This window comes from Vicugna pacos, chromosome 13 (genome assembly GCF_048564905.1).
Source record: "Vicugna pacos chromosome 13, VicPac4, whole genome shotgun sequence".
NCBI lineage: Eukaryota > Metazoa > Chordata > Mammalia > Artiodactyla > Camelidae > Vicugna > Vicugna pacos.
The window spans coordinates 50,646,409-50,788,528 of NC_132999.1; the positions used below are offsets into that span (position 1 = coordinate 50,646,409).

Genomic DNA, 142,120 nt, shown 5'->3' on the forward strand with positions numbered 1-142,120 from the left:
AGTTTAATTCTTTAATATACCCATGAATATTCCTTTCTTTTTCTCATGCATTCAAGCAACAAATATCTGAGAGCGTATTACGTGCCAAAGTTTCTGCCAGGCTTCAGAAAGCTGCCTCCTGTCTTTCCTGTAGCTTCCAGTTCCTTGTCTTATCTAGCCCTAGGCCCAGGAATTCTGAGTCCTGGTGTGAATAGCACAGTCATATGCTATAGGGTTAACACCATGTCCAGCATCTAAGAGACATCAGAAGCAGGGTTTAGTGCAGGGGCAGCATGAAGACCATTAAGCCCAGGTCTCACATTGTCATAAGGGCCTCAAAATTAAATTACTACTGCTGCCTCCAAATGAGGTTATACATTCTGTATATATACATGAGGTACACTCATCAGACAACATTATAACTCACATCCCATAACCAGACCTCCCTGACTGTAAAGCCCTATGAATATTTGTTTGTAGTCTTTTGAAAAGCATAATTATTCTTCACTATACTTTTATGCATGTGTGAAAAGCATTATTGTATTAAATTTGGGTATCCCTATTTCAATATTATTAATATAATAGCCTTAGAAAGAAAGAGTGACTCAGGGCTCTCTCTATCTCTCAGAGACTCTTAGAGGCTTTCAACCTAGAGGTGAAGAGACACTACAGCACAAACTCTGGGAAGCTGCTTGCTGAATTCCCTGTTCAGTTGCTCCCTCCTGAGATCTAGCCCAGAGCCTGGCATGGTGACCTCCATACATACCTAATGACCAGCTAAAAGACAGGCCCGTGTAGCACCCGGTGCACTGTGCTGCTCCACATTCAAGAATAAAATGCAGGGGTGGAGTGGGGAAGGGTTAGAGCTCAGTGGTAGAGTGCATGCTTAGCATGCATGAGGTCCTGGTTTCAATCCCCATTACCTTCATTTAAAAAAAGAATAGAATGGCTTACTCAGATCAAATCAACCCCAACTCCAGAGACACCACCGACATAGCCAGCCCTACCCACAGCACATCAGAAAAAGCTCAGGGATTGGCCAAGAAGGTGATGGGAATCCAGGCCCCCTAACCTCCTTTGGATCAGTTGGTTTCTCTAGGTGGGTTTCTGCTTTTGCTTTCCTTTGGTGGTTGTGGTGGTTGTGTTTGCTTTCATTTAATTGGCTTTTGAAAAGCAAGCTTCCCTCTCTGCCTCAGGAACCCCCAGACAGGCATCATTACCTGCAAAGACAGAAAGTTCTCCCTCAGCTGGGTAGGAGTTTCGACTAAAAGCCTTGGAGAAACTCTTTGCAAGTTATCCTCCCTTATAAGGCACACATTCTTCGCCTACTGACTCCTTCTTTTCCTGACTTCAGAACACTTCTCCAGGATTAACATATGCCCTAGAAGCAAGTAGCCAACTTTAGGTTGCAAGGCATCCTTTAATTTTGATACCCTCACAGCCACTAGTGAGCACAGGGTCACTGACCAAAACCGAAAAATAATTCACTAGGTGATGGCTTCCACTCCACTCTCCACCCCTCATCTCAATGAATTACTTCACCAACCTACAGAGCAGACTCATCATGGCTGCAAAGAGTAGGGTCTGTGTTAGAATTTGACTGTATCTGAAAAAATAAATAAAACACGCCCATTCTCACTACCTGACAATTCAGTTTCTGGCTTGTGAGTGCCATTTATGTACCAAGCGCTTTCCCTTTCCTGGGCTTTGGCTCGCTAAAGGGTTACACTCTTTGTCCCCACCCAGTGCGCTGGAAACTACAACTTCCAGCGGCCAGCATAGTTCAAGGATGCCTCCCCTCATCCCACCTGCTAACTCCACCATCTGCCATCGCCGCCAGAAGCCCAGGCCGGCGTGTAGAGGAACAATCTTGGCGAAGTTACTCCATTTCACTTCCTGATTTGGTGAAGCCTACCTAGCATCGCCATTATTAAGGGAAACCCATGACCCCCTCCGCGATGCGAACATGGAAAAAGCATTCTGAGGCAACGAGACCCAAACTGACAAGCCTGTTGAGAGCGAGAAGGAAGATATTTATACTAGGGAACGATAGATTATTACAAATGCATTCGGTTTTCCTGAAACGAAGACTGAATTCAAGCCATCCCTCAGTCCCCCTCAACCGCGCCCATCAGTCTCAATCACTACTCACCGGCGGCGTTTCCGCTAAGACCCACCTATCAGAGGTTTCTGAGAAATGACTTGGACTCTTCGTGCAACCCGGAGGCACAGCCTCCTTAAGTCCTTCCCGAACTAGAGCTGCCGGACTGCTGCAGTGTGTTGCTTCCAATGGCCTCGATTTGATTTGCCAGATTGCATGCCAGTCAAAAGCTGGCGGGCAGTTTGCGCAGCCTAGTGGCTGCGAAGAGGTGGGTGGGCGGGACATTCCCTCAGGCGTTGGCTGGGCGGCGAAGCTTGCTTGAAGCGTAGTGGGAGAGCCTTGGGGAGGCGGCGCCCGGCAGAAGCTATGCGCTCACCTGGAGAAGGTCCCCTCTAGCGGCCACAGGCAGGACGTCCGAACAAAACCCTGCTCCCCGACTCTGTCTGGAGAGCTCAGGTGACTCTCATTCCACCCGCCCTACAAGTGGGCAGCCTGCCGGGTGTCCTCCCTCCTTATCCTCAGAGCCACCGCCGGGCCTTTGCTTTACTCCTGCTGTTCCCTCACCCCACGCTCTCACCAGATACCCTACACTTCTTTCTTCAAGGCCCAGTTCCCCCCTAAAGCCACGGGGACATACAAATCCTTGCCCGCCCTCCTGTAACACTTGTTAGCAGCACTATATACCAGCCCTCCCAGTACGCCCGCAGTTCAGCGATACTTAAGGTCCTCCAATAAGCCTAGCACTTGGTGACTGCTTCCATAATGTGCAACTGTAATAATTATAATTGCTACAAGGATACACTTACTATACAATAAGGGGAATATAGTCAATATTTTATAATAACCATAAATAAACTATAAAAACTAAATAACTATAAATGAGTATAACCTTCAAAAATTGTGAATCTCTATACTGTACCACGTAACATACAATGTACAGCAATTATACTTCAATTTAAAAATTAAATTAAAAAATTTTAAATGGGTTGGATCAAAAAATAATACGTGCATGGGGCTTCTGCCTCTTCATTCACGTGCATTTTATTTCAGATCCTCTCAACCACCCTCTCAGTGAGACACAGGGCTCACGCCCATTTTACAGATGAAGACATGACATTTGGACAGAGACCTCGATGATGAGAAAAAGCTAGTTGTGGTTCAGACCCTGACGACAAGCGAGCTCAGAGGGAGCACCGGAGAGCAAAACGAGGTTGCCATGTTGTAGGAACTACCCAAAGGACAGCGCAGCTGGTGCGAGATTTTTCTGTGGCGTGGGATGTAGGAACTGCGATCGGAGGGACGGGTCAGGGGTAGCTTATATGTAGATGTTTGGATTTCATCCTAAGTTTAAAGGGGAGCCCTTAGAGGATTCTAAGCAGGGGAGTGACAAGATCACTGTGATTACTCTGACGTGTATAAAGAGGGGCTCAAGGAACACTGTATGGCTGCCCTTATCAGACTTTTTTTTCTTTGGCGGTTAAAAACAGGGCTTGGATGAATGTTAGTTCTTTTAGGTTTATTCCTTGAAGTAGGATTTCTGAGTGAGCAAAATTCTAAGGCTTTTGGCCTATCACAAGGTTTTTGAGGGGTTGCCTAGACAAACCCCTATTAAGTTTCCGCACCGGTCCTGACGTGGGTAAACCGAACCCTAAAATTCTGGCAGCTTCCGTGCGGTTATTGAAATGCTTCTGATCATTGGCCAGTAACTTTTCACGCGAAAGAAACAGAGGACACCATTGGCTAGGATTCATCAGGAGGTGGGCAGAAAGGGGACTCCAGAATGTTAGGCCTGTGGTTGCCATAGCGATAAGGAGGCTAGCTGGCCAGATTCAACCCAGGGGACCCGACGAGGTAGGAAGCAGGCCCGGTTTGGGGACGGATCCCGGAGTTGTGAGGAGGAGGACCTGGCGCAGCGCATGGGACGCCCAATGAGACCCCGGCTTGCCAGGTGGGTGCAGAATTTCGGTGCCATGAGTTTGGTGATGCCCCGAGGGCCAGAAGAGCCGCCGTTGGAGGTGCTCCTCCTGGAGGTGTGCCCTCAGAGTACCCACCTGAAAAATGGTGATAATAACCGGGGCGTTCCTTACCCACAGAGCTCTGGTGAGGGGCGTGTTCATCTGACTCTCCTGCCCCAGGCGGTGCGAGTGCACAAACGTTTGAGAGCTCTGGTGCCGGGCAGTGGATGGCTAGTAGAGAGCTAAATTCTAATCCCAGGTCCACTCGGTCTCCTTGAGTGTCCCTCTGCAAACGTCTTCCCTGCCTGGAGCCTCAGTTTATCCATCTGTAAAAGAAAAGGGTGTGATTGGAATCTGGAAGTCACTAGTTGGCTGCTAAAGTATCTTGCAGCCCTCTGACAGGTCTTCTCAGCTTAAGAAGAATACCAAGTGAATTATTTACCTGAGAATGCTTTGAAAACTGCAAAATACTTCCAAGATGCACCATATAACTGAATCCAGGCCTTATAACTGAATCAATCAAGATCTCATAAAGTCAAAACTACTCATGCAGATCCCATGAAATTTCACATAAAGGTAACAGTATACATGGTGAGGAAAAATTGGTATATTCTGTACAGTAATACACATGTATGAATGTGTGAAATATGTGATAATACTATAAGATAAATAATAAAGGGTTTTAGAGGTGGTAGAATTAAAACATGCCTATAGTTATAATCATGTGAGTTAAATCTTAATAGAATGTAGCTCCTGATGGGAAGAGTTGTATTATGAGTACATCTATACACATTATTGATAAGATAGGTCTACTCCTAGTACTCATCCATTCATTCAATCCACAAATATTTATTGGGCAACTCCTATGGGCCAGGAAACTGACTGGACATTCAGTGATGAACATTTTATTGGGGAACATCATAAGCAAATTAATATGTATAAAATATGATGTTGGGTAGTGAAAAGTGCTTTGAGAAAAATAAGGCAGGGTCAGGAGCTAGTGGCAGATGGGTGGTGCTTCTGAAGAGAGAGTGGTCAAGAAAGTTGTCCCAAAGATGGTTTGAGGAGAGACCCAGATGAATTTGGTGACAGGGCCAGAGAATGCTGCCCAGTGTAGTGAGGGGAGGAATCCCGTATTTCAAGTGTATTGTGGAAGCTGAAGAGGTCCCTTGTGAAGAAGAGGATGAGTCTTTAGATTGTGGGATATGACAGCTACCTTCATATACTTCACAAAGTCATAGTGGCTTTCAAACTTTTCAAACGTGACGCGTGGTAAGAAATGCATTTTTTATTGTGACCCAGCACACACACACACACACACACACACACACACACACACACACACACACACACACACATATGCACATAACACAAAAACTTCACAAAAGACTACCAGCTATGACCTGCATTTCGAAACTCACTAATGTGGAAGAGAAGACATTCTGAGCAGATTTAAAGGGTTGAAATTAGGAAAGGTAAAAAAAAAAAAAAGAGAGAGAGAGAGATCAGCTTTGATATAGGCAGGAATTTTCTAACAATTAGAACTATGCAAAAATGAACTGCCTCAGGAATTTTCAAACTGCATTCTAGGGAACCCCAGAATTCTGTGAAAATTCAAGACAGCCTCAAATATTTGCTTTACATTTGAAAAGTCTATGCAATATCCTAACTTTTAAGACACCAACCACACACACTCAGGGGTGGTAAATGTCAAATTTTAACATGTTAACATTTAGCGTATGCTGCCTTAGAGGTTACTGTAGTGGTTAAGAGCAAGCAGAAGGCAGACTTCCTGGGTTCAAAGCCTGATTCCACCTCTTCTAGTGTGACCTTGAGTAAGTCACTTAACCCTTCTGAATCTCAGTTTTCTCATCTGCAAAATGAAAATCCATTTTACCTCACTGGATTATGGTAAGGATTGCGTGAAGTAGTCTACACAAGGCTTTAGGAGTGTAAGGGCTCAAGAAATGATAGCTATAATTTTAAGCTGTTAATATTATTATCCCAGCATATATATTATTACCTAATATTGATAAAAACCTACTGTAGGCCAGGCAACATTAACTACTTGTGGATCATCGTATTTAATCCTCACAAGTATCTTGGGAGGAAGGTACAGTTATCAATCTCAGTTTATGGAGGAGGAAATGGGTTCAAAAGGTCAAGTGACTCATCCACAATCAGAACTATTAAGTGGCAGAACCCAGGACTATTAACCTTGAACACAAGACTGGATACTACTGAGCACTGCACGGCCCTCACCTGGGAATTGCTTAAACATATGCTGTTGATTAGGAAGGTGATGTATTTTCATTGCTCTTTCTTAGATTCCAGACCCATGATATCCTGCCATGAACAGTTACACAAGCACATGCAACAGTGAGGCACATCTGGGCAGTGCTCCATTCACACCTGGGCTGCACTTTCTCTCATTCTGGCTTCACAGGTATGCAGTAACAAGGCTGGAAAGCATTATTAACAGTGTTGTCCTTAGGTGGTAGAAATATGGATTGTTTTTACAAAATCTTTTTGATTTTTTATATTTTTCAAAAATGTGACAATATGTACATATTACCATTATAATAGGAAGCTTACATTTTTTTCTAATCATCCATAATTCTAGCACACTAATGCATTTAAAAAATAACAGCTTTGTTGCAGCTAGGGAAATTGATCATTCTTACAACAACACAGCACTGAAAGGTGATAAGTGATCAATAGCTGCTTTTATAGACCTTAAAGGACGTTAGTAAACTAGACTAGTGATTGTGCTTTGATCATTATTGACCAGTTTCTGTTGTTTTTAATTTCTTTGAGTGTATTGCCAATAATTATATTAAATATTAAATTTTTAGTATGGCTTGTGAACCAAAAATGATTGAGAATTGATGCTGTGAGGGTAATAGAATAAAGTGAAGGATACATACTGAAGGAGCAAAGGTTGGTGAAGCTTAACATCATTTATTCAATCCTTCATTCATTACTGTTTATAAATGGTATAAGTTCCTTATGAAAAAAAGGTGAGCAAAGTAAAACTCAAGTTTGTTCACGAAAGATTAACTTATGAAAATTAAATCAATGCTTCTGCTGTTAACAACTAAAAAATATGCAAATATATGAAACAACTGTTTCCAGACATTGAACAACAGGGAGCCCAGTACTGTAATCTTTGAAAGAGGAAAAACACAAGGTGAGCCCCACAATTACTCCAGTTTAGTGCTAAGGGAAGTTTTTGGGTCACAGTTCAGGGAGAGGGAAACCCACACGAAGTCCAGCTTTCTGAGATGGGGAGATAGAAATCAGAGTTCAGGGAGCCCAAAGAGGCTGTAACTTACAGGGTAGAACATCAGAGAGGAGGGACCTACACAGAAAAATTTCAGAAATAGGAAAAGAGTTCTCCTCACGTCTTTGGCTGAGTAGTGATCTGCCCATGCATGAGACGAAACTAAGACTGGGGAAGGAACTGCCAGAAAGCGGGAGGCTGAACCATTTCTGGGACAGACTTACACAGAACTGAGAATATTTGCCTGCCCATAAATCAGAGTAGAGAGACACTGTATTAGATGGGGGTTGATTTGGTAGAGTCCACGGAAACATCACTTCTTAGTGGTGGAGATAGATTATCCCCAGAATAAAAGCTGTTCTGATTCTACCATAACAAAGCTTAAAAAGCTGGAAAGCTGAAATGGGTCTGTAAGTTGCTGAAAATTGTGCCAGGAAAAAAAAAAAAAGCAACACTCTGCAGAAATACTTCAAAATCCAGTTCCCAACTGTGTAAAACTCACAATGTTCAGTGTCCAATATAAAATTACTGGACCTGAAAAGATACAGGAAAATATAACATATGTGCAAGAGAAAAATCAATAAGAAAAATTCAATCAGTAAGAACAGTCCCAGAAATAACAGAGATCATAGAATTTGTAGAAAAGGACCTTAAAGCAGATATTATGAATCTTACAAATATGCTCAGATATGTAAAGGAAAATATGAACAAGATGGAGATAGAAATAGAAAATATGATTTTAAAAGAACCCCAATGTAACTTCTAGAGATGAGAAGTGCATATTTGAAATAAAAAATCAATAGATGGGATTAACAGCAGATTAGACACTACAGAAGATCAGTGAGCTTGAAGATAATATACAGTATCCAAATGAAGCACAGAGAGAAAAACAGCAAGAAAAGAATTGATAAATTCTACCTGATCAAAATTAAAACTTTTGCTTTTCAAAAGACACTGTTAAGAAAATGAAAAGGCAAGCCTCAGACTGGGAGCATATATTTCCAAAACACCTACGATAAAGGGCTTGTATCCAGAATATTAAGAACTTTTACAACTCAAAAATAAGATAACCCAATTGTTTAAAAAAAATGGTCTACCAAAGGAGGTAGACAAAAGGCAAACAAGCACATGAAAATATACAAATTAAAATGACAATGAGACACCACCATACAACCACTGGAATGTCTAAAATTGGTAAGACTCACCAAACGTGTTGGTGAGGACGTGTAGCAACTGGAACAAATTATTGATACATGCTACCGCATGGAAGAATCTCAAAAGCATTGTGCTAAGTGAAAAAGACACAAAACGGTACATACTGTATGATTACGCGTGTGACATTCTAGAAAAGGCGGCTATTGTAACAGAAAGCAAAGCAGTGGTTACCAGATGCCAGGGTTGGGAGGGCATTGACAGCAAGGGGACACAGGGAACGTTTTCTGGGGGGATGGATATATTTATATCTTAATTGTGGTGTTATCTAACACAATTGTAAACATTTGCCAAAACTTAGAATTAGATACTTTGAACTGATGAACTATGTTTTATGTCAGTTATCTCAATAAAGATAAATTTAAAAAACTCGAGCCTTAAGGAGCTCTGTAAACAACATCAACGTGAACACTTACAGAGTTCCCACTGAGGGTAGTGCAATATGTTTGGGATTTGGGGTCATAGAACTTGGTAAAAATCAGCCTCTACCCACAAGATTTCTTGGTTTATCCTGCAGATACAGCAGAACTCAATCAACATAATTAACAGGCATGTGAAATGATCTCTATAAATGCTGTATTTTGCTATTTCAGGTGCTTAGAAGAACATGTAGTCAAGTTTTTCATCAAGCAAATGGAATATATCATAGAACTTTGCTAAGATGGACAACTCCACACAAAAAGACCAACATCCTGGCAAAAAATATTCCCGAAAGGCTAACAAAGTACACAAAGGTTTAGTGAATTTTATAACAGAGGTCTTTGGTGGGGAGGAGAGAGCTCCTGATATATGTCCCTTTTGGTACAGAAGAGCAAAATTTAGGGGACTACAGTAAATCCTGGGTTATGCCCACAAGACCAGCCTTAAGGATATCAAATACATTGCTTTGGTCGTTGCCCCACTCCCTCTCGGGTGATGATTAGGAAGAAACTATGGGAAGCAAGGATGAGGAGAGGGAAAAGGAGAAAGCGATCTTTCTTTCTTTATTTCCTAAAACTGAACCCAAGCCCCCATTCTGCTGGGTTGTTGGGACGTATAACTCCAGCCATTTTGGGCACAAATCCTATGCCCTCCTTGTTTCAAGGTTTTGATCTTTCTCAGTAGAAAGAGGTGTTGTGATGATGGGGGGCTGGGTGAGGGAGGAGAGAGGTACCCAGATCATAGGTCACCCACCCAGACAGGTGAGAGAGCGCCACTGTCTCAGCCCATGTACTCCCTTTGGTTTTATTAGTGTGCGCTAATCCCGGACTACCCCCGGGGCTTAGGAATCATTGCTGAGGCTGGAAACTTCAGCGCAAAGCCTCACTCAGTCCACTGCTTTTTCTCTTGGGGGTATAACTGCCTCTCTGGTGGGCTTCTAGCGTCCCTGCTGCTCTCAGACCAACAGCCGGACCTCTATTTCTTCCTCCCGTTTTTGATTTAGTGCTCTCTCTTTTTCTTTAATACTTTTAACTAGGAGCTTTATATATATATATATATATTCAGAAACAAAGCATAATTGTACAGCTTAATGACTGGTCACAAAGAAACCACCACCTATGGAATCACTTCTCAGACCCAGAGATGGACTACCAGCAGCATCCCGGAAGCCCTTGTCTTGTCCCTTCCCAGGCATTATCCCCCTTCTCTGTAAATGTAAACACTACAGCTCTCCTGACCGCTAATCTCATTCCTTACCCTAGTCTGTTTCTGAACTTTGTATTAATTGGAATCATACAGTATGAACTCTTTTCTCTCAGGCTTTTTTTCTCATGTTTTAGAGATTTAACTTCATATTTCATGTATCAGTCATTAGTTTGTTTTCATCGCTATGAATTTTTTCTTTGAATATACCACAATTTTTTTTTAGCCATCATGCTACTGAAGGATATTTGGATTATTTCTAGTTTTGAACTACTATGACTAAAAGCTTTTATAGCTATACTTGTTCATTTCTTTCGGGACATATATGTTTATATTCTTTGGGTCTATACCTAGGAGTAGAATTGCTGGGTCATAGGGTATGTTTAGGATCAGCTTAGCTGATATGCTGAACTGTCTTCCAAAGTGGTTATGCAAGTTTTATGTCCTCAAGCAGTATATAAGAATTCCAGTTTCTCCACATCCTCACCAACATTTTAGTGGTTTTAATCTGCACTGTCCTTTGAATAAGATTGAGCACCATTTCATATATAGGCTGACTTTTAGGATATTCTCTTTGAAGAAGTGACTGTTCAAGTTTTTCGCCCATTTTTTTCTATTGAGTTTTTCTTTTCTTAGGGGTTCTTGATAACATTCTAAAAATGTGTCTATTTGTTGGCTGTCAGTAAAGTAAATTTCTTCCTTCAGTCTGATTTTCCTTTCCACTCTCTTAATGGTGTGCTAATAAATAGAAGCTCTTAATTTTAACATAGTCCATTTAATCAATATTTTGCTTTATAGTTAGTGTGTAAGTCTGTCTGTCCAATTTAAGAAATCTTTGCCTATCCCCAAATAATTTCTTCTAGTAACTGTATTATTTAACCTTTCACATTGAGACCTACAACTCACTTGGAATTGTTTGTGTGTATGGTGTAAAATAGATGTCCACATCCTCGTTTTCAGTATGTATATCCAGTTGACCCAGAACCACTTATTGAAAGAGCATTCTTTTTCTGCTGCTCTGCAGTGCTGTCACTGCTGTAAATCAAGTGTCTGTGTATATGCAGGTCCTTATTCTTTTCAAATACCACCCTGTCTTAATTACTGTAACTTTATAACAAATTTTTAATCTAATAGTGTAAGTCCTTCAACTATGTACTATGTTTATCTTGGCCCTATTTCACTTCTATATAAATTTTAGAATCAGCACATTAATGTTATAAAAAAAATCCCTTGTGTCATTTTGATTTGGATTGCATTGATTCTAGGAATCAGTTTAGGGGCTGATTTACATTTTTACAATATTGAGTTCTCCAACCATGTGTATCCTTTCTTTTATTTAAGTCTTCTTAAATTTTGCTCAATAATTTTTTTTTTAGTTTGCTACATAGAGCCCTTGCATATTTTCTTTGTATCTATTCTAGATATTTGATTTTTATGCTATTATAAGTGGTACAATTTAAATTTCATATTCTGATTGTTTGCTGCTGGTATAGAAACAAAATTAATTGATTTTTCTATATTGACCTTGCTAAATTCAGTCATAACCTCTAGTAGGTTGTCTATAGGCTGTTTTGAAATTTTTCCATATACAGTCTTGGCATCTATGAATAATGACAGCTTTATTTCCTTCCTTTCTGATCTATACATTTTTATTTATTTTTCTTGACCTTTGTGCTGGTTAGAGGCCTTCAGTACAGTGTTGAATAGAAGTATGATAACAGTCAACCTAGTTTCATTCTCTATCTCAAGAGAAAGCTTTTGGTATTATGTTTGTTGTAGACTTTGTCATAGATACGTTTTATCAGATTAAGGAAATTGGCTTCTATTCCTAGTTTGCTAGCATTTTTTTGATAATAAAAGAATATTGAATTTTACAGACTGCTTTCTCCACTTACTAAACAGACACTTCACCCCCCCCCAAAAAAAGATAAACAGCAAATGGCATATGAAGAAATGCTCAACATCATTAGTCATTAGGGATATGCAGATTAAAGCCACAATGTGATACCACTACACATCTAATGAGACGGCTGAAATTAAAAAGACTGCCCATTGTTGATGAGGATGTGAAGTAACAGTAACTTTCATACACTAATGGCAGAGACATACAAATATACAACAACTTTGGAAAAGAATTTGGCAGTTTCTTAAAAAGTTAAACATAAGATCTAGCCATTCCACTGCTAGGTATTTACCCAAGAGAAAGGAAAACTTTGGTCCATTCAAAGACTTGTTGTTGAACATTGGTAATAGCTTTCTTTGAAATACTTCCAATCTAGCAACAATTCAAATTTCTGTCAAAATGGATAAAAAATTATCACATTTCTCTACCGTGGAATACTACTCAGCCATAAAAGGTAATTAAGGATTGATACTTCAACATGGATGAATCTCAAAATAATTGTGCTCAGTGAAAGAAGCCAGAGAAAAAGAGAGTGCATGTTATATGAGTCCATTCTGCATCTCTTGAGATGATCATTCAATCTTTCTTTTTCAGTTTGTCAATATGGTGAATTACGTTGATTTGCAAATGTTGACCTATCTTTGGATTACTGGGATAAACCTCACTTGATCATGGTATCTTATCTTTTTTACATATTGTCAGGTTTAATTTGCTAACACTTTAATGAAAACTTCTGCCTGTACATTTATGAAGGTTAATGATCTGTAGTGATTCCCCTCACCTCCTGTAACAACTCTGTCTGGTTTTAGAATCAGGGTAATGCTGGCCTCATAGAATCATTTGGGAAATGTCTTTTTCTCTTCAGTTTTCTAGAATACGTTGTATAGAGCTGATAGGTGGATTGTTCTGTAAATGTCAGGTCAAGTTGGATAATAGTATTGCTCAAATCTTGTATATCTTTATTGATCTTCTAGCTACTTCTTTATTATTGAGGGAGGGACTTTGAAATCTCTGATAGTAATTGTGGAATGTTCTATTTCTTCATGTGGTTCTATCAGTTTGTATTTCCTTTATTTTGAATTTCTTTTATTGAGCATATCAGCATTTAGAATTGTTATATCCTCTTGAGGAACTGACACCTTAGCCGTTATGAAGTTACCCCCTTCATTGCAGGTAATATTTTTTGCTCTGAAATCTGCTTTGTCTGCTGTTAACATCTAGCTTTCTTTTGACAGCAGAGCCTATCCTTTCCAATACTTTTACTTTCAACCTATTCCTGGGCTTATATTTAAAGTGTATTTCTTGTAGGCAGCATATAGTTAGGTGTTTCTTATCCAATCTGACCATCTCTTTTAATTGGGATATTTAGACCATTTAAATTTAGTATGACTATTAGAATGTGAGTTTAAGCCTGCCACCTATAGATTTGCTTTCTATTTGTCCCATATGTTCTTTATTTACTTTTACTGGCTTCTTTTGTACTGAGTATTTATTGTTGTTGTTTCATTTTCTCTCCTTTGTTGGCTTCTCAGGAATATTGCAGTGTTTTGCTAGTGGTTACTTTAGAGCAAAGGTTGATAAGCTTTGGCCCTTGAGCTTGGTCTGACCCCTGCTGTCTCTTTCTTTTCTTTCTCTCTCTCTTTCTTTCTTTCTTGGTGAGGGGAGGTAATTAGGTTTATTTATTTATTCTTGGAGGAGGTACTGGGATTGAACCCAGGACCTCATGCATGCTAAGCATGCGCTCTACCACTTGAGCTATACCCTCCCCTCTGCTGCCTGTTTCTGTAAATGAAATGTTACTGGGACACGGTTGTCTCTGGCCATCTGTCGTCTGTGCTGCTTTCTCTCTGTAACGGCAGAGCTGAGCAGCTGCGACAGTGACTGTATGGCCTGTGGTACCTTAGCTGTTTACTGTCTGGCCCTTTATAGAACAAGCCTGTTGATCTGCGCTAGAGTGTGTAATACATACCTTCAGCTTTATCACATCCTACCATTAAGTGATATTATTACACTTCACATAGAGCAGAAGAACCTTACCACAGTTTATTTTTATTTTTCCCTTCCTTGCCTTTCTGCTATTGTTGTCAAACATTTTACCTCCACATATAAGTCCTACAATACAGTTATTATTCTGCTTTAAATTGTCAATTACTTTTAAAACAATTTACACTTTATACTTATATCTAAATGTATCAATTTATATTCACATTATTTACATTTCCGGAGCTCTTCGTTCCTTCATGTAGACCCAGATTTCCAACTAGGATCATTTTTCTTCTGCCTGAAGGACTCCCTTTAAACATTTCTTGTAGTTCCAGCTTGCTGGTGATTAATTCTCTCAGCTTTTAATATCTTCAAAAGTCTTTATTTTGCTTTCAAATGTGAGAGATATTTTTACCGGGTACAGGATTCTGGGCTGACAATTCTTTTCCTTCCAGTACCTTACAGATGCTGTTTCTAACAATCATCTGCTATCATCCTTATGTTTGTTTCTTTGTATGTAATGTGTCTTTTTTCTCTGCCTGATTTTAATATTTTTCTCTTTATCGCAGTGATTATGTGCCTTGGTTTGGTTTTATTTCTGTTTCATGTGCTTGAGGCTCACTGACTTTCTGGGATCTGTGGGTTTATGGTTTTTATCAAATTTGGAAAATTTCAGCCATTTTTTTCTTGAAATCTCTTTTCTATTTCCTCTCTCCCACATCTGATCACACGTGGATTAGGCTCCTTAAAGTTTTCACAAAGCTCACTGATACTCTGACCTTTTTAGTCCTTTTTCTCTCTGTGTTTTACTTTGGATAATTTCTATTTCAGTGTCTTCAAGTTCACTAGTCTTTTTCTCTTGTGCTATTTAGTCTGCTGTTGATCTCATCTAGTGTATTTTTAATCTCAGACACTTTAGTTTTCACCTGTAGAGTGAAAGATTGATTTGGATCTTTTTTATATCTTCCATGTCCCTATTAGTATGTTCTATCTTTTCTCCAGCTTCTTGAACATATCAAATATGATCATTATTATAATAATGTAATGATCTTATATTCTATCGTCTGTATCATTTCTGAGTTGGTGTTGATCAGTTGTCTGTTTTCTCCTCATTATGAATTGTATTTTCTTCCTTCTTCACACGTCCATTAGTTTTTTATTGAATGTGAGATATTTTTACCTGTTGGGTGCTGTATATTTCAGTAGTCCTATAAATTCTTGTGCTTTATTCTGGGATGCAGCTAAATTACTTGGAAACAGTCTGATCTTTTCAAGTCTTGCTTCTAAGCTTTGTGAGCTGGACCCAGAGCAGCGTTTAGTCCAAGGGTAATTTTACCCTGTTTCTGAGGCAAAACCCCTCTGTGTATTCTCCTTGTATTCCATGAATTACGGTTTTCCACTCTGACCCTTTTCCTGTTCCCAGTGTTCAGGCATCGTTTACTCTCATTCTTTCAGGGCATTCTTTCTCCAGGCTTGGGTAGTTTTCTCACATTCATGTGCTGATCAGTACCCAGGAAACTGGTTGAAGGGAACCCAGTGCAGGTCTCCAGAACTCCTTCTCTGCGCAGCCCTCTCTTCTCCGGTTCTCTGCACCGTCTGGCCTTTCTGGACTCCCAGGTTTATCTCTTCAACTCAAGAAGACCCCCAGGCCCCACCTGGGTTCCTCCTTTCCATGCTGTGCCTGCAGACTTTCTCAAGGCAGTAATCTGGGTGCAATCTTCTTGCTTCCTCATTTGTTTCCCATCTCCAAGGACCCCTATCCTTTGTTGCCTGGTGTCTAATGTCTTGAAAACCATTGTTTCATGTATTTTGTCCATTTTTAACTTTTTTTTTCCAGCTAGGTTCCATTTTATTTGGAAATGGAAGTTCAGTTACATGGAGTGTTTTTTAAAATCCTGTTTTTCTGTTCTCATCAAGAAGGTAGCTCTGATACATGCCGTTGTGCCGTGGGCAAAAGCCAAAGTGTTCGATCTCCTTTTCAGTCAGAGAGGAAGCTTCCCTTCCCCCAGGGGAATGTCCCTCCTTTTACCTTTTTAAAATAAACCCCCTTCCTTTTCTGTCTCCTCTGTAATCTCTCTCAGTTGTTCTGTGGGCTTAGACTTTTAGAAACCAGAGCTAGGAAGTCTTGTATCTACCGCTTTCTAGTAGGCTCTCTAGCTTCCTTCGAGAAAAAATACAGAGCCAGCCACCCACTTGAATTGGGGAAGGGGGGGGTAGGAGGGAGGGAGAAGAGAGGAAAAGAATAAATATACCATCTATTGATATCTCCAGATGTCTTCTAACCAAACATATATTCTGCTTCTTTTACTTGCTTCATCCTCAACCCAGGCAAAGAAAGCTAGATCGTGCTGTCCCCATGTTTTCGCTGCTTCTTTTATTGAGTCCTTCCTGTGGGCCAGACCCTGGAAGAGGAAGGACTGCTTAGACTTGAAGAGCCTGGGCTCATTCGAACCCCAGCTACTCTACTGAATGGCTCTGTGATTCCCATGAGTAACTTCATCCCTCTAAGCCTCAGTTTCCACATCGGTTCCAAGCTGGTTCATATAAACACCTTCTGAGGTCCCTGATGGTGTGGGGCTTTCCTCTTTGAAAAGCAGTTTTGTTTTTCCAAAAACTCAGAAACTGAGAAATGGCCTTAAAGACAGTTTCCAAGCAGCCTCACTCCCACCCTGATACACCCCTTGTTCTTTGTCTTGGTTATTTTTTTCCAGTTCTGCACACATATTTTCTCTGAGGGTTAGGATTCTCATGCTGAGATCATTTGGCCCGCGGTTGTGGACGTCTTGCCAAGTCAGCATGGACCCCCCCCCCAAATTTGGCTTAAAGTCAAGACTGCTGGTGCCACACACACATCGAGGAGATATGAGAAGGTTTATTACTCACACAGGGAGGCTTTCTGGGGACAGCAGGGCAGACTTCCTAATCTGGTTCAAGCATGGCTAGAGAGAGCAGGGAAAGGAGTCTGGCTCGGGGGTTTTATTGTGGTTAGGACATGAGGCTGGAGTGAGGGCAGGGGTTTGCCGTGGTCTGAACTTCCTACTGGTACCAAAAGAGGGAGATTTCGGGCCTCCTCATCACTTTGCCCAGATGTGGAGCAAAATGGGGAAGAGGCAGGATGCCAGCAGCCAAACGTGGAAAAGTGGAATCAGATCCTATTACACTCACAGGTTAGAGTTTGTAGTCAGCCTGCCGTGCAGACTGATGCTCCCCACGGAGTCTTAACAACCGTGGACGTTCCTCCACGTGTGGGGAGCTGGTGGAGGGGGAGTTTATACATCATTTATACGTCACTACCCCAACGTATATAAATTTCACTTGGTTTTCTATAAATGATCCCATTCTGCTTTTTCACCCAATGTCTGCTCAAAGCAGAAACCTAAACTTACCCAGGTTTTTCCCAGGGCCCTGCCCTGGGACTTCCTGACTTCTCTGAATCCTTCTGGTGCTTTGCTGATCTGTGCCTCTGGGCCGGGCGAGTCAGGACTCTTGCTGTGTCCTCCAACCCGGCTCCTCTTCCAAGGCTGTTCCAGGTGGTTTTGTGTCCCCCTCCTTGGCTAGAACAGATCCTTCCTCTTCCCTGGAACAATATGCTTCAGCTATGGAACCAAGCCTCACCAGCTTAAGAGCTGGAGAGGGGAAAACCCAAAAATTACCAAGGGGTTCTTTTTTTAAAAAAAAAAAATACCCAGTTTCATGTTTATCTCTTGTCAAAAGGCAATTTTCTCTTCTATTCCACTTAAAATAAAACAATATATAGCCCTGGATTTTATGCACTTGTCAATTCTTTGTTTTGTGCTAATTTTTATCTTATTTTTGTTTAGGTTTTACTGCTGCATATCCAACACAGTCCTCCATTCCTGTTAAATATCAGCCTTCGGTAATTCCAGAATCAGAAAAAAAAGGATTTAATAGTCAAGCCAGGAGATTTTATCATAAAGAGGTAATGGCATTGTCTTAGAGAGTCTTTACTCAGTCTGGATGTTAGCCGCCTGGGACAGGCAGGTGAGTCTGGCTGGTGCGTCTGTCCCTGTGACCAGTAGAGGGCAGTGTCCTCCAAGGAGCTGCAGCACCCTCTCCAAATTGTGTGCTCTGGATTGTAAGAAGGAGCTGCCAAGACACTAAATCCAGGGAAAAACAGTATGCCCAGATGTCTGGGGCCACCCTGAAACCAAACTTTTTTTTTTAAAGAAGAAATATATTTTAAAAATTAAAAATTAAAATATCCCAGGTGTATAAAGTAAGAGGTAAAAATCCTCCTCTCCCCCACCCCCACTCAAAACAGGGGAGGAAATAACAAGACTCTTTCAATTACGTAAAGAGGAAAAATAAATGAGTGCAACACATGTAAAGTTACTTTTGTGACGATAGCCCCGCCTATTCCTTTAACAATGGCTTATAACTGTTCCTGCATTTCCCCCACCCTCTCCCTCTTCCCAAATATCTGTGTCTCTTTTCCTCTTGATCTGGAAAGTTCTGCTTGGCTCCTGATGGGTCCTCACCTATTTTGGAATTTCACTGGCTATAGGCCCAGTTCGGACGCGCTCTTCTGTCACCAGCAGGGGGTGCCACTCGCAGGCATCAGAGGTTTTTAAATCTTCATTCTTTTATCTATTGAACTAAGTAAGACCTTTTGAATAACATTCTTTTGGCAGAGTCATGATCTGGGTTACCTTTTGCTGCATTCTAAAAATGCTTTTCATCTTACCACCTTGCCAAGATGGTGAGAGGGAGCGGTGGGGGGGAATCTGGGTCCTGAATGCAGGTGAGTCAGGAAGGAGCTGAGTGGCCTCCCCAGTCCCTGTGCCCCTTGGCCTGTTTCCTCCTTTGTAAACAGGAACACTGAGCTGGGGAATGTTTAAGTTCCTTCCACTTCTGATAGGTTAGGATGCCAAGAAAGCAAATAATAAAGAATATGTTGTGTGTGTATACACACATACACACACACACACATTTTTAGTTATTTGTAGGTTTTCTCCAAAGGTGACAAATAAGATATTTGCTCAGTTTTTCTCTTTTTTCTTTGGATTCTCTGTCTATGTTTTAACTGTATATTTGCCTCTCTGTCTCTTTTTTGCCTGGTTTTCTATTTGTCAATTTAACTGTAATATACTGTCCATCTCTAGGATATTTGCGGCCCAGCCTCAAACTGAAATAATAACAGCCACCATTTACCAGTCCCTACTGTGTGTGAAATCATTTTTAGACCATATTTCTAATCCTCAGAACAATGCTAAAAGGAAGGGTTTAGTACCTTAATTTAACAGAAGAGGAAACCAAAGCTTAGGGAAGTTAAACGACCCGCCCGAGGTCGCACCACACAGGGCTTGGCACGTAAGAGGCGCAGCGTAAATATCTGCTGAATCAGTGCTGAAAGAATTAGCCCTCAAACCCAGGCCGAGCTCACTCCAAAGCCTCATGCTCTTTCCACACACTGCACCACACCTCCCTTTGTGGTTTACAGAGCCGTGCAATTGATCTGTGAAAGTCAGAGAGCGTGTATCTGAAAAGTCCTCAGAAGACGTCAGGTCAGGTGTGCAGGCCCGATTCTACATGATCTCCTTCTGAAGACTCACATCCAGAAACCAAATAATCTGGCTTTTACAGTTGGCATTTTAAAGTACTATAGCTTTTCAGAAATGTTTCTGCTGAAGGAACCAAGGTGTCAGCCAGCCAAAGCTATAGGCAGCATCAGATACAAAGGGAAAGAGCCCAGAAATTAGATTCTAATGTGGTCACATTGGTTTCACAACGTGAACACTTTCATCTAAGTATTTGAAAGAGTTTTGTAGATAAGTATAGAACTCTGTGGAAAGGGCATGGAGTCCATAAACTAGGTCCCCTGTGTTCTGCTCTGTTACTAGCCGTGTGCCTTTAGTCACTTGACTTTTCTGGGCTTCAGTTTCCTCATCTGAAATGTACAATTTGGATGATTATGATTTTTTAGTTTCTTCGAGCTATAAAAACAGACAAAAAAGGTCTTATTCCATGCTCATTATTCTCATTTTTCCTGAGGGAAATGAGCATTGAGAAGTTAAGAATCCTGCCTGACATCACCCAATAATTTAGTGAGGCAATACAATTCAAAGCAGATTTTAAACCTCTGGTATCTCACCACCCTTAGAACATTAATCGTACACACCCTGTGCCTGGTCTCATAACTCGGTTGTGTCCTCATGTTAGCCCTGTGACCCATTTAGCACATCTCTAACACAGCGAATCAGTGCCCTCTGAAATGCGTTCTTACCTTATCGGTCTGACTGCGTAGAGAAACACCAGGGCCTTGCTGTCCACCTCACACTCCCCACGAGACTCCGACCGCTGGGTACAAGGAATCTTTCACTGAGCTCAGTGTCTGGACTGGCAATTTTGGCTGCTAGAATTGAAGTCTGCTTCCCTGAACATTTTACAATTATTTACAGATGTGCTGCCGACTCTGCGTACATGAAGAGACATGCCTAATCTGGGCCAGAGCATAGCCCGGCCACCCGATTCTGTCCCCATGTCACTCTGGATTGTGGTCACTGTCTCCCAAGCTGTGTAACACTGAGGACACCCACTTAAAGTCTTTGCATCTCTGTCTCCTCATCTTAAAAATAAGGGTGTTATCATAGGTAGGACCTTGCTAGGGGTGACTGTTCCATGATTCTAAATGAATTCTGATGGAGCCCTTCTAGGCGCAAATGAATGAATACTGGTTGGATACAGACACCTCATCCTCTTGATGTGAAATTTAAAAATACATGTTAATTTCAGCCACAGGCTGACAGTTAATCAACCCTCCCTGGTGTTAAGCAGGCCAGTGTTTAATTTGTGATGAAACTGTACAAAGTTAGTACTGGTCACATATTACCTTGATAAGGTACTGGACCAGGGATATTTCATACATCAGAGGCTTTTAAATGAAAGGAAGTTCAGTTTGCAGAGACCACTACGTTCAAGGGGATGGTTTCCCCACACGTGCACTCAGCTGCATGTTTGAACCACAGTGGGGTCTCCCCGACCTTCCTGCTCTGGAAGTCTGGACTCTCCACATCGTCTGTATCAGTCAGCAGCGCCCCTTCCTCAGCGGTCTGCAGGACACGCATGCGGAAATACCAAACACTGACAGCGTGCCAGGCTCCCCCGGAAGACGTCGCGTTTATTAACTCCTTTAATCCCCATAATGACCCTGTGAGCTCAGTCCTGTCATTATCCCCACTTTCCAGATAATGACCCTGAGACACAAAGGGGGTTAAGCAGCTCTCACAGCCAGGGTCAGGCAGGGCGAGGACGACCCAGGTAGCTGCTCCCAGACTGTTTCCCGGCATCTCTGCCTGGGGCGGAAGCAAGCACATCCCCCTCTGAACGCCCACAGCCCGTTGTCTGCCCCGACCACCTTCTGCTTGGCGTGGTGGTGATGGGTGCGCACGCCTGGTCTCCACCCGCCCGCAACTGCTAGGGCAGCAGTCATTGTCCTTTCCAGACCCCAGATCCCCTCAAAAGTGGATCGAATGAATGATCCCAATTCAAGTCTCTGCCTTTTTCATCGAGTCACGGGAACACGTCCCATCCATCCTGCACTGTTCTGTTGCATTTCCTCCATCCCACTCCTGGACCATGATAGCTGCCAACGGGCTGTGCCTGTATCCTTGTGCCTTAGCGCCGGCCCTGGTGCACAGCAGGCTTCAGTACGTGTTCATTGAATTGAGTCTTTGCCCACATGCCATTCCGAGGATTTCGAGGGGCTGCTAATGGGCTGATACCAGATTTAAGGAAGAGCAGGGCTCTGCACAAGAGGAGCATGGATGCTCTCAGAGACGATACCATTGTCGAGAGATGCTTTGAAGATGCGAGTTTAGCTTCTCTTGTCTGAGTGTTCCCAGCCCAGCCAGGCCAGCGATGGGCTGAGACCTGGTCCCCACTTCCACCTGCTCAAGTGGCCAGTGTGCCGACCGCTCCTGCTTCCCCCACACCTGCTCTTCACCCAGGCCACTAAGAAACAATCTCCTCAAGAGAATTGATCCTCGTTTTCCTGGTTGCTCCCTTAGGGGGCTCCAAGGGACCTTTCATTTCTGACCTCCTCCCTGATTCTGAACAAAAACATGTTCATTTTCTTGCTTGAAGTACACTCCGCACCTCTCTCTCCTTCTCTGTGATCAGAGACATGGAAACTCTGATGCCAGACATAAGTGTATGGAGTTGGAGGGGCAGGTTGGACGGAAGGGAGAGGACAGAAAGGGAGGGTGTCTTACAAGGGGCACATCTCAGAGTTGTAGATAGTTGGACCCAGAAGGGTTTCAGTGACCCCTAAGTCCCTGGGCTCAGCAGAGGGGCCCCTTCTGTGACAGCATCTCATGCTGAGGCCCGTTGGTGGAGCAGGTAAAGGGGAATTGCTTCCTGAAGACGCTGCCAACTCTGGCCCCCTTTCCCTGGGTTCCTCGTGGAGGCCTGGAGTGCAGTTGAAAACCACAGGGCTTGGTCCCCCCACTTGCCTCTTTGCAGGTTCACAGGTGAGGGGACATGGCCTGGAGGCAGATGCCAACTCTCTGCTTCTGGTCCATGCTCTTCTCACCACTTTGGCCCCAACAGCCTGAGAAAAGGCTTTGTAACCTTCAATAAAGTCAGCAGGGTGGATGGGCACATTGTCTTGAGGCCCTAAGACCAGAGGCACTTGTAAAAGGAAATGGTTCCCTCAGGAGCCCCAGATTCCTGTGTGGTTTTGCCAGTGAGTTAACCACGGGGCAGGGCTCTGCTTCTGCCTCAGGCGTGTCCTCCTCTGTCATATACCTCTAGCCCTTCAGCAAACTCCTAGTTTTCGTTCATCTTGTGCACTCCCAAGAACACTAGCTAACCACCCCCAAAATAGACCAAAGGAATATCCCCGCAGAGTCAAAAGGCAGCTTGAGTTTGGGCTTTAGCCAATGACCCAGCAGAGAATTCATTTTCCAACCTGCAAATGGTTTAACAAACCTGAAAGTATTAATTGGACAAAATCTATGGAATCAGGACTAGCAAATCCAGGCTGTGTGCAGATGTGACTGGCTCCAGGCTGTGGGACGTTAGGGCCTCCCATTACCTAAGGAGATGTCTGGGGTGAGGAGGTAAATACCCTGCTCTGCCTCTTCCCCTCCTCTTCGTTACCTCTCTAAACCTATCCCAGGGTCAAGTGAACGTTGATCTGTGACCCATCCTTGGCACATGCAGAGGCCGCCTGTTTGGGACTTTGATCCTTCAGAAGAGCTCTCAAAGTGCATTTCAGCCAAATGTTGCCCAGATGTGTGTTGGGTGGGGGATGTGAACAGAGCAGTCAGTCAGCTCTTGCTCGATCCCACTCTTAAGGTCTTCAACCCCCAAGGGGGGGTCCTGGCTCCATTGAGGCTGTTGTAACAACTCGAAGGCAAGTCATGATGAGGCTGGTGGGACATGTACTGATTTATTTGATCCTCACTCTGTGAGGCAGGCACAGGGGACAACAGGGTTAGCCGCAGCCCAGAGCAAACTCAGCAGGCAGTCAGCAGAGCTCAAATAAACAGTTCTCTTCCCTTCTCCCTCCCCACAACAACCCCCCACCTTGTTTTTGTTTTGTTTTGTTTTTTTTGGTTTGTTTATTTGGTTTTTGCTTTCTGAGGTGGTCTTGGCCAAGAAGCCGAGGGCTGGCTGAGTTCACAGCAGCTGTGACCTGGATTCTTGCTCCCTGGGATAGGCTGAGAGGCTGAACTCATCAACGTCGGGAACCATTAGTCACGTGAACTGTTATCCCAAAGGTGAAAGGTTGGATGTTTATTGCCTTCCTGGAGAGCCATCCACTCCTCTAGCAGTTTCAGGAGAAAGCTTGAATTCTCCACAGCTGGACATCTCCCTCCAGTGGCTCAGAAAACTGAGTTGGATGTCGAGCGCAGGTGGTGATCTGCTGGGTGAATCAGCTCTCCCCTCCACAAAGGAAAGTTCTGCTTGGGCCAGACTGAAGAGTCCTTGAAGGCCCTGATGGTGCTTTAAGCTTTCTTTCTGCTCTGAGGGTGGTAGTAGGGATGGTGGAGATGGGACCCTGGATGGCAGATGTTGGAGTTAGCAAGCTCATGAGTCAGGCAGCCTGGGTTCAAATCTGCTCTCCCCCACTAGCTGTGGACCCACTTTCCTTAAAATGGACCTGGTAATACTCCCACTTACTGCGAGGCTTGTGTACATCATCACGTGCTACTGAACTCAGGTGCTGCCACTTACAGCAGCTGGGCTTTGGGAAAATTCATCTTCGTGTGCCCCAGTGTCTCCATCTATAAAATGGGGACATCCCTTCCTTACCGGGGAAATAGCATGAGACAACCTTTGAAAAGCTCCTGGCACCAACCAGGCACCCAGTAAACTCTGGAAACTCTGGAGACAGTGGAGCATCCTTATCATTTCACGCCACTTGCTTGGCCAACCTCTGTCAACATTTACCTCCCCCTGGTGACTAGCATGGGAAATGAGATGCAAGCCCGATTACCTGCAACAGCAGAAATGAGCTTAGAAACCAAGCTTTTGTTTGTTCCTCCCTAACATACCTGCATCACTTAGCACTTGAGCCCCATGAGCCTGCCTCTCTTTGTCTGAGAGTTAGAAATGTTCTTGTTTGGGATGAAGGTTGTTTTTGTTTCATTTTGCTTTATAAACAAACACTCCCTGGTTTCTCTTCTGAAAGGCTGAGGAGGAAGCTGAGTCAGGTGGGGTGTGGTTAGCGTGAAATCGGTCACCCTTCCCTTGCCGTGGGTTTGGCGTACCCAGTCAACACACGCTGACCCGCACATCCGCCATGCTCAGGACCCCATTTTGTGCTCATTTCTTTAACCAGTTCTTCTAGAATGCAGTACACCATGGTGGAAAGAGCAAGGGCTTTGGGGGTCTCAAACTCGGGTTGGAATCCCAGCCCCAGCGCTTGTTAACCGAAATGGTGTCTGGGCAGGTCAGGAAATGGTGGAGCCAGCTGTCAGCCGGGAAGTGGCAGTGGTGCCTGTCTCAGAGGATGACAGTAAGGCTTAGCGTTAATGGATGTAAAGCTTGCAGAAAAGCACCACGGAATTGAAAGTATCCCGATGACACCATGTTTCTCTTCCCTTTCAGGATGGCATCCCAGGTCCTGGATCCTACAACGTCACTCACCAATCCCCAGTGTTCGACAGTGTCTCGTTGTCTAAGAAAGGGACGTGCACTTTCCCCTCCATGGTGAGATCCCCTTCTCCCAATGAGGGCATTAACTGCCCAGTACTTTCCTTCATTCGTTGCATAATCATATGTTGGACATCCAGTCCCTTCTCCCCAAAGGCCCATGGTTCCAATTAGGAGAGTAACTGCTTCCTCAGATTTCATGCAGGTAAATTGGAGCCTATTTCTTTAAGTAATGTTTTCCACTGCGACGCATTGCCGGAGTGGGAAGAGAAGTGAGAAAAATATTCAGGACCTGATCATCCAAAACCAGTTTTGTCCTCATGGAATGAACTAGCAAATGCTTTCCTCAGAGTTTCAGGCATAGGAAAATGCTATTATTATACATCTTGCCCTAATATGACTTTTTCCTTCCTTAGTCTAATTGGATTATTCATCATGGAGAAATCTGATAGGCCCAAAAAGAAAGCAGGCAGCAGGCTGGACATTTAGAAATATCCCTCTCCTCCTCATTTCTCTTCTTTGTAAAATATGGGGCTTTGTCTCTGTGGAAGGCTCTAACCATCAAGTAGCTAAACCAAGTGCCAACGTCCCTGACCAGACCCGGGCAAGGATAGTCTCTATTTGAACATTTATCAATGGGCGAGAAAAATAGATACAACAAGGGAAAAAGGTCAAAGTAGGGTAAGGCTAGCTGAGACGGGAGAGTGAAAAGGAAAGCAAACCCAAGCTCCGGCATCAGCAAAACACGTGCTGCCTGTCCCTTTAAAAGTTATAATAATCTCTTGTAAAAATGTATTATGATGCCTGACCCTGGAGTTGATTTTTTTTTAAACCACACAAAGAGACCATTTAAGACACACTGAAGGCAGCCACTTATTGGAATTTGAGCTTGGCAAAGTTGAATACTCGAGGAGCAAACCGACTTTGGAGTTAATTCCCCATTAGCAAAGACGCTGGGGCCGCGCAAGCCCCCTGTGAGTCCACAGAACCACCACGCCTCTACCTCTGCTTCTGCTCCAAGCCCTACGAGTACAGAGACTCAGAAACATGGGCAAAAGAAGTGCCGTCTCACCACGGCCTGGCACAGGAGCCAAGACTTAAGACCCGATCCTGACTCAGCTGTGGGTTCTTGATGTGACCTCAAGCACGTCACCCTCTGTGTCCTAGTTGCCTCATATGGTGGAGACTCCCTGGAGGCGCTGGGCAAATTAACGTTGCAATGAGGGAAATACTCTTTGAAACTGCAGAGCATTATAAACATGTTAAATGTTATGATTGTTACCACCTGAGTCACAAGCAATACTTCCTGCAACACCTTGGTTTTCTCTTCTAGAACATCTTTGCCAAATAGTGGCACCGCCCATTCCCGCCTGGTGCCAAAGGAGGCACTGAGTCAGAGCACACCATCAATTAATTGCCTGCTAGGTTTTAGGTGCAGTAACTTTCCAAATGGATCAGGCCGGGCTGTCTGGAGGAGAAGGAGCCCAAGGGAAGATGTGTGTATGTGACAAGATCTAATCAGTCTTCAGGTCTTTGTAAACTTCAGACCAAACCCCAGAGAAGGCAGACACTGAGTTGTTCAGGCTTTCTCTCCCTGACGTGACAGATATGGGAATTTGTATTTACACTTATAAACACTTAATTTTTTATTTTATTTTATTTTATTATTTTTTAAATTGAAGTACAGTCAGTTATAACGTGTCCATTTCTGGTGTACAGCCCAATTTCCCAGTCATGCATCTACATGCATATATTCGTTTTTATATTCTTTTTCATTAAAGGTTATTACAAGATACTGAACATAGTTCCCTGAGATATTGAACATTGTTCCCTGTATGAACACTTAAGTTCCTGTATCTTTGAGCAGGGCCTTCCGCGGTTGGTGGAGATCCATCCAGAGACCCCTGGCCCCACTCGCCTTATTCCTTTCTGAACTAGATTGGAGTTTAATTCCTCCACCCCTTCTTTTGGTGACTTTCATGTTCAGCACCTCCTGTTTCTGGATCCCAGGACACCGAGAGAATTAAAAATAGCCCTGCTTACTGACACTGGAGGCCAGGAGCACTGTGACTCTGGGTGAGGCTGACCAAAAAACTCTGTGGGTTGATATATTTTAGAAGCTTCCTGAAGACTGTTGGAACAAATGTACCCAAGCTTTTGAGAGGACTTGTCATCTGTCTAAGTCCAAATAAACTGAAGAGCTTCTGTATTCCAAGGCTTTGCTCCAGAATTATTCAGAGGGCTGACTTGGAAATTAAATGAGGCAGGTCGGGGGAGACTTATGGCATCTCTATATTTGCACGGTAGCAGGAGTGGTTCAGGAAGAGTTAGGATGTGCTGGAGAGAGGTTCATAAATGCCAGCATGTGGCCAGATTGGGGACCATAGTCCTGGCAATTAAAAGAAAGGGGCCGGAGGGTTGGTGGGTGAGGCTCACTTTAGCTAGATGCTGAGACCAATTCTATTATGATGCTTTTTGAATCTTTGCCTCAAATGGGAATTTTTTAGAACCATTTTTCCCAAAGAGTATGTTAATAGGTATTCTAAACCAAGAAAGATTCTATGATGGAGGAAGATTGGGAAAGTCTGTTTAAACACAAATAGACAGGTTTCTTTAATTCAGACCTTCTCAGAGTATTTACTACACCAACGTGTATTTGGCCCTGGAACTCTCTGCCTGCTGCCGCTACCACCAACACACCCTATCTCATAGGACTGGAATGCCAAGAACATGCTTTAGGAAATAGCACTTTGGAAAAACACGCCTACCCACTCTGTTGGGTGGCTCAGGATAGACACGCTACAAACAGCAGTACCTAGGAAGGGCTGACCTCGCCACCCTGCTTCATGGAAGTTAAAAGGAGGGAGTAGAGGTGTGCCTACACCGTCAGGCATTGGGGCTTTCGGGCAGTGATTCTTCCTGAGCTAAAACCTCCCCAAGCTGTTTATTGGCAGCTCATCTTGTAAATGAAAGCACGCTGCCCGTGACTCCCCTGGGCCCATTCCTCTTTCTCATGGTATGTCTGACCCGAGGCATATCGGGGACGCCGATGGCCTGGTGAGAATGTTGGAAGCTAGCTGAAGAAATACAGTGTCTTCATCTGTAAAGGGGGGATGATCACAGTATCCACTCCCCCCGAGCTGTCATGAGGATTCATTGCAACAACCCGTGGAGAGTACTTGGTTAACTGTTGGCCCAAATGAATAGGTAAAGTGAGTCCAAGGCTCGGGTGATGTCACTTCTGGGAACATCGATGAGTCCTTACAATTAGGAGGAAGAGGCAGAGCTGGGACTCGAACCCGGGTGAGACTCTGAACAGCTGAGATTCTGGACAAGAATACGCCTGCTTCTGGTGGCACATCCACCCACGTACCCCTGGTGGCCCGTAAACCAGGCGTGGGCACCAGTGCCTTCCCCCAGCCTCCCCCACCTCCGGTGCTTATGTTGTTACTGACCCTTGCCCAGCAGAGGAAACCCAAGGCAATGTTCTCAACCATAAAATAATGAAAAAAAAATTTTGTTTTATCAGACCTCAATACTTGCCATACTATCCCAGGGTAAGGTGATGTTATCACTAGTGTTTATGGCTTTTGTCCTTTCTCACCTGGCAAACATTGATTCTGTGTGTGTGTGTATGTGTGTGGGTTTAACTGAAAATATTTTATCATGGCTTATCGGAAAGAGTAGGATTGGTTCCATTGAAACAGCAAAAATATTGTGGGGTTTTCTGAAATCAGTGATTTGGGGGGGTTGGGGGCGTGGGTGGGCGGCAAGCCTAGGAGCCTTTTACCTTTAAGACGTTAGAAGCAAACTTGTTACTTAGGGAATTCAGATTATTTAACCTTAGAAACAAAAAGTGAGGTTTCACTCAAAAGAAAATCAAGGTTGGAAGAAGAAAGTCTACGGCTTCCCATCATATAAATCACCCAACAGCTGATGAGTCAAGTGTAAGTGGACTGAAACGGGATTGGGTGGAAATGCTTTTATGGCAAAATTATTTTTGCCAAGTCCGAAACATAGGATGAATAATTTGAGTTAGTTTACAGAAGTTAACACAGGTCTGAGCTTGCATTTTCTAAGAGCAAATCCTCAAAGCCCAAGGTCACTTTATCATTGTTAGCTGCCAGAGTTTCCCCTTTTATAAAATGTTTTTAGACCTGGTGCTGGGCACTGTCTTTTTGACATCTGTCCTTTAGAGCCACCAGATTATGTGACAATGCCGATTCCTTTGACTCTCTTCTCACAGCGAGCCCGAATGGACACCATCGTTTCTAAATACCCTGCAGCTAATGCATACACTATCCCGTCACGTTTCGCTTCGAAGAAAGACTTCAGTAATTCCTGTTCCAGCATGTTCCAGTTGCCAAGCTTCGAGAAATTTCTCAAATTTGAAACTCCCGCACCAAACCATTACAATGTAAGAACACTGTATATACTTGCTAGATATATATTAAATGGATGGTTTACTAAAATAGAAAAGAAGTGGGGAGCTCTGGGAAATAGCATTTTAATGCAATGGGTGCACCAGTTAGCATTTGCTGAGTACCCGGTGGCTACCTGAGGCTGTGCAGGAGTCTCTTAGGGAATTTGCAGAACCCAGAGGGAAATGTGTGCAACCGAGAAGTCAGCATGGAGCAGTGGGAAGACCGCTGCCCCGGACAGTGCTTATTGTAATCACTCCTATCACATAACCTTTCCAGGACAGTGTTCTCATCTGTAACAATGAGTGTATTATTTAATACTTTATCTGCAGACACTATTCATTTACTTTTTAGATTCTTACAGGGAAAATCATATCAGAGAATTTTTTTTTAAGTGTAGCACTTCGCCAGTTCCCATCACTTTGTGGTCACTGAGGCAGAACGGTATGGTTAATGCTTAAGGGATGGACTCAGGTTCAGATCTCAGCTCTGCCACTTTCTAAGTGTGTGGCTTTGGGCATGTCTCTTAACCTTTCAGGACTCAGTTTACTGATCTGTAAGATGGGGCTATATATCTACTCCATGGTGTTAATGTAGATAATAAATGAGGTAGGCAGCTCCATATCTCCAATGCCTGGCTCAAGGCTGGTGTGCAGTAAGCATGCAGTAAATGTTTATGACTTCAGAGGGAGAACTTTCTTTGTTAATCTAGCAATGACCATTTCCCGAGTCAGAACTCTCCTTCTGCCAACAGATCAATTTTCTTTCCCTCCCTCCCTCCCTCCCTTTCTCCCTTCTTCCTTCTTTCCTTCCTTCCTCTTTCTTTTCTTTTCTTTTCTTCTCTTTTCTTTTCTTTTTTCTTTCTTTCTTTCTTTCTTTCTTTCTTTCTTTCTTTCTTTCTTTCTTTCATTTTATTGGCGTTTAGTTGGTTTACAGTGCTGTGTTAGTTTCTGGTGTACAACATAGTAATTCAGTTATACACGTATATATTCTTCTTCATGCTCTTTTTCATTATAGGTTGTTACAAGATGTTGAACGAAGTTCCCCAACAGATCAATTTTAGTTTGCGTTTTTTTTTTGTTCATTATTGTCCTAATGTGGCTCTGAAAATAATACACGCTCATCATAAAATAAAAACAAGCATTGTAGAAATTCATGAACCAGAAACTAATAATTCTGCTCCCCAAAGCAAACCACCATCAAAAACCAGGGGCAGTTTTGTTCATATTCTCTTCCCGCCTTGGTCCTTCCCTCAGTATTGGGGTCATGCTGTCCACAGTACAGGTGTGTTTGCTACTTAATTGTACCTGGGAATTTATTTTTTCCCCTGGCTATACAATAAATGTGTTTCCATTCTTTTTCAGTCTGCCAGTGGAGCTATTTTCTTAGTCTAATGTTGAGATCACCCAGTGACACACACTCAGTGTATACAAAAATGTCCCCCTTTTCAGTTGCTTTTCTGTCTGGGTGAGGAATAAAGCTGAAGTGGTGTTTTGTCTACAGGAGGCTTTTTTCAGACCCGGAGAACAAAGGTTGAGTCAACTGGCAAGGAGCAGAAATGCGGTAATCCTGTTAGCCACACTGCTTTGAGGGCTGTCAGGGCCTCTGTGCCTTTGCTTACCGTGATTCCGCCACTGCTCTGTTCGAGGCCCTTCCCTTGCTACCGTGTTATTACCTCCTCTCCGGCATCCTGGCTCCTCTCCCTGTGTCCAGTAATTAGCCCGTTCCATCTGATCTTTTTGTTTGCCCTCTCTGCATGCAGTCTGGCCATTAGGACCCTGGGAAAAGTTAAATTCCTCCGCCTTTGTCAACACAAAATCAAAATGCCATCTGCATTTCTCGAGAAACTTTTTTTTGACAAAGGAGTATCACAGAAAATCAAACCATCCTGGCCCCAGCAAATAGTTTCACTCATTCAGTAAATATCCCCAGCCATTGCAGGCACGATTTTTATTGCATCTTTTATCTAATGAATACAGGAAACTGACTGCAAATTGGCATTTAAAATATTTATGATTCATGTGTAACATAAGGATGATCTCAGAGTTCTTTTTTTTCCCCAAAAAATTATTTTTAGAGCTCTGAACACACTGGACACTCTCAAATGCATATTGCCCGGGTCAATCAGAAAAGTCAAGACAAGATAGTGCTTACAGACCCGATCATAATCTTAAATTACACAGTTTCTTTGTATAGCTCAAATCCTGCGTGGGTAGGACTGTTTGAGCAGTGAGGAATTAGGGTGGGTATATGGAGGACTAAGTATTCTGAAAAGAATAAAAATTGTAAAAAAAAAAAAAAAGAAAGAAAGAAAGAAAGAAAGAAAAAAAGAAAAGAAAAACTAATTCTCATATGTAGCATGACACACATTTAAAAAAAACCGCTTTCCCACAGATGATTTGTGTCAACCGCCTGTCCCCCGAACCCCACCCCAACAACACTCCGCAGCAACTACAGCAGGGCGTATCCGAGCCATTTTACAGATGAGAAAACTCAATTTCAGAGAAATTAAACCATTTGAGTAAGATCCCCAGCTGGGTCTACCAGCTGTCTGGGCAGCATCCTCTGTGCTTTCTGGGCCCCTAGACCCTTGGTGGTGGTGACAAACTCACTGCCCTCTACTCCTGGGGTGGTGGTGAACGCACAGCTGGTGTGACCTGTTCCGCTCATATCTGCTTATTTTCTGAGGATGGGTTTAAATTTGATTTTTACCCCCAGGTGCCCCTCATCCAGGCACAACAACAAGGTCAAAGAAAGGGAAGGCTTCACACACAGTGTGTTTATTTTCTCCCCGCAGGCCTCTGTCTCTTGCTGCAAGCAGACAAACAATGTCTGTGCCCGAGCCGGGTTCATGTCCAAAACCCAGAGAGGACTTTTCACCATTACTGAAAAAGGGCCTGCCCCAGGTAAGCAGCTGCCCTGCGCTGGCCTTGACCTAAGGGTTCATGTGCCAGATCTGATCTGCGGGGCCCCCATTCCCTCAACGGGGAGTCTCTTTGAAAGGAGTTAGGCTTTGGGGGAAGAGGAGATGCAGGCAGGAGTTGTATGCCTAACATGTTGACCTCCCTTTCAGACCGGGCACACCTGCTTTGGGCAGCCAGGTGGGGAGGTGGCTTCTCATGCTAGAAGTGCACACAAGTGTATACACCATCACAGACTCCGTGGGAGGCGGGGGAGGCTGGGGAAGCGGGGGAGGTGGGGGAGGCGATCTGTCCTGATCCTTAGACACCATTTCAAAGATTATTGCACACCTTGTAATATTCCTTTGTGCAATTTTCCTCTCCTCCCTTGCCTAAAGGCAACTTCATCATACGTCATCAAATGATGGGAAATAGTTCTGTTTACTGAGCGCCTACTCAGAGCTAAGTTTTTCCATGCAGACCTCACACATCTGTCTTCATAGGGCCATACTCTCAGTTCTGTGTTTCAGGTAGGGAAATGGAGACTCAGAGAGTTGAAGTGACTTGCTGAACATCACACAGCTAATAAATGGCAGGCCTAAGGTCAGAGGTGTCTGACTGAGGAGCTCTTACCCCCATCATCCCAGCGTGACTTCCAAAGCCTCCAGGATTCGGGAACACCCAAGGGCTTGCCTGCAAATGTTTTCCCTGCTGGGCTGGGGAGCGGTGGTGTACTGTCCTGTGCCCTCACACCTCCTGCCCGCACCAGCCTTAGTGACAAGTTTCCAGAGAGATCTGGTCATGCAGCAGCCCACACTCCAGGAGCACTGGGCAGATGAGACCTTCCCAGATGGGTCCTGAAGACCCTGGAGGAGCTTTGGATCCCAGAGCCCAGAGAAGGAGCTGGGAAGTTTTGCCTCTGCAGTCACACTTCTTGGAGGGGGGGTGTGGGTAAAATTGCAGCGTATGTCAGATTTCAGCAAATCCAGATTAAAGTTGAGAAGATCAGTCTGAAGCTGAATAACAAAACCATCCCTGATTAGGAGGCTAAGCCTGTCCAAAGCTCCCTGCCTTGCATCACCATGGGCAAAACCCCACCTTATTTGTTTATACAGAACAAAGCCTGCATCCCGGGGGTTGGGCCAGAGGTCCTGCCAGTGAGCCCTGGATGGGCAGCTGCTCCTTCCTGGGTCCTGAGGGGCCCCAAGCCCCTTGTAACAGAGCAGGAAGGGGAGAAGTGGGCACCAGAGTCTGCTGAGCTCCTACTGTGGGCCAGGGCTGTCCACTCACTGAACACTCTCAAAGCCCCGTGGAGCATTGCATGGCACGGATGTGCTCGGAGAGTGTGGGCTATTATTATCATTATTATTTCCCCACTTTACAGGCAAAAATCATATATAGAAAGCAGGTCACTAGCCCAGGGTCCCATAGCTCCTCTGCCCCCACCCCCGCCTCCAGCTCGATGCCTGGTGCCTTCAGGACTCCCCCCAGGTCCCTTAAACTTGCCAGGAGCCAGAGTCTGGGGAATCTGCCCCTCTGTGAGAAACGATCTGCACTGACCTCTAGGTCTGCCTGTGGGGAAAAAAACAGATGTTAAGCAATAATTGGCATCCTCGCTGTGTCCCCTCTGATCCGGGCGCCGGTCCTCAGGGGCTGAGGGCCGGCTCTGATCCACCTTCAGTTCTGAGCAAAATGCCCACCTTTACACTCTGGCTGGTTGAATTTTCTAAAGTTTGGACGTGCCAAGCACAAGTCCCCGATCCTCCCCAGTGTCCTCCTCTCTATTTCTCCTTAAAGAAAAAGGTTGTTACGGGGAAATGCCTGTGTTAAAGTGTCACCTGAAAACGTGGGTTACAGAGGTGAATTTGCACTGTGAGAGCGCGTCCAGGGCACACAGGAAAGATGGGGAGCAGACACAGCGGAGAGCACACCCCAGCTCTCTCTGGGCCGCAGGAGCGTGAATGCTTTTTCCCCCTTGCTTCTGCTTTTTAGCTTTTTTATAATCAAGTATTGCTTTAAAAGAAATTTTTTTTGGTAAAGGGAATAAAAATATATGTGAAAAAGAAACAAAGATAATTTGAGAGCTATATATCAATATTATAAATGTTGCTAAAGGGCCATCTGTTGTTTCCTTTTTTTACATTTTTTTGTAATTTTTAGCTGTTTTTTGTTGTTGTTTTAGTTGCTTTTTTTTTTTTTTTTTTTTGAGCAGGGATGCAATTTGGTTTGTTTATTTATTTTAATTGAGGCACTGGGTGAACCCAGGACTTCAAGGATGCTAACTAAGCACACCCTCTACCACTGAGCTGTATCCTCCGCCTATTTTCTTTTTTTTTTTTTTAACTTAAGCATATAATTGGGAACATTTTTTTAATGACATTAAAAATCCTCCTAGAACACCTTTTTTAATGGATGCATAGTATACCATTGTCCAGTGATACCATGAGTTAAGGAACAAATGCCCTCTAGTTGGAGATTTAGGTTGTTTTAAACTGATGACTCATGTAAGTAGAGTGGCAGCAAACATCCTTGTAGCTCACAGCTTGTGTACAATCAAGATTATTTCCTTATGTAAATTGCCTAAAGTGAAATGGCCAAGTCAAAAGGTATGTAAAATATTTAAGGTTTTTGATATTTGTGACCACATTGCCCTTCAGCACAGGGTTCATTTATCCTCCTGCTTCTGTGAGACATCTGTTTTCCCTCATCTTTGCCATCATGGGTTGTCACCACTTCAATAAAATCTTGCTAAAATGTCCCATGCTGTTGTTTTCAGTTCTTTTGTCATGGAAGAGTCCATTTTCTTTAACATAAAATCAACTTTACAATGTTCAGAAAACTTGAAATATTTTCCCCACTCACAAAGCCACCCCTAATATAGTTTTTTACCACTGTTCTGGGTCCCCACCTATTTTTATCCATTTGTACATCAGTGTCAAGGTGTATACAGTATAGACTTTTATGCTTTATTTTACTTTTTTCACTCACCTTTATTCTCAAAAACACTGCCATGTGGCTCTGTGGTCTTTGCACTTGTCACCCTCGGGCTGACCTTCCACCAGATTGGGCTCTTTTCCCATACCGGTGTCCTTGTGCTTGGACTTCTAGGCTATCCATCCTTTCTCACACTGTAGCTGCTGGGGTTGTGTACATCTTTAGGCTCAGAGCTTTTCCACCACGTTGAATGATTTCCTTAATTTCTGAGTACTGGGAAGCCGGGGTCAAAATGCGCAGGCAAAGTGTGGGCCCCGGAGTGATACTGCCTTGTAGTCATTGAATGCATTCTCAGGCGCAGGCACTGCTTTTCATTTATTTGACAAGCGTTCTTTATTCTGTGTTAACATTTCTTTCTCCTCAGGGCATTATAATGTCAACGAATCTCTTGTGAAGCAGTCGCCAAAGATATTGATGTCTTGTTTCAAATCGAAAACTGGCCGTGGATTAAACCTGACGTCGACAGGCCCGGGACCCGGTTATTACAACCCGAACGATCACACCAAAGTTCAAAAAAAGACTCTCATCCCGTGAGTCCTGATCATTCTAATCTTTCTTCTGAAAGGTGGTTCTGGGGAGGGACCCTAACCTGGGGAGAAAAGGAAGGGTATCTCACCTTGGGAGACACGAGCCGAGTTGCTCTCCTGGGGCTCTTGCTGACACACAGCAGGTGCTCAATAAATGCTTGTTGACATAATATTTATTGAGCAACTACTATGTGCCACAAGCCTGACCTCTTATTCAATGATCATGACAACTCTATGGGGGGAATAATTATTCTTACTTCATGGAGGAGGAGGCCAGGCTTCGGTGAGGTCGAGAGGTTTGCTTAAGTCCTCACAGCTAACTTGAGGTACCACTGGGAAGCAAGCTCAGAACATCCCCCAGGATGCTGTACCCTCCTGGGGCTGACATTATTCTATTTTTATAATATAAAATCTCCATGGCGGTTGGCAGGCTATACGGAAGCAGTAAGCTCTCATAGTTTTGTACTGATAGGCTAAAATCCTAGTCTTTTGTCTTGGTCAGATCTGCCAGATGTGCACCTCAGCTCTGCTGTTTTCGTGCTATGTGACCATCAGTGCTGTACTAACCCCCCTGTAATTGTAAAGTGGGGATAATTCATCTCAAAGTTCCTTTCAAGTTTGAAAATATATATTTGACATAGTAGGTACAAATGGTGACTCAACACAAATTTTAACAGTGAAGACAGGGATCTGCGTTACCATTTTTTAGGTCCTGTACGTTTAATGTTACTCTCCCCTCAGGGGCTCAAACACTCATGGACTTAATGTTTCTTAAATGGGTCTAGAACTTCGAGAACTAAGTGCCATCAAGATCGGTTGTCCTGCCACTTTGTAAGATCTCAGCCCTGTATTGTCCTCTCCAGGCAGGGTTGGCTGTTGAGAGGGCCGGCCAGCAGGGCTGGGACTAGGGGTATAGCCACCCAGGACCCTCCAGAGGTCGGGCAGGTGGCTGGGCCCACAGTCACAGTGGGTCAGAAGGCTGGGCAGCCCAGGCAGTCTGGCATCACTGGGTCCACTCTGACCATCAGCCCAGGGAGAGGGGCAAGATGTGGGCCTGCGGAGTTCAACTTGGAACCTGGAGACAGGATTCAGGCCTCAGATGAAGTCCACCAGCTAAGTCCCTTCTGCCCTTTGGTTCTTGGGTCCTGCAGGTTGAGCCTTCACAGGCTGCAGGGCTGGGGACTAGTGCAGAAAAGTCTCCAGGAACAAGCTCTCTCCAAATGTTCAGGGGCTTCGTGCCTCCAGGCTGGCTTCAGGCACGACCGCACACCACCTTTCCCCTGCAGTGCCCACAAGTGGAGTGGGTGAGAGGAGTCAGCAGACCTGAGTGAATCACAGCTCTGTGTCTTGCAGAGACTTCCCCTCCCTAAGCTTCCGTTTCCATGTTACTACGTGGAGATAAGAACCTTAGCTCACAGGGGTTCTGTGAGGATTAAATGAGAAAGTGCTTGAAAATAGCCATTATTCTTGTTATTTCAGCTGCTCTTATTCTATACCCTAGAGAGGATACATGAGGATACAGAATACTGCCGTTCTGTGGTTTGGTGGCCCAAGCCTCTACCCCAAATCTGGACGCTTCTTCCAGGAAATGGTGCCAGGGGAGTGGGGAGCACTTGGTGTTTAAATGCCTTCCCCAGAGTAGTGTCACTCGGCCTTTGTTCACGTTTGGACGAGTGGTTTGAACTATTCTCATCTTCTGGCATTTGCACCTGTCAGTTGTCAGGCCCTGGATGCTGGATCTGTGCTTAGGGCTGAGGGGTGCTCAGGCAAACAGAACACCAGACACACTGTTAGCCAGGCTCACCCAAGCACGATTCCAGAGCAAGTCAGAGCAGCTTGCAACAGAGTGCTGGATCAAACATGCTGGACTGTGTGGGCCCCAAGGATGCGTGGCCACACACATCCTCCAGGGCTATCTTTTTGGCAGGGGCCATGCAGCAGTGCAGGCACTTCTGGGGGTGTCTGGGGTGTCCTGGCTCTCTGTGATGCTTCGTGAAAGACAGATCCTTGGTTAATAAACCTAGGAAGCACTGCATACAAGCCCTCTGTCCCTGGGAGCATTGCAGTGTACACGAGCTTATTAAAGGCTCTGAGAAGGCCCGCAGTAAAGGGACCTGGCCAATCCAGTGTCTCTTAAACTTGGGTTCACCCTGGTGAGTTGATGGGACCCCAGGCTCCACGGCAGGACATTTGTGTTGACTGGGTCTGTGGCCTGGGGCTGCTCTCAGCGCCTCTCTGGGCCTTTGTTCCTCCATGTGTGGAAAGAGGGGAGGTCTTTCCATTTCAGACGCTCTGTGACCCCAGCTCTGCTCACCAGGCAGGAGAGCTCATGGGGGCAGTGAACATGGAGCCAGCCTGGACCCACAGAGGAAGTCCAAACTCTGTATTTTTGAGTTGACATGGAAAGGCTGAAGTTGGGAATTCTGTAATTTCGTTTAAAAACAAGGTGATTAAACTGAAGCATGCTGTTGGTTATTCTAAATATTTTAGTCCCTCTGTTTCTGTGGAATGATGAAGAAAGGGATGTAATATAAGGATCAGACACAGCCGAACATGGTAGGAGCATCCAGACCCCAGTCTCTCGAATTCAAATTCTGTTTCCTTTCCTGTGACCCTGGAGAGGGGTAGGAGTCCCTGGGGGCCTCCCTGGGGTCCTCAGTCCCCAGGGAAGGTCTGTGTGGTTTCCTCCCCCTCTATACGTTGAGACTTTGTCCACATCAAGTCTAATCATATTCAGATCTTCGGGGCTGCTTGGAGCAGTGGTGGAGAACCTGAGAATCATCCCTGGGTTTCTTTTTCGGAAGCACAGGCAGCCCAGGTTTCACAGGCTTGGTTAAAAGTGCTTAGCTCCCCACTCTCGGGTAGGGTTGCAGTTTGCAAGAATGCTATTTTGGCTCTGTTTTCTTTAGGCTGCAGGAAGAACCAGGGGAGACATTAATTCCCATTGGAGCTGCTGGTCCCATGTTACTGACCTCTGCTGGCCTCCTGAGTTGGGGTCGGCTGGGCTGCAGAGGCCGGGTGGTGCAGGGGTATAAGCTCACGCAGGAAGTAAGGCTGCCCGAAATTCCGCCTCCCCCAGTCACCAGCCTGGGAGCCTGGGAGCAGAAGTGGGGGTCACTTAACTCCCCGGGAATTCGAATCCATCCTCTGAAGACCGGGGCAAGACCACTTTATAATGGGCTTGCAAGGATAGAATAACCCACATCACTCATCAGGTCTGGCAAATGGTAAGCTTTCGACGTGTGCGACTTTTATTTTTATTGACATGTGTGAACGAGTCCTCAACACTCACCTGATGTTTCTGGAGTGGCCCTGCAGGACAGATGCTGTGCTGGGGGTCGGAGGGGCGCGAGCCTTGGCCATCTCTGGGCTCCAGGACATGTCACAGAGTAGCTCTTTGCTATGGCCACGTTGCTGACTCAAAAGCTAAGAGGGTTTATCGGCTTGCAGGGGGGTCTTCAGAGGAGAAGTACCAGCCAAGGTTTCACTTTAGGCTTCCAGTATCCGTCACAGGGATGACTCAGTGGATCAGGGTGCGTCAGGGTGAGGGCTTTTGGAGATCAAAATAGTTCCTCCTAGGTGCTGCCTTCCAACTCACGCCAGCAAGGAGGTGAACCACCCACTGACATCCTTCTAACCCTTGATCTGCTTCCTGGAGTTTTCAAGCCACTGGTTTTGCACAGGCACACTGTCCTGTCACAGCCAGAGCTGAAGATGCAAGCCCTGTTGGCCCCGCTCCAATTTGGGTAATTGTGCTGGACCCACCTAAAGTTCCCTTGGGATTTTCAATTAGATATGGGATGCTTCTTCCTAAACAGCTGTAATCTGTCTCCCGCTACCCTGTTAAACAGATACTGCATTCCACCCCAGAGGCAATCGGCTGCCCTTTAATGATGAGAAAAAATTGCCCCTCTACCCCTCCCGACCCTGGGAATCCCCGAGGCAGAGTGAATCTGTGCCTGGGAGTGTCCTGAGGGTCTCGGGTGCCCTCCCCAGGTGACCTGCTGAGTCCTTTGAGACATTCATTATTCTTGGGCGATTTGCAAACAGCTCACATTGGAAGCAGCAAACACACTTAATCCAGTTGTGGCCAACTTAGAGCTTTTGATAGATGTTTTCTTTCCACGGGGCAGGACCAGGTTGGCTTTTATAACTGGACGATGAGGCTCATAAAAGCCCCGGCCACAATGCACTGTGGCTTCCCTGGGTTTGATGCGGCCTGCCCTTTGTGACTGGCCCAGCCCCACCGTGACATGGAAGGACCAGCCCTAGATGCTGAGAAAACTGTCAGGTGGAGTTCAGAGGCCTGGGCTCCCTTACTCGCTTCTACCCCTCTGCTTTTCTCTGCAGTTAGGCAAATGTCTCAGGAATAGGGACCAGGGCCTCAGAGATGGAGGAGACACTATCCTTTCCCTTAAAGAGCCAGGCAAGAAGCAGCCTAGAAAATCTAGTGGGTTTTGTGCAAAGGAGAATGGCTACAAAGTACCGAGGGGCCAGCTACCCTGAGCCCAGAGCTCTCATAAAAATTGTCTAGTGTCTTCTTGCAACTCTCCCACAGGTCAGGACTGCAGAGTTTACAGATGACGGTAGACTCACCAGGGCGATGGAGTAGAGAAGGGAAGGCGGGGAAGGGGAAGTGGAGAGTGAGTCTGAGTTTGCCGGGAAAGTAGGTGCTCCTGGCGGGAGGAACAGCATGACAAAGGCATGGAGTTGCTGGACAGTGTCGTGCTGGGTGTTTCTGGGAGCAGGGGCTCGGAGGTTGGGCTGGATGGGGAGGCCATGGTAGGAGCTTTTCTGTAGCTCCTCCTCAGGGTCTGTGACGGTGGGGGATGGTCAGAAACACGGGAGAGCCACCTGGAAATTGTGGGTGGAAGGAGAGTTGCAGGCAGCCCAGTAGGCTCAGCCTCTGGCTCCTGGGCCCCGATTCCTGCAATGTGGAGCCGCAGCTTGTCCCTCCCCACAGCTTGTGCCCCTGCTGTTTCCTCCAGGGAAATGCCCCCTTCTCCACCTTTTCTACCTGAAGAATTCCTGCATACCTTTCGGGGCAACTGTTACCTCTTCTAGGGTAGATTTCTGGATTCACCACGTCAGAATTAGTCTCTCTCACTTCTATTCTAACATTTCACGTTTTTAAAAACTTTTGATGCGCGTAAAGCACTCATTAGTCATCATAACACCCCCGGGCAGCAGGTATTATTATCCACCGTTTTAAAGAAGAAGAAAATAAGGCTTAGGGAGGTTGGGAGACTTGTCTGAGGAGACACCGCTAGTGAGTGAGTGGGGAGGCGGAGAGTCAAACTCAGGTCTGCCTGAGGGCGAGGCCTGTGCTGTTTCAAGTTGTCACTAGCAGGCGATTGTCGAGCCCTCGGGAGCACCAGGCTCTGTGTCTCAGCACAGAACAGTCGGGACTCCCCAGAGTGCCCGGCATGTGGCTGACACTCTCCAAAGCTCCAGTCCCATGGGGCGACCTCGTACACGGGTTGGCTTATTCCAGCTCTAACTTCCAGGAGTTAAGCCTGTCTCTCAATGACGCCAGTCACACAGTCATCAAACTTCTGTTGATGAATGGTTTGAATGGGTGACACAAGCCAGACCAAGGAGAAGCCAGCTTTATTTACAAGGGGAGAGTGGTGGATCTCACACTATAACGGGTTCTTCATGCTACCTGGAGGGGAAGAAAGGAGGCAGCTTCCCCTCCTTTTCCTGTGGGCACTTTTATTCTAAATATGAGCATCCAAGCCAGCCGTTCCTCCATCCCAAGATGTGAACCTCAAGCAGATTTACGATAGTGCCCTCCCCTGGCAGTGGGGGTGTCCACCCTGCCTCAAGGTAACTCTGGTGAGGGGTCCCCTAATCTCCCTTTCCTGTGGCACCATTGCTCCTCTGAGACCAGGCAGCAGGTAGCGGTGCTGCAAGGATCGTAGTAATAGCAACGACTACTTTTACTGAGCACTTACCGTGTGCTGCTGGGGCCCTGCTAGGCGTCTTGCATACCTTTAGCTGGGTCATCAACTCCCTCACAAGGAGTGAAAGTTACTGCTCCTCGCTGCAGGAACAGAGAGGTCGAGGGACTTGGCCGAGTGGCATTCAGACTCAGGTCTGTATGGTTCTAAAACTCCACATTTCCCCTCTGCCGTGATGCCTTCCCCACGCTGCTGGGCACCGAGGCTGGAGTCCTGGTGCTGGCACTGCCACTGATCCGCTCTGCGGCACTGGGGGACTTACTTTCTCTCTCTGGGCACTACCTTCTTTAGCAAAATAAGGAGATTGGATAAGACATTTCTAGGTCCCCTCTAGCTCTCCGGGTTTAAGAACCTCTACTTCAGAAGGTGTTGGCCAAAGGGCATCAGAGTTCCAGCGGCCATGAGTCCCAGTCCCCTCCTCTGTTAAGATGGGTTGGCTTCAAGTTGGGGTGAGTCTCTTGTGGCCGTTCAGTGAGCTGAGGAGTTTATCTTCTCATTTGGTGAGAGACCTTGGAAGGAGCTTCAGGTGTGAAGCAGAAGCAGGCAGCCCTTCTAGAGCATGGCAGGAAGGCAGGTGATCTCCGCAACAACCCCAGGGCTCCTGGCAACCCAGCGGATTGAATCCAGGCCTGATGGGAGGTCTCAGCTGAAGGGATCTCAGAGGTCATCATGTCTATCGCCTCATCTTACAGATGGGGAGACTGAGCCCCTGAGTGAACTAGTGACAGAGCCGCAGCTCCAGTACAGGTTCTATTTCCCTTTCACTTATTCTCTTAATACCAGGCATAAAAGACCCCCTTCCCTGAAGGAGGGGCAGACAGACCTGAAAACAGTTGCTGTCGAAGCGGTGACTGTCATTCAGAGGTCTGTTGATTTCCATCAAATCCAGTATTTTTCCACTCCTGCACCCTGCTTTGCCAGAAAGATATTTAATAAGTTTCTGGAACGTCAATGCTTGAGCGGCCTCCAGAGATCTACTCGTCTTGGGATGGCAAATCCTTGGAATTTGGGATGCCTCTTCCCATTTCCTGGCCACAGCAGACATCACAAGCGGATCACCAGTGCTCTCCCTGCAGAGCCCAAGTGAGGCCTCAGTTCTTTACATGGAGCTCCAGCCAGGCACTACCAATTGATCAGAGTTGGCCCATGGCATAAATGCCGCCTGGCATTCCTGATTAGCTCACCGACATTGTCTACAACAGCGAGTACTGAGCTCCCTCTTTGTGCTGGGCCCTGTCCTGGCTTCTGTGTTTTAGGTGTATTATCTCATTTAACCCTGACAACAAGCCTACGAGGTGGTACTATTATGACTGCCATTGTGCTGGGAAGGAGACTGAGGTCCAGGGGCCCCCCGGCTCACTAGCAGTGGTGCCGGAAGAGGAAACAGGTCTTCTGGTGCCATGTCCAGTCCTCGCAGATGGCTGGGCTCTGGGCAGGTCTTCGCAATGTCTGAAAACTTGCCATTTCCCCACTACACTGATAGCTTCCCATTTTGTCTTTTCTGAAGGAGAAACCCTGTCCTGAACTTCTCTGCCCAGCCTTTGCCTTTGCCTCCGAAGCCGCCTCTTCCGGGCCCTGGTCAGTATGAGATCGTGGACTGTGTGGGGCCCCCCAAGCATTTCGTCAAGAGTGCATCCTTTGTGTCCAACACCAGCCGGTGGACAGCGGCGCCGTCCCAGCCAGGCCTGCCCGGCCCAGGTCAGAGGATTGTTTTAAATGATTGTAAAAACCAAATCTGGAATTGTTTGTCATTCCTGGACCATCAGATGCCCCTGATTTATAGGCTGTTTGCCAAATAGTTTACGGGGGTTAGAGTAGATCTAGAAGACTTCTCAGCTTAGACTTTCAGAATATGAAAGTTTTGTTGCTTTTTTTTTTTTTAAGGTGAAAGGGCTCTTAGAGATGCTCCAGGCCAGGGACTTATAACTGAGGACTGTGACTGTTCAAGAGGCTCAGAGATGGGCTCCAGGGGGTCTGTGACCCTGAAATTGTCTGCAGGCTTGGAGCACACAGACATTATTTTCTGGGGAAAGGAGCCATAGCTTTTGTCAAAAAAGTTCATATTCTTCAAAATGTTTAGGTCGTGGCCCTAGTCTGGCCGGGCCACCTTACAGAGGGGGAAGGCCCAGGGAGCGAGGTGCACACAGACCCACAGTGGGCGGGTGGCAGGGGAGAGGCCGGGCTCTCTCCCCTTTATGCTGTGTCCGTCATGAAATAAACCAGGGCTCCCCCAGAGCAGCTCTTTCAAGACATCTAGTTCCACCCCCTTGTACAGGTGAGCTCAAGCGGTGGGCCCCCGGGACCCCTGGGCCAGTCTCTTCCTCTCTGTCTCCCCACATGGAAGACGCAGTGGGTGCAGACGGGGCCCCACAGGCCTGCTGGCTCTGACACAGAACGCCAGGGCCTTGAGAACTGGCCTTTTTCCTCTCAGTGCCATCTCTCTCTCCCTACAGCCACATACAAGCCGGAATTCCCTGGAAAACTGTCCTTTCTCTACAATGAGGACAACAAATGGATCCCAGTGCTGTAGTCACCTCACGCAAGCTCAAGGGGAGCCTGGCCCCCAGCTGCCCACCTGGGTGCCCTAGAAGTTTCATTCAGAGACTACACATTTCCTGTGTGTCAGCTGATGACTTGGGGCAAGCTCTGCCACCAAGCCTGGTGTTACAGTTGGGCTGCTGCATTTGTCCTTGTCGTGAACTGCCCCCTGGAGATTGGACCCCACCCCACCGACTCCAGTAGTTTCCTGAGCAGAATGAAAAGTGGGCCGAGCCCCTCTGTTACTTGCATGCACCGGTCGGGGCTGCTTCTGCGTGCCTGCCCCCAGACCTGAGGGGTTCCTGAAGCCCAGACTCCAGGAGAAGGCAGCCATGGCAGATGCCCTGTCTAGAAGCCTTCTGCTGGGCCAGGGCTCAGGGGCCCAGAGAGCACTACAGGACAGACAGCACAGGGCCGTGGCCCCGGCACGCTCCCATACTTCTGGCCTTGACTTCCAGGCTCCTCCTGGAGTTCCAGGAGCCAGGAAGGCCCAGAGGCACTTGTGACAGGGACACGAAGGGTTGGCCTGGCCCTTGCCCCCAGCTTGGCTTTTGTCTCTCATCTCAAGAAGAGCAGTAGCCAGTCACCATGGTCACAGGAGCATATTACCCCACTTCTGGAGAGGCCACCACATCTGTTTATTGGCTCTGTGTTTCGGGGGCAGGACCCTGGTGGAGCCAGAGCCCTGGACACAGCGGGCCTCAAGAGCACCTGCAGGTTCTTACTTTCACCCGGCCTGTCCCCTTCCCTGGTCCGGTCTCCGTCCCCTCTCACCTTCTGCTCAAGTTTGACATGATTGTCAATGGATCTTTTCTGTCCTGCCAAGTCATTCCCTCTCAGCAAGAGGTAAAGATTCTCAAAGAACCAGAGGAACTGGAGTTAACCACACATCCCTCTTTCCCAGCTGTTGACAGTCCTGCGTCCTCGGGCCTCACTCCCCCTTGGTCTCTCCTGTGACTTTCCTCCCAGAAGGTTAGTCCAGAGCTGGTCACTGATTGGCTTTTGGTGCGGGCAGAGGGGGAAGAGGGAGAGAGAAGGATGCAATAACGTGTCATATTAAACTGAGTTCTCACTTCTCACAAAAGCTGGCCTTTTTGTGAACCTCAGATTCCCACAAGTGCCCCACCGCTTTGGGACGACTGACTGGGAGGCGGCCTGGAGCCCGGCGCCAAGTGCGTCCAAGGTCTGGATTACAGGTGACACCTGGTGCTGCCGTCCACTCAGCTTGGGTCCTCAGCTTCTCCCTGAGGTGAAGAGTTGGATCAGAATTTGGGGGCTCAAGGTCAAGCACTTCCCGGGCTGGAAGGGCAAGGCAGGAGACAAAACACAAGAGGCAGGAGGGGGTCCGGGAGCTGAGGCCGCTGCCCACCTAAAGGGGTGTCTAGCACAGGGCCAGCTCCCGGCTGCCACATCTGCAAAGTTTTCAGCAGCATCTGGGAGATCTCAAAATGTGAAACCACTGGACTGGAGATCTTGGCAACCATAGTTCAATTGAAATTTTTTTGTTCAGGCTAAAGGAAACTCTTCTGATGGCCATCAGTTGTCCACTTGGGTGCTGGAAGGTCTAGAAGACTCCTTCAAGGCTGACACTTGAAGCTGTACCTTTCTTTGACTTTGGACTCTTGACAATGGGGCCAGGCCCCAAGGTCTTGGTTTTGAGGTCCCTCTGACCCTAGGGGTTCTTAGCAGACCACTGGGCTGGAAGCAGCCAGGCCTGGAGTCCCTGTGGGCAGGGCTGGTGGGAATGCATGGAGAACAAGACAGGACTCTCCTCCAGCGGCGGGGCTGAGCACGGAGGTGAAGGCTTCTTTCTAGAAGCCGCTCAAATGGGGTCAGGAAAGAGGAGACCCTGGAAAGAGAGTGACAGGGCTGCTCTCGGCCAGTTGGAATCCAAGTCCCATAGAAGACACAGCTGGAGCTGAGGTCCTGTGCTCAGAGGGTCTGTCTTGATTGTATCTACCCTCTCTGAAGATGTCATCGGCAGCTCACAGCTCTGTCCAGCCCAGTGGTTCTCAAGCCCAACTGTAAGTAGGGTCACTTTAGGAGCTGTTACAGACACAGACTGCCCAGGCCTGACCCTCATGGCTCTGACTGAGGTCAGGTCTGGGCATTGGTATCTTTACTAAAGTTCTTGGTAGGATTACAAAGTGTCTAGTTAGGGTTAGGATACGCTGATAGTTTAATAAAGTGTTTTCCAAATTTTATTGTGCATGCAAATCACTTGGAGACTTCACTAAAAGATTCTGTAGGTCTGGGTGGGGTCTGAGAGTCTACATATCTTTTGCTTTTTTTTTTTTTAAATTGAGATATAATTGACATAGAATTGACATAACGTTGTATTAGTTTTAGGTGAATTTCTGACAAGCTCCGAGGTGCCAGCCCTGCTGGTCCATGGACCACACTTAGAGCAGCAAGGGTCTAGTATATACACGGAATTGTCGAACTGTTCATCTGGCCCTCCCCGTTCATCCATCTGCCTGTCCACTTGTTTATGCTTCCTTCCCGCCCTTCCTCCTTCCCGTCCTTCTCCTCATTATCTCATTATTCTTTCATTCCCTCACTCCTACGCTCCTCATCCATCGCTTTCTTCCCTCACTATTCACTGTCTGTCTGCCATGCAAAGCCACCTACAGGCAGAGGATGGCGTGTCCACCAGCCACCAGCTGCCTGTCTAAAGTGACCCCTGTTTGGAAAGGACTTACTTTCATTCCTTGCACCTTTTCACTCTTTGGAGGACAATCCTGGTGTGGCCGCTGTTGGGCTCAGGAGCTGCCCTTTATCCCTGACCTTCTCTGAGGGCAGGGCAGAATTTCCTCAAGCCTCGCAGGGCTCTGTCTGATGTCCGATGGCCTTCCTGGGCACTGGAAACCTCTTCTCTTTGCATGGAGGGGAGAGCAGTGGGCCCAGTGGCTTTGCTGGAGGCTGCTGGCCCCCATCCTGAGCTCTGCACTGACACCGATAGCTCCCTGTGCGTGTTTGTCCAGGCAGACACTGGCGGGTTACAAAGACATCAAGGCTTGTGTAAGGACGGCCTCTTTGGAGCAGTGGTTCTTGGCCTTGAGTGCACACTGCAGTCACCTGGGGGGCTTTAAAATACTGTGGCCTGGGCCCCAACTCGAGAAATTCTGATTTAATTGCTCTAGGTTACAGTCTGGGCAGGAGGAATAAAAGCTGCCTAGGTGATCCCAGGGCAGTGGAAGTTGAACAGGGCCGTCTTCCTGCTTCCAGGGGCTCTGGAAGGAAACGAGCAGCTGCTGGCAGCCTGGCGTGCCTCGCGGCGCTGCCGCTCTGCACACACAGCGCCATTTCACCCTCACACGCAGCCACCTGCTCTGACGTTCAGGATGATGTCACGGCGGCAAGGCCCGGAGTGGGCAGGGCAACTCAGGGGTCTCCGCGGGTCCCTGCAGCCGTGCCAGCCACGCCGAGTTGGAGCCTGAGGCCAAACACCAGTAATACTGATCCTGGCTTCAAAGGTCTGGTACTTCATTCATGGTTTTCGTTTTGTTTTTTTGGCCTTAATTAAAAAACAAAACAAACAAAAGTTGCATTAGGGTGACTGGGTTCTTGGCGCCTCCTAATTTTTGCACCTGAGGCTTAGGGCTCCCCTTGCCTGACCCAAGTCCTGGCCCCGAGGCTTGGGAATTAGGACTCTAGACTGATTGTCAGAGCTGGAAGGCCCTTGGAGACATCCATGGTTTTCAAACTATTTTTGAAAGTTTAGTTCAGACAAAAGTTTATGAGAAGTCTTAGTACGAAAATGGAGGAAAGCAGAACTGCCGTAACTGAAGTCTGGGGAAGATGTCCAAGGGCTGCTCACCTGCCTGCCTCTCCCCCACATCATGTGGGCCCTTGAGACCCACCAGTGAACCCCAGGGCTCTAAAGATGAGTGCTACCCGATGACTCAGGTAGGCCACACCCCTCATTTTATAGCCAAAGCAGCTGAGGACTAGAGACGGTGGAGTGCCGGTAAGCCGGAGGAGGACAGACAGAAGGATGCTCTGACTTGTCACCTGTCCTCTAGGGGAAATAACCACTGATTTGTAGCATTTGTCAATTCCTGTGGTGTAAGCACTCCCTCCGACATAGCAACATGACGTCACTGGCTGCAGAGTTGGGGAGAATTGGGCACGATGGCTCCCATGAGCTGCTGGGAGCCAGCTCCAGGAGGAGCGAGCCGGTGGAGAGCAATGGGACAGGACTGGCACTTGAGCTCAGGTGATACCACCCCCGCCCCAGGCTCTGTGCACTGCCCCCCACCATGAGGCCTCGTTAGGGCATCCGGGAACTTCTTCATCTCCACAATCGCTGATTCCGAGGTCATGATGTTCAGCCTGTGGGCCACACAGGACAGGCCACCCAGGACCATGCCGGGCGTCAGGACTTGATGCCTTCCGGGGGGGCCCTTCTGCTTCACCAGGCCTAGCACTGCCCACCATCCTTCAAGTCCAAGGCAAACCGCTCACAGGACAGAGAAGAGAAGCCTTACTTTCACCCTCTCTTTCTGGAAGACTTTCACAAGAGGAACAAGTGTAGCATTTGAAGCAATCCATAAGTAGAATTTATTACTAAATACCATATGAGTATACAAAATGTATAACTGAATAACAGCTAAAAAAAGTCCAAGAAATGTGAAATACACATTTTTTGAAATGATAAAAATGTATCCATGAAAAATATAAAATGTTGCATATATATATACAATATATACTTATATATATATAACATAAATGAAAATTGTAAATAAGAAATGTATGTAACAGTGAGCAGGCGTGGTAGTCTTTTCACACAGAGGCCACTTTGTTCCCGTCGATCGCTCTGATTCCCATCCTGCACTGGGGAAGTCTGTGAGGAGAGTGTCTCCATGACTGTCTTTTAAAAGTCATTTGCACTGAAAATCAAGAGTTTTCAAGTTAACTAACTGACCAAAGGGTGAGAAATCCTTGGTCTGAAGTGGATGGAAGCATCAAGAATAGGGTGAAGAGTCAAGTCCACCTGGGGACGCAGGTCCACTTCCCCCTCCTGGACCGGCTGCCTGCAGGAGATCGGCTGCAGAGAAGGGTCACTTGAGGCGGAAATGGTCTGTTGGGCATGTTAACCAAGATGGCACTGTCTCTGGATGGGCAGGCTCTGGCAGGAAGTTTAGAGAGTAGATTCAAGCATAATGGGGGTTCAGATCAGGACACCTCCCAGGCCCCTTCCTGGCCTTGATGTCAGGGTTTGTGACTCGAGGGCCTCTTCCTTCAGGGAAGGCATTCAAGTAACAGCACTGAGGCATGAGGAGAGGTTGTGTGTGGCGTGGGGCCCCTTCCCAGCTGGCTCCTGGCTGGTGCCTACTTCAAGAGGACTGAGGGTGTCAGTGCTCAGGCTCTACAGCTCCTGGAGGATGATCTGAACCTTGCCGTCCAGCTCCCCCACGTCCAGCAGGAAGGCGACATGGTTGCTGTAATGCTGGATGATGTTGTTGTCCATGTTGACCAAGATTCTGGAAGAGAAGAGACATGGTTAGAATGTGACAGGCCCCTTGTTTACACGGCCTGAGTAAAGGGTGACAGTAATGGTCACTACCAATCAGGCGCCCCTAGCACTTGAGGCACCACTCAGATTTTCTCTCAGACCCTCATAACAACCTGCAAGGTGGGCATTCACTGCCCCACTTTACAGGGGAGGACACAATTCCCCAGTGGCCGAGCTCAAACCAAACCCAAGCCTGCTGGCGACCACACCCACCTACCTCCCAGATGGCCTCTCCTGATACGCACATGGATGCCTTTAAGCAACAAACACATAGATGTGGGGAAGATGCAGGGCTCCCTGGTCACCAGGCCAGAGGGAGCACTCAGACACAAGGCATGAGTTCAAGTGTGGGAGGAATGGTGGGTGGACCAGTGAGGTTTGGGTTCAACAAGAGGCTGTGATATGTCACTCAGGTGTGACTGCCTGAGCCAGAGGCAGGAGCCACACAAGCCACCCTCAGTTTCACCCCAGGGAGCTGAAATCTCAGGGATGGCACCATGGACTTTAGGGGCCTGACCTTCTCTCCACCCCAGCCCACCCCTCAGCCGCCTTCAGGCAAGGACCTGGGCCAACCTGAGAGGGACAGAGCCTCTGTGACTGTGACCCTCTGCTGGGGGTCAAAGCCATGCTGTAGCCAAGGGTACCCCGATAGGAGCTGCCTCTCTCGTGAAGGACCCACCAGGCGGGGACCTGACTTGAGCACAGCAGCTTTCCCTTCGGGATGGTGGTGGATGTCTCCCTCCACCTCACCAGCATCTGCTGAGGCCTTTCCATGTGCAGGGCCTCGCTCCAAACACAAACAAGGGCCACACAGAGATCGGAGGTCCTGCCCTCCAGGTGTTTTTCAATCTAGGAGGTCCTGGGAGAGTGAATCCTTATAACTGTATTGCCCAGTTTGTAGATGGGGAAGCTGAGGTTTGAAGGAGCAAAGTCATTTGCCTCGGGTCACAGTTAAGGGTCAGCAGAGCTGGAATCAGAATCCAGACTTTCACCTCTTTCCACTGCATCATTTTTTAAAGAAAACAACAACAAAAACAAAAACCCTATAAATACAAGTTAGGAATTAGCACACGGCAAATCCAGGGCTGAAGGAGAGTTCAGATGAGGCAAGATTATTTAAGTGGGGCAGGAGTCGGGGTGTGAGAATCCCAGACTACTACTACTGGCAGGAAGCAGGAGGCTGCTTTTCTGGGGACCCCGGGGTCGGGGGGAGGGTGGTGGCCTTGTGCCCCTGAATCCCTCACGTCAGGAGGGACAACAAAGACAGCGGTGAGCCGAAGCCTACGGCCTACGTCCAGCTGTCCCTGCAGCAGCATCAAGCAGCTGCTGCTTCCTGGAAGGAGGTCTGGGCTCAGGCTCCAAGGCCGGGGTGCTGACTGCCAGCGTCTAATGACCAGATTCCACTCTTCTGGGTCCTGTTAGAAGTTCATTTCACAGAGAGATCTTTGTCTGGGGGCTGCAGGCTGGGAACAGACCAGAGGGGACCAGGGCTGGGCGCTTTGTAACCGTTGGGTTTTTCGTCTGTCTCACACAGTGGCATTTACTGGGTGCTTCTAGGTGCCGGGCACTGTGTAAATGCCCTACATGCACGAACTTGAAGGCCGCCTCCCTCCCACTCCCAGGCAGGGCCTCTCAGCCGGCCCAGAGCGCACACCCGCGCACAAGGGATCTCAGACAGGCCCACGGACCCCTTCCTCTCAGAGGTCAGTGACAGCTGGGCCCTAGAGGCAGGGGCTTGTCGGGAACTGATATCCCAGAATGCGGGCCTCTTGTCACTTGCCAGCTTCTGGCTGTCTCCTATCCCGCTTCACATGGAACCCCTGGCCAGCTGCCAGCAAAAGCAATGTATTTGTTAATCTTTCAAGCACTCAGCAGTGCTTGTAAAGCTGATTGTATCTACTTTTGTCCAGAGGACTTTCTGGAGGGTTCTGTGAAAATAAACTAGGCCAGCGATCACAATTTCCTGTTCCTCAGATGAAGAGAGACCGTCTCTGAGGGAGACAGCAAATGAGCCTGGCCTCTCCAGTCCCAGGAGGCTCTTTGGAGACTCTTCCCACTTAGGCATCTCAGATGATCCGAGGCCTGAGGTTTTCATGGTTGGTGGTGTAAGGGGTGTGAGTGCTTCTGAAAGGCTGCTGGTGATGCCCTGGGCTATGGGGCTGGGCGAATAAATTGGCCAGCCTGGCCACAGCCTTTATTTGTACACTGCTTAGTGGTTAGAGGAACAAGCAGGAGGCAAGATAAAATAGTGGGTGTGTGTATGGGCTTTAGACAGGCCAGCATTCCTTTTGCAGGTTACTAACTCTGCGACCCTGGGACTACTTTGAACCTCAGTTTTCCTCATCTGTAGAAATAGAGATAATCATATCAAATTCAAAGGGTCAGTGAAATGATGCTCAGGAGTTATTTAACCCAGTGCTTGGCATGTACAAAGTGCTCCACAAATGGAAGTTATTATAATTATGGTTGAAATAGCTGGCTGGGGCTTAAGGGAAAGACTTGCCACTCAGCCCGTGGGGCTGAGGGGTGGGGCATCCTTGTATGCACACCCCAGACCCCTAGATCATACACAAAGGCATTTCCCAGCCCCTCAACACAGCCTGTGGTGGGATCTGTAAGAGAGGCTGGCGGTGACAGGTGGGGTGGCAGCCAGGGGGTGTGGGCACTGGCACTGAAGGGGAAGTGGGGCTAGGCTTGTCCGGGCAAAGCAGAGCCTGCTCTCTGCTATGAGGTGGATTCCACTCTAGAGAGCGTGTGAGCCCCAGTTTGAAACCGAAACTTGGAAGAAAAAAAACACACAAAGAACTCGAGACACTCATACAACCAAAACCAAACGTATCCTTTCCCAGGGGCTACAGGGCTGCACACCTTTCCCCACCCTTCTATGGGAGCCAAAGGGGAGGGAGAGAAGGAGGGAGGCTAGCCTTTGAGGAAGGAGGCGGCCCCTGGGCCTGGATGGGGGGCCTCAGCCCCAGTACAAAACATGCCTCACTTTGCAGTCTTCTGAAAGGAGAGCCCACAGACAACAGCCACAGGGCAAAGCCAGAGCACCTTCCAGGAACAGCTCGTAAGAGGAGCTGGAGGATCAGGCCCGAGCTGTGGGCAGGGGGCCTGAGGCTGTTTCCCAGGACCCCAGTCTTAGGTCTTCTAGGCAGCGAATGGCGGTGACAATTCCTTACCCCCCAGGGGCCCCCACACTGGGCTGGTGAAGTGACCTAGACAGCAAGGGCTGCAGAGGCCCAGCTCACTGGCCCTGACCAAGGGTGGACGCCTGGTAGGGTGGTCAGCACGTGGCCCTCTGCCCAACCCGCCCCAACCCTGGGCTGACAGCAGAGGCACCGCGGTCCTTAGCACTAATCCCCTGGCACCCATGGCAGGTGGCAGGCACTGCCTGGCCCCCTGGAAGATAAAACTTTACTCCCTCCTGTCTCATCCAGACCCAAAGGTGGAGGTCTGTGGAGTATCCCTGCCTGGGCTCCAACTCTCCTTCCAGACTTATTGCCAGCCATTTCCTTCTTGGAACCACTGACTCAGCCAGTAGCAGCTTTGTTGGGCCCTTCTGCCTCTGTACCTTTATTCCACTGCTCCTCCCCTCTGAACATTGCTTAGCATCTCTGAGCCTCAATTTCCCTGTCTGTAAAATGGGTAATGTAGCTACCTCATGGTGTGGCTGTGAGGGTTAAACGAGATAAGCTTAGCCCAGTACCTGGCGCATGGTAGGTGGTCAAGAAAATGACTGTCACTATCATCAGTACCATTACAATCAAATGACTTGGTTATCCAGTGCCCTTGGGATTAGAACCTGGGTCTTCTGACATGTGGCCCTGTGCTTCCCTCTCCACCTGGGTAGGTGGTATATGAAGACCTTTCCATCTGTCTCCTCCTCCTTTCCTTTCCAACAGTGATCACTGTCTGCAGGTGACTGTGGCCTGACTGGGCACGCTCCACCCCAATTTCACATCGCTTCTACCTCTCCACAAAGCCGAGTACAAACACAGCTTTGCCCAGCAGGGAAAACCTGCTGGGAGCTCCCTAAGCCAATATTTTAGAGGGAAAGTGGCAGGGTGGGGAGTGGTGATGGAGAGCTGTACTGGGCACTTACCCCCGCTTGCATTTCTTATAGACTTTGTAAATGTTCTCTTCCGGGAACCCATACTTCTCAGAGATCTGGAAGAGAATGGCAGCGGATTCATTGTCTGCTGCTAAAATTGGATGTATACCAGTCTTTTGATACCATGACTTTTAATTTCCTGATTCTAAAAGTAATATTTATCCATACTGTAGAAAAATACAATGAAGAAGATTACAATCATCCACAATTCTGCTTCCCAGGGATAAACACTAATATTTAGGGGTATTCCTTCCTATCTCTTGGTACATGGATATTTACGTATCCCCCCCAGATAGTTTTACCTACCGTTGTATATTATAAGCCTCCCCACATCACAATGAACTCTTGACAAACAGCATATTTAGTGGTTGTAAAATATCCCAAAGGGCATTTTCCTCAACCCTTGCCTATAGTCGGACATTTAGATTATTCCAGTGCCGAAGGCTCCCCACTTACCAGCTGGCTGACCAGCTGGGCAAACCACTGGTGGAGATGGAAACAGTGCCTAGCTCATAGGTTGCTGGAAGAATTAAATGAATTGGTCCATGTAAAACACTTAGGACAGTTCCTCGCATGTACTAAATAAATGTCAATACTCAATAAATGGTCATTGTTATTATTTTAGAAGTGGAATAGCAGGAATGCTCTTGCCCTCTTGTGAGTGGAGGATAACCCAAACATTTACCCAATCTAGCAGGAATTACTAACCCCATTTGATGGGCGAGGATGCTGAGCTTGAAGAAGATAAAGAATGCACCCAAGGCCTGGCCTAGAATCCAGGCTTTCTGCCCCCATCACATCCCAGAACGTTGGAGCTTAGTCTACGGGTGAGGAAACTGCAGCTCAGAGGCCTATGAGCGACCTATCTGAGCTCACACAGCCAGAGTCATCCCATTTCTCCCCAGGCCTCCTGAGGTTTTCTCTGGTGCAGACAGAACCAGTCTGGTCTCAGCTCTACCACCTGGGGTTGCAGAACTCTGAACAAGTCACCTTACTTCTCTGAGCCTCAGTTTCCTCATTTGTAAAATGGGTCTCATAATAGGATGTACAAACAGGTGGTTCTGCACAGGAATTAAGACGATTACGTCCAAGTCCTGGCGCAGCACCATCCGGGCTTGGTCAGACACTGCTGGTTAGTGTTACTAGCTGCCTTGAAGCCACAGCGAACCTCAGGCCACAGGCTGCAGGCAGAGGTCATCCTGTCACTTCTTTCAGGAAGAGGAGCCTGTTCAGCTCCTTAGCTGGTCTCTGCCTTGACAGAGATCTCTCTAGGCAAGAAAAGTTCTTAGACTACTGAACTTAATGGGGATGTGGCTGGAAGCTACCAGGAAGATCTCAAGTCAGTCTAAGCAAGAATTTAGGAACTTTCTAACTATACGCCATACAAAGACAACTACCTTGTATGGCTGCCCCACAAGGCAACGAGCTCGCCATCCTTGAAGTATACAAGTCAAGAGTGGGCAACCACTTGGAAGGGCTACTGGGGAGCAAGCTCGAGCAGCAGATGGGGAGCTGACCCTTTAAGGTACTGTCCAGCTCAAAGATTCTGAGTCTATATTCTAGTGACATTAATGGCCTTTTGTGAGCCAAGCAGAGCTGATGCTATGTGGAGAGAACAGGATAACATAGCAGAGTGGAGAGAGCCTGGGCTAGAATCCCAGCTCTGTCACTTCTAGTAACCCTGGCAGGTCACCTGACCCCCAGGAGGCTGTTTCCTTATGGAAGTGAGGAGATCATGATAGCATCCACTTTCCAGGGTTGTTAAGAGAACACTGTGAGCAAGCAAATGCAGCATGTCTGACAAGGTGCCTGGCACATAGTGAGTCTTTAATAAAAGGGAGCTACGTTATTATTTGGTTCATTTTCCCTTCCCCAAGCTGACATCTTGGAACCACCTGGCTTTTCTGAGTGGTGGCCCTAGTGGAGGCTGTGTTTGTTTCGTTTTTAGCTGAACCACAAAGCAGTTGTGGGTTTTGTTCAGGGCAGTTTTACCCGCTCTCTGGCGGTTTGGGGGGTTGGGGAAGGTCTCCTGGCCCAAACACCACCTTTAGCTGCCTGGGCCAGCAGCCCCCGCACCAGCCAACCACAAGCTGGAGGAATGAGACCTTCTGGGAAAGAAAAAAGAGTACCTCTGGGGCCTGGCCTTTTTGGGTTTCATTCCCATTAAAACAGAAACAGGTTTGCAAAGCCAACAAAAAGCTCTGGCCTGTCAGACAGCAGCTATCAGATTAAGGAGGATTTATGGTGTGTGCGACTCCCAGGGTGGAGCCAGGGTTCTGGCTGGGAGATAACATCTCAGAGGCACACCCCCAGCAGCTGGGCCCCACAGGTGCCCTCAGATGGGGTGGGACAGGTGGGCTACCAGAAAGCCAACGTTCCAGCATATTCCTTCCCAGGGTCTTCCCATGGGAAATCAGAACTTCATGGTGAAGAGTCAGGAAAGACAGGAGTGCAGAGTGGGGTCCGGTCAGGGCAGGGCGGAATCCACAAGGCCTCTTACCGCATTCCTCAGCCCCTTCAGGTCCGGGGTCTTCAACATGAGGGCGTCAAACACCTCCTCAGTCTCCCGCCGCACGTACAACAAAACTGAGAAGCAAATGGGTGGCTTTTAGTGGTACAAAGGAATATCTTCCACGAGGGTAGAAGAATCTTAAAAAATATTATTTGTAACATAAGACTGATTTTTATAAAAAGAGCAAATCCTTGCTGAGATCTGTGCCCAGGTGGGAAACATCTCACCTGGTTCTGCAGGTCCCACACATTTACACAGACTCTGCTGGTTTTGGTGGGTTTGAATCCCTGCTCTGCCATCTGCCTGCTATGTGACACTGAAGAAGTTCTTTTAACATCACTGAGTCTCATTTTATCCAGATGGAAAATGGAGGCGGTTCCACCCCCTATTTCATAAGGTTGTGGGCAGTATGGACATGACTTTTGGAAACACCAAGTAGGGTGCAAGGCTCAGTTCAAGGATGCTAGAAGCTTTTGATCTCAGTAGCTAGTTGGTTTCCTCTTGGTGGTCAGCTACAGTCACCCTATCCCAGGAAGTTACAGATTTACAGTGTCAAAGGCAGAAAGCCAGGTATTCCCTATGAGCCAAAGTGAGAAGGATGTGCCCAACATCACGAGGCTGCTGCCTTACCAGCTGCCCCAGGACACCCACGTCCGACAAGGTGAGAGGACGCAGAAGCCCACAACTCCATAGCTGTGTCTCCAAGCACCCTGGATGCCCTCCTGACCCCTCCACACCACCGTCAAGCCCTGGCCCAGCCCAGGCTCCAGGAAGGAAAGTAGCCCCTCCCTGCTGGGGTGGGTTTGCCCGGGCTGCCCAGACCAGGGTCAGTCTGAGGCTTTGCGGAAGGCCTCACGGAGAGCTGGGGGCTGGGGAAGGCTCAGAGAACAAACAGGGCGAGAGTGAGGCTACCTCTCTGCAGATCATCTTCCTTGGCCTGTTTGGAGGGCAGAGGCTCAAACTCCTCCGTGAAGGGCGAGCAGGTGCGCTTCAGAGGCAGCCTGTGGGGATGGCAGGGAGAAGCTGATGAGGAGCCTGGGGTGGGGGGGGTTCCAGAGTCTGCAGGGGCCCCAGACGTGAGGAAGACCCCATGAGTGGGGGACAAAGCAGTGGGACAGAGGTTACAGTAGCAGGGTCTGGAGTTGGGCTACATGGGTTCAACTCTCAGCCCTGCTCCTCACTAGCTGGGTGATAGCCTCTCAGTCTCCCCGTGTACAGCGGGGTCACAATGGTAATAATCATGATACTTCGTAAAGTTGTGAGGCTGAAGGAGATACTGCACGCTGCTTTTAGAACAGTGTGTGACACGCAGTAGGGCTTCAATAAATACAGCCTATTGGTTCATCATCAACATTATTCTTTTTTGAAAGAATCAAGTTAGGCATGAGTGGGAGAGGAAGGGCCATGGGTTGTGGAGCAAGGCAGACTTAGGTCCAGGCCTGCCTCTGCATCACAATAGCTGTGTGACCTTGGGCAGGCCACTTCACTTCTCTGGGCTTCATGTTCCTCTTCTACAAGGCAGAGTGGTAACTCCTGCTTGCCTAACTCACTGGGGCTGTTGTGAGGTGATAAGTGACATAATGCGGTGTGAAAGCACCTTATGAAAAGTATTTCTTGTTTATAAGGAAGAGCCTGGTATCAACAACAAATGATCTTCATAAATGCTTTCCCCTTTACAAAGATTCTATTTCCATGCCACCTCTCATACCTGCCTCATCCTCACGAGGCCATTTTCCTCCTCTGGTAGATCTCTAGCTGAGGCTGAAAGAGGTGAGGGGTGTGGAGGCCCTTCCTGAGCTGAAGGGCCCAGGGGCCCAGCCCCTCCCTTGGCCTCTTGGGGTCTGGTGGGTGTGTGCTGGGGGGAGGGCATGTGGGGGTGGATTCCCCTAAGTCCTCAGGCACAGCGTCCCCTCCTTACTCTCGAATCTGCACCACCATCTCAGAGGCTTTTTCTTTCCTAGTTTACAAGCAGGTGTCTCGCCAGAGATTCGCCAACTTCTTACATTAAACAAACCCATAAAAACTCAGGCAGTTTCAGTGGGAAAGGAACATGAATCTGGCTTGGGGGTTGGGGATAGAGTCTCCTGGCTGCTTCCTCTGGGCCTGACCTCTGGCTCGGGGAGGGGGGTGGGCAGCAAAGGGAAGGGCAGGCTAGGAGCATATGAGCAGTAAAAGGGGGACCAGCAGGGAGGTGAGGCCCTTGGCTGCTTCTCCCCGTACCTGTTGGAGCTGCTGTGTCCTGCTGAGAGCACTGCCTGCAATGAAAAGAAAAGAAATTTTCCATCACACGCAGGAAGATGCAAGGAACCCTCAGCTGTTGGAGGCCTTCTGAGATGAAGAATCTTTGTGGGGGGAAGGTGGGGGATGCAGCTTTAATGCTTTTTCAGCTCACTCTGCTCAGATAAGCCCTCTTAAGTGCACTGAGATTTGGAGTTGAAAGGAAGCACCAAACCCAAGTTGGATGAGTCACGGACTCAGTGAACATATGAGGTGCTAAGGAAATGGTGGCAGAATCAACGAGTCCCGTCTGAGCCCCAGGATAACCAGAAGGGCTGGGACTGCAGACCCTCCTACAGGTGATAACTAGGTAATTGGAGCTGAGGGAAAAGGAGGGGAAGGGGCATTCTTTTCGAACCCTCATGTGTGTGGGGCACTGTGCTATCTGGTGCAGCCATCATAAGCCCTACGAGGTGAGACACCCAGGCCCCAGGAGGGCAGAGCCTCCCAGGGCATCACACCACAGAAGGCAGAACTGGGATCCAGACTTGGGCTTTCTGCTCTTTCCACTCCCCTGGTCCTCTCTCTCGGGCTCACAGGTACAAAGACAGGTTCCCCTACTTCTTCCTCTCACAGAAGAGCTGTCAACCTGGCCAAGGGGGTGCCTTAATCTCAAGTGGTCACCTCCCTACTTGAGGCCTCTGGCTGGGGAGAGAGAGTGGGTTAATGCAGCCTCCTGTGTTATGGGAACCACAGAACTACGCCAGGGCAGTGAAGGGGGTGTGGCACACACAGAGGGCTTTAACTGTGTGCCAAGGCCACAATCAGTACTGGCTGCTCTTTTAGCTCCATAATCTATCTTACTGTTGAAGTCAATGTACTGAACACATCTGTACACCAAGGGCCATTTCTGCAGACATTCCCACTAAATGGTGGGGAGCTCAATGGGAGGAAATAGTCAAATTATTTAACATGGAAGCAAACTAGCAGACAGGCTCTGGGATCTTGATTCTGCCGCTGTTTTTTGGGTTTTTTTTGTGTGTGTGTGATGTCTGGAAAATGGAGATCATAGTCTCTACTTCAAAGGACAGTGGTTAGGGGAGATGGGGCAATGCAGCAAAGGGCTGTGCCCGCATAGCTGGCATGGTCAAGGTGTTTGCTGGCTCCCCGTCTTGAGAGGTGGTGTAACTGGTGGTAACGGGCACTGCTTCTGAAGCCAGGCTGCCTGGGTCCCAATCCTGGTTTTGCCATGTACTGTGTAATTTTGGTCTCGATGCTTCAATTTCCACCTCACGACTCCAGGGAGAATAATACAATCAACGTCATAGGACGCAGTGAGTTAAAGGAGATAATGCATAGGTAACGCACGGAAAGCAGTCAGAGCAGCACCTGGTGTAGAGTGAGCGCTGTGACCACTATTATCAGCCCAGCTTTGATGTGGCTACAGTCTATCCTGGGGCTCAGTTATTAGGAACCTCCTCTGTGTGTGCTCTAAGCATGAAGATTTCAAGGTGTATGAAGTCCATTTCTTCATTAACATTCTTCTCTTCAGTAGAAAAGGTAACTAAAGTTATATGACCACATATACATGCTTTTAGTCTCTTAGAATTTTCATCTTGATATAAAAAATATCAGGACCTATCAACATCTAAATTGGCCTGTACCAGCTGAGTGGCAGGTTGCTTCCCCACTGGTCTGCGCTAAGACAGCACCTCCTAAGGGCCAAGACCCCCTCTCTGCCCCAGACCCTCACCCCTCCAGGGCGCTGCAGGCTGGAGAAGTGCACATTGGGGATGAACAGCACCGGTGGGGTCTCCAGGTCTGTCTCAGGCCGCAGGTAGGTGGTCTCATTGCCCCTAAAGCCGGATAGCAGGGAGCCCTTGATGCCTGATGGGGAAAAGAAGACACTGTGCCTTGAGGTCCCTCCACTCATGCCCCCAACCTCTGCCCTCTAGGCTCCTATCCCTTCCACCCCAGCCCAGCCCAGCCCAGCCCAGTCCCTGACCCAGCCCCACTGACCACTGGTGCTGGAGTCGGGGCACTTGACCTTCCTCCGAAACTGCTTCCGCTCGTCATCCCGCATCTTCCTTTCTGCTCCCTGCAGGGCAGAAGGGGAAAGGGGTCACCAAGGGTCTTGGGCCAGCCTTCCGATGCTGCTTTCTTCCCAGAGTGAGACCAGGAAATGGGGAGTTGCCAGCACTCAGCGCAGCTCAGCCCAGCCCTGTCTGAGGTCAGTGTAGCCATGAGAGAGAGAAACAGAAAAGAGAAATAGAGTCAGAGAGAGATAAGAAGAAAGAAAAACATGAAAAAGACAGACACAGAGAGAAAAACATAGAGAGCTATTTATGGAGATTCAGAAAGAGATCTTCAGAAAGAGAGAGCTGAAAGACAGAAATGCAGAGGCAGAGGAAAATATACAGAGACCACGACAGACAAATGACAAGCACACAAAGACAGAGAGAGACATTCAGAGAGCAAGAAACAGAGAGACAGACACTCCCAGAAAGCTGGGGAGGATGCACGGGTGGGGGCTGACCCCCCCCTCCCTCCCAGAGCCCAGCAGGAGGTCCACACCCAAGCACCTTGTCACAAAAGATCTTGATCTGGCAGACAGCACGGTGTACCAGGCGCTCAGTGCCTGAGCCACAGTCATAGGTGTCAATCTGCAGGTTCAGGGGGACACCCTTCACCCCCTTCTGCGAGGAGAAGTCTGTACTGAGGCAGTTGATGCCGATGAACACCTGCGGACAGATGGGGGAGCTAGATAAACAGCCGCCCCAAGTCACCAGCCCTGGTGTTCCATACAACCCTGTGTAACAGCAACTGTGTGCCTGGTGGGCACTCTTTACCTCCCAACGCCCTGGAAGGCAAGCATCACCACCACCTCTCTTTTACTGATGGGGAAACTGATGCTCAGAGAGGCATGGCAGCTGTCCCAAGGCAATGCAGGGAGCGGGTAAGAGAGCCAGAGTTTGAGCCCAGGTCTTGACCAGTGGACAATGCAGTTCCCACTAGATTCCCAATGGCAGCCCAAATGATCAAGGCCCCAGGAGGGAGCTTAAGGGTCCTTTAGGAGCTTGTTTTTCTGTAACTCAGAGCAAGGAGGTAGAGAAGGGCCAAATTCCCTTCCCCCCGGCTTCAGAAGACCGTTTTCCTGCTGGCCCCAGGCCACAGAGGGTGAGACATTGCACCTTTGCACCCCAACCACCAGCTCTAGCTGTCGCTGAACGAGTCACCCCCATTTTACAGCAGAGGAAACGGCAGCTCTCAGCAGGGATGTGACTTGCTAATGTCCACAGGGAGTAGGGCAGGGTGGCAGAGCGGAATGAGCCTGGACGGGGGGCCACCCAGACCTGGGGCGGGAAGCTGGGCTCTGCTAGTCAAGCCATGTGGCTTTGGACAAGTCCTTTAACCTCACGGAGCCTCAGTTTCCTTCTCTGCAAAATGGAGACAATGAAACCCACCCCCCTGCGGCTGAGAGGGTAACTGAGCACAGCGTGAGTGGCTTTGGATACTCTGTAGCTGTTGCTGAGCAGGACAGCTGGAGCCCAGTCTGAAGCCTATGTCTGACTGACAGCAGCCTTTGGCCAGCTCACTGAGTGGCTGCCTACCTGCTGACTCCTCTATGGGGCACCAGGGCCAGACCCAACTCTGGGCTAGCCCTTGTTTGCTGGGACACTTCCCTTGGAAATGACCCTGACCTGAACAGGTAGGGGTGGGGTGTGGTACCTGAGCAGACCCTCTTCCTTCCCTGGCTGTGGGGGCCAGGCTTCCAGGTGCATGCCAGACATACCTCCCCCTCAGCCAGCTCAGCCCTAATGCAGCCCCCGCCCAGCTCACACCTGAGAAAGACCCGGGCCTGGGGGCTTAAGAGGCTGTGAGAAAATCCCCACCGAAACCCACCTCTCCCTTCCCACGAAACTCTTTCCCCTCCTCCCTGAACTGGAAGCCCCAGCTCCTCCTCCAACTCCTGGTGTCTGTTTGAATAATAATAATCCCTCGCCTTTGTGTCTCTCTCTGTTGTTTTCAGAGCGCCTTTACCTCCATTTCTACAGGCAGCCTGGACGGCCCATGAGGCAAGGCATGGACAGGGATTAGCTCTGCAGCTTGTCCAGGCCAGAAATGCCCTTGCCAAGAGGCACTCCCAACCTTGGTCTGATGGGGTAAGCCTGGCCCAGGCAGGTGAAGGTACAGGCCCAAGGTCACCCAGCTCCCAGCTTTCAGACTCATGCCCTTTCCATGAAGCCACTTGTCCAAACAGAAAACCAAGACACAGAGGGACGGGACCCTGAAGCACAGGAGAGTTCAAGGCTGGTCTCAAGCACTAAATGGTTTAATCACTGGTACAAAAAAGAAAAAAATCACCAGAGGCTCCATTTCTTAGGCCTCTCCAACAGGCCTGGCACAGTGCCCATCTCTTTGCCATGCGTGAGCTCATGGAATTTTCACCATAACCCTAGGAGGCAGATTATTCATCCCTTCCTATGGGCTCAAGAAGAGAGGTAACGGATTTCAGCCCTCATCTACCAGACTCCAAAGCACCTCTCCTGCAACACTCTGCATGGGCTTGCAAGTCAGGGAACCTGGCTTGCTGTGTGGCCTTGCACAAGGCTTAGTTTTCCTATCTGGTAAAAGGGTGGACTGGGTTAAACACAACTACCACTTATGTGCCAGGCTGTACTCTACCTTTTATTTACCTCATCTGATCCTCATGCCAACCTGTCAGTGGTGCTATGGTTACACCCCATTTCCAGCCAAGGCGCTGGTCCAGGGTCACAGAGCTGGGGTGCGGGCCCAGCCTCTCTGGCTTCACATCCTGTGCTTCTCTGTCCCTGCCTCCTCCACTGAGGCCCTCACTGGAGCAGCTACCACAATCCTAGGTTCAGGCAAGCCCTTTTCCCAGGATGGGGACTTCCTGGTGGCCCAGTCCCATCCTGGCCATGCCCCCAGCACTGACCTTGGCCTCCTCATTGACATTCCACACAAAGGACAATGCGTTATAGGCCACCTCTTCAATGTGTTGCACAGTGTTGAAGTTTTCTTTGCAGTCAGCTGAAACCACAGGAGATCAGAAGGGAGTCAGGAAGGAAGGGATCTGGGGGCACCATGCGGAGGGATTATTTAGAGGCTGGGCCTCATTCTTGGCAGAGATTTATATCCTCTCCCTCAAGAACCCTGCTTCAGTCCAGGGAGGAAACTGGTTATTGTGCCCCAGGCTACAGATGGAAAAACTGAGGTCCAGCCTGAGAAGCAGATTTGCCCAAACCCCAGAGGGATTCCTTCATCGTTTTTGGATGGAGCTTATATTTTTCACTGGGATTGTGATTTAAGAGATTTCCTAGATAAAGAAGTAGTAGAAGTAATCATCATAGTAACAGTGGTAGCAAAAGCCGCAGTAAAAGTAGCAGCACCAGGACTACTAATGCTGCATAATATTAAGTAAGTGGTAGTTCTACTGTCGTTTATTGAACACGTACAATACGGCAAGCCTGCAGTTAATCCTCACAACAACATGAGGAAAATAAAGCTCCAAGAAGTTTGGTCATTTGCCCAGGGTCACAGAGCTAGTAAAACGTAGAGCAAGGACTGGAGCTCAGCTTTGTCTGGCTCCTGAGCCCAGGCTTCCAACCGCTTTGCTTCCTGGCCTGTCAGATAAGTCACTGAGTCGTCACTATCTGTATCATGTTCTCCAGGACACCTGGCTCCAAGGCAGAAACACCACTGTCGGCACGCAGGGCAGCTGGTGTTTTCCAATTGACACTTGAAGAAACTGAGGCTAGGGAAAGGGAGCTGACACAGGTCACAAGGCTAGGAAGAGAGTGATGAACCTGGAGACCTGAAGATGGGCTGTGCCTCCCACCCATCTCAGGGCCTGGGACAAGGACCTGGCCTTACCCCACCCCTTACCTGCTGACAAAGCCCAAAGGTCCCAGCTCCCAAAGCAGAACTGCCCCTGCACTGTTTCAAGCCTTCCAAACCACCTGCTGCCTGCACTGTTATCTTATGCATTTGTGTCTCAATTGGCCAAGCCCCCTGGTGGGAACAAGCACGCCAGCATCCCAGGGATCTATTTATCTGACACTGCTAGGGTCCCCAGGGCCCTGTTTATCCCAAAGCAACACAGAAAAGAGGTCACTACTTCCAGCCAACAGATGCAAATCCCTGCAAACCCCACAGTGGTACGACCTGGAGACAGGGAGACAGGGACCAGGCAGGTGGCTGGAGTCAAAAATAAGTCCTACAGAGGCCAGAGGAGGCTGGGGAAAAGGGGCACAGCAAGAAAGGCCTGACTGGTGTGTGTGTGTGTGTCTGCGTGTGCGTGTGTGTGTCTGTGTGTACGTGTGCGTATGCATGTGTGTGTGTGTGTGTGTGTGTGTGTGTGTGTGTGAGAGAGAGAGAGAAAGAGAAAGAGAAACTGGGATGGAGGGCTTGGGCAGGCTCTCACCCACGTCGATCACCCGCTGCTTGGCAGTGGGTTGCCGGGAATGCCAGTGCTTCCAGAACCGCAGCTGCTCCACTGGGACCTTCTCATTGTCGAAGACAACCATCACCACACTCTGCAAACACAGCAGTCACTGTGACCCCCAGCCTCAGGAGAGGCCCAGGCAGCCCCATCCCTTGCCAGAGCCTGGGTCAAGTGGCCCCGGCCTTCTGCTTAGTTTCCACCACTCCATGGCAATGCACAGTTATCTAACAGCACTCTCTCCCCGGGGCCCCCAGCCAGCAGGGCTGACCTGACAACCCCACCTACTTCCCAAGTGGTTCCAGGGCCAACGTACCTTGACTTTGTTGGAGGACAAGGCAAGGCCTTTGCCACCTGCTGGGGTCCGCAGGGTGACAGGGTAGAACTGGCCCTTGTTGAGGTAAGCCATGGGCGACTCGCCCGATTTGATGTGGATGGCTTTGGGGGAGCCCAGAGTGTACTCAAAGTCACTGCGGGGAGAAGGGACAGGATAGTGAGGCTGGGCTCCCAGGCAGGAGTATCCCAGAAAGCACTGCAGCAGGAAGCCTGGGCTCTGCAATGGGCTTGCTGTGTGACCTCAGTAAATCACTCTATTTCCCTGGGCCTCAGTTTCCACATTATTAGGGTTTCTATTTAATGGCCTTGTTGAGACACAATCCTGCTGAATGATGAAAAATGGAAACCAGAGACCCCAAGAGGTGACAAACTTATAGGGAAGACTAAGGACAACAGAACCTTGGTTTTCTAACTAGGTGCTGAACTCTGAGCTCCCCGTCACAGCCCAGGAAAGGGATGGATGTGAAAATCGTTCTCCCTCCTTTTGTGTGCCTTCACTCCCCTCTTTTCATTCACTGATGATGCTTGCTCTGGGGACAGTGTGAGGCTCTGTCTTGGCCACTGCCCAGGTGGCCAAGGGTACAGAGGGGCTGAGTTACCTTTTGGGGCTCAGATAGTCCTCTGGACACGTGGGTTCTGGGGACGTTTTCAGGATATCTGGGAAGAGCAGTGACTGCAGAGAAACACAATCCAGAGAAAATAAATGACCAAACTCAGGCTGCTGGAAGTTCAGCCCAGGGCCACTGCATACAATGGTGATGGTTGTACAGTACACATCCTAGACAACAGTACATGGCAGCCCTGCCTCAGCTCAAGGACTCTTTCTCCAAAGCTCTGACCTCCTTACTGTCTTCTCTCTTTCTGTTCACATATGCACATATCCAAGGATGCTGTGAGGGGTATGTGGGTGGGCCCTCACCTCCTGTGGGTCATCTTTGAAGGTGCTGTCAGGCTGCCAGCGCTGTGTGGGAGGCACTGCATGAATGCTCTCAAACAAGGAGTTGAGGGAGCCGTTATCATACACATCATTGGTGGGAAGCAGATAGCTGTCCACAGAGCCAGCTTCCAGCTTGCTGGGGCCTGGCGGGAGGAGGGCTGCCTTGCCTGGGGTGGGCACAACCCCCTCCAAGCTCATTAGGTTATTCTTCTTGAGCACATCTGGGTACTCTGGGGTTCCAGACACGCTCTCTGTCAAGAATTTCATGAGGTGTGTGGGACTTTCAAGGGGGGCGAGGTCCGTCTCATATTCCATGCCATGGTAGTACCTGGGGAGAGAGAAGAGGATCAGTGGGTGCGTCTCTTCTCTCTGAGGGGTGGGAGAGGGAGCTTGGCTGGACTTGGGGTTGACTATCATGCTGACACACTGACCTTTTTTAATCCAATGGAATGTCAGGTCTTCCCAACATGCATGAAGCAAGATACTGCAGCAGGCCATTTTGTCACAGGATGAGCAGGGAGGAGGGTGTCAAGAATGGAACCAAGTAAAGGCTCAGGGTTTGGGATGAAATGTCTCCTTTAACCATTACAGTACTTGGTAATTTAAAAAACTGAAAGTTTAATTATTTATTTCTTATCCAGAGTCAAATGTCCCCACTTTAAAACAACTGTATTGAGTCATCCACGGTGGGAGGAAGAGTAGGTATTCGTGAGTAAAGTTAACAGATGTTGAGAAAAAGGTCTGGAAGAATATACCCCAAACTATTAAGGGAAGCAGGGGAGTAGGTTTATAAGAAACTCTTTACTTTATACATTTTGATAGAGTTTGAGTATTTTACAAACAGGTATTATTTTATAATTGGAAAAACTGAAAACATTTTTTAAAGTTAGTTTTGAGAAAAGTCCTATCACCAAAACCCACTGTTTCTAGCAGTGGAGGGGCTCCGAGCCGCCACAAGAACCACAATGCCTGCCCTAGCAGTTTGGATATTCTGGAAGGCAGAGAGTACAAAAGGTTTCCCAGCAGAGGCCCTGCATGGGGAGGTGGGGGCGGGGGGAGTGGAGAAAGGGGGGCAGGGTTTTTCCAGTGCCCATCTGGCCATGAGCATGGGCCTGGGCTGCTTTCTACAAGAAAAGGAACATCAGTGCCCTGAGGCACTAATGCCAGGCAGAGACCCAAAAGAGTCGGGGAAAGCAGCACAGGAACCCAAAAGTCCCCTCCCTTTAAGGCTGCAGGGAAGAGGTTTGTGAAGCTGGGATAGAAAAGCTTCCTTCAGGGCTTTTCCACCAGTATGGCTTTGAAGTTTGTTTTCAGTAAACTCCAGCCCACATGGCCTGCAGGCATCTAAGGTGTGTGTATTTGTGTGTGTGGGGTGTACGTGTGTGTGTGTGTGTGTGTGTTCTATTTTGCCTTGATAGGCCCCTTCTCCATAAAAAAGTATTTTTAAAAACCTTTTACAATTGCATTGATATAAATACAAATATAATCCAGGCTGGATTATATTAACTATTTTCTTCTCATTTTAAAATAGATTAAAATACTTTAATGGGCCTCTAAGAGTACTGTGGGCCCAGTGGGTAGGAGGCCCGAGGTGGCGGTGGGGGTGGGGAAGGGCAAAAGGCAGAGATGGTGGTGTGGGCGAGCCTTACCTCTTTCCTTGGTCGTTCCGGCCCCCAGTGCTAGAGGACAGTATCCGCTTCTCCTTGGGGCCCTGGGAGGAGAGGAAGGAAGGATTTCTGCATGGTTCTTGGGTAAGATCTGGCTATTAGGAGCCTCAACCCACTCCAGAGGACTTAGCCAGGCAGAGGAGTTACCTTGGTCACTGGGAGAAAACCCACCAGTCCTTTGATTTGGCAGGCCATCATTTAGTCTGAGTCCCAAGTTAGAGAGTGGGAAGAAGTACCCCAAGATTAGCAGTTAGGAATCATAGAATTTGGAGTCAGGTTAAGCCTGGCTTAAGTTCTAGCTTTACCACTTAAAAGTGCTGTGTGACTCAGGATAAATGACTGCACTTCTCTCAGATTTCAGTTTCTGCATATGCCAAGCAGGGGCTTACAACAGCTACTTCAAGGGGATTGTGCAAATTTATTAATAAAAATAATGCTCGCTGTTTTTTAATAAAGTAATTCCTAGGCACTAGGCCCTGTGCTAGGTGTCTTCTATGTGTCCTCTAATTCAGTCCCTACAACCACTCTGTGATGTCTACTACTGTTATTCCCATTATGTGGATGAGGAAAATGAAGCCCACAGAGGCTCTGTCATCCTAGTGATTAGGAGCATGGGCTCTGAATCCAGGTTTCAGTTCCTAGATCTGCCACATACTGGCTGTGTGACCTTGGGCAAATCCCTTAACCTTTCTGTAACTCACTGTCCTCATCTGTAAAACAGGAATAATGATAGTAATGCCAACCCCAGGGACTATTGTGAGTGCCTAGACCAGCACCTGGCACATGGAGAGCACCATATAAGAGTTATCTTTCAAGACTATAATTATAATAGTGCTTTGTTTTAGAGCATCCAGGTCACTTCTTCCTAAGGCTAATAAAGCCAGAACAAGGTCTCCGACACAGCCTCGTAACTCTAATGCCTGGGTTCTTTATCACACCCCTTGAGAGAGCATGAGGAAAGGCACCTGATACAGTGCCCAGCATTCAGTAAGAAATGGGAAGTGGTCACCTTTAGAACTATATTGCCCAAAGCCACTATATTGCCCACTGCCAGTTTGTGGTACAAATAGGTCTTGAACTCCCAACTTGGTGCTCTTCCCATACCACTAGACCATGTCCTTACTCTCCATGGGGCTGCTCTGAATCCAGAGTGCTCTGGGATGGGGAGAGTGGCGCAGGTGTTATCCCAGCGGTACACTGCATTTCGATAAACCATTACAGGTGTCACCTTCAGAGCCTGTCCCCACCATTCTGGCCCTGGGAATGGCCTCTTGCCATAGTGCTGGATTCTATTTTGTAGTCCAACCTCAAGCTGTAAATCCCAGGCTGGAGTTTAAGCCCAGAATTAAACCTAGAATTCTGGTTCCTATCATGTCCCCAAACTGAGGCAGCCAATTCAAATTTCTTTTCCATCAGCCTGGGCCAAATGCTGTGAGGACATTATCGACCTGCTGGGGAGAAAGTAAGGTAGGTAACCATACCACTCCAAGATGAGAACCAAAGTCAGAGAGATAATTTGGGGCTTTCTTGTATCTGAGACCACTTACCCTCTTGGCCTCTGAATTTACAGAGTTTACCTTCCTTCTTGTAGTAATTAGATAAACTACTTCTTGAGTCAGTGAATTTGAGGGCTTATTTACAACGTGGCTTTAAATCTTCAAGTTCAGATTCAGTTATCAAAACAATTAGCTATTCATGTCCTCCACCCTTAAATCTAGGAAAGTCTCTTAGAGCAATCACCTAGTGCAGTGGTAGCAAGAAAGTTTGCTGTCATATGACAATTCAGGCAGATGAGTAGGGGCTGCCTGTAGTTCCAGGTTGAAAAAGATTCTGTGGCCTCATAAACCCTCAGTGAGAATACATGTTGTAACCCATTAGCAATGTCTGGCACAGGCACTGGAAGAGGGATGATGTCATCTGTGTTATGTACTTGTGGTTGCTGACTGGTTTAAGCCCACTTATCATACACGAGAGGGCCTAATTCCCGTTCTCAGGAACTTACAGTCTCCCAAAGTCAAGGCCGGCGCCCTGGAAACAATTAGAGAACAATAAAAGATGGTCTGTCCCAGGTGCTACATTGCATATAAAGGCAGCAAGGGTATGAATAACAGTGAGACACTCGGGAGAGGGAGAGATGATGTGGCAGAAAGGCTTCCAAGAGAAGGTGGGCCTTGGGAAGGTCCCTGAAGGCAGGGAATCGATTCAAGAGCAGAAGGTATATTCGAGGTGGTGGGGCTGGAACAGGCAGGTGGGGATGACAGGGCATCTGGGATGACCTAAAGGACAGGGGCAGAAAGAAGATGGTAGGTTGGGGGTATTGCTGTGATGGGAGTGTGTGTGGCCAAGGCACTGATCCATTCAATACGTATTGGGTGCTGTGTGGCAGGCAGTACTGGGTGCTAGGGACTCAGTGATAATCATGACATGGTTCCTGTCCTCCAGGAGCTCAGTCTCATGGGGGAAATGGAGGAATAAATGCACAAATAGCAAGTTTCTAAAGAGCATCAAGGATAATGATGGCTGCTAAGGGTGCCCAGAGGAGGCACAGAATGGAAGACCCCAGAAAGCCTCCTCCACCTCCAGCGAATGAATGAAGTGACATTGAAGCTAAGACCCAAAGTTGAGACTAGGGTTTATCCAGGGGAAAAACAAGGGTGGGGGTGTGCCAGGCAGAGGGAACTGCATGTTCAAAGACCCAGAGGTGAGAAAGAACACAGTGAGGGGCTAGGGGTGGTCATGGTGGGCTGGTGAGCCATGAGGCCTGAAAGCAAAGACTCACATTCAGTTAGAGCAGGGCATGCCCAGAGATGGCAAACATACCATGTAGTAATCGTAGAGGAAGCTCAGGGCCGCAACGCCGTCATCATCTCCGTTGACTCTCATCATGGCCTTCGTGGCGGCTGTCAAGGGGTTTTCCAGGTAGGTCTTCCAGGCCTCATCCTCATTAGTGTAGGGGAACTTCTGGAAGTTAACTGGGTCGTTCTTTAGTAGCCGCACAGATCTGAAACTGAAAAGCAAGTAAGGAAGGTCAAATTTAGGCTATTTCAGCAGAAGGGCCATGAATAGATAGCCTCAGGCAACGCCCAGGAATTCAGAGTTTACAGCTTTGAAAACCTGAAACTGCTTCTGTCACCAATGGGCAGCCTTGGGTAGTAGAATGTACTCTGCAGCTAGATGCTTTGGGTCACTACCAAATGTTACCATGTAGAAGCTGTAGACCTGGGGCCTCAGTTCCCTCACCTACAGCATGCAGACTGTAATCTCAACCTTGCAAGGCTTCAGAGAAGATTCAACAAAATGCTTCCATGGTAGATACTTATTCAAGGGGAATTATGTAACAAGGATGGGAAATAACAATGACAAGCTGCAAAAAATAAAATTTCCAGATAACTCAGCATGAGTTCTTCTGATCATATTCTCCTCAAGACCATGAAAGACACAGAAGGCTGGAGAGCATTTCAATTTAGACAGAGTGTGGCGAGGGACAGCGAGAACCAGAGGAAGGAAGCCCGTAGGCAGAAACTGGTCTTGGGAAATGGCATTTCAGACTCACATTTATTGTAGAGTGCCCAAGTAGCTCCTCAGATGCCAGGAACTGGAGTAGAATGCTGCAGGGCACACACAGGCAGGCAGAACCTGGGCACTGCACTGAGAATTTGGACAGATACAAGCCACATGGGCTTAAAGGAAAGAGATCAGGAAAGACTTTTCAGAGGAGGCAGACATTTTAGTTGGGGACACTCAGCACAGGGGATTATATCACTCAGGAGTGTAAGAGGGGGGACCAGGAATAGGGACATAATACAGAATAATGACAAGATGATAAAAATATCTAATCTTTATTGACCACATTTTAGGTACTAAGCTAAGCACTTTTAATGGATTATCTCATTTAATTCTTACAGCAACCCTGCGAGGCAGGCACTATTATTGTTCCTATTTTACACACAAGGAAGCTGAAGCTCAGAGAAGTAAGGGAGTTGTCCAAGGTCCCAGTTAGTGGATTAGTGAGTGGCCCAGAGGGGATTCAAGTTAGAGCAGGATGGTTTAGTAATACAGAATAGTGTTCTCAAACTTTGCTGTATCAGAATGACATGGAAGGCCTATTAAAACACAGATTTCTGGGTCATACCCCTAGAGTTTCTGATTCAGTAGCTCTGGGGTGGCTGATAATTTGCATTTCTAAGTTCCCCAGTAACGCTGATGCCGGTAGTCTGGGGACCACACTTTGGGAATCACTGGTGTAGAACATGCTCTTAACTGTGAGCAGGGGTATAGAGGTGGGAAAGTTCTGGTTATGTTCATTTTAGAACAAAAAATGTGTGAAGGATAGTGGTGGTGAGAAGATGGGGGGAGGGGGGACAGCCAGGCTTGGGGAAAGCGTGCCCCAGAGATGATGTGGCACTGATTGGTCCTGGGGTCCCAATGTCCCTTTTCTAGGTTAAGTCTCATAAGTTCACGTTAGAGACACAGGAACGATGCCAGCTGCCATTTACTACACTATATATGAACACCCTCCACGCAACAGCTCTGCTCCTTACAAGAACGCTATGAGGTAAGGATCATTTGCTTCATTTTACAGATGGAGAAACCTGAGTTTGGAGAAGATAAGAAAATGCCCCAAATCACCCAGCAAGTCCATGACACAACCAGGATTTAAACCCAGGCTTGTCTATACCAAAACCACATTCTTTCCACTAAGCCATACTGCTTAACCATAATGCAAGAGGGCAATCCTTACCTAAACTGAAAAATGCTTTAGTTATGGAATTGCAGGCACTGTGGCAGCAGGTGGGTGCGCAAGGACCTTCACAAATCACACCACAAGAAATGCCCTTCTGCTGCCCTGCAGCTCAAGCTTACATTCTCAGAGTGGGAACAGCAGCCAGGCTGCACCCGCAGGCTGAGGGCGGCACTCTAGCAGGGGCTTCCTCCAGGGCAGTGTCTCCCATCCCACTGAGCCCCAGGGTGTGGGGTATTGGTCTCTGAGAGGGAGGGAGAGGGATCTGTCACACAGGAAAGAGAAATGACAGAAACCTTCCTGCTCTAGAAACACAGAGAGGGAGGCACACCCCAAGTTTCTGCTACTATAAATCAAGGGCCTTAAGATGGAGAGGTGAGAAGAGGCCCCTCCCAGCTGCCTCTTGGGCCTGGGGTTAGAGGAACTTTAAAAGCAAGCTTAGGTGGCTGCCCCACCTCCTACCCCCAGTCCTGGCCTAAATGGAACTCCCAAACCAAGGGGTCATGAGAGAAACAAGGAAAGGCCTGGTGGACCCCCACCCTCTGAGTCAACTGGAAACCCCAGTGCTTAGCACTGATGCTTGTTTGTAAAAGAAGTCCAATAAAAGCAGCCACCACACAGGATTATGAGGATTGAGTATATCGTCACATGAAAAACACTTAGAGCTGGCCCTGGCACATAACAAGCGCTTGCTTAATACAATACAAGAAGAATGATGTTGCCATGCCACAGAAAGGATATACATTACTATTTCCCAAATGTCCAAAATCTCAAGCCTATGGAATCTTATCTTATAGTTTGGTCTTCAGGTATTGAAATAATTTCTCATTTATAATTTCTAATAAAAGAGTAACATGCAAAAAAAAAAAAAAGTGCTCTCAGCCCAGCTTGGAGCTAGACATTCAGGGGTTGCAAAAGGGTGTAAGACATGGTCATCCTGCAAGTCACTGGCAGATCTGGGCCACAGCTCCAATATGCTGACTCAGGTGGAATCGGTTATCTTACTCTACTCAAACGTTAAAATTTAGAAGACAATGATAAAGTCGTATTAGAAGTGAAACAACAGACAGTGCTTTTTGCTCACTTGGGAGACTTTTTCAGCCTACAAGGGTCTCCAATCCATCCTACTGGGATCCCAAAGTCTGATTCCTTGAAACACAGCAGCTACCACACCTCAAGCATTTACCACAGGCAGACACCATTTCAGCTGTTTTTCTGCATCATCTCATCTACTCCACACAAAAGCCCTGATGGATAGGCACTGAGGAAGCTGAGCCTACCTGCTCAGGCTCATTCAGCTAGTAAGCGGCAGAGGCTCAACTTGAACCTGGACTTGTTAGACTACAAGATACAGGTCTTTACCCCATGCTAGTCTCCTTTCAAATGCCTTTTTAATTCTGGAAATTCCCTTCCTCTGGAATACAATGAACCAATCCTCCACTGCAAGACAGAAAAAGTATTTATCCCAACCATACAAGGTAGGGGGCACTAAGCGAGGAAGTGAGATGGCTGGAAGAGTTTCTGGCCAGGAGCTGGGAGCTCTAGTGTCCTGGTTTCCATGCCTGCTCATGCTGCCAATCAACATCATGTTCTAAGACCAAGCATTTGGCTTCCAGAAAGTCTTGGCTATGGATAAGTTTAGTTAGCATTGACCTTTGTGCCAAATCCTGAAATCCAAAAAATTTTGGCTCCCTGTTCTCTTAAAGATTAGAATTGAGGACTGAAGGCCAAATGGGTGAGGGATGTGAAAAGGGTTCCAAGAAAGAGTAAGCTATTAATGGGAGACAGAGCCAGAACAAAGAAGGGAGACCAGGTAACTTGAATCTATGCAGTCACCTTCCCAGGGGTCTCCACAAACTCTCTGTTGGTGTCCCTATCCAAAGCAGAACTAGTCAGCTATCAAAGGTGAAAGGGGAATGGAGGAAGAGGGCATGGGGAGAGGACTTGGCCCTGGGCAGCCTTCTTGTCATCAAATCTCCACCAGGGCACAGCACAGAAGAATCTGTAGCACCATGGGAGGAAGTAGCATCAGTATGACCAGCATCTGTCATAGCCTGGCAGACCCGAGTAACTGTGTGTCCTTGGGTAAGGCATGTAGCCCCTCTGAGCCTTTTTCCTCATCTGTTAAATTGGTCTGTTAAATGTCTTCTGTGTGCCAGTCAGGGACTCTTCTAGGCATCTGTCAGCCGAGAATAAGATAAGGCTCTGCTCCCATGGAACTTACAGTCTAATTGGGGAAGACAGACCATAAACAGGTAGGTAAATGAGTTAATTTTAGTTAGTGATAAGTGCTGTGAAGAAAATTAGAACACATTCATGTGATGGAGTCACCAAGGCTGGCTACTCTGAGTGGGTATAATCTCATGGGTTGTTAGGAGAATTAAGTGCATTAACATAAGAAATGTGCTTAGCCTAGAGCTTGCCAGAGAATAATCACTCAGTAAATAATAGCCATCATTGCCATCATCACCCTGACCATCATCATCTCAGAACCCCCAAATGAGAGTAAAGAGGAGACTGCCTGAGGTTCTTAAATTAACATCCTACCCAAGCCTCCTGTCTGTGAACCAGGTTCCACGTCAAAAACAAAAGAGACAGTGTAATAACCCCTTGCCTTGACTTTCACATTCATTATCTCGTGGAGCTTCCCAATATACATGGTGTGTTATTATCTCTACTTTACAGACCAGGAAATAGACAACAGAGATGTTAGGTGACCTGTTCCAGTGGACTGGCCAGGCTCCTGGGATTTAACTCTGTGACAAGTCACTTTTCTGTCAGCCACTAGTTTCCAAGAGGGGATGTAGAAGACAGGGGGGAAAAACAATAAATCTGGGTGGCATCCATCCACCTAACCATCTATCCCTCATTTTAATAGATATTTATCAACATTTGTTAAACTAGGTGCCAGGCCTTGTCCTAGGCCAAGACAAGATCATCCCTATGATCACAGAGGTTGCATTTTAGTGGCAGGCAAGACAGACATGACCACAAAAACAAATGAACAGCTTCTATCAGCTAAAGAAAGCTATGAAGGAAAACAAGCAGGAGGACTTCTTACCTGCCTAAACTTTGGGGAGTGACTAGATGCTGGTTGAGAAGAGGGGTGGAAGAGAAGAGGGAGCATGAAGATGGGTAGGGAGGATCTTGGACCTTCTAGGAAGGCAAGATCAAAGGAATAAACTCGGGATAGCTCCTAGAGCTTGTCCGCCTACTGTGTGAGCCAGGCGTTTTGCATATATTGCCTTGTTTCAACGAAGGCCAGCCCACTGAGGAGGAAACTCAAGGCTGAGATTTGATAATCTCTCACATTTGCATAGCGTGTTGTATTTTTCAACATGGTTCTCACACATTTGTCATCACCTCCAATCCTGCAACGCCCCTGTAAGGTAGGGAGAGAAGGTATGACTATCCCCATTTGATAGTAGAAAAAAAAATGAGCCACAGAGGCCACTGGCTTGCCTAAGGCCACACAGCTTGTATCTCATGGCACCAAGCCTAGAACAGAGGCCTCTGGTTTCCAGCATCAAGAACCTTCACAGAGCTGCCTCCTCTGAGCCTCCTTGGAATGGCTTCTCCTCCATTTGGGAGAGAGTTGGATACAAGATCAGGAGACAGGAGCTCTGGCATTTGCCTGATAGGCCTCACTTCCAGAAGCCTCCTTCCTAGCCTGTGGGGATTTGCAAATCACCCAGCTGGGGGTTCGAGTGTGGGTGGGGCCTTTCCCCAGAAGTTCACTCTGGGTCCACAGCATGGAGGGGTATGGTAGCAGCTGCTCCATGCCCAGTCAGACTCAGCCTCCTAACCCCAACAACCGTCATTCTGGCCACCAGGATGGAGGAAGCCTGAAATGGTGACATAGGGTTTCATCCCAAATCATTTCAGCCTCTAAATGCCCAGTGCTTTCTGGCTGAGCCACTTAAAACTCCCAATGAGACTAAGTAAATGTGTCTCAGCCACTAGTTGGGGCTTTCTGGGTTCCAGTTAGGGTACAAAGAGACTTATAAGTCTAGTCTCTGAGAGCAGGTGTGACTTGCCTAGGGACACACAGCACATATCAGGATTGGGATTCAAGTCTCTTAGCTTCCTGTCCAGTACTCAGCTCAATCAATGACTATCTCAAAGGCATTTCAATAATTTAGAGATGGAAAAGGCCTCTGATTCAATTTTACTGGAAGGGAAGAAAACTTACACCAAGGGGGTAGCCTCAAGCCCCCCCAAAGGAGGTGTCTGGCACAGGACAGATCCAGTGATCTGGGCCCCATTTCTCTCCAGCCTGAGGAGGAAGAGTTCCAGGGGCTGCCTGAGCTGGGTGTTGACACCCAGATACACCCAGTGACATGTCAAACCCTGTTGTGAGCCACCCAGCTTCATCAGCAGTGATCAATCACACTCACTAATTACCCACAGGGAGGCCCTGCCACAACTGCTCACAGAGGAATCATCTTTCAGTCAGCTCCATGCAAGGTGTTCCCTGGGCATGACAGGAGTGCTCCAGGGCTGTCGTGCTTGCAAGTGGCCCATCTGGTTTCTGGACGCACAGGTTGTGAAATGTGCCTTGTCACATGCTGGGGGCTCATTTGGGGGCCTCAATGGGGGAAATGACAGAGCCTAGGGCATGGCTCTATAATGACTCCAGTTTGAATGAGGCAGTGTGAACTGGGTAGGCCCCAGAGCTATGCAGACCTGGGTTCCGGTTTCAGCTCTGCTAGTTACTAGCTGTGTGACTTTAGGCAACTTGATCTCTCTGTGCCTCACTTTTCTTACCTGTAAAAAATGAGGGAAGATGAGAGCACTCACCTTACAGAATTATTATGATAGATACTGTTCACTGTGGGCCTCCCAAGTGCCAGGTGCTGGTCCAACAATTTCTAGTCATTGTTTTGTTTAATCTTTACAACGTGGTGACGCATTACTGTTGGAAAATGCAATGAGATAACGGAGGCAAAGTGATGAGCACAGTGCCAGCACGTAACACCACGAACTATTATTACTAATACCCACTTTGTGGGGTAGACACCGGAAAACTGCCTGACAACTCACAGCCTAGCTTTCTCCTTCTCCTAGTGGCAGAGAATACCTGATGCTTGGAGATTCCCAGATAACAAGGGGCAAGCACTGCCAGTATCATCATCTGGCTCCAGGTGGGCAAGCTGAGGGCGGTCATGCTCCAGCCAACACTTCTAGTTCCAGGTAAATTAATTATGTGCCATTTTCTAATTATACCAGAAACTTATTTTCTCTGTTTGAAAATTCTCCCCTCAATGGGAATTTTTCTTTCATGCTATATTCTCCTCTTGGTTTCCCGCCCAATTGTCCTAATTTTTTTTTCTGTACTGTTTGATTGACAGGTGAAGGAAATTGCAATCCACCTCTAGGCCCAGGGTGCCACATCCTTCCATTCATTAATTCACTGATTCATTCAACAAATGTTCACTGAGGGTTACCTTATAACAGGTCCTATGCTGGGTACTGGGACAGAAAGGTAAATAACATGTTGTCCCTGCCCTCAAAAGTTCCCAATTCTTACTGACCTTCTAGGAAGGTCCAGTGAAATAACACTGAATACTGGTGAGAGAACTTCCCTTCAGGACCTTCACTACATCAGTTCCTCTGACCTTTTGAAAGAAGTAAAAGAAATAGAAGGAGCGGGCCATCCAGCCAGGATTATCTGGTCCATTTTACAAATGGAAAAGGTGAGTTCCAGAGATGGGAGGGAATACAAGGGAAGGAAAAGGATCTAACTTAATAGGTGCCTTTTCATTCTCACACATGCCCTGTGAGATGGCTGTTATCACCATTTTACACATGCAGAAACCGACCCTTATAGAGGTTAAGGAGCTCATCCAAAAGTCACCCAGTCCATAGGTGGCAGAGCTGGGCTCAAACACAGGTGTGACCCCAGAGCAAAGCTCTCAGCCTGCTGACTCAGTAACTCTACTGCAGGCCAGCAATGGATGTGGGAACCTCCTGCCTTTCAATCCTCTGCCAGGTCTTCTAGGCCAATGGTTCTTAAACGCAAACGTGCATCATTTTCACCTGGAGGGCCTGTTAAAACACATTGCTGAACCCCACCCCCAGAGTTTCCGATTCAGTAGGTCTAGGGTGGGGCTGAGAATTTGCATTTCTAAGGAGTTCCCAGGTGATGATGCTGATGAAGCTGGTCCAGGGACCAACCACACTTAGAGAACACTGTTTTTTGTTTTTTGTTTTTTCCCCGATGAACCAATACCTCTCTTTTAAAAATGACACTCCTCTCCCTCATTTCAAAAGCAATATAGACTTATGAAATAATATATAAAATGTGGAACATACAGAAAAACTGAAAGCAGAGACTAGAATTCACCTGCATTCCTCTGCTCAGACAAAAGCACCGAAAACAGTCTGGCATATCTCCTCTTTTTTCAACATCTGTGCTGGTAGAAAGCAGGGTGGCACATTGGTGTGGGGCATCCTTCCGCCCCCTCAGTTAAGATGAGATCTTGGGAAGCCTGGGGCAAGCTGAAGTCTCTTCTTACGCAAAATTCTGTTTATACTCCCATCCCTCATTGGATTGCCGGGAGGCGTAAAGGGGGTGATGTATTTATCAAGCGGTGAACACTGTGTCCGCTGTGAAGTCAACGCTCAATAAAGGCTTGGCTGTTGTTTTTGCTTTCGCCGAAGACAACTTCGAGTATACTATTTGTGTTTCAGCCCTGCGGCCCTTCCTTCCCCTCTTCCTCCATGTGGACCCCTGAAGACCCTCCTGGCTCCAGGAACCCACAGGGCCATCTCGGGGCGAGGGCAGCTGGCCGAGCAGCAGGGGCTGCGCCGTTAGGGTGTTAGGGTCGTCTTGGCCTCTCGGCCTGTTTTACAGCCTAGCCTTAATGAGGGTTTTTAACTTTTCATTCACTAGCAGCGTAGCTCCGACTTTAATAACACACCGTGCACGACAAAAATTTGCTCCTGGCAATCATGGTTTCGACCACAAAACCACAGCAGGAGGCGTTCCTGGTTAACTCTTTCAGCACTGCAGGCAGTCTGGTGCCCAGAGCTCCGGGAGCTCGGATGGAGGTCCCCTCCCACCCTCAGTAGCAGCTCTCCAAGGCTTTGGAGAAGATTCCAGACTGCAGCCCAGGGAGGCTGCAGAGGGGAATCCTGGCGCGCCCCGATCACTTTCCTCTCTCTGCTCCATTCGACAGACCTCCTGCGAGCTGACCATTTTATCTCTCACCCCTCATTTCCTCGACGGGCGGGATGAGACAGCACAGGCTGGCCGGACACCCAGTAGGCCCTCGCGCACCGCTACACTTAACGACTGCAAAGATGGCGACCTGCCTTTGACCCGCCGCCCCCTCGGGAGCTCTTATCCCGCGAGAAGAGGGAGTCGTCGGGCAGTGACTTCCGGTGCCCTCCGCCACCCCAGGATCCCTTGCGACTGGCTCTAGCCCTCGGGGTGTCGGAGCCGGTGGTGAAGGCGCCCGGCGGCTCATGGAGGCCCCGGAGGCTGGCGGACGCTGGCAGCCCTACCACATGAAAGTCCCCCGTGCGCTCCACCCGCCAGCTGCCTCAAGCTGGCTTTTAACTCCACTGCCTTGGCCTCCGTGCTCCTCAAGAGCCGGCCTCCTAGCAATAGGGCTCACGTTTGTGGAGCTCTTCCTCCAGGTCAGGTGGCCCACATACAGAATCTCACTGTTCCCCCGCCCAGGTAGGTGTTATAGCCCTTAATGGACAGAGGAGGAAGCTGAAGGTCAGAGAGGAGAAGCAAATTTACAGGGTCCTGAAGTTGCTAAGTGGCACAATTTAGTCATACACAAGCCAGGCTTTTCCCGCTACGCCAAGGCCTAGCAAGAGTTGTTCATTCTGTCAGGGCTCGAGATGGACAGGCTCTAAGACCAGTCCTCTTAACTCAACACTTTTGGGGATACTGTGGTCACCGCAGCAGCAGCAGCAGCAGCAGCAGCTCAAAACTTGCAAGCCAAGCGTTTGAGTCCACCACCCACCCGCCTTATCAGTAAAGGCAGTTGAGCCCCCAGGCACTGAGACTCTGTCATTGTAATCTCTAGTGGTGACTTCAGAGTCTGCCTGCAATTACTCAGCAGGCACTGGTTCCCCTCACTCCACCCCAAGCGGAGAAGTCTAAACTGTCAGGGGATCTGACTTCAAACTCAAACCATTAAGAAGGAGAAAAGGAGGAAACCTTTCTGTTCAAGTAACCCAGCTTCAGGACACTGACCCCCTAAGGGGCACCAGTGAATACAGTTCTGTCCACAGCCTCTGCTGTTTTAACCAGCAGATGGAAGTAGGATGGAAATACATCACAAGAGGTTTTGTTTTCTAAGTATGGAAAAATAGAAAGCTAAAAGTTCAGAAGTACTCACTGATTGATTATTTCTGTATGAAGTAACCAGGGTATTTTAGATTGTTCCTTTCGAGGCTCTAAATCAATTGTTTTTCTGAAGTTACTGGATACCCCAACAACTCCATTAGGTATCCATATAGCCATAATTTATAGGTGAGGAAACTGACACAGATAGATAAAGTGACTTGGCCAAGGTCACACAGCTAATTAGTGACAGAGCTGGGAACTTGAACCCAAGTGTTGGCTCCACTGGCCCTATTCTTATTCCAGCTGTTAACACATTGTCAACCCCTGGGAACTCATTCAAGAGAAATCTTATGCCCAGTGACTGTACCATGAACATAGTTGGCTAACCCAAGAGAATCCAAGAGTACCATGGAATTGAGACCCACCAACTGCTCTGCCATCAAGTCGTCAAGTCTTTAAAACAATCTATTAAGGAGCAGCTAGAGAAAAAGATTGTTCAATCCGTCTCTGCTCACTCACCTCTGAGAGTGCAGGAAGAAGATAGTCTATGTTTTAGAAGCCTGGCTTCTGCCAGCTCCCCAAACCCAGGCTATAGCAGCCCAGAATCCCAGCCTCATCCCACCTTCTCTGAGGTCTGAAAGCCAAGTTGGGGACCCGTGATGAAAGGAAGCATCAGCCAGCCGGGAGTCCAAATACCAGATGTGGGCAGGAAGACACCTGCAATCATCAGGCAATAGAGATGACCTCACTGAAAACCACATCTCAGCTTCCTCAGCCTTAGAACTGCCTCTGAGTAAAATCAACCACGTTTTACTGAGTGCATCTTTAGACCTCAGCTCTGTGCTCAGCATTTTACAACCTCCATCACACTTAACTCTCTCAAGAATCCTATAGAACAGTCTTGTACCCATTTTCTAGATGAGAATAGTGAAGCTCAGACCACTTGAATGATTTGTCCAAATCAAGATCATACAACCCCTGAGGAGCAGAGCCTGGATTTGAACGTAGGTCAAGCTGACTAAAAATTGCCTCTGTTGAAGCAGCACACTGTAACCTTCCCACTTGGGACTGTTCCAGCCCAACAAACAAGTCCTTTTAGAGAAACCCGACTCTCTGCCTAAGACAGTTCTTAGAACCACCTGAGAGAAGTTCCTTTTGGCAAGAAGATAGAAAGCCTGGGTGGGATTGGGGCTGTCTGATTTCCAAGGCCCCTTCATAGTATCAGAGAGTGGTACCGAAAGCCTTCACAGTTTCAGTCCTGTGTTTCCCTGCCTGGCTCGAAACTGCTCAGCAGAGAGAGAAAGGGGAGGGGGGGACCTATTTTCCCAGGGAAACACTCAGCTCTTAGCTTGAGACGGGGCTTGCCTCAACATGTCAAAGTGAGATCGTCAGCCCATTCATTTACCCTTACAAATTGCTCTGTGAGTCTTGGCGCCGGCCTCCCTGCTCTTTCCCCTTCTAGAAACCCCATCCAGCTTCCATGCTCGGAGAGCGCCAGGCATCCACTGATGTTTACTCACTCAAGTTCATTCGACATCTTCCTGCTCCCAGGCTCCCAGGCTCCCAGGCTCGAACAATCGGCACGGGGCACCGAGGCTCTGCTGACCGCTCTTCTCTAATTCTCGCCTGACACAGACATTCCCTGCCCAGGGAAGTGTTTGATTTATGTTGAGATTTCAGCGTCGGGATTCTGCTGACAGGTAGGTTCCTGGCAGCGCTGGTGCTGATTGGCTACAGGTACAGGTGCCCGCGACAGCAGGTATACCTCAACAGGTGCAGCTGTTAACTCTTGGCCTGCCAACTTGGGGGTGGAGCTATGGGGGGGCGGCTGGGTGGAGCTGGCCAATTCCTTCCTTGGTGAGGGGGTGGGGGGTGGAGACGAGGGAGGAGGGAGGAGAGAAAAATGTTGGAAAGAAGATAGCTAGAGGAAAAGTACAGGGACAAACAGATACTTGGCTGAAGGAAATCTTGATCCCTGTTTCTTGTTAGTATCCTGGCTACCCAGGAACACCCCTCTGCACACAAATTCCTCTGGCCCCTCCTCTGCCCAGCATCAAATACTTCACAGCCACGGGGGAATTCTCAAAGGAGAGAGCAGATCTTCCCCTGTGGTTCTCTGTATAAGTTCCCATTCTTTTTTCCAGAGCTTTCCCTTTAAGATAGTGATATCTTATTTCTGAATAGTCTTTTACAGTTATTCAAGTGATTTCTTTTGACTGTCATAGGAACCCACTGTGGTAGATCTTATTATCACCACACTCCCTTCCTCCCCAACACACACACTTTACAGGTGAGGAAATGGAAGCCGGAGAGGTAATGTGACTTGCCCAAGGGCATAAGCTAGTGAGTGTCAGAGCCGAGATTGGAATCTTCAGTCATCTCACTCCAAATTTGGCTGTCCCTTTGTGCTAAAATCAGTGACCTCATTTCAACAGACATTTATTGAGCACCTGTTGTGTGCCAGGCCCTACTCTGGGTTCTAGAGAGACAGAGGCCAAAAAGACAGGGTCACTACTCTCGGAGGAGTTTACAGTCTGGTGTGTGTGTGTGTGTGTGTGTGTGTGTGTGTGTGTGTTGGTGGGAAAGTAGGGTGGGAGGCACACTTTTTATTTGTGTGATACAGATCTGAATGAGATGTGAGCAAACCACATACCTCTGGCTAGCATTGAAGGGACGGGAAAGTTGAAATCGGTCACCTCTAAAGCCTTAGCTAGCCAGTAGTCATTTCACAGAGTCTAGTAACTACTACATTCTGCATTGGAAACACAGGAGAAATCAAATGCCTGTTAGACTAGGTAATTGTAGAATAATTGCCATGAGCTGTCTTCCATAAAGAGCAAGGTTGGTAAACCCAGAAAATCCACAAACACAAACAGGAGGATGCTAGAGCTTTTTTTAGAGCTTCCACTGGGATTAATCTGAAATTAAATCTAAGCCAAAGATCTTGGTATCTTTTGTTTTTCCTCTCTCTCTCTCTCTATTCTCCCTGCACCCCCTTCCCTTCCCTTTTGGCAAATTATCTCTTTGTTCTGTCTTCCTGGGAGCCTCACCTTGGCCCACTCCTTTCTCTCTCAGGGGAAGGCGGGGTGTCAGCTACTCCTGCCAATTTGATGAGGTTTTTAAGGTAAAGTTGGAATCCAAAGGAGCCCTCTTGGGGTTTGTTCAGAACTATGGAGAGGGGGTACAGGGTTTGAGAACTGTCAGAAATTGATTTCTCACTGGAGGCTGTGTTGGGGACAGCTAAGGAGTCCTGACAAATAATAATACTAATTACTAATAAAGCCACCCTCTCAGAACAGGCCTCTCGAGCCAACCTTGTTGAAGTAGACAATCACTGTATCACACCACTGAATTTCAATTCTCTGCAAAGCCCTTACGCCTTTTGGGTATCTTTCTAATTGTTTACTGTCTGTCTCCCCTCCTTCTAGAATGTGAACCCCACAAGAGCAGAGACCTTGTGTGTGTCTTGTTCCCTGTGGAGTCTCCAGTGCCTACCACAGCGTCTGGCACGTGCTGGGCGCTCAGTGCACCGCAAGTGTCTGGCATTGCGCTAAGTCTCTGCTTACATCATCTCATCTAATCCTGACAGCAGCCCGGCGAGACAGGCACTTTTATCATCCTTGTTTTAGAGATGAGGAAACTGAGATACGAAGTGATTAAATAAGGCATTCAAGCTGCAGGTCCTGGAAGTGGTAGAGCTGGAGCTGAGATCTGACCTGAGAGCAGAGCCTGGGTACCCAGCCACGTCACAGAGGGGACTGGTGGCAGGAGGGCCATTTGGTGCCAGTTGTAACTGCAAAGCTCACTACAGCCCAAAGGATGGCACACTTGTCTGTGTAGCTGTGTGCCCACCTCCTGGAAGGCTGTGGAGTTTCTGTCAGCTGTGTTGCAACCCACAGGTAAAGGGCTGTGGGGGTGACTCATGCTGGCTGGGCTCAGGTGGAGGCTAGGATTCCAGGCAGCGTGTCTGTGCTCGCTGGGCTTTTTAAAATGGGTCCTCTCCCTCTGGATCTTGCATCTTTAATCGCCCGCACCCATCTGCAGAGATCAGCAGAGGCCCAAATCATGGGGCAGAGGGTTTCTATGTCTTCACACACGGAAGGCTCCAGAAGGCGCCCTATGGGATGGAGGGACTAGTGTCCTGGATAGGTAGGCAGGATATAAGTTTACAAGGTTACCAGACCCCGCCAGCAGGAGCTAAGCCTCCCAAGCTGGAGGCACATTCGCTCCTGCCCCTTTCCTACTCCTGTGTAGTGTGGGCAAGCCCCCTGGCTGGGCCGGGCTGTTCTCGTCCCCTTCTTGGATTGGCCCAGTTCTTGGTTTCTTGGCAAAGGATATTGAAAACAGACCAGCCAATCATATGTGACATACTAATTATATTCACAGTAATAACAGTAAATAATGATGGCTGCTATTTATTTCATGTCTATATGTTGCAGGCACAGTGCTAAGAATTACCTATGTTATCTGATAGCATTGCTCTGAGACTGACAGACGTGGGTTCAAATCCCAGCCCAGTCACTTACTGGCCATGTGATGTTGGGCAAATGCCTTAAGGTCTTTGAGCCTCAGTTTCCTCACCTATAAATGGCTATAAAAATAGTATCCTCCTCGTAGGGTTATTGTGAAGATTAAATGAGATAATGTATGTGAAATGCATTGTACTGTGCCTGGCACGTAACACTCAATAATTGTTAGGAAAAGCTTTTTATCCCCCCTCATTTATTTTTTATTTAAACCCAGTGAGGAAGCTGTTACCTCATTTTACAGATGAAGAAAGTGAGACTCAGGGGGTTAAGTGATTTGTCAACCAAAAGCTAGTAAGTGAAAGAGTTGAGATTTGAACCCTTATCTTTCTGCAGCTATTCTTGTAGAACTAGACTAAATTAGGGCTTGTCTTAGGTTCAAATTCTGCCTGACCGCTGGCCAGTTGCTAGCTGTGTGACTGGGTAAATCTATTCCCAGAGCCTCAGTTTCCCTCTCTATGAGACAAGATTAGTGAGGCACTATAAGGGTGGAGTTGCATATTAAGTCACTTAGGTGATTTGCTAGATTTTTCCAAATTACTTCTGGAAAAGAAACATGCTTCCTCCAGACATTATGATCTGCGCCCCTGGAGGATGGCACAGTTTTTCATTCCTCCCTCTGCTTTTCAGGGTCACAGCTGCCCATGAGCCACTGTCCAAAAGAGTGTAGCATTCTTGGTATGTTGGGGAGGAGTTAAGGTTGGGACCACTGAGTTAAGTAAGCACTGAGAGCCAGGGCTGCTTTGTATGTCTGTGAAGGTTATGCCCTGCACAATCACAGTGCTGCTTACAGTAGGGTCTGGCACTGTTGGACATGATGGCCCTGCTAACAGCTCTTCCTTTTCCCAGCACGTTAAGACTTCATGGTTACCCCAAACTTAATGAAAATCTGTCGATCTATATAAAAATATTGAAAGGACAAGTACCCAAATGTCAACAGTGCTACTCTGTGGGTGCCTAAATGACAGGATATTTTTTTAAGGTGTCCAAAACGTTTACTAAGCAAACTCTTACCCTCCCCCCAAGCTATGAAGGAGGGAAACACTCCAGTCCCACACCGAGGATCTGGTGCCCATAAGCCTCAGGTGAAATGACAGGATTTTAATTGTTTCCCTCCCCTCTCCTCCCCAACCAAATTTTCTGCATTGATTGTGCTTTTGTAATTAGAAGTTCTATACACAACCCCAGTTTAAATGTCACTAAACCAAAATAAATGCCCATTGTCTAAATGATCGTTGTGTCCCCATCCTTTCTGGAGTCAAGGTGGAGATAAAGATAGTAAAAATTCAGAATCTTTGCCCAGAGCTTCCCAATGAGGTGCATGAATGGAGAATGGGGGCTGTCTAAGTTTCAGGCTCTAGTCAGTGAGCTTAGGCATCAGATCTGATCTTAATTAGAATTGTTATCATTTATTGAGCACTTACTCTATGATACTTTCTTTAGATGCTTTATCACATTCCTCCCTGTAAAATGGGATCACGTAATCCATCCCAGACAGCCTTGACTCCTGGAGTGTTGGCCAGGTTACTAAAGAAGTAACTCTGGAGTCAACTGCCTGAGACTTTGGACAAGCAACTTCACTCCCTCATTGCCTAAGTTTCCTCCTCAGTGAAATGATCACTATGAGGATTAAAGGAGATAACACAGTGTCCTTAGTACATGCCAGGCACAGTTCTAGGTGCTTTATATGCATATCATGTAATTCTCTTGAGTCCTGTAAAGTAGTTATTATAATTATCCCCATTTTACAGAAAAGGAGCAGGCTCAGAGAGGTGAGGTAACCCATCTAAGGTCACTTGGCTATCTACTTAGTGACAGAGATAGGATCATATCAAGGTGTGCCTGACCCTAAGCCATGGAAACAGTCCTTTCAGCCTCCTGAGCACCTTTTGGGAACAAAGCCTGGGATGGATGGATGGTTGGATGGATGGATGGATGGATGGATGGTTAGGTAGGTAAAAGGTAAGAGGGCAGGAAGGAAGAAAAGTAGATAGGTTGGTTGATAACACTTAGAAGGTAGGAATGATTTATTACCTTCTGGACTGCAGAAACTGTACAAGGAAAAATAAATTTCACACATGGCACCTGTCCCAGGTAAATATTTGTTGAATAAATGAAAAATGAATTAATACACATAATTTACACAAGACATTCTGGGCAAATCAGCTGTTGCCTTCTACCCCCATGCCCTAGGGAAGACCTCCAAAGTTTGAATCCCTGCCCTCCTTATTAGCATATTCTTTTGGGCCAGTGACTTTGTTCTGTAAATTTCGGTTTCCTTTCATCCCTCAGTGGGGTTAGCCAGAGTATTAAAGAAGATCTCAGTGTAAAGCCAGTGGCAAGGAGGAGGTAGTAGTATCAGTGAGCACCAGCCTAGAAGAGGGTCCCCCAGCACCTGTTTCCAGCCTCAATACACAGCTTGTCACAGCACTCAGCCTTGCTTAAAAACAGCCCCTTCTATGCGTAAAGCACTTTTCAGTTTACAAAGTGTCCTTCTATACTTTATCTCTTCTGTTTAAAGCCACAGAGAGGTGGGGCAGAATGTATTATTGGCCCCATGTGATAAATAAACTGACATTTAGAGAAAGCACCCCTCCTTAAGCAAAGGAGTTTGGATTGGAACCTCGGATTTGGGATAAAGCATCACTGTAGGTACCCATTATGGGTCCTGTGGGTCCCATAATTACTATTCTGGGTATGCACCTAAAGCTCTAAGTATTTCATCAGAATATTCTTCTCTGCCCCATCACTGGACTTACGTGGAGGAAAGGCCACACACCCTACGTAGAGAATATGGCCCTGATTTGAAGGCATGAAAGGACCTGGAAGTTGTGCTCATGAAGAGGCAGGACAAGGAGTGGGCAGGCTCCAGGCCCTTTTACACTCTGTACTTTAGATTTTTATCACAGTTCTGCCAATAACACCACCTACATTCCTTCTTAGAGGTTCCTTGAACACGAGGAGTCATGGGGTCTAAAGTCATCCTGAAAGCTCCCCTTAAAAAAACCAAGAGAAAGTCTCTGAAAACCCTGGAAACAAACATGCAGTTTTTTCTTTTCTTTTCATTTATCAAGTTGATAAAAGATAAAAGAAAATGCTAACCCCTGGTGTTGGCAAGGGTGAGGGGAAACGGGCTGTCTCCTTACTGGAGGGAGTGTGAATCAGTCGAAACTTTGGCTGTAGATTTTAGCTCATCCTTTGATCTAGCAATTTCACTCATAGGAATTTAACCTAAGCAAAAAATCTGTGTGCAAAGAGTTACCTGCAAGGATATGCATCAGAGCATTGTTTATAATCTTGAAAAATTAGAAATAATATAAATACCCTTCAGCAGAGGCACAGTGAAGTAAATTAAGATACCTGGATATAAGTTAGATACTGAATCACAGTTCAAAAGGATGCTACCGAAGGCCCCTTGGCATCATGGAAGTTACTTCCTACGCTTACAGTGCAATTATTAGTGTTTAATGAGTCCTTACTGTATGTGGGACTCACTGGGCTCAGTGTTTAATCTCATTTAATCCTCACAATGACCCTGTGAAGTAAGTACTATTATCCTTACTTTACAAATGAGGAAAGTGAGGCCTAGAAGTGAAATGATTTACCCAAGGTTGTTTCCAGGGAGTCTCTGAGCTGGTCTTGAACCTAGGTCTGATTCTCTACTTTTAAATCTTTCACTTACTCTACCTTTAGTAAATTAGTCTATTCCTATTTTTGAAACTCACTTGTACGAACAGAGAAGGAACAGGAAAGATAACCCCAGAGAGTGTCATGGGTAGTGGGATCAGGGGTGATTTGTAGTTTATTTTTTTTGCTTCTCTTGTCGACATTATTTCTTCTGTTAATAGGGGGGAAAAAGAAACTATTTACAGTTATTAAACAGTAACAAGTCAGAGAAGACTTACCCTGGGCTGAGAAGGAAGAAGCGGCCAGAGTGCTGTCTGGAGATTCTTTCTCTGTTACCAGGAACCAGCCAGAACAGGAGGTGACTGGAGAGAGGAGTGCCAGGAAGAATGTAGCCTCCATCCTGGAAGGAGAGGACCCACTGGAAAGAACAGAATTCAGCTGGCTCAGCCGCAGAGGCCCACTCTTTCCAGGGACCTGAGGCCCTAGCGGGCCACCTGCTATTGTGGGCCATCACCAGCCTGCATTGTAAAGGAGCCATTAAACGAGATACTGCCCACTTCCAGATAAAAGAGAGCCTTGCCGAGAAACACCTGCTAATCCCTACCACCGCTGTGGTGAACAGACTGGAAATACACTTCCCCTCTCCTTTGCCTACCTGCAGGGTTTAAACAGGGGACTTGGGGGGCTCAGGTGAGGGTTTCCTTGAGGAACTTCAGAGGAAAAATGTCCCAGGCCTGGCTTGGACAGAGAGAGTTCTGGTACCCCAGTGCTGTACAGGAGTGTCTGGGCTCTGGGCTGCCCTCCCAGGTTAGAGTGAGGTGGGGTAGGGTGAGGCCGATGGGACGGGTGGGGTCTGCTCCAGGCTCACAGAGGTTCAAGAAGGCACAATTAACCTGTAAGATTCTTTCCTATTCCTTAAGGGTTTTCCTTCTAAGGCTGCCTCTGGTGTTTGTTTAGATCTGATCTCGCTGGAGGGAGGGGTGTGGTGGAAGGGGAACAGATTTGCTAGGGCTTTCTGGGCTCCGTACCTTCTGGGAAGGCAGAGGCCTTGTGGTCAGAGGTAAGGTGCTTGACCTTGGACCTTGGACCTTCAGGTGAATGTTTTTCTGAATCCATGGCTGTCCTGCCCAGAAGACTTTTAAGGCCCTCTATTTGGGGTTAGGTGGTCAATCCTTGGGGAAGGGAAAAGGGAATGATTTAGAAACTGTGGCCCGGAGCGGTCTAAGAACCATGTCTTGCACCAAGATCAGGCTTCTCTGGTTCTTCCCTCAGGAGGGCAGCCACTCAGAGGTCACCATCAGTTCAGCCCTCCTCACTCGCCCCTGCTCACCTTTCGGTCTACACTCTGGACGGGCTGCCTGTGCTGCCTGGGCACGTGCTATTCTGTGGCCGGCTTTCCTTCCCAGACTAGGCTCATTTATTTGGCTCTATCACCCCCACCATCCAATCTCCAATTGCTCTGGAGTCTCTTCCTCTTCACAATCTAGCTATCTGTGTTCATGCATTGTTCGTTTATTCATCAATGAATGTGGAGATTTACTTAATCATTAAAAATTACAATTGTAGCTCTCATTTTCTGAGCACTTAACCATATGCCAGACTGTACTAAGCACTTTACCTGCCCTGTCCTTAAAACTGCCCAAAAGTTTAGGTACAGTCGTCACCTCTATTTTGTAGACGTGGAAACAGGCTTAGAGAGGGGAAGTACCTTCATCAGGTCACGAAGACCCAGGGTGTTTGGTTCAAAAGCTCAACCCCTGAGCTTTCTGTTGCCAGATGATGCAGGACTCTGTACTGCAGAGCACTTGCCTCAGCACACGCACACACGCATGCACACATACACGCGCACACACGCGCGTGCACACAGGCGCACATCGTCAAGCACATCTAGTTGAGAGCTTATGTGCTGGAGATGAACTACTTGAGTTCGAATCTTGACTCTACCATTTGCTACTTGTGTGACTGGGAAGTCCCATGATCTCTATAAGCCTCAGTTTCTTCTTTAACTCCTACCTTGTAGGGTTTTAAATGAGTTAACACATGCAAAGCACTTAACACTACTCTTGTACCCTAAGCCTTGATAATGGGAGCGGTTGTTGTTATCATTAGGGATGGGCCTGTCTTGCCTTCCCAGGGAAACAGTGAATTCCTGTCGTGTCAGTTCCTTTGCTCCTGCTCCCCAGAACACCCAGCCCAGTGCTTGGTAATGGAAGTTAGTCACTGGGTTCCTCAGCCTCACAGGGAACATAAGCGTGAGTGTTCCTCTCTGCCCAGGCCCCTTTGAAATCTGAGTCACGCCTCGACAGCTCTCCCTACAGAGATATTTCCTTCAGCCTCAACCCCTTCCCCTTTCACAATAAACTCAGTCATTTGTACCCACCTAGGTCATGTGCAGATAACCACAGTATTACCTACCCATTGATGGTTTCTGGGGAAACCCCCAAGGAGATAAGAGTCTTGATAGGCAGATGACAGTGACTTGGCTCTCTAGCCAGTGGCTTTGGCTTTTTGGCCTTATTTCAACACTCCTGGTGCCTCTGAATTGACTGATGACCCAGAATAGGGCCACAATTATTTCACTTGGCTGCCCTTGGACTAAGGGACAACTCAGACAGCCCCGTCTGGATAGGACAAGCTTGGGAGCTTATGTTTCACTCTCTCCCACTCTCCAGTCCCTGGGGGTTCCCCGAAGCCCGTGAGGTGGTTTGGGGGTATTGAAAGTTAAGGCTCTCAACTTAAAAAACTTATATTACCTTAGACAGTTTAGTGTTAATGATGACAAGCTTCAGGTCTCTAGACCCCCTAGACCCAGGTTTGAAACCTGGCTCAGCTTTTTGTTCACTGAGCTTCATAACTTGTTCCCTGAGTCTGTTTCCTCATCTGTAAAATGGGAATAATAGCATTTACTTCATAGGGTGGTGGTTATGAGGAGAAGCTGCATGTGAAGCACTTACTGTAGTGCCCGGCACAGTTTTTACCAGTGCTGTCGTTATACAGTGGGAGAGCATACTAGAGTCAAGAGATCCAGGGATCTGAGTTCCAGCTCTGCTGCTCTTTGGCTGTATCAACCTTAAGCAAGTTAACTCCCTTCTCTGAGCTACAGTTTCTTCAACTGTGAAATGAAAGGTTTGGGTTTGAAGTTCACTTAGGTTCCTTCTAGCTATTTAAGAACTGTGACTTTGAAGGTATCCCAGAAGGAAAGAAGAATTGGTACCAGCAGCTTTTATCTGCCAGGATGACATTTCACAAATCCCAGGACCTTGACACCACCTTCAAAAACCACCCCATCCAGCAGCCTCTAGGCCGAACCTTCTCAACCCAAGGAACTGTTTGAAAGACCCCAAGATGTTTCTGGAGCCACAGCCAGGCCTCTGGGAAGAAAACAAAGCCCATATCACAATGAACCGCATCGCAAGAACCAGCCAGCCCCCCGACATCCTACCCCAGGATTTTACCCTTTGGTGCCTTGGGCAAGAGTCACCCTTCACTTCACCAGAATGGATTAGTTTATGACAAGGGAGGGATGTTTCCTTTGGAGCCTGGGAATGTTCTGATCTGTTGTAAAATAGGCCCCACCAGGGAGATAGAAGGGTTTCTGTCTTTCTTTCCTTTTTTTTTTTTTTTTTTTTTTTTTTGGTCTGGTGACCTCTGACACTACCCCCCTTCCTGGCCCACCAGTCTGAGTCACCCCAGCAGGAGACAAATGCTAGAAATAGAGGAGGTGTTCAGCATCCCTAAGAACAAGAGTTCTTCCCCAGTGAGTCCCACTGAGTTATTCTTATGCCCGGCCCTGTTTGAACCCCGAGGGAGATGAGATGGGTGGGATTTGCAGAAAATGAAAAGCAATTGACTTCAACTAGTTCTACCAGTTTTTACCCTCTACAGTAAAACATCACTTAACCATTTTAACGTAACAAATTTCCCTTTACAGAGACATTGGGCTTTAGAGGAGTTTATTGGTGGTAACTAACAAACAGAGATACCTTTTATGAAGTGCTTCTTGCCCAACATTGTGCCAAACATCTTATACACATTATCTTACTTTTAAAAAAGCATTGCATTCACTGTGGGGGAAAAATATGATTTTAAATTTTCAGGTGGGAAAATGGAGGCCCAGAGAAGTAAAGTGATTCGCTCAGAGTAAGTGGTGGGGCTGGGACATGAACCCGGGGCCAGTGTTACTTCGGAACAAAGCTGCCGCTGTGATTTCATGTGCAAATTTTAGTGAAGCCTTGTTGGTGAAGCTCTGCCCACCTTTCATGAACACTCAGACTCTGTTTTCTGGAAAACCCACCTGGTCATCTTTTATGGCTGGAAGAGCTGGAGCCCACTGAGGGGAGGTGACTTGTCTGAGCCAAACATGAAGGAGGCAGAACTCGGGGCTCCTCTCTCCTCTGTGGGAAAGAGGCTGGTTCTAGGGACAGATACTGTGATGGGCAGTGTTTCCCAATCACTGGCATGTCCAGTGCCCAGTAATCATGGACTTTTTCCTCCTGTCCAGCAAATGCAAGGTCCAGACGCAGCCAGTTTTTTTTTTTTTTTTAATGGAGGTGCTAGGGACAGAACCCAGGACCTCTTGCATGCTAAGCATGCACTGTACCACTGAGCTATATCGTCCCCCGCAGCCAGTTTTGAAGATAAAGTTTCTGTAAGAACTCTGCAATGTGAATATCCTTTCCAGGCTCCAAAATAGCCCTGAGCCAGTTCCTTTTCTAGCTGGGAAGTTTCTTTCCTTTTCCTATTTCTGTGTAACTGCTAAGCCCAGCTCAAGCCCACTTCCTTCCCTCCTTTCCCTGTACCTTCCTGAGGAAGTAGCTCCCTCTTCTTCACAGCTGCAGGCTCTACCCTGCTCTGGCCCTACCTTCTTGTGCAGTCCATAACTCTCCTGGACACAACCTGCTTCTGAATTCTCTGAAGTCATGTCAGAGGATTTGTTAGCTGTTACCCTGAGCCTCGAAAGCTCTCCCTACAGAGATATTTCCTTCATTCTCAACCCCCTATTTTGTTTGTTTTTTCAGCCCAGGGTTTCCCAAACTGAGATGACCAAAAACCATCTCCCCTCATCTCTACCATATACCCATCACAACCCATAGAACCAGTGATCCACTGTGCAACACAGAGAAATGCTACCCCCAGCCCTCCACCAAAGTATAAAACTGACCTTCCTATTTCTCTGGGCTAATTTCACATGCACAATAAGGCACTGTCTGCTCAGCAGGGGCTTCAGGAAATAACATAATCGATGGGGATGAAGATTTTCTTAACAGGATTTGATGAGGTTGGTACTTCCAAGAAAAAGTCAAGGATTTTCCAGAATTGGGGATGAGGAGGAGTAGAATTTGAAACAACCAACAAACAGGGTTTACCAAACTTTTATTTACTTCCTATCCCAGGGACCAAAGCCAGGGATGGAATGTAATGGAGAATAATCAAAGTCCAAAGCCCAATACCAGATAAATACTTTTTGGGTGAATGAATGAATGAATGAACAGGCTGTTTGGTTAAAAAGCTGGGAGACTGTGAATAAGTGAATGCTTGCATGAATGAGTGAGTGATCAAATCACTGGTCTCCTGGCCTCCAGACTCTTCCTACTCCATTTATGCTACCTGCTGTGTATATATGATCTCAAAATTCAGACCTCATCAGTCCACCTTTCTGTCCAGGAATCCTAGGTGACTCCCTGCTTCCTTCAGGATAAAGTCCATGTGCCTTGACCTGGCATTTAAAACCCTGGAAAACAAAACTTCAACCTACCTTTTCATCCTTCTTACTCACGATTCACCATTGAGTACCCCTTATTCTAGTCACACCACCTCCCCAAATACACTTGATGTGTGTCTCCCTTCCTGCCTTTTCTAAAGCTATTCTTTTTTGCCTCAGCTTTCCTTTCCTGCCCCCACTGTTACTTATTCACTCCCAGCAATGCTTTGAGGCTCAGTTCGGAACCTACCACCTATATTAAATGAAAGAAGCCAGACACAAAAAGAGGACATTATGAACGATTCCGTTTATACGAAGATCAAAAATAGACAAAACTAATCTGTTATGAAAAAACAGTCAGAGTGATGGTTGCCTTTGGAGAGTAGGGACTGATTGGAAGGGATACAAACGGGCTCTTTGGGGTGTGAAAATATTCTATATCTTGATTCCAACGGTGTTTATATGAGTGTATACATTTGTCAAAATTCATCGAATTACACATTTAAGATCTGTGCATTTCCTTGTATTGTAAATTTAATCTAAAAACAAAATTCTTACAAGTGCACTTAGATCTCCCTGGCCAGAATCCACTCCTTTGTCCATTATTCTCTCAAAGCATGTTGTCTGTCCTGGCACACACCGCTTAGCACAGACAGCCTTCCATGAGAATTAGTCATGTACGTGTCTGTTTGCTTCCCACAGCAAGTACTCAGCAAACGTTCGAGAGATTGAGTTGAGGCCAGATTCATAAAAATAAAGAGCAACAACAGTTATTGTGTATTAAGCACCTACTGTGTATGCTAAATTCCTTACACATATTTAATTATATATATGCATGTGCTTACACATGTATGTATATGTACACACACACACATAACCCCATGAGATAAATACAGAGTAGCTATTAAGTCTGAAAACAGAAAAACATGAGAAACAAATGTAACTGGTTTAGTTATATTACAACTATATTATATTATAATACAAATTAATAGTGCAAATTAATAGTGTCTTTGTTTCCAAACTTCGTGGTCACTGTGTGATTGTGTGCGTGTGTGTATGTCTTAGTATTATCAGTCTCCATTTTACACTGAGAATACTGAGGCCTAAGGTCATATAAACCTGGAGTGCTGGAAACAGAATGCAAACCCAGGACTGCCCGATCTCAATGCCATTAGGCTGGACTGCCTCCAAAGTGGCATCCATGAATCCAGGAGAAATGTGAGATCTTTCTGGCCAAGAGACTTGGAAACATCAGATTCCCTGAAATTGAAAAGTGTATGTGAAGTGTGTGTGTGTGTGTGTGTGTGTGTTTCCTGAGAAATGTAAAGGCTTTGAGGGGCTCCCACAGCTCCAGGAAGGGGGCCCTTAGCAAGAGGAAGACTTGGGTTTTCACCATTCACCGACTTCACCATTTGTCAGCTACTTGGCATGACCTTGGGCAAGTTATTTAATATCACCTAGCATGGGTTCTCCCACCTTCAAGATTAGTGTAACACTAGTGCCTACCTCTTGGCTCTTAAAAGAGGATTCATGCAGTGCGACAATGCAGCATGTGTAAGTTCTCAGTAAATGTTTGTTGTTTTTATTATTTTCATCATTTTGCTGTTTTTACTATGATTATAAATCCCTGCCTCCTCCTCCTCCTCCCGCCCACCCCCTATCGGTTTGTTGGCCTGCTCCCCACCCCTCTCTTTTTTTGGAAGGTGGAAACGCAGGATATATTCCTCTACGAGCAGTTGTGGCAGATAATTTCATTAAGAACACTTATCACAGCAGCCAGTCAGCCCAAGGAGTGAAAAAAGAGTCAGCTAACTCCCCTGAGGGTGGTAACCCTAGGGAATCCCTAGCTGATTTGAGACAAAAAAGAATCTCTCCTTTGTTTTTTAAGAAACTTTGCCACCTGCTTTGGTCTTCTTGCCTAACTCTTTCTGAAATGGATTGGGGCCTGATGAGTGGGGCCACCGTGACCTGTGTGCCCACCTTTGAATTGCAGGTGAAGTCCAGGCCTTGGAATTCAGGGGCTGATGGAAGACTAAAGCCCACCAGCTGGAACCTTGTGCTTTGGGATCCTGCCTGAGGGGACTGGCTGTGGATGAGGTCCCTCCCATGGGAGTTCTAATGATCAGATCTTAGGGTTTTCTGCCCTTAGCTTGAAATAGCCCTTTGGCAGGTGGAGGACTTGCCAGGGAAACACCCTCTCTCCAGGTCAAGCTTTTGGTCCTTTCGATCTGTAGAATTCAACAGGCCAGTGTTATTTGAAATAAAATAATGATTTTTCTTTTCTCAAAAGCAACCCATGGTCATTGAGAGGGGGGAAAAATGAAAATACAGATAAATATAGTGAAGAAAATAATTAAATATCGATAACTTTCCACACAAAGAGAATCACTGTTGTTCTTCCCTACCCTGTACTCTGCTTAGAGGAAGGCCATTGCCCTGTGATTAAATGCACAGCCTCTCCAACTGGACTCTAATCCTAGCTATATATATGTGGGCCAGTCTCTTTAACTCTCTGGGCCTCATTTCCTCAATTGTAAAATGATAATAAAAAAGAGCACCTATGATACTAAAACAATTATTTTTATTTTAACAATTTTTTCAAAGAGAACATCTATGTCATTAGGGTTGAAATAATGCCTAAAAGTGACTCAACAAATGTTAGCTCTTATAATGTGTGCTCTTACCCCAAAATGCCTTCACACCATAGATGCTGTTTGTAACCTGCTTTCTTCTTTCCATTAGACAACAGTGGGACTTTCTTTCCAACCTCACATATCCCATGATGACCTTTGTATGGAAGACCCAGCCTCATTTATCAGTCCCCCATTGACAGACAGTCAGGTTATATCCAGCATTTCATTATTATAAACAGTGCTGTATGAGTATAACTGTGACTAAATCTTTGTGCCCAGCCATAATTATTTCCTTGTGGCCAATTTCAAGATGTGGAAATGCAGGGGCTTTTAGGGTAGGCACAATTTTATGATTTTTTGATTCCGGTTACCAAACAGCCCTCCAGAAAGTTGTACCGAGTTCCTTTCCTACCAGCAAGGAATGAGAGTGGCTGTTTTCCTGTACCATCACCAACACTGGATTTTATCATTTTTGTCCATCTATAAGCAATTATTCTTGAGCAAGAGGATTTCTCCTGTCTGTCTGATTCAACCGGGAACTCCCAGAGGGGAGAGCAGGGAGGTAGTTCCTTCTTCTCCGTGTAGCTCCCGTGCCTAGTACATGTTCTGCTCACAATAAACAAGCAGGAAGTGTCTGAACTGAGTCTCAGAAGACAGAATGACTTCAAGTACCCCGAACAGCCAATTCTTATTAAATGCAAAACCTAACAACTAAGAATTGTACCCGGATGAAATTCAGAGACTAGGCACAGAGGAAGGCAAAGGACTTCCGGAAGCACTGCCCTGATATCCCTATATTAATCAGCCCGGTGATAAGTTCTGAGATCAGCCTGGGCTGGGCTACTTACCTGCCAGCAGATTTGCATGCGTAACTTGAGATCTACTCCAGTTTCAAATACCTAGGGGAGCTCTGAGCCAGGATACTCGGGTTTCACGCTGTCACCATTTCGGTGGTGGCCCAGGATGCATCACCTCATCCTTCTGGGCTTGGTGTCCCTATCTCCGCAGCTGTTTAGTGGGGAGCTTTCTAGTGTTTCCCCCAGAGGTATTTTTAATAGTCGTGGAATTCTGCCTCCCTCTCCCTTCCAACCTTAATTGAGGATTTATTATGCCTCCTTATCCATGCTGGCACGTATATAAGGAAACAAGACTTTTGAGCTGGGCATTCTGGGTTCAAAACCCTTGCTCTGAATTTGGGCAGTGGGACTAATAAGGCGTGCCTTAGAGAGTTTGGTGGGAAGATTAAGTAAACTCCTCTGTGCAAAGCACTTAAGACAGTGTTTGATACATAGTGAGCATCAAGTGTCTGCAATGACTGTCTGATTTAAACCTTTAAAGACGGGGAGGTGAGGAAAGCAGAGAAGTTACACAGCCGGTAAGGATAAAGCCAGGATTAAGCACATGTCTGTCTAACTCAGGACTCTTTTCAGAACCCTTAAATGCTAAAGCTGGAAAACACCTTCTAGATCATCTAACCCAGTTCCCTTATCTGACAAGGCCCAGAGAGTGGAAGGGACTTGCTCAAGGACACACAGCAAGGTAGTGACAGAGCAGGGCCTGGGCTCCAGCCTCCCAATGGCTGCTGCTCAGGAGCCAGCCTGCTGGTGCCCAGAGGAAAGAAGCCTTGGCCATCGCTGCCCTTGTTCCCAGGCGAGAACAGGAACCCAGGTGCCTGTGGGGACTTGAGCCACTCTGCAACCCGGCACAGGCCAGGAGCCAAGAGAAGCCATTGTTGTCACTGGCCTCTGCAATTAACCCTTTTGTCCCATAATTCCCATGCTAGATCCCCTCCCAGGGGACGATCATCCACCAGCTCCCGCCTGGACTTGTCCTCTCTGCAGCTCCCCTCGGTACCAAGGCAGAGTGACTCCAAGAGGGCAGCTCCTGGTGTGGGGCTGAACCCCACTCCTCATTTCAGACCCACCACTGGGCAGGGGTCTCTGAAGGGCCAGATCCTGGGGGACGGGCCCCTGCCTCCCCCTCAACAGTTCATACCTCCGCTGCCTTGTTCTGAGGCTCTCTTTTTTAAAAAATGATATATATTACTTAACCCAACATATAAAAAATGTTATTTCAATGTGTTGTCAGTATAAATAAAGTATTCATAAGTGATCTTATTTCTTTTTTTTTGTACAAGTCTTTGAAATCTGGCATATGTTTTACACTTACAACACATCTCAAATTGGATGCTACATTTTCAAGAGCTAGTAGCCAAAAAGTGGAAACAACCTAAATGTCCATCAACTGGTGAACAAATAAACAAAAGTTGGTACATTTATACAGTGGACTATTATTCAGCCATAAAGAGGAATGAAGTACAACACGAGGAAACCGTATGAAAACATATGCTAAGGGAAGGAAATCAGACACGAAAGATCATATTTTGTATGATTCCATTTGTATGAAATGTCCAGAATAGGCAAATACATAGATACAGAAGGTAGATTGTGGTTGTCAGGGGCTGGGAGTTGGGGGATGGTGAAATGACTGCTCGTAAGTATGGTATTTCTTTTTGGGGTGATGAAATGTTCTAGAATCAGTGGTGATGGCTGCATAAACTTGTGAATATACAAACAGTCACTGCGTTGTATACTTTAAAATGGTGACTCTAATGGTATAGGAATTATATCTCAGTTTTTAAAATTAATGATACAATACATTAAAAACAAAATGAAGTCCTACCGAAACAATAAAATTGTCTTTAACAAGAAAATACTTCACACTGATTCAGTTTCCACGTTTAAATGTAAATTAATGAAAATTAAATAAAGTTTAAAATTCAGTTCCACCATTACAGTAGCCACATTTCAAGTCCCCACAGTTGCACGTGACAGGGCTACCCTACTGGACAGTGCAGCTCTGACCACATGAGGCTCTGAGTGGCCATCCTTGGTCATCCTTGCCCTGGTAAATTCTGAAGGAACCAAAGGCAGATTGGTACTAAGACACTGAGGTGACTGAATGAAGCTATGAGAGCACACACATCCTTTTTTTCCCCAATAATGATGCAAAATCCTATCAATTTTATCATTCCTTTCCAACAATAGGTCCATCCTACAGGTGAGGAGATCCATAGAATGTCAAAACCAGGAGGAATCTTTGAGATAACCCATTTTTTAAAAATTTACATAAAGTACACTTCACTCTTTGTGGTGTCCAGTTCTGTAGGGGTTTTGATGAATGCAAAATGTCATGTGTCCTCCATCACAGTCAAGACACAGAGCAGTTCTAACACTCCCCCAGTTCCCTCATGCTGCGCAGTTATTGTTTTAAGCTTCCATTTCTACAGCGTGCGACAGCTTTCCACTTAATCCCCTCAACAGCCCGACATGGTGGGCACTCGGATCTCCTGGGCTCAAGGCCACTCAGCTGTTAGTGGCAGCACTAGGATGTGACCCAGATCCACCAGCTCCAAAGTTCATGTTCTTAACTACAGTTTTCCAAGATTCACTCATTTTTGTTAGATTTTATTTTTTATTGAAGGTATTTGGTATTTCTTTTTATTGATTTTATTTTTTATTTACAGTGTTCGTTTCTGGTGTATAGCAAAGCAATTCAGTTATATATATATATATATGTATTTTTTATGTTCTTTTCCATTATAGCTTATAATGAGAAATTGAATATAGTTCCCTGTGCTCTACAGTAGGTCCTTGTTGTTTATCTATTTTATATGTAGTAACATTTTATTACTATTTTTATATTACTTATTATCCCTCCCCCTACCTTTCCCCTTTGCTAACCATAGTTTATTTTCTATGTCTGTGAATCTACTTCTGGTTTGTAAATAAAATGTGTATCTTTTTTTAGATTCCACATATAAATGATATCATATGATATTTGTCTTTCTCTGACTTACTTCAATTAATAAGACTCACTCATTTTTCTGAGTGCCCACTGTGGACCTGCTATTCATTCGAATACTCTCACCCAGCCCTCCCCCTCACACAAGCCTTCCTTGGGGTGAATGTAATTTCCTGGGAGGCTGCCTCCCTCTGAAGCTGTGGGAGCCTCTTATCTGAATCAGGGCAGCAGCCCCATGGGAGCACCGGGCCACTTGGAAGGCCCTCCTCGCAGTCGGTGGTTCTTGGTGCCGGTGGGTGGAAGGGAGGCACAGGAGAACCTCCGAGGAGCAATGCCCTGCAGAGCTGACCCCTGCCTGGAGGCCTGGGGGCCTGGGGGCCCGGGGTATCTCTCCCCATCCCATGGGAACCACCATCTGGGGTTTCAAAGTCAGCTTTCAGGTTTCATCAACCACAAATGTTTTACTCCCAAATGGCCTGTTGTCATCTCCTGATCTTCTAGCTTTTTTTTTTTTTTTTTAAATAAACTCATCTCCTTCCTTTAAGTGGGATGATGCCAAGATTTTCCAGACTTAACCCCTGGTGAGGAGAGAGGCAGGCCATTTTCGAGAAGGCTGAAGAGATCTAGTAACAGAAGCCTCTCTCCGAGGCCTTGCTAGCTCCAGTCTCCTGCAGAGAACACAGCCCCAGAAAGGCGGGGAGAGGGAAGGCTGGCCCCACACTCAAGGTTCCGGTTGCCTCAACCCAGGTTTAAACAGAACATTTTTATAACCCCTCTGAGAACGGTATAGTAGTTCTAATCCCCTGCCTTTCAGGATAAAGCAGAGGCTAGGGGAAACCAAACATTTTAGGGCTGTGGAAAGACAGCCGTTCCCACCCCTGCGTACTTCTGTGACAGCTCTCATTATGGGAAAAAGTCAGGTCTAAGGAAAAAATGTGCTACAGAGTCAAACACAAATGATGAAGAATAATTTCTCATTATCTTCAACCCCCTGGGCTTGAGGGGCGGGGACCTGAATTGAAGAAGGAAATATAAAAGTGGAAATTAGCTGCTGACATCTAGATTTTTTTGTCTGAATCCCAGAGATAGTTTAAGCTAAGCCTGGGTCTGATTAACCGTGGATATCCTGGGGTTTGTGGGTTTACATTTTTTTTTTAATTTCAAATGTAGTATATGTTTGTTGGGGAAATTTTTCAAAATTACCAAAGGTAACAAATAACTAAAAAGTTTAAAAACCACATTACACCATCATTCAATTGCCTAATCTTTTAAACCTTCCAAACAACTTTTCTGTCCATAAGTGAACTTTTTTTTCTACAAAAAAATGGAATTGCACACCAGATTCTGTGGTTTATCAACTTTCTTCCCTGCCACATCAAAAGAAAAAATATCAGTGCTTTGTCTTCGTTGTTGTTTTCTTTAAATGACCATATTAATAGTTCTTAGGCACACCAGGTGAGTTATTAATATAACCAGAAGTGATCCTGCCAGCATCCTGGGAGATGAATACGGTTAAGCACAAGCAGCTTTAGGGTGGCATATTAAGGAGATAAACTCCTGCATCTCCTCTTGTTGAGCGTGGCTGTTAAACAGTTGAGGCCCAAGATGAAAGGGAAGTGGCCCGGCTGAGTCAGCACCTGGGTTCGCCGTGCCTGCCACCTGTTTTATTAAGCATGCCGGTGTGTCAAACACCACAGAATGAAGAGAAAGGCATGTTTGTTCACTGGGACTGGGTCTCCTCACCTCCAACCCTCCCCCGCCCACCACAACCAGACAGAAATTGAGGGAAAAGTGGCTCAAAAGTGAAAAGCTGCCCTGCAGACCTCACTCAGAAACCGGGAAGCTCCAAAGAGCAGTGACCAGATAGGACCCTTCTCTCTTTGGAGAGCAAGTTTGAGGCCTCTGAGTTTTAAAAGAAACATATGTATACAATCTCCCCAGCTTCATCCTAGTTGTGTGTGGTGCTTGCCCTCTGGGGACAGGAGGTGGTGGGCTGGTGGCCCTCAGAAGTAAGAGCCCACTAGGGCCTGAGCTGAAGTAGCTCCCTGTCTGTCCGCTGGAAGGAGCCGGACATTTCTGCTCCTCCACCCGCACCTTGTCCTTTTCAGGGGAACAACTCAGTCGCCTGGTACAATGCCAAACTTCGCAAGGCTGTAAATGACCTATAAAAATCCTAAGATAGAATGCTCAGGAAGGAGGAAGCATTAATTAAGGAAGTTCTGAATGTCCTAAGCCCGCTTATTAATAAGAGGAACATAATAACAGGCAAAGTGGAGAAGCTCATAAATTACCGAAGAAGCCCCAGCAGAGCTGGGCTGGGCCCTGGCAGATGGGAACCAGGGTTCAGTTCTCGGATTAATGGAGCCCTGCCTGGGCCATGGGAGTGCCCAATGCCGGGCGCGGTGTTTCCTTCCTGCCTCACTGGGCGAGGTGAGTAACTTGGAGGGAGGTGATCATAGCACAGTCACCGCCAGCAAGAGTGATACTTGCTCTGGCCACAGAGGGAAGTGGGTCACAGGCGAGGATTAGACTCCAAGCTTAGTCTTGGAGAGGTGCTCCCAGATCAGTAAATATCATTCCCCTCCCTTCTGTCCTCCAGTTGCGTATCTTACCCTCCCGGGCATCTGTCATGGAAACAAGAGACAGGAAAAGGGAAACGAGGAAAAACCACCCAGGACTTCTAAAACCGCTCTCCCTCTGAGAGCTCTAGTCTCTACCCTGTGGTCACTACCTCCTGGCAAAAGATCAACGCAGCCATCTAAAGAGAAACTCAGGAACAGAGAGGTTCACTGGATGCCACTGACACAGCAAATCAGGAGATCCCTTGCATTTGCTTTCCATTCAACATCCTGTTGCTTCCTATACTTCCCACAGCTTGATGGCTTAATATAAGCAAAATGGGAACCCCATGACTCAGTCCACTTTTTCATGACTCAGGATCTGGATGAAATTGGAAATGTCACATGCAGCATGTCCAATACCAAGAGGCTTCCTAAAAGCCCTGATGTCTGTATCTGTCAACAGCTTCATCCGCGCAGCCTGACAACAACAGCAGTAGGGAATGAACAGTATCCGCTCTTTATGGAACACTTACCTATTTTAGGCACTTACACACACTTACATACACTTTCTCAGCTAGTCCTAATAGCGAACCTGGGAGGAAACCAGGCTCAGACAGGTGATGTGACTGTCCAGAATCACACAGGTCAGAGCCAAGAATCAAACCCAGGGCTCTTGGGCTCCAGAGCCCAGTTTCCTAACTCTCTAGTTACAACTAGACTTTCATACCATTTGGGATGCAAACTGAGGTAGGGGTTAAGATCATGGGCCCTAGAGCCAGAAAGACCTTGGAGCCTGTCTTGGCCACCTTCTTTAGGGCAAGTCTCTGTCTCCCTGAGCCTCGGTTTCCTCATCTGTAAAATGGGGGAAATAATGCCCTTTGTGAAGATTAAATGAGATACTTCACACAAAGCACTTAGCACACATAGTAAGTAGGCAGTTGCTGGCCTGGGAGTGCCGGCTTCTGGGGCCACTTGGGCGGGAGGAACGGGGGAGGGGCCCGACAGAGCCCTTAGAGGAGCCACAGAAAGCAGTACCCATCATATCCATAATTTCAATGAAACCCATAATTATAACTCCTCCTGCCACCCCCTGCCCTGGGGCGGTGATAGGATCTTTGCTGCTCTCCAGGGTCAAGTCTGATCACCACATGGACGGGCAGAAACAGGGTGCTGGGGGAGACGGGTGGGGAACAGGTAGGAGGGGGCGCTTTTCTCTGAGTCAGGCAGCAGGACACACCCAGAACCACATGGCGGGGCAGCCATCCAGGCTCCTTTCACAGGAGATTGCAGAGTGAGATCGAAAACCATGGAGTTTCTGCCCAGATTTGGTCTTTTTCCCCAAGCACTCATGTAATATGCTGAATCTGAGCTAAATTCATATTAAATAAAAGCCTCTGTCAATTGACCTTGTACCATATACCAGGCTCTGGGCTGGACACATTTTCAGTGTGATCTGATATAATCCTCATTACAGCCCCATGGGCTGGTATAGTTGCTTGTATGTCTGTAGCAGTTACTATGTTCCAGGCACCTCATGTGAATGAATGTATCCAATCCTATGAGGTGAGTTCTATTATTGCCCCCTTTTTACAAATGAGAAACAGGCTCAAAGATATTAAGTAACCTAACCTGCTTAAAGGCATAGGGCTGGAATGTGAGGGAGCCAGGCCTCAAAGCAGTATAGTCTGGGCCTAACCACATATTTGCCCCCTACATTATAAGGCTTCTCTACCCTATGAACTACTGTTTATCCCCATTTGGCAGATGAGCAAACTGAGTCTCAGAGACAGTCCACAGCCAATCAATGTCAGAGCTGGGATCTGGCACCAAAGCCCACACTCACATTGTTATCCCAGACTGACCCAGATACTGACTGTAAAACTATAGGTGGACACAAATGATGTGATCGGAGGGAAGAGAGGGGCATACGGTCCCCCCCCCACCCACCAGGAATATTATAGCCCTGTCCTGGCGAGGTGTTATTCTCCTCATTTTATGGATGAGAAAAATGAGGTCCAGAGAGGTGGGGTCCCTGCCCAGCCAGAGAGTGACAGGGCTGTCTTGAACCCCTGATTCCTGACCTGAAGCCCCACTGTGTCCCCCCTTCCAGTCAAGGTATCTGAAATTCCACTCTAAGGAATTCGTTCTTTTTGGGATCCTTAAGGTATTTGATCTTCAAATCATTTAAAAAGCATCCGTTGGCAAGGGGAGGGAATGGCTCAGTGGTAGAGTGTGTGCTTAGCATGCACAAGGTCCTAGGTTCAATCCCCAGTACTGCCGTTAAAAAATAACTAACTAAATAAATAAACCTAATTACCTCCCCCAACCAAAAAAAAAAAAAAGTATTTGTTGAGCCAGCAACCTTGCTCCTGGCATTGTGCCGAGTCAGTAGTTTTCAGGCTTCTGTAGAAGCCCAGGTGCTCCAAGGGAGGGCTTCAGGCAGGGTCTGAGATGACTACACGGGCAGGGCCCGGCCCCCTCCCTGGACTCTGGCAGGAACTATTTCTCTTGTATCTGTTTTACACTGAAACACACATAGCTTTTCTTTTTGGAGAAAGATGTCTTTCCCTAAATATGCTTGAAAATAATCATGTTTGACCCTGGGGCCGTAGAGATGATATGACATGTCCGTGGCCTCAAAGAGCTGTCAGGGGACAGACACACAGACAAATCCACTGCAGTACAGCAGTAAGCTTAGTAACCACCCAGAGAGGTGTGAAGTGCAGAGACACCTCGAGAGAAGAAGTGGTTAGCTCCGGGGCAATGGAGGGCGCTGAGTGGTCAGGGAAGGCTTCTGCAAGAAGGGGACATTGAACCAGATTTGCAGAGATTGGATTCTTGGAGCAACTGAGATGGGAAAGAGCATTCCAAATAGCAGAGCCGCATGGCAAAGGCGCAGATGTGTGATGAAAAGTGGTGCATATTGAGGGAACTTTAAGGAGTCCTGAAATTTAAAGACTTTGGGACATCAGCAGGCTATTATCTGCTAGTGGCTGAATATGGACTTATGAAACAGCTGACTTTTAAACGGTCACTGACTTTTACTGTCAATATACTCAGTATCCAAGGGGCCAGAAGGACGTTTGTCTGCTATGCTAGGTGCTGTGCCAGGCTGTGGGGACAAGGGCATAAGCCGGACAAAGCTCTCTGCTCTCCAGCTTTCTAAGGTCTGGGATGGGGAGGGTAGGGAGGGTTGTGAAGATGCAACCCAGGCTGCTGGTTAAGGAGAATTTCTTAGGGTGGGAATGTCGGGGAGAGGGCAGGGGGTGGGGAGGATCTAGAGATAGCTATTGACGCCCAGAGGCAGGCAAGGTGTGATGCATTCCAGCAGGTACAACCAGGGAAAGCAAGGTGGCATTGAAGCTTGGCTTGGAGACATGGGGCGGATCACGATAGACAGGGGCAGGAGAAATTCTGAGCCATGGCAGGAACAGCAGTGGGAAAGACGTAGAGTTAGGAACGCACAGATGTGACCAGGGAGCAGCTGGGCAGGGGTGCAGCATTCGGTGCAGGAAAGGAGGTGGAAGGAGATAAGACTGGAAAGGTCTGCTGGAACCAGACTGCGGAGAAATTGGAAAGTGGCAGCAAAGGAGTCCGGATCCAGTGATTTGGGCAGCGGGATCTGGGCACCATCCTGAGCAGGGCACAGCCCCACCCTCACACCACCCTGCAGGGTGTCACCTCCTGGGAGTGCCTCTGAGGGACAAGAGCAATCACAGCCCAGAGGGACAGTGTCTCACAGTGGCTGGAGGGCAGCTTCCAGAGCCAGCTGTGTGGGGTCAAGTCCAGCTGCCCTGCTAATGAGCCCTGTGATGTTGGGAAAGTTGCTCTCCTTCTCTGGGGCCTCAGTTTGCTCATCGTAAGATGGGGGCAGTACTGCTCTTCTCCTAGGATTGCTGTGAGGATTTGGTTAGTTAACACACTCAAAAGGCACAGCACAGAGCCAGTCACATAGCAGGTACACCTGCTCCGCGAAGTCAGCTCGTTTCATTTTGCTCCCTTTCCAGCGGTGGTCAGAGATGGGAGAGCTACCATGGTTCCATTTCACTCATGTGTCGGTTCACTTGATAGTGTGTTTGGTCATCCCATTGTCCAGTGTTCCTCCCTTTCCCTGCCCCTGCACAAATAAATTTTGAGTGCTAACTCTGCTCATGGTTTCTTTCTTTTTTGATTTAATTTATTCTCTCCAGTATTAAAAGTCTCTTAAAATTAAAAATTCAAGTTCCCATTATTTTCCCAAGCTATTCGTGGTTTTATTAGAGTGAAAACATTTGTTTAGGGCCCTTTAGGAAGTTTAGCTCCACTAGACTAAGCTGACAGTGTTAGTAACATGAGATACTTACTGAGCTCATAACTGTAACACTGTACTCTTGTATCTACCCTTCCACGTTCATTGCCTTCTACATGGCGTTGGAGGAGATTTGGGGTGCGAAGTTCAGTTCACTCTTGGTCCCTATTTTTCCAGCTGATCACCTTTCACAGGGCACAGATCTGTGCCAGGCCCTGTGCTGAGCACAGGGAATGTTGATGAGTAAGTGGCAGCCCAGCCCTGGTGAGTTGCCATCCTGGTCCCGAGCCTGAGGCTTTTTTTGACTGTTAACCATAAGCCAGCGGGATCGGTGCTGAGCAGTCTCATGGGAATCCCAAGGAGAAAGCTGAGAACACGGAGCCCCAGGGCCATACCTGAAGTGATGGGAGAGGAGACGGCCTTCATTTCAAAGGGGAAAAGCTCCCCTTTGGCCTGGTGTCATGGAGCAATTTTATTGGCTTCAATTTTCCAGTATGCGGATTGTTGTCTGCTTTTGTAGGTGCAGCCTGAGAAGGGAAGGATGGGACAAAGAGTATGTGAAAAAGATGCCAGCCTGGAGCTCTGGTGCAAACAGCCCTTCTCCAGACCTCAGTAGAACCCCCAGTGCCCAGAGGCAAGATCACGGGTGGTGGTGGTGATAGTAACAGGGGCCATTTTGGGAGCACTTGCTACCTGTCAGGCACTGTGCTAGGCATTGTCCAGACTCTCGACTCTACAAGGGAGAGGAAACTCACCTCAGACAGTGATCACACATCCTGCCAGAGGTCTGGTGTGGGCACCAGGGAGGCTGCAGAACACCAAGCCGAACATTCAAAGCCCAAGATGAGAGTGATCCTGGGCATGGGAGGAAGGCTGAAGTATATACAGCCAATCCTCATTATTCAGATTCTAGATTTGTAAATTTGCCTAGTTGCTAAGATTTCTTTGTAGCCCCAAATCAACAATTCTAGGCACTCTCACAGTCCTTGTGGGACGCACACAGAGTGGCGAAAACTCTGAGTCGCCCAACAGAACGTTCCCGGCGTGGCTCTGCCTTCTCGTGTCAGTTCTTAAACTATAAACACGGGTTCTTTTTTGTGCTCGATTTAGTGAAAAGCTTTTCACATTTTTTTGGTGTGCTTTTTCTTGCTGATTTCACTGTTTGAATTGGCCCCCAAGCGTAGGGCTGAAGTGCTGTCCAGTTTCCCAAAGCAGAAAGGTGGTGACCCAGCTTACGGAGAACACATGTGCTCTCAGCCACCAGTTACAGGCTCAGAGCTGGGGAGTCAAGGTTATGGAGTCCACAATTTATATTAAATAAGATGCATTTAAACAGAAACACATCAAAACAAGATCATATGTTGATCAGCGGATGAAAATGTGATCAGAAGCTCGTGGGAACTTTCCCCTGTATTTCCTGTAGGAGCAGCAGTTCAGAATTGGCTCATTCTGGCAATTTGATAGGACATAACTAACCATGATTAATGAGGATTGGTTGTGTATTCCAAAATGGGAATTCTTCATTAAAAGTATTTCTCTTTCACACACACATGATACATTCATACATAAATACATATCTATACACATATATTCCCATTATTTAAAAAATTTCCAAAATAATTCAGAAGAAAACACAACAAAACATTGAAAGCCAGCCTTCATGTCTCCATCCCCATCCCCAGCCAATTGCTCTTTCCCCGCTAACCTGTTTGATGGATTCGTTTCAGGCTCCATGTTTAAGCATTTATAACATATTTTTATTATTTTTTCTGACCAAAGTGCAATGATTTTAAAATCTTCTTAATCAGACTCAGAGGTGTTTGCAATCACATCGAAGGTCAGAGGCACCTATTTGGGGCTGTGTTTTAAAAGTCCAACGTGCTATCCATTGAGCCACAGAGCCTTGGGGCTGTTTTTTAATTAACCTATATAAGACCCTACTCTATATATATTATTTTGCAGTTTTCTCTCTTGCTGGTGCGGCAGTGAGGAGGGCACTTTCTGTGTTTCTGTACCCGCAGAACTGCTCACTCTTGTTACTATCTGTGCGGTGTCTGTGTCCTCTCATTTATTTAACCATTTTGCCTTTTGAAGGGCATTTAGGTTTTTTCCATTTTTCATTATTACGTTTTTGGATTTTGGGTTCACGACAGTGGTTCATAACTGAGTCAGGGTCCAATGGGCTCTTTTGTAAATGGAGTTTCTGTTCCTCCCCAGAGGGCTTCCACGGGAAAGCCGCCGGGGCAGAGGCTTATTCGGATGGGGGTGCAGAAGACTGGGAATCTCAGCCGAGAGAAGCAGGTGCCTGGGAGGGCAGGGCGGCGGCGGCGGCGGGCAGGGAGCCTGCTCCCTGGCAGTGCGTGTGGTCCCATTCCTCAGGCCCTTGTGCAAACACCCGGCTTTGTCACTGGCTGAATAGGAAAGTCAGCCCCAAATTAGCACTAATGTGAGGGCGTTTAACCCTCTTGTGAGGCCCTTTGAGAAAGCACAAAAGACCTTTTTCAGGGGCCGGCTGTCCAGCCCAAACAGGTCTGACTTGGAGACACATGCCGGGCAGGAATGCCAGGCCCTCTTCAGGTAACCCAGCAGATGGAGTTTTGAACACAGCTCCGGGTCCTGCAGGCTTGCACTCCGAGGGGCAGGGCAGGCTGGGGCTGGGGAGGCAGGATCTCAGGGCAGGTTAGGGCTCTGACATCAGGGAGGCCTGGGTTCAAATCCCGGTTCTGCCCTCACAGGCAGAGTCCCTGAGCAAGTCCATTTCTCCACTAAGCCTCAGTTCCTTCATCCCTAAAATGGGGACGATAATAGCAATAACTTCAAGGGCTTGTTAAGAAGGTTGCATGAGATGATGCACGGTCACCTTCTCGGGGAGGCGTTTCCTGATCACACTGTTAAGAATCTCAGAGTCCCCTGCCCAGCTCCGCGTTTTTTCCTGTTTTATTTTCCTTCACAGCACTTGTCACCTTCTAACCTGCTCTAGATATTACCTCTCTATTGCTTTTATCAGCTGTCTTCTCCAACCACGAGCTGCATAAGGGCAGAGCTTCTTACCTCCTTGGTTCATTGTTGTATCCCTGGAGCCATACACGGTGCCTGGCACAGAGTGAGGCTTTGATAAATGGCAGCTTTGGAGGAGCCTGCTGCTTTAGGCATTTTTCTTATTCTCAGTGTCACTCCCCAAGGCACACAGACCACCAGGTCCCTGTGGCACTTGGGCATGCGTATCAGGACGCCCACCCGCCTCAGCTCATAACCCAAGAAGGAGACATATTTGGGCTGGTGAAAAACCACACCAGAGGGCTAGACCTTGCTCCAGAGTTTCTTCTGAGTGGAGTGTGTGTGAGCGTATGTGCTTATAATTAGCCTGTGTGTCTGTGTGTTTGCCCTTCGGTGCAGGAGGCTGATGGAACTGCTCTCTCTGCCAAATGCTTCCCTTTCTCTCAAAATGGACATGAGGTGTAACTGCTGGGGGGAGGCAGCCTTCTGAGTTTCGCCAGGCATGTAGCAGCCTGCGTGTGCGCTGGGGACAGGGCGGCGTGGGTGAGGCCCAGGGTTGGCCCGCCCCAGCGGCCTGTGTTTCAGAACTGGCTTGTCTGGGCCTGCCCACCCTTAATCGGACCACAGAATCAGGGAACCGACTGAACCCCAAGTTCTAGGGGAGCTCAGCCTGGGGCCCAGAGCCACGAGGCATGCCAGCCTGAACCCCAAGGCCTCTGCCACAGTCTTCTTGGCCTCAGCCCAAACTTGATCCCACAAGATGCCAAGCCTAAGGGCTTCCAGGTTGGTGTTAGAGGTTTCAGATCCACAGGCCGTGGTTCCAAACGGGATGCTGGTGTCTCCTCAGCGCCAACAGAGGCTCAGAGCTGTGCAGGGACTGGGGACGGAGGCATGAGCCACGCAGACCCAGCCCTCCTCTGCAGGGCTCCCAGTCCGGGCCAAGGAGGTGGGCGTTACTTAAACGGCAGAGTTACTGAAATCACAGCTGTGATGAGGCTGCAGAGGAAAAGTAGGAGGAACTGTGGGTGCTCTTCACTGGGCGCCTGACTAGGCTGTGGGTGTTCTCCGAAGAAATAACATTTAACTCAGGCCGGAAGGATTGTTGGTGTCAATCAAGTGGAGGGGTGGGGGCTGCGGTGGGTAGAGGGGAACTGTGTCTCAGGGAGAGGGAGCAGCATGTGCAAAGGCCTGGAGGGAAGCCCAATACACGGAGTCATTTCACTGAACCTCTGCAACACTCCAAGAGGAAACTTATTTTGCAGGTGAGGATACTGAGGCTTGAGGAGGTTATATCACTTGCGCTGGGTTCCAAGCTACATCCTAAGCCTGTGGGGTTTTCCTGGAGACTTGACCTGTCACACATCCCTCCAAAAGACCAGTCCTATTTACCTGTGGAAAATGTTCAGAAAGTCTCAGGGTTAATGAGGTTTCTGGGGAGGAAACTCATCATAAAGGAGAGGGAGTATGAATGGGAAACAGGAGAAGCCTGCTTCCGAGGTTACCGGGAAGGTGATTCCAGGATTCTTACATCCGTTCCCGGCCTCGTTCCTCCTTGGATGCTGTCCCATCTGATCTGTCACCCCCGAAATGAATCACAGTGCGACGTAGTGGGCCAGATGTGTGTAGGTAAGTAAATAAACCAAACAAGTGGCCCAGGTCCCTCCTCCTGGAGGAGGCAGCTTTGTAGACTCTCCAGACAAAACAGAGCATGCCCTGTGATTTTAGTTTAAATAATCACACCATTGATTTTCCCTGTGTTGCTGGATAAGGTCCACTCTGAGAGGTAATAAAAACACCGATGAGATTGGGCTCCTGGAGGAGTAAGTGGAAGGTGGTATTTGGCAATTCCTGGTGAAGACCTAAGTGAGGTGAGGGTCACTCACTGTGACTTATTCCACATTTATTTAAAAGTCCAGTGAGCTGTCACCCCCTCCCATCATGACAACTACAGCTTGACCCCCTGGGCTGGAGAAGGTGATGCTGTTTTGGGGGAAGCACTAAGTGGCATTCCCCAGGGTGACTATGATTGGGGTCTCCAAGTGGTACGTGAGGCCCAGACACCCACCTGTCCCCAGGTAACCACACCCACCTGGGTGAGGATTGGGTAACTCGGCATGAGCCACCCATGTACCTAAGCGATTTGTACAGTTCCCCCGTTTGCCCAGGTGAGTTTACCTGCTGCGATCCCCAGGGGCTCCAACCTTGCCCGTGGTGCAGGGATTTGGAGGAAGCAGTTCAGCAGGGAAGTCTGGTCCAAGGGGCTCAGACAACTCTCAAATGTCAGGAGTGGGCTTTCCTCCATGCTCCTTTTTCTATCCCGGGTTGAGGAGGTTGAGGGCCCTGGAGAGGTTTGAAAATCCCTGCAGAAACAAATGCCTGGGACTTTTTAAAACAGAGTCCAGAGAGGCTAGTTAACTTGCCCAAGGTCACACAGTGACACATGGCAGAGCCAGGACTGGAACGGGGCTTGGGCAGGCTCCAGAGTCCCCTCACCCTTGGGTCAGAACACTAATGTCTACGGTTGTATACGTCCTGGGGAAAAGGTCTGGAAGCACATCAAAGTGATTGCCCTTTACTAGTAGGGTTATAAGGGGAGGGAGGAGGAGCTTTGATTTTTTATTTGTTCACGTTCATATATTGCCTCTTTTCACAACTTTTTTTTTCCATTTTTTATTACCTTATGCTTGTATGTTCAGGGAAAAGTGAAAAGATAGGTTTTTAACATGGTGCTCCGATTTGGCAATGTTTATCAATGGTTTCAAAAACTTCCTAAGGAAACATTCCATGTGGCAAGGCTGTATCTAGAGTCACTGATCCCAAACCCACTGCTTTATCACCTTATACATGAAGGACACATTCCAAATGTGGTACATCTGTTGCTGGAACATTACACAGCCTTTAAGAGTAGAACATTTAAAGAACATGCAATGGCGTGGGAAGACATTAATGATGCAGAGTTAAATATAGTAAAGAAAATGTGAAACTGCATCTATACTATGTTGCTGGTTGTTTTTTTTTTTTAATTTTGTACAAGAAATACTAAAAAAAAAATGGTGGTTGTAGGGTTTAATTTAAATTATGTATTGAAGTACTCAGATACTTAGCCTAGTGCCTGGCAAAGATTCATCTCAATAAATTTTAGTATATTCAAACTCAAAAAAAAAAAAGAAATTCTAAAAGAAATGCACCAAGTGCTAATACCAGTTATCTTTGAGTGGTGGGTTTAGGGTGACTTTAATTTCTACTTTTATTTATCTTCTAGATTTTCTGCAATAATCATATCTAAGTTTTCCAGTCAGACACAATGATAACAAAGCAACTAAGATTTACTAGTGTTTACTGGCTGTCAGGCACTGTGCTGGGCATATTGTGTGTATTACCTCACTAATCTTCACAACCAAACTATGAGTAGATTTGAGGGAATGAATTAGAAACGTTAAGGGATTTGCCCATCACCCTCCAGCTGGTACGTGGTGAGGCTGACATGCGAGTCCATTCCGGGCAATCTGACTGAAGAGGCCATTCTCTACTACTATAAATGTTATTTGTCTTTAAAATAAAGACAGTACTTCAATGGCTGGCTCTTTTTCACTTTGCCCATAAGATGGGAAAACCTGAAGCAGGGATGCCATGTACAGTTGGGCAGGATGTAATCTGTCCAAGAGAGCAGGTTTTCTGCTTGCTAAGCTGTGAGCCTTGGCAAGCAGCTGTATCCGCCTTTTCATGGAAATACAAATTGAAACCACCATGAGATGCTAATATACACCTATTGGAAACATTAAAGACACTGACAACACCAAATGTTGACAAGACTGTGGAGCAATTGGAACACTCATTCCTTGTTGATTGCAATATAAAGTGATACCACCACTTTGGAAAAGGATGTCAATTTTTTTTTATAAAAACAAAACACACACCTACCCTGTGACCCATTTCTTAAGACTTACACTCCCAAGTATTTACTCAAGAGAAATAAAAGCATAGGTTTCCAAACAAGCTTGTCTGAGAGTGTTCATAGCATCTTTTTCACAATAGTTCCAAGCTGGGAACAGCCTAGGGGTCTATCAACAGGACACCCTGTTAGGTAAACAAAGTGTAGTGCAATCCTACCAATAGAATAAGACCCAAGGAAAAGGAACAAGTGACTGGTATGTATGACAGCGTGGATGAATCTCAGAAACACTGCTCTGAGTGAAAGCAGCCTTACATAAAAGGGTGCATACTGTGTGATTCCATTTAGATAAACTGAAATAGGCAAAACTAATCTCTCCCGTGAGAGGAAGGTATAGCTCAGTGGTACAGTGCGTGCTCAGCATGCACAAAGTCCTGGGTTCCTCCATTTTTAAAAGTACATAAATAAACATAATTACCTCTCCCCACCAAGAAAAAGAAAAATATCAGAACAGTGTTTGCCGAGGGGCATGGGGTTGTTGGGGGTGAGAGGTGGTGAACGTGAGTATCAACTCGGATGGGGCAGGAGAGAACTTTCTGGGGTAATGGGAATGTTCTATGTCTTGACAGGGTTTGGGCTTCCACATGGGTATGCATTTATCAGATCTCAATAACTATGCACTTAAGATTTGTGCATTTCCTTGTATATAAATTTTACATCAAAAGAATAAACACTGTGAACCAATATTAAACTCTTTAATGACATGCATGCAGAAGTATTTAGGGAAAGAGTACTGAATTCTGCAATTTTGTTTGACATGCATAATAAAATAGCCATATTAATGAATGGCTAGAGGGATACCTTTATAGAAAGGAAAAGCAAAGGCAGTGAAGTGTTGATAGCAGAGGACAGATGGTAGATTTGTGGGAGTCACTGTAAAATTCTTTCAACTTTGCTGAATGTTTGAAAATGTTTAAAATAAAATGTTGAAGGACACACTTGCTGTACAGAAACATAAAATTGTATGAAAAGAAGCCAGATAGCAAAGAATACCTGACATATGATTCCATTTAGGTAAAGAACAAAACAGACATGATCAGTTGATGAGGTTAGATGTGGTCACGACAGGAGCACGAGGGGTCTGGGTCACCAGAAATATTCTGATTCTTCTTCGAGGTGCTAATGGGAATGTTTAGTCTGTGAAAATTCATGATTGGTACATGTTTCTGTAATGTACTCTTTTCTGTTTGTAAATATATTATACTTTAATAAAATGGGTTTTAAAAAGACTTGCGATGATATCAACCTGCTTCAATCAACATACGGTCATAATTCATCATTTATCCTGCTTCCACTGGCCCTTATTCCTTACCACCCTCCCAGGGCACCCCGACCCCACCCCATCCTCAACCAGTGCTCCCACCCCCCCGACTGTGAAGTACATTCTCCCAGGTTCTACAGCACGTGGAAGAGTTTAAAATGGATAGAAAGGATCCTGGCGTTGGGGTCAGAGGAATTTGGGTCCAAATTCTGATTCTGATTTAGTAACTGTGTGCCCCAGGATGAGAACCCTCCATGGGGCTCAGTGTTCCCATCTGTTAGAGGCACAGTATACCCACCTCAGAGAGGGGCATGCTGGGACTGAATGAGACAATGTGCATACGATGCTCGGCCCAGCACGTGTCATGGAGTAAATGCTCACGAAATGTTCAGTGGGATGAAACAGTGGCTTCATCACTCTTACTCTTTCCCTTCTGTCAACACCAGCAGGAGCTCCCGGCTGGGTAGCAAGAAGGGCTTCGGGATCGGTGGGTAACCTTGGACCACTCAGCCTCCACCTCTCTGAGCTCATCTCCTCATCGTCTAGGGGAAGATAATGATTCCTGCCTGGAGAATTATGGTGAGGACTAGATACACTTGCGACTTGCTCACTTGAGGACCTGAGGGGATTTCTGAGGACCCTCCCTTCCTCCAAGTTTCCAAACCCCACTGTAGGGATAACGGCTGTGATCTGACCTGATGCTACTTCTGGCTTATCCCTCCTCAGGCTCTGTGTGAGGGCCGGGCATCTTGGGGCAGAGGGGTCCGAGCTGTGAGGCCCTGGGGTCCCCTACTTGGTGCAGTAACACTCCCTGAGGTGCCTGTGCCTGGAGACCAGCCCTGCAGCCCAGCTGCCTCGGCCCGGAGATTCTCCATTTACTAAGTCAATGGCTGCCCTTCAGTGAGTAACTCACCACCCAGGAGTAGCCATCTGCTGCCGTCTTCTTACAAAGGAAACTTTGTCCCGGCAAAAAGCCGGTGCATGCTCAGGGCGCCGGCAAGATCAAGGGCTTCCTCTGGGCCTTGGGCCAGGGCCCTGCCCTGAAGGTGGGCCTTGGCTTTCCAACACTGTCTGCCAAGCACAGAATCATCAGGATGTGCTCATTCCCAAGCTTCAAGCCAGATTCTCCTCCCCGTCCCTCTCAGCCAGAGCCCAGGCTAGCTTTCCTGGGGACAGCCCATCATTCTATTGTGGAGTGTGTGGCAGCCACGGGCCAGGTGGTCTACAAGCCAAGGACCCTCAGATGGAGACTCAGTCCAACTCCTGCCCCAAAAGAACGGGTGCGTAGGACCAAACGGGGACTGGGTATGCATACAGTAGAGAGTGTAGTATTTAAGGGCCTGATCGCAGGCAGGGCAGTGTGCCAAAGCATGACACATATTGTCACGTTTATTTCTATTACCATCCCATTTTTCAGATGAGGAAACCGAGGCTTAGAAGGTGAAGTAATTCTCCCCAGCATCCAGGTGGGGTGACTCTGGAGAGCCCCTATTCTTACCCATCTTGTTATGCCAGCACCACAATGATGACGGTGATGGTACCTAACGTTTGTTAAGTACTGAGGATGTACCAGGTACTGTGCTAAGCTCTGTATGTACATTATTGTATTAAATCTCTAGAACCACCCTATGATGTAGGCATTCTGATTATTCCCAATGGAGGACGAAGCTGAATAAATGGATGGCTGCTGGACTTGCTCCCAGAGAAGAACTAGTCTTTATTCCGTGCCTCCTCAGTATTAGAACAGGCACATTCATGTGATGACTTCGTTTAATCTCCACAACCCCAATTAGAGGTAGGTGTGAGTTCTCCCATTTTCTAGGTGGGAGAACTGAGGCGCAGAGCAGTTAAGTCAACTGTTACACTGTGAAAGGTGCTAGAACTGGGGTTCAAACCCTAGGCAGTCTGTCCCCCAAACCCACATTGCCACCCTACCCTGCTGTACCAGGTGTCTTCAGTCATGCTTCAATAAAGAACAGTACCATACGGGACTTAGCCAGCTAGAATGATTAAAGTGGTTGAGCATCAAAATATCTGGGTGAACAGGAAGAGGAGGAACCACTGGGAGTGTAACTGCTCCAGAAACCCCTACTTGTTGGGGTGCTATTGCTTAGCGGTACAGATAGCAGGATGCCAGAGCCAGTCCACCTGGGTTTGAACCCCATCTTTACTATCTGCTACCTGTGCAAGCTTAGGCACGTTGCTGAACTTTCCAGCAAAATGAGGATGAGGATAACCATATAACAGGATCTCTCCCATGGGGTTACTATGAGGATTAAAGCAGTTAATGTGTATAAAGTGTTTAGAACGCAGCGTAACCCGCTGCCGCTGTGAGCATTATAGGAGTGCCTGAGAGCGCCGTGTGTTAAGCAACATACCCAAGTTACTTTAGCTTTGCTACTTGCACACATATCTTTGCTAAGCTGTGATATAATGTTCTACCTCGGTTTTTATAGAGGGTGGGTGTGATGAACAGCCACTAAAGAATGTGCCGGTGTCCCTGGTGAAGCTCCGAGGTTGCTATTCACCAACTTGCATAACGTCCCTTCGCGAGATTTCTATGCTTTATTCGTCTTCGAGCTGAATGCCAGGACAGACGCTGCCTTGGGGCAGCTCAACACCCCCTTGGCGGGGAGAAATTTGGAAATGAAATGAAATGTGATATTTATAGGGGATAAGCCCAGGTCCTAGGTACAGTAAGCTTTCTTCTTTTCCTGTTGATGGCTCTCTTTGTTAAAAAAAGTTTTTAACATGTTTTTTGGAAATAGAAATTTTTTATAGATTATTTCTGATTTTAAAGTAAGTGCATCTTGACTGTAAACAGGAAAATTCAACTTTTTGGTGTATCCCCTTGTAGACTTTTACATATACATTTGGGTATGGATAATTGTGCTTGGGTGTGTATGCTTTTAGAAATGAAATTTTAGAAAAAGGAGAATCTCAGCTTACTGTTTGAAACTAGGCTTTTACTCTTAGTCTACCACAGACATTTTAATATATTAACAATAACAACACTAATTATAACTTCATTCATTCAGCAAGATATTTATGATATACATAAATATTTTCCAGGCATTTTCTCTAGGCACTGAGAATATAGAAATGAACAAAATAGACAAAGTCTCTCCCTCACTGGAATGATCAGGCTATAAACTGATGAAAATTAAAGTAAATGAAAATGTTCATTTCAGACAGTGCTATGAAGAAAACAATGCAATATGTTGGGGGCAATATTTGAAAGGGTGGTCATTAAAGCCTTCTTTGAGGAGGTGACATTTGAACTGAGGCTTGAGTAATGTGAATGGGCCAGGCTTAGACTAGATCCAGCAGCAGAAACAGCAAGTGCAAAGGTCCTGAGGTGAGTACAAGTTTGGTCTCTTTGAGAAACAGCAAGAAGGCTTGTGTGGCTGGAGCTGAGTGAGAGATCAAGTTAGAGGTGGAAAGACAGGTAAAGATCTTGCAAGTCATGGGGAGGGGTCTGGATTTTGTTTTAAGTGTCCAGATCCGATTGTAGCCACTTGAAAAACAAGACTACTGTGGCTGCTTGGTGGGGACTAGGCTTTGGGGAGACTAAGTGTGGAAGTGAGGAAACCAAGTGCAGGAGTCCAGTCGGCATATAGTAGACATGGCGAGCACTGGATGGATTTAGACTTAATTATAAAGTCAGTCATCAGATAATAGGAATAACAGGCTGTTGGCAACAGCAATAGTTCTTATATACTGAGCACTCACTCATGGCAAGAGCTGGGCTGAACTCATTTACAAACCTCAGCTCCACGGTTCCCCAAAGCAGGGTTGCCATCCACTGCGTTAGATTTGCCTGAGGGCTTGCTGGAAATACAGGGATTTATATTTGTATCATTATTCCTGAGATTCTCAGTCAATGCCAGGCTTGGGGACGCCAGCACTCACCGACTCATTCAACAAGTCAACAGCGAGGACTTTGACAGATAGGGAAACTGAGGCTCTGGAAGTATAAGAGACTCACAGAAGCTTGCAGGTTCTCCTGACTTCACATCTGAAAACTTAAGCGAGGCAGTCAAGATAATAGCAAAAAATACAGCAACTTGCATGGCTTCAGTAGCTGCTCAGAAATCCATAGACTGCCTGGCACCAGACCCAGTCTTCCTTTTTACCTTTATTTTCACCTCTCTAGGGTGTGACATGGACTCGGATTCAAAACCATGGACTTCAAATCCTTTCCAGATGTAACCAGAGTGAAGTGCCACCTCAGTAGCAGTTAATCATCTTTAGAGACAATTGATAACACAGATAATTGCAGCCCCCATCTGTTGAGCACTTACTATGGGTCAGGTTCTGAGCTAAGTATTTGAATGAACCATCTCCTTGATCCCTCCAAGTGAGTGTGGGCTGGAGAGAGATGTTCACATCGCCTTCAGTTTCCTCCCTTCCTCCCGGGGTATCTATCATGGGGAGGCAGAGATGCTATCAGCTCAGCGTGGTGATTAAGCATCTCAGGACTTTGCTACTGTTTCGGTAATGAGGCAGTGGCTTTTGACCCACTTCTTGGGCCAAAGCCAGTTTCAGAGCCTCGCCCTCTCTGGGGGTTTGGTGGCTCTGATGGCAAAATCCAGCCCATGGCCTCTTTTCTTATACTCAAGAATTGGGGTAGGGCAGTGGGTACTGGTGGAGGGAAAGGAGGAGGAAAGAGCTAAAGTATGAATTAAACTCTGGCCTCATGCTTGATGGGCACCTGGGAAGTTTGCCTCACCATGGTGGCACCCAAGAGGCTGGCATGACTGTTGTGGCTGGAATCTGACCACTGTTGCATCCACCTTGACGACACTTTTTGAGAGAAGCTTGGTGGTCACATGGGGTGTGTTTTCTTCTCCATTTGTCTCCCATAGTTTTTTCCACTCTGAGCCTGCCTGGCCTTAAGGCTGTCTCTGGGAAAGGGAGCAGAGAGCTATTAAAAAGGAATGCTTGGCATGTGAGCATTTCATCTGGGGGCTCTTTGAGCATTTCATCTGGGGGCTCTTGTGATCTTCCACTCTCATTGGTTCATCTCCCTGTCCATCCACCCGCCCACCCACCCATCCATTGACTCAACCACCCATCCACCCACCCATCCATCCATCCATCGATCCGTCCATCCATCCATCGATCCGTCCATCCATCCATACACCTAGCTACTCATCCATCCATCCATTTATTCTTTCATCCATCCATGTCCATGCCCAAGGCACACCTGTAGATACTTGGGTGTATCAGGGATATGAAGAGAAGTAAGACACAGACCCTGTGCTCAAGGAAACATGAGGGAAATATAATTAAACTGACAACTGCCATACACTTTGAGAGTAGTTTCTAAGGTACCTGCTAAGCTGTGCTGAACAACTGTGGTCGAATTACTTAGTCATTTTGGCCTGTGAAGGCACACAGTCTGGGCTCAGACCCCAGCTCTGCCAAATATTATCTGCATGGCCTTGGTAAGTCACTTTACTTCTCTGAGCCTCACTTCCCTCATTTGTAAGATGGAGATAATTATAATACCCACTTTATGCAGTTGTTGTGAGGATTAAAGGAACAATGTGAATACAGCACAATGCTGGCATGTAGTAACTGTGCAATCACCGGTTATTTCACTTCCTTATTTTCTCAGAGTTCTCTGGGAGAAACAGGGATGGATAAGATGTTGTTCCTGTCATAAAGGGACTTAGAGGGAAACAGGGGAAAATGTCCATGTGTGTAGCCTTTTCAGTTTGCTAGCCACTGGGAAATGCTTTCTGTTTATTTTCACATTTAGTTTGTTCAACACTGTTGGTAGGGGGTTATGACCCCATTTCACAGATGAGGAAACTGAGGCTCAGGGAGTTAAGAGACTTTCCAAGTTTTCACAGCTAGTAGGTGGCAAAGCTGGGATTATGATCCTTGGTTTATCTTATTTCAGAGCCCACACTCCAACATAAGGCTATAGTGTCAACACACAGCTACACATGGTGGAATGTAATAAGTACCCTTATAAAGGTCAAGCACATTATTCTAAAAACATAGAAAATGAATTTCTTCACACCAGTCAGAATGGCCATCATAAAAAGTCTACAAATAATACATGCTGGAGAGGGTGTGGAGAAAAGGAAACCCTCTTACACTGTTGGTGGGAATGTAAATTGGTACAGCCGTTATGGAAAACAGTATAGAGAGGCCTCAAAAAACTAAAAATAGACTTACCATATGATCCAGCAATCCCACTTCTGGGCATATATCCAGAAAATATGAAAACTCTAGTTTGAAAAGATACATGCGCCCCAATATTCATAGCAGCATATTTACAATAGCCAAGACATGGAAGAAAACTAAGTGTTCATCGACAGATGAAAGGATAAAGAAGATGTGGTATATATATATATATACACACACACACAAACAATGTAATATTACTCAGCCATAAAAAGAATGAAATATTGCCATTTGCAGTAACATGGATGGACCTAGAGATTATCATACTAAGTGAAGTAAGTTGGACAGAGAAATATAAATATTATATGATATCACTTATATGTGGAATCTAAAAAATAAGACAAATGAACTTATTTACAAAACAGAAACAGACTCGCAGACACGGAAAACAAGCTTACAGTTACCAAAGGGGACAAGGAGGGAACGGGTAAATTAGGAGTTTGGGGTTAACAGATACACACTACTGTATATAAAATAGATAAACAATAAGGATTTACTGTATAGCACAGGTAATTATATCCAGTATCTTGGAATAACCTACAGTGGAAAAGAATCTGAAAAACAACATATATATATATTTCTGAATCAGTTTGCTGTACACCTGAAACACAATGTTGTAAATCAACTATAGTTCAATAGAAAGTAAATAAATATTTAAAAACCTGAAGTCCAGGAAAAAAAGAAAGGAAATGAATTTCTTTGGATTTCTTAGAGAAAGTGGTATTTGAGCCCCTTCTTAAAGGAAACAAGTCTAGAATATCATCAAATAAACACACAGGCGGTAACTGAGGACACTCCAGACAGCACAGCTTGGGCAAAAGCATGAGGTAGGAAAGAGAAGAATGTGTTTGGAAAATAATCTCAGAATTATACTATTTATAAAACTTAAAGATCATTTTAGTCCAAACCAATCATCTCACAGATGACAGAGCAGAGGCCTGAGCCACACAGTAGAGAGTGGCAGTGCTGGGGTCAGCCCAGCATCGTTGGGATACGGATGTGGGACAGATGAGGCTGAACAGAAGAACTGGGGTCAGATCACAGAAGACCTTTGGTTTAAGGAGTTTGAATGCTGTCTTGTAAGAAGCAGAGAACTGTTGAAGGTGTTTGGACAGGGGTGAGACTTGGCCTTTTGATAGTGGAGCTGGAGGGGCCGCAGCCCCAGGGGAAAGGAATCCTGGGTGGGGTCCGGGAGACCACTGGCCTCCTGGGATTTGAGTAGCTTCAACTGATCTGCAGCTGTTGGCCATGGAGGCCTCTATTTGCTTGACCATCCAATAGGCAAATTTGAGGATTGACAGTTCTAATAAGGGGATAGGATACTTTAAATTTAAAACTCTTTTTTTTTCCTTCAGAGCATTTACCACAACTGCTTCTTTAATGTTAATTGTGTAAAATTAGTGGATGTCTGCCTCCATGGTGGCATGTAAGCTCCAGAGTGGCAGGGACTGTCATCTGTTTTGTCCAACACCATATACCTGGCATCCAGGAAGGACCTAGGATAGAAGGGCTGAATCTATATTTTTTGAATGAATGAACGGATCAGTCACTAAGTTCAGCCCCATCACTTTCCAGATAAGAAAACCAAACCCAGAGTGAAGCAATCCATTCATTCCATTTGACAAACTTTTCTTGACCATCTACTAGGTACCAGGCAATACAGTGAACATGGGAACAAGACAGAGGAGGCCCTGGTCTTCATAGAGATGATAAGTGAATAAATGATAAATGAGTAAACAGATAAATAAAGAAGACAATTCTGTCAGACGGGGTCCCTGACTGCAGAAAAAGGTTTCCCTTGGAAATGGGCAGGATTGGCTAGAGATGACTTCATTTCCTACCACACACTTCATCCCTCTACATACTCCATACTTTTTGAAGGTACTGGTTTCCATGAATATGCAATAGCAACTCTCAGGCATTTTCTGAGATCATCTGGGGATGATGGATTTGAGGTTGCCAACAGTTTGTGGAATACACATCTGATTCAGGATAGCTAGGGCTGACCAAGAGATAAAAGCCTGAAGCCATGTCATCCCAAAGGTCAGACTCTACTTGGTAAGGCAAAGAGATCTGTGGAGGTTCTCATTGTTGGTCTAATTTGCATGTCCTTGATTATTAATTGAGGTGAAGCCTCTTTCCATGACCTTTCTTAGCCACTTGGGTTTCCTCCTCTTCAAAGTGCTTTCTCATGGCTTTCATTTTGTCTATGGCCCCCTCCTCGGGAGGAAATGAAAGTTGGAAAAGTCAAGTAAGGTCAAGGTCAGATGACAAATTTTACACAAATTACAGGAAACCTTCTTGTCTATTGTATGCTGTCTTGCCCAAGACGGGCGCTCAAGACTGGCTTGTTGAACTGAGTTTAAATGAATATAGAACAACCTCAAACAAGAGGAAACTTGTCGGGAAGTGAAGGGAGCCAGGTGGTGCCCCAGAGCCAGGCAGCCCTGGTGGGCTCTAACTCTGGCGCTATCTGATGTTTGCTGTGTGATCCTGGGCAAACACTGAGCCTCTCTGAGCCTTGATTTCGTTGTGTAAGTATGAGAATCTCTATGCCCAGGTGAATCAGAGCAGCTACCACAGGGCTCATTCAGTGATCATTCATTTTTCCTTCTAGGCTTTTCTTGGCCGGAAGCAAAACAGCCAAGTACACAAGGCATGGGAGGCCAAATCAAGCAGGTTTGTGCTGTGAGGGCGGTATAGTGGGCTGAATAATGGTCCCCCCCAAATGTCCAGTTTTAATCCCCAGAATTTGTGAATATGCTACCCTACAAGGTAAGAGAGACTTTATAGATGTGATTAAGGACCTTGAGATGGGAGGATTATCTGGGTGGGCCCAGTGTAATCACATGCATTCTTATAAGAGAGGCAAGATAGTCAAAGACATGAGAGACGAGACAGGAGGACAGAGGGAGAGGTTGCAGTGGTACCCTCTGAGGTGGAGAAGAGGCCCCGAGATGGGGCGTACAGGCAGCCTCCAGAAGCCAGAATACGGAAAGGAACATATACTGCCCTAGAGGCCCTGGGGGTGTGGCCCTGCTGACATCTTGCTTAGGGCCAGTGAAACTGATTTTGGACTTCTGACTTCCAGAACTGCTAGAGAATACACTTGTGTTTTAAGACACTGAGTGTGTGGTAACCTGTCACAGCAGCAGTAGGAAACTAGTAAGGATGGCATCTCAGAGAGACCAAGTTTCCCCAAGGAGGAGAGAGACATGCATTAGTGGTGAAGAAATAATAGTAATTCCTTTGTGTGTGTGTGTTTATTTTATACCAAGCGGTGTTCAAAACCCTGTTTCAAATTATTGTTATTTAATCCTTATATCACCAAGTAAGGTAGAAACCATCATCCCATTTGCCCGTGGAGGGAACAGGAACTCACCAAGTACAAGTAATTTAGTTACATTAAGCCAGTGGAGGAGCTGGAATTCGAACCCAAGCCCACTTGTCACCAAACCACTCTGCTTTTCCCGAAGTGGAAGCGTGGGCCTGCTGTGTCATGGGCAGAGGACGCAGGAAATTTGAGAGCTTTAGAGCTGGCAGGTCTCTGCCAAGCCCATCCAACATGCATTTATTTGCACATCTTCAATGTGCCAAGCACTGGCTCGTGCAGGGGAGACTCACACTCCCTGGGGAGGGAAGACACCGAGAAACACTAGAGACCTATGTAAATGATTTTGACAACATGACCACATTGTGAAAACCTGATGGCTATAAATGAAGTGGAAAGGAAAAAAAAAACAGAGATTGGAGCCAGCAGGGTGGGCTTATGAGAGAAAGCGGAGCCTTAGCTGAGCTCCATTAAGAAGAGGGTGCAGGAGTTGGGAGAGGGACACACTGAGGCAGCAAAGTCTGGAGGAAAGATGGTACATGTACTATCCCAAGCTGGAAGCAGGGCTGTGGGATGTATCAAAAATTCAGTCCTGGGAGGACTATCTTATGAACTCCATAAGAAGAACCCTGAAGACTCCAAAAACTAAAGATATGAAAGAAAGGAATGGTTAGGAGACAGGAATGAACAATCCACCAACACCTGGAAAGATGGTCCTTCTCATTAATTATCAAAGGAATGAAAATTAAGACAAGATGCAAATATTTGCCTACCAAATCAGCCCAGATTTGAGAAAAGGATAACCCCCGGTGTTGCCGAAGGTGTGGTGAAATGCCATTCTCATTCATGGCTAGCCAGAGTGGAAATTAGTACATCTCTTTTGGAAAACAATGTGGTAATGTCTATCAAGGGCCATGGGTATGTTTACATCCTTTGATTCTGTCTTCTCTTTAAGGAGACTATCCCAAGGAATCTTAAGAGAGAAAAACCTTTATAGATGAGATAGATGCTCAGTGCATCTCTGTTTATTCACTAAAGAAACAACCTAAATGTCCAAAAGGAGACTATTAAGTAAATTACAGAATTGCTACCTAGTAAATATTATGTGGCCATTAAAAAAATTGGTCATAAAGAATTTGGATTTACTTGAATATTTTACATTAAGTGAATAAGGCAGGATGAAAAACAGCATGTATAGAACCATCATGTAAGAACAAAGTATTTTTTTATTGTGAAAAATATATATAACATAAATGTACTCTCAACAATTTTTAAGGGTATAGTACAATATTGTGAGCTATAGTCACCTTGCTGTATAACAGATTTCTAGAACGTTCCATGCTGCACGACTGAAACTCTATAATGCACTGAACAACAACTCCCCATTCCCTCTTTCTCCAGTCCCTGGCAACCACTGGTCTTCTTTCTATGTCTTTGAGTTTGATTGCTTTAGATACCACATATAGGTGGAATCGCGCAATATTTGTTCCTTCGTAATTGGCTCATTTCACTTAGCATAACGTCAAAGTATTTTTTTATTGAAGTATAGTCAGTTTACAATGTTGTGTCAATTTCTGGTGTTCAGCATAATGTTTCAGTCATACATATACATACATATATTCCTTTTCATATTCTTTTGCATTATAGGTTACCAAAAATACTGAATATAGTTCCCTGTGCTATACAGAAGAAACTTGTTGTTTATCTGTTTTATATATATTTAGTGAGTATCTGCAAAAGTATTTTGAAATGATACCTTAAAAAGGACTCAAGTAAAATATACCAGTACTTGTGGTTGACTTTGGATGGTGGGTCTAAATATGGTTTTTAAAAATTCTTTTTACATGTCCCCTTTTTCAAATTGTTTAGAAGTGTATTACTTGTTTAATATTAAAATGACTCATTTCTTTTTAAGGGGGAGAAGAAAAACAATACAGGCCCAAGAGGCCTTGAAAGTAGCACATTCTCAAATCTGTCACATCCTATGGAGGTGATGACTTAGAACAAAGGAGACCAAAGGCTCAAGAAGATTCCAATATGAAGCCAAAAGCATCCTAGCCTTCTGCCTGATGTCTTGTCCTCCCAGAATGCCAGCTGCTTTCTGGGTCGGGCCTGAGAGCCAGGGGCGTGGAGGTGGCCTTGTTCTCTTCTCTGAGTCTACCACTCCCAGGTATTAATATGACACAGAGCCAGTTGGGACTCATTGCCCGGGGACAACCCATGATCATTCCTCTCTCTCCCAGGGAATGTTAAATAGCTGTCTGTTCTTGGCTGTCTCTAAACCCACCCAGCCAGATAGCCCCTGGGGACTGAAAGAAGCCAAACTGTGTGCAGAGTTAAGTGGAGGGACTGACAGTGATTTTAAAAGAACCATAGTGTGTGTGAACCAGGAAGCCGGAGGAGGGGACAGAAATACATCTACCCAGTACTGCTTCCTGGGCCCACTGCTATATTGGAAGATACTTGTAGGCCCAGATCTTTTTTTGTCCAGCACCACGAGCCTCCAGCCCTGATTATAGGGTTGTTTGCCCTGTAGAGACTTCATAAATATTCATTCATCGGATGAACCAAGAGCATCCTATCATTTAGGCAAATAGCTTATTTGAGGTGTGGTGCATTCATCTTGGGAAATCACTCGGAGCCTGGAAAGTTACAGGAACTGGCAGAAGACTGGCAGGGAGGAGAACTTAGGCGGGCATGGGGGCTGGAAAGGATGCAAGCACATCAGAGGGGGTCCCTGCTACCTTCCACCCGCCCACTCTGTGTGCTGGACCACTGCTCTGTGTGCTGGACCACTCCCCGGCTTGAAGCCCTCTTCTGTCCCTGAGAAGCATGATAAAAGCGCAGGACAGCCTGATTCCCTTCTCCAATTCTATTCAGACCAAGTGGAATATATAATAAGCACCTCCTGATACTCTCCCTGGACCAGGACCAGGAGAACCGAGTGTGAACCCCAGCTCGGCCACCTATGAGCTGAGTGACTTTGGGTAAGTCATATACCCAATGGGCAACAGACTAGATAATCTTTATGTAAGGCATTCCTAATTTTTTAATATTCTTTTTTTTAAATTTTTAGTTCTTCCAAAGGTAAAAACCATCATCCAATTCCCACCACACTATGATGGAGGGACCATTCTTATCCCCATTTTACAGATTAAGGAAGCCCAGATCCAGGGAGGTTTAGTAAATTTCCCAAAGTCATAAGGTTAGTAAGTGGCAGAGCTGGGATCTGAAGCTGCCTCCCATCCACACCTCCCTGCAAAGTATCGCTGTGAGGTTTGAGAACAGGCTCACGTTATGTGAGAGCGTGCTGTGAACTCTAGTGTATAATGTGACTGGTAGCTGGCTGTGGAGACGGTCACAGGGCTAGAAGGGAAGGGACTGGAAAATTCTGTGACCACCTACCACACCTACATTTGTCCCTACAGCCTCCTCAACCCTCAGGCAGCCCATCCCTCCCAAGGTGGGCAGGAAGGAATTTTCCCTGCTCTGGAACCAAGAGCCATTTCACAACAAGGGCTGTGTCCTGTGGGCTCTCTGTGTCACCCAATCGCTCTATCTATCAGCTGACAAGGTGACTGAAGTGCCTTGTGCTCAGCACTGTGCCAGGCCCTCTGCTCCCACTGGGGAGCCAGGTCAGGCTAGGGGAGGTGGATCTTGACCTCACAAAAGCAGCCTGACTCCAGGATCCTTGAGAAAGAGAGTCTGACCAGAGAAAGGCCTGTTTTAGAAGCCATTGGAGATGAGGAAGCACATGTGACAAACCATATACCACACTGGCTGCTGACTGATTCAACTGCACAAGTCATCATGCACTCATCACGGTTACTGAGGAACTTCTCAGTGAGACTGGGCGGCACAGTGGTCAAACACGTGGGCTCCAGAATCAGACAGACCTGGCTTGGAACCTGTTGCTGCTTCTTCCTCGTCAGGTCACTTTAATTGAATCACTTCAACTTTCTGATTCTCAGTTGCCACATCTGTAAAATGGGGCTAATGTGACCCATGCACAGGATTTCTGTGAGAAGTGGAGGTGTGATGTATTTGGCGGCTTCAGCACACTGCCTGGCACCATAGCTGGTGCTCACCAAATGTACCTGTGTGTGGTCATGCAGTGGCGGGGAGTTGGGGGAGGTGGTAAATAGGATGAAAAACAAAAAGTCTTGCCTTTGAGGATCATACATTTAGAAGCAGAAGCAGAAAAGCACAGATCTACACTGTAATGATAACTGCACTTAACATAAAGTTATTTCATTAATCTTTGCCCAAGGTCAGGCAACAAAAATGTTGCAGAGCCAGGATTTGAGCCCAGGTCTGGATTACTAAAAGAGAGAGGTGGCGGGGGGGAGATATGAGAAATGGAGAAATTGATCTATTTGGAGAAAAAGGATTGGATCCAGAGTCAGGAGACCTAGGACTGAGTCTCTCTTTTGGATCAATTATGTATTAACAAACAAACAAACAGCATTCTGAAACTAATGTGTTGATACCTTATGCACTTGTCATGTTGATTATTACATACAGTAGAAGAAATTGAACCCTGACATGGTCCTATAGATAGTAAATCACAGAGCCAAGATTTGAAACTGAGTTGGACATTTTGGTCTTATTTTATTCTTAAAATAAGAATTGTATATATATAAGGCACACATGTGTATGTGTTTGTATATACATACAGTAGTGAAATGACTACTACAGTCAAGCTAATTACATACCGATCTTCTCACATAGTTGCTATTTGCGCGCGTGTGTGTGTGTGTGTGTGTGTGTGTAGTGAGAGCACCTGAGATCTACTTTCAGCAAATTCCCAGTACACAATCCAATTTTATATAGTCGCCATGCAGTACATTAGATTTCTAGAATTTATTTGACTCATCTAATTGCAATTTTGTACCTTTGACCAACATCTCCTCATTTTACCCCATCTCCTCAACCTTGGTAATCACTGTTCAACTCTCCATTTCTATACAATCGACTTCTTAAAATTCTATATATAAGTGAGCTCATGCAGTGTTTTTCTTTATGTGTCTAGCTTACTTCACTTAGCATAATGTTCTCCAGTTTCATCCATGTTGTCATGAATGGCAGGAATTCCTTTTTTTTTTTTTAAGGCTGGTTTATATTCACACACACACACACACACACTCAATTTCTTTATTCATTCTTCTGTCTACCCACACCTAGGTTGTTTCTGTATCTTGGCTATTGTAAATAATGCTACAATGAACATGGGAGTGCAAATAACACCTTCAAGGTAATGATTTTATTTCCTTTGAGTATATAATGAGAAGAGGGATTGCTGCATCACATGGTAGTTTTATTTTTAATTTTTTAGGAACCACCATACTATCTTCTATATGGCTACACCAACTTACATTTCCATCAACAGTATATAAGGGTCTCCTTTTCTCCACATCCTCACTGAAAGCTGTTGTCTTTTGTCTTTTTGATGATAGCCACCCTAACAGGTGTGAGATGATGCTCACTGTGCTTTTAACTTGCATTTCCTTGATGATTAGTGAGGTTGAGCACCTCTTCGTATACCTGTTGGCCATTTGTATGTCTTCTTTGTGTAAATGTCTATTCAGATCCTTTGTTCATTTTTAAATTAGTTTGTTTGTTGTATTTTTTTTCTTTTTGCTATTGAGTTGTATGAGTTCCTTACATATATTTTCATAGTAGCCCCTTATCAGAGATACAGTTTGCAAATATTTTCTCCCAACCCTTTGCCTTTTCATTTTGTTGATTGTTTTATCTGCTGGGCAGAAGCATTTTAGTTTGCTGTAGTCACATGCGTTATCTTTGCTTTAGTTGCCTGTGCTCTCTTCCATGTGCTGTGCCACCCTGCCAGCCTTGAAAGGTTGGCAATTCACCACAGCTCTGCCAGTGAAGCAGTAGGCTGACTGATCATTCATTTTTCCTCCCTCAATCACTTGTTTTGAATTGATGGAGTTGTACACAGGTCGAGGTGTCTCCTGGGTGACTTAACCAGGACACTCTGCTGTGAAGCAGAGTCAAGAGAACATGCTTTCACCATGCTAAACCCTCAGCATGTAGATATCAAGCTCTTCTTTGCTTCCAGATTTGTTAGGAGCCAAGGCAAACATCCACGACATCCAGCAACACGAGGCTCTAATCAAAAGCTACGTTTACTTTGAAGTCTAAATATTATGATCTTGGACTCATACAGACCCGCTTCAAAAGTTCTGATACTCCATGTGTGTTGTACTTTTGAGCAAGCCACTTCATCCCGCTGAGCCTGTGGATTGGAGTTAAGAGGAATCTACTCGGTAGCACAGCTTATACTGTTGCTAGTTGTGCAAAACTGGATGGGTTTCAGGACCACTTTGGGGAGACACTACAGGCACCCGGTTAAGGGAGGCTATGGTGACAGACCAAGGACTGAAGGCTAACTGTGCCATCCTAGCTGTGTGCCTCTGTGCAGATCACTCAGCTTCTCAGAGGACTCTTTCTTATAACGAGAGAAAGCGGTGACAGAAAGATTCCCCAGCAGGTAGGGCTTGTGTAAAAGCACAGGAAAGAAGACCATGTCAGGGAAGAGGAAGAGCAAGCCTTCATGACAAGGGGTACACCCGTGATCTCCGGGCAGACTAAAGAACAGAGTCTGGCGGATGCCACTAGTTTCAGAACAACCTTGTAGGGGCCCCACATGAAGCACAAGGAGGAGGACTTCCCTTTCCTCCAAAGACAAGATGGGGGTCCGGAAGAACTACCTTTTGGGTCCCCTGAATGTGAATTTCTGGTCCCAGGATGCACTGCGTGGTCCTACTCATGGCAGGAGGCTCTGATTGGGTCCACTCGCCACTGTCCAACACTGAGCTCTCTTATTGGGCAGAGCCTTGCATCGACCCACCTCTCCATGCTCCCTTCACCCAATCAGCTGAGGCAGGGCTGCAGGTCGCCCCAGGGACAGGTATGGCCCCAGGGACAGATCTGGCTCCAGACACAGACCGGAAGAAGCCATTTCCCAGAACTTTATGGCCTCTTGGAGTTCACAGATTGACCTGGCTCACTCCCCTGACTTAAATGCTTCTTTCTCAGGGTCATTTGCCCTGCAGATGGACTCAGATTCATCCTTTATGCCCACGTTTCTGAGGCACTGGCCAGAGTTGTGTCCTCTGTGGCCCTGGAACAGAATTTGTGTGCCCAGCAGCACGACCCCCACCACCACCAACCCACAAAAATAGAGTGTGTAAGGTGAGAGTACCATACACAGATGTGCAGGTTATTCACTGCACAAAGACACTAGGTTGAGGGGCATGTGGGGCTGGGCATCAGCTTACACTTCACTTGCTAAGCTTAGTGTCTTGTTATAGGCCCATGTCTACCTGGAGGAGCTTTTGCTAATTTGTACAAAGGTATTCTGTGGTCTAAGCACAGCTCAGTGAAAGACATATCAGATTGATTATTGCAACACTGAAACTTCCACTGTCACAAATCTGAAGCAACCTGAATGTCTATCTACAGAGGAAGGGGTGAAGAAAGTCCTGCCCAGGAAGACAACTAAAAGGTATAAAGTTACTAACACGTTTGAAGTCAACATGAGTTGACCTAGAGAGAGATCAGAAAGAATGTTCAATGTAAGAAACAAATCGTGGACCACTGATCTCTGAGCCACCATGTCTCCACCCACACCCCCCTGGAAGTTGCCCAATAATTCCCTTGATTCTTTGCTTAAATTTTCATTTTCCCTCATGTTTCCGTGAACATCTTCCCTGCTGATGGTGGGAAGTCATTACATCAGGCCTAGATAACTGTATCTGGGCCTTCAGTGAACAAAAACATAAATCTCAGACATAGAGACTACTCTGTATATATAAACTAAGAGCCTTTTTTTTTTTTAAGGCAAAAGGGAGACATTCATGCAAATACTTGTGCATGTATTTATGTTCACAGGGGCTGTGAGAAGGTTTACATTCCATGTGTTGGAAGGAGAAATGGAAGCTTTTTAACTTTTTCTTCACACACTTTGGCCTCATTCGACATGTTAACTTCTGGCATATGTTGTTGCTGTTATTTTGCAATTAACAAGAGTGTATAAAAATTCCTGATACTATTTGTGCTACTTGCCTGTAAGTCTGAAATTACATCAAAATTTAAAACTTAACTACTTAAAAACAAAATAAGAACAAGAGAGGATTTTTTTTTCAAGAAACAAAATATTAAACCAGTGGAAATCCTGTCCTAAACTGTCAACTAAACTGAAACACCCCGCATGAAAATATTCGAGTGAAAAAGAGGAGGGTAAGGGCAGCGGAGGTGTTGGGTGTGACTTTCCTCTCAGCCTGAAGGAGACAAAGCCCCTCTCCGCCTGATAACCCGTCAAGGACTGCGGACCGCGTGCCCAGGCAGGGTCTCCAGAGAGTCTGCGGACCCCCTGGCATTTTAGGAAGACTTTCTTCATGCAATTTTGTGTGTCCATAGGACTTATCAGATTCTCAAGAGGCTCTGTGACCTAAAAGAGGTTAAAATCCATAACTTTTGTTTTTAAATTGGGGGGGGGGGTAATGAGGTTTATTTATTTATTTTAATGGAGGTGTTGGGGATTGAACCCAGGACTTCACGCATGCTAAGCATGCACTCTGCCCCTGAGCTACATACCCTTCCCCTATAACTTTGTTTTATCTTTAGATTGTTTGGAGAAATGATTTCAATCAGCCTGCCTTCCAGCTGAAAAACCTTCACTGGCGAAAGTAGGCTGATGATTTTTATTAATATATTCATCATAACACAATCACTAGAAAAATGAGAAAAACCCAGAAAGTCACACTAGCCGATATGATCATTTTTTACTTTCTTCTTTTGTTCATTTCTACAGTCTAAATATTCTCCAGTGAACATGTATTATTTTGGCAATAATAAGATGTTATGGATACATTTTTATTACAACTATAAATATGTATATAGATAGGTGCACAGACAAAAGACTGGAAGAAACCACAGCCAAGAGGCTGACAGTGTTTATGCACTAGTGATGGGACTGTGGATTTTTACACTTTACTTCTTTGGGCTCATCAAGAGTTTCTAAGATTTCATTATTACTTTTGGAAAAGGGAGAAGTTATTTTGAAGCAATAAGAAATTACTTCACTGCTATTGATCCATTTTAAGATCTTCTTTTTCTACCCCAACAGCCCCCTTACAGCCCCTCTCACCTGCGTGGCCCCATACTCAAAGCCTCATTTGAAGAAAGTTGGGGACCAAGACAGGGGAACTTGTCCTGGCATGCTGGGCTGACTTCCTTTTGGGGCCCAGCCCCTGAGTCACTTGGGAAAATCTCAGGCACACACTCTGGACACTTTGCTCCTTCTGCCACTGTTGCTCTCTTGGAGGAAAGCAAGATCTGAAAATTGATCCAAGAGTTAAGCCACGCGGGGCTCAGGCTGGCTGAAGGAGGGGGCCATTGCCAGATTCAGGGATGTTTCTGGCACAAGAGAAGCAGGGTAAAGATGGAGAGGTTGGGTATCAGGCTGCCTGAGCTCTAATTTCAGCTCCGCTATTTACCCCAGGTGAGTTCCTTGGCCTCTCAAAGTCTATTTCCTCTTGGGCAAAATGGTGTTAGTTATCGAACAGAGAAGGAGGTTATGCCATTGAAGGACATTAAAAGAAACATCACACAAAATATAAAAGTATACACTCCCTTCCCAGATGAAAAGCGTATCAACACCCACATAATTTCACAGCAGGCTGAGCAGGCAAATTGTGACCTCGTCACACCACAGCAGCCACACGGTTGTGCGCTTTGGTTGGTAAAAGAAAACACGAGAGGCCTTTGTCAGGACTAATCTTGTACCACGTGAGTTTGGAATTATGTAAGGTCTTCAGTGAAAAGATTCTCACATAAAACAAATTCATCCTGAATCACACAGGATTGTAAAATTCCAATAGAGACTTTATGTCCAATGCCTATGTCAACACCTAGCTTGAAAAGAGGCTTGATGTGCAAAAATCTATTTCTTAGAACAGCTTGGCCTCCCACCCCCTGGGGCCCAGAAGCCATCCTGAGACCCCATCTGTTACCGCTGGCCCCAGCTTCCATAAAGACAAAGGGGTGGTTGTTATTCACCCATTGGATTCTCACCCCAGAAATAGAATGTGAACGGTGGGGAGCTTGCAGTAGAAATCCTGAAACTCCTGCTGGGCTAGGAAAGCAGGGTCCCAGTAATGAGTGGAACGTGGAGGGTAGGGGGGCAGGGTCCCCGGCTGTGTGCCCCTAAGATGCTATTCCTCCATGGGATGCTCCTCCTACTCCTCACCTGGGGGTCCCCAACTTGTCTTTAGTTTGCATGCCTCCTCCTCCAGGAAGCCATCCTTGCCCACCGCCTCCCCAATCTGAGTCAAGACCTCCTCCAGCTCCCTCGCACCCTGCTCCCCCTGTCGCAGCACTTGGCACAACCAATTACCATCACCTGTTTGCTTGAGTCCTACGCTCACCCACACCTCCTCACCAAGTAGACCCCGAGCTGGGAGGAGGACAGGGGGCATGTTTGATTCTTCTCTGTCTCAGACACCTCGCACAGGGCTCAGAGCGGGCCCTCAGTAATCGGGTCTGTTAGTAAATGCCTGACTTACCACAATGATTTACAGAGGAGAGGTTACCAGAGACTGGTATTCTGGGCTGTGGATCTGGAGAAACTCAATCCAACCCTGGCTCCATCCCTGGCTTGGAATATGGACAAGTTATTTCCTCCCTGGGCCTGGTTGTCCTTACGGATAAAAGAGGAAAGATAACAATTCCCATAGTGCAGGGTTCAATGCAACAGGCACTGGAAGGAATTAGCTCCCAGCCCAGTGCACACAGCAGGCACTCCATAAAAGCCCTCATGCATAGACTGGCAACTGGAACCCTCCACCCTCTCAGGGGCACGAGGACAACAAAGGCTGCGGCCCAGAGAGGGAGCCAGGGGCAGGCTTCCTGACCCGGATTCCTGGCTCCTCCTGAGACGAGGAGTGAGACTCGCCTCAGCCCAGCTGGGCCCTCCTGGGCCTCAGAGGCTGGGGCTCCCTCTCTCCTTGCCAAAAATTAGCCTATCGCATCCTGTGAAACTCAGGTGGGTGACTCAGAGGCCAGGCGAGCCACCTTGACAGCTGCTCCCAGGGCCGGGCTCCCGGGCAAGACCAAGGCGGGCGCCCTCCACACACACCCATGCCCAGAGGGGACCCCAGAGCCACCGAGAGCACCCCTTCCTGCCTCGCAGAATTGCCAGGGAAGCCCACCTCCCCCTCCCTCTCTCCTCTTTGCTTTTATCCCCACTTGTCTGGCCTGTTGTTTTCTCACCCGAGGTGAAACGTGAGATCTGTCATTAGAAATTACCGCGACTGTCTAGCAGCTGACAGCGGTGATGGGAGGGGAGAAGGGGGCCGAGCTCGGGAACCGACACACCTTGAGCTTTTCACCGATCTCCTCCCCCGCTGCCCTCCCACTGGGACAGCGGGCCAGATGTGGGCACACCCAAATCCCACTTGTTGTTTCTGGAAATAGTCTGGGAGAGTCTTCCTATGACAATTCTCAGAAGGTGGTCCGTGGACTCCTTGGGATCCCAGAGACCCTCTGAGGAGGTCTACAAGGTCAAAACTAATTTCATGATAGTTTTGAGACGTTATTTGTTTTATTCACTTTCATTCTCTGACAACACTCATTCTCTGGAGTTTTCCAGAAGCTACATGACGTAGGACATTGCAACAGACTGAATACAGTAGTGGCTACAAGAATCCAGCCCTCCTCTTTTAAACCAGATGGTGAGGACATCTACAAAAATCTAAAACCATGGATTCCAACCTTGAATTCATCTTGAAATAGCTGTGTGACTTAGGGGAAGTTACTCAACTTCTCTGAGCCTCAGTTGCTGCGTCTGCAAAATGGGAGGGATAATAATACTGATCTTATAGAACTGTTGTGAGGACTCAGTGATGTAAAGCATGTTAAACCCTTAGCACTGAGCCTGGCCACGAGTAAACGTTCAATAAAAGAAAAGAAAAAAAAATCCTTGACCTGATCACACCAAACCTTGTGGTTTCCCAAACACCCTGAGTGCCTTAAAGCCACTCTACCTTGGTATGCACTGTTCCCTCCACTTGGAATGCCCTCTGCTCTTTCACTTTCAACTTCTATTCATCCTTCAAGACCTGACTAAGACTCCATCTCTTCTTCAAAGTCATTCTTACGTTCTCTTCCTCACCCTTTACCTGGCTAAGCACTCCTTCCTCTGACACCTGCAACAATGATCCCAAACCTGGCTGCTCTCAGAACCCCAGGCCTCATGTTAAATCTATGTATGTTCAGGCCCCACCTCCTACTGGCTGAATCAGAACTTCCAGGGTGGGGCCCAGAACCTGTAGTGTGATGGGCTTCTCTGTGGATGAAGACGTGCAGCCATGTACACCCTCTATGCCTGCAGCACATCATCCTATAATTATTTCTTTCCAGGACACCGAACAAGGTCTCCCACAGAGGGTGGAGAGGGCCTTGAGGGCCAGAAGAGGCCTCCTTGTTTTGCAGTCTCCAGCCTGCTCCTTGCATTTGCTGAGCACTGACTCTGTGGAACATACTATTCTAAGTGCTTTACTTCTGTTTTCTCATTTAACCCTCAAGTCACCCCAGGAAAGGTATTGCTATCAGGGTGGGCTCTGTGGATTGACCTCCTAAACTTCCATCCCACCTTCCGGGGCAGCCATGAGAACATGCCTCGGACACTTCCTACTACAGGGACTATAACTGCTTAAAGGCCCCAGCAGTGATGTTTTGAAAGCCATCCTCACTTGGTTCCACTCATGACTTGACTGACTGTAATGGGGATACGAAGACAGACTCCTTCCTTGGAGACATGGACCACTTTGTGACCAACTTTGGGTCAGGGATTCCCAGCCTGCTTTGCTGAAACTTCCTTCGATGCTTCTGCCTACCTTTCCTCCATCTCTCGTTTTCTTGGAGTCAACTTGCTTTGCGATCTGACAGCTCTCCCATCCTCACCTGGCTCTTTACCTATTTACTCAGGCATTTCCCCTAATATCCCCCTTGCATGTTTAATTCTGCCTTGGTCTCTGCTTCTCAGAGGACCTGGACTATTTCGCCTTTTATAAAAAGGTTAGAAAGCTAAAACTACATTTCCCAGACCCCCTTGCACCTAGGGTTCTCGCTGTGGATGAGATTCTGCCTATCAGTTGCTCTAGTGAGATATTTGTAGGTGGAAGAGAGGTAGGGCACCCTTTTCCTCTTCTTTTAGCTATTTCTGCTGGTCAGCAAAGTTTAAGAAAATATGAGACTTTTCTACAAGATTCCTGTGCCCCTTCAGCACAGATGCCAAGAGGTGGCTTCAAAATCTGCCTTCTTGTCCCATGATTGGCAGTTAGGGGTGTGTGTCTTGAACACAGCCTCAGAGGCTATAACTCCCCTGATGGGTCAATTCTGGACACAGTTCCCAGAAGCCCAGCCTAGAGTTCTCTCCTTCAGCTCTTCCAGCAAGTCTGAAAGCCCCTAGTTCCCTGTGTTAAATCCCTCTTGTTTAATATATCTTGAATGGCTTCTGCCCCTGCACTAACACTGGTGTAATTATTATTCTCTTTTTATAGGTGAGAAAACTGAGCCTCAGGTGGTTAAGAAATCTACCATGGTGACAGAGTGGGGATGGGCACTAGAACCTGGCAGTCAGCTTCCCAGCAGTGTCTTAGCCACTGCACCAGGCTCTCTCCTGCACCCTGCAACCCTGTTTGGCATTTCTTACACTCTGGAAGCACCCTCAATAATTAGATTGGAGGAAAACGTATGTCCCACCTTATAAATTTATTCTACTTTGTATTTTAATACCATTATTTTTATCCCCACTTCATTCTATTAAAGACTTCAGGTGGTTTTTACTTACATGAAAAATCTATCAAAATGCAAGTCGAATTTCGGGATGTGTTGAAGAATTGCTTTAAAAAACAGGGAGAAGATGCAAAACTCAGCAAAAAAAAATTTTTTTTTAACAAGAAACAAAACTATTTGGCTTCTTTTCTCATTTTAAAAGCAATATGTATTCATTGTATTAACAGGCAAACACACAAACAAAGTAAAGATAAATTACTCAAAATTCTGCTCCCTGGTTTGGGGTGGGTACCACTAGTAACATTGTGTGTCATGGCCTCTGCACTGAGAAGGAAATTCAAATTCCTTACCATGCCCTGCAGACCCAACCCAGCCTGGGCCTGTCACCTCTGCACCCCCACCTCCCACTCTTCCCCTCACTCTGCTCAGGTGCCCAAATGGTCCTCGGATGAGGCAGGCACACACTCACCTCAGGGCCTTTGCACTTGCTGTCTCCTCTGCCTGGGATGCTCTTTCCCTCGTATTCCTGGGCTGGCACCCTCGTGTCCTTCAGGATTTTACTCAACAATAGCCTTCTCATTGTCAGCTCCCTCATTTGAAATATTACTTTTCCCCTCATCTACTCTTCTCCACCTCATTTTTTCCCCTTAACAATATTCCTGTGTATCATGTCCTCCATTCTCCTTTATTGCTTAGTACTGTCTCTCTCCCCACGAGAGTGTCACGTCACCTACAGGAGGGCAGGGATTTCGTCTGTCCTGTTCACCACTGTGCTGATACTGTACCGGCCACACTGATGTGCTCAATAAACATTAATTGAATGAATTAATCCACATCAAGAAAAGGTTCCTGCTTACCACTGTTTTAAAACCTTTATCATTTGACAGTTTGGAATAAAACATCTGACTATTTAAAAGCAGCTGCCCTGAAAATCTGTGGCCACCGTACCCAGTGAACTGTTGGAAGCGTTCGCCAGCACTGTGACGTGTGCGTGGGGCTATGCGATGAGTTGTTTCAGATGCTTCCCGAGTCCCTGCAGCTCGAGAGCTGAACCAGCCCCTAATCTGGAAGAAGGCGGTGATTTGTAAGGAGTCTGCTGGCCAAAGCGCACAGCCTCCGAGGCTGGCCACAGAGCAGGGCAGCTCCAGGACCTGTGGTTCTCTATTCACGCTCCCGGGGCTCCCTGCTGTTTTGGGGAGGGAAGCATGATGCTCCCTTTGATGGTCTGCTTGAAGCGTAGCCTTAGAGTTCACACCTTCATTCCCCACAGCACAGCTGACACCCTTTAAACAAGATGCTACTAAGCCCCAGGGATAAGAAGGAAATCAGCACAAACAGTGTCACCCGGCTAAGTTCTCTGTGTCACTTGCCATGAACCCTCAGCTCTGGGTCCAGTGACCTCACAAATGCCCAGCTTCCTGTCAAGTTCCGTGTGCAAGAGGCCCCCACTCCGCCCCCCAAGAGAACCCTCCACCTGGACTCCTCCAGGTCCAGATCACACAGAGCAAGGCCCAGAGGGATGCAGATGCCATCAAGGAAAGGCAGAAGAGGAAAGGGCCAGGGAGGCCATGGATGCAGCCCAGGGGAATTCGTCCCCAGGTACCAAGGTCATCCTCAAGGAGCCAGGTCAGTCACTGAGGGCTTAAGAACAGCCAGGTGTTATTACAAGATATTGAACATAGTTCCCTGTGCTGTACAAAAGAAACTTTTAAAAAATCTATTTTTATATATAGCGGCTAACATTTGTAATTCCCTAAAAAAAAAGAAACAGCTATGTGTGACCTTTAATCCAGGGTGTGACCCAATTTGAGTCTCATGAATCTCTATTGGATAAGTTGGCAACATTGTCAGGGGCTCAGAGCTTAGGGTGCCCTATGGACTTGTGTGACCTTGGACAACCCTCTCTCTCTTAGCCTAGTTCCTAAATCCTTGACAGAGGTTCTCCAGGGGGTGATTCTGCCCCAGGGACGTTTGGCAATGTCTGGAGACACTTTCAGTTGTCACAACGCAGGGGCGGGGAGGTGTTCTTAGTACCGAGTGGGAAGGGGCCAGGGATGCTGCTAAACATTCCACAATGCACAGGACAGCCCCCAACAGGGAA

General features: G+C 46.8%; 2 protein-coding genes and 5 long non-coding RNA genes across 17 annotated transcripts in view; 5 read left to right on the forward strand and 2 right to left on the reverse strand.

The window, feature by feature from the left end:
• Positions 1-3,882: 3,882 nt before the first annotated feature.
• STPG1 (sperm tail PG-rich repeat containing 1) lies at positions 3,883-46,707 on the forward strand. Of its 5 annotated transcripts, none has more exons than XR_012079400.1 (11): positions 3,883-4,028; positions 6,363-6,481; positions 9,124-9,264; positions 17,861-17,979; positions 25,116-25,217; positions 29,407-29,577; positions 32,379-32,487; positions 35,840-36,005; positions 43,473-43,663; positions 44,419-45,752; positions 46,014-46,707. XR_012079400.1 is itself a non-coding variant. In XM_072975105.1 (10 exons), the coding sequence occupies exons 3-10, from the start codon at positions 9,192-9,194 to the stop codon at positions 44,493-44,495; spliced, it is 1,008 nt and encodes a 335-aa protein (XP_072831206.1). In that variant the 5' UTR covers positions 3,883-4,028; positions 6,363-6,481; positions 9,124-9,191; the 3' UTR covers positions 44,496-46,707. The 5 variants fall into 5 exon arrangements, 3 of the variants coding, with proteins under 3 accessions (XP_072831206.1, XP_072831208.1, XP_072831207.1); XR_012079401.1 differs by having other exon boundaries at positions 44,419-45,699; XM_072975105.1 differs by having other exon boundaries at positions 44,419-46,707.
• Positions 46,708-49,037: 2,330 nt separating this feature from the next.
• On the reverse strand, positions 49,038-83,090 carry GRHL3 (grainyhead like transcription factor 3). Of its 6 annotated transcripts, XM_072975109.1 has the most exons (18): positions 80,219-80,313; positions 79,352-79,416; positions 77,806-77,920; positions 71,085-71,271; positions 68,247-68,308; positions 66,580-66,925; positions 66,260-66,333; positions 65,641-65,794; positions 65,307-65,418; positions 63,819-63,913; positions 61,444-61,602; positions 60,881-60,959; positions 60,615-60,748; positions 58,865-58,899; positions 57,557-57,645; positions 56,633-56,718; positions 54,124-54,188; positions 49,038-49,989 (listed from the first exon to the last, which is right to left on the reverse strand). In XM_072975109.1, the coding sequence occupies exons 4-18, from the start codon at positions 71,148-71,150 to the stop codon at positions 49,875-49,877; spliced, it is 1,671 nt and encodes a 556-aa protein (XP_072831210.1). In that variant the 5' UTR covers positions 71,151-71,271; positions 77,806-77,920; positions 79,352-79,416; positions 80,219-80,313; the 3' UTR covers positions 49,038-49,874. The 6 variants fall into 6 exon arrangements, with proteins under 6 accessions (XP_072831210.1, XP_072831212.1, XP_072831209.1 ...); XM_072975111.1 differs by lacking the exon at positions 77,806-77,920; XM_072975108.1 differs by lacking the exon at positions 80,219-80,313 and having other exon boundaries at positions 79,352-80,211.
• On the forward strand, positions 61,598-63,527 carry LOC140700766 (uncharacterized). The gene is made up of 2 exons (XR_012079404.1): positions 61,598-61,817; positions 62,892-63,527. It is a non-coding gene; the product is annotated as an uncharacterized lncRNA (long non-coding RNA).
• LOC140700765 (uncharacterized) lies at positions 82,676-91,059 on the forward strand. 2 transcript variants are annotated; one of them, XR_012079402.1, is made up of 2 exons: positions 82,676-83,013; positions 89,806-91,059. It is a non-coding gene; the product is annotated as an uncharacterized lncRNA (long non-coding RNA). The 2 variants fall into 2 exon arrangements; XR_012079403.1 differs by lacking the exon at positions 89,806-91,059 and adding an exon at positions 84,742-87,068.
• Positions 91,060-133,114: 42,055 nt separating this feature from the next.
• LOC140700952 (uncharacterized) lies at positions 133,115-134,281 on the forward strand. The gene is made up of 3 exons (XR_012079713.1): positions 133,115-133,413; positions 133,533-133,726; positions 134,113-134,281. It is a non-coding gene; the product is annotated as an uncharacterized lncRNA (long non-coding RNA).
• A 3,546-nt stretch (positions 134,282-137,827) lies between these two features.
• On the reverse strand, positions 137,828-141,359 carry LOC140700953 (uncharacterized). Its single transcript, XR_012079714.1, has 3 exons — positions 140,489-141,359; positions 140,075-140,126; positions 137,828-138,067 (listed from the first exon to the last, which is right to left on the reverse strand). It is a non-coding gene; the product is annotated as an uncharacterized lncRNA (long non-coding RNA).
• A 109-nt stretch (positions 141,360-141,468) lies between these two features.
• The window catches only part of LOC140700954 (uncharacterized), a 1,334-nt gene continuing 682 nt past the window's right edge, over positions 141,469-142,120 (forward strand). Inside the window, exon 1 of the long non-coding RNA XR_012079715.1 lies at positions 141,469-141,645. This is a non-coding gene — a long non-coding RNA (uncharacterized lncRNA). The remainder of the gene's footprint in view (positions 141,646-142,120) is intronic.

What these genes read in the sequence shown, in the direction of transcription:
- STPG1 (XM_072975105.1), top strand. Translation starts at nt 9,192, where the DNA reads ATGGACAACTCCACACAAAAAGACCAACATCCTGGCAAAAAATATTCC. An exon ending in CCGCACCAAACCATTACAAT is followed by an intron (nt 29,578 to 32,378) that starts GTAAGAACACTG and finishes TTCTCCCCGCAG; the next exon opens with GCCTCTGTCTCTTGCTGCAA. An exon ending in GCCAGGCCTGCCCGGCCCAG is followed by an intron (nt 43,664 to 44,418) that starts GTCAGAGGATTG and finishes CTCTCCCTACAG; the next exon opens with CCACATACAAGCCGGAATTC.
- GRHL3 (XM_006196778.4), bottom strand. An exon ending in TGTCCTCCAACAAAGTCAAG is followed by an intron (nt 65,419 to 65,640) that starts GTACGTTGGCCC and finishes CTGTGTTTGCAG; the next exon opens with AGTGTGGTGATGGTTGTCTT. An exon ending in TCAAGATCTTTTGTGACAAG is followed by an intron (nt 60,960 to 61,443) that starts GTGCTTGGGTGT and finishes TCTGCCCTGCAG; the next exon opens with GGAGCAGAAAGGAAGATGCG.